At 41.6% G+C, this 102,899-nt stretch overlaps 1 protein-coding gene across 2 annotated transcripts; it reads left to right on the plus strand.

Moving 5' to 3' along the window:
• Positions 1-3,710: 3,710 nt before the first annotated feature.
• FAM13A (family with sequence similarity 13 member A) lies at positions 3,711-89,899 on the plus strand. Of its 2 annotated transcripts, none has more exons than XM_084786983.1 (18): positions 3,711-3,972; positions 20,472-20,513; positions 34,933-34,974; positions 37,847-38,023; positions 42,246-42,432; positions 49,725-49,801; positions 50,613-50,655; positions 58,636-58,783; positions 67,280-67,484; positions 67,952-68,090; positions 68,712-68,793; positions 69,586-69,806; positions 70,708-70,818; positions 77,476-77,571; positions 79,478-79,561; positions 84,080-84,276; positions 84,977-85,078; positions 87,709-89,899. In XM_084786983.1, exons 1-18 carry the CDS (start codon positions 3,944-3,946, stop codon positions 87,833-87,835), a joined length of 2,109 nt encoding a protein of 702 aa, XP_084643109.1. In that variant the 5' UTR covers positions 3,711-3,943; the 3' UTR covers positions 87,836-89,899. The 2 variants fall into 2 exon arrangements, with proteins under 2 accessions (XP_084643109.1, XP_084643110.1); XM_084786984.1 differs by having other exon boundaries at positions 70,708-70,791.
• The last annotated feature ends 13,000 nt before the right edge of the window (positions 89,900-102,899 follow it).

Here is a 102,899-nt window from a genome sequence, read left to right on the forward strand (position 1 = left end):
ATTACTAATTAAGAAACTGCCTTACAGCCAGATCTTATGGAGGCATTTTTCTCAATTGAGGTTCCTTCCTTTCTTATAACTCTAGCTTGTGTCAAGTTGGCATAAAACTAGGCAGGACATTATATTATCCTACATTTGTAGTTTGGATTCAACTTTTCTCTCTTGAAGATATTTTTGCACAGTGCTATCTTCCAAACTGAGCAACTCTCATCTCTATGAGTTCAGCAGTGCCTACTCACAAAATCCAACACATTGGAACTTGTTGATTCTAAATGTTTCGGAGCTTGTTGATTCTAAGTGTTCCCTATGAGAAAGACAGGGTCATTGTACCATCCTCGTGGTACTCAACCACTCCTCCCAGCTAGTAGGCAACTGTGCCTTCATTGCACTTGGCTCAGTGGTTTTGGGGAGGAATTAGAATACTTGAGCTAAAAGGGCTAAAGAAAGGAGCTTCTGCCTACGCAGTGTGGGAAAGCCATCATCAGTACTCAGTAAAGACTTTCCAGTGCAGCTGTGCTCAGGATGCTCCTGTGAGTAAGTAAATCATACACGTTCACTGGTTCTCCCGGATGAAATCCCTAACTTTGCTTTGTCACCAAAGCCTTTTGAAGAGGGATGGACACGTCTAAATTTAACCTCCAAATATAACCTCCAAATTCTCACAACAGATGATGAATTTATTTGTTGTCATTACCATGTCTCATGATATTAAAAAAAAAAACAGTAAAACATTAGAATATAAAAATAAAATATTCTTAGTTTAAGAGACTTATGTCTAAAATTTAAAGTGGCTAGATTATTTTCAAAATGGAAAAACAACTAGAAAGTTTATACACGTTATGAATGTCTGAATAAGTAATTTAGGGTATGTAAACAATGAGACAGTTATGGCACTGGCTTAATGTATGTCTTATCAAGGCTTATTTAAAGTGCGTGATTTCTGCTCAAGCTTTATCTAAATATTGCCCAGTAATGAAAAATAGCAGACTGGTATAACTAACCTGTGTTCAGTACCCATAATTAGAGTCCTACACTGGTGTAGTCAAAGTGAGTAAAGGGATAATAGTTTCCTCCTTCCCTCCAAGGTCAGCTTAGTCCCAGTGCACTGTGGAGCATCTCTCAAGGGACTGTGGTGTCATTTGTTCTCTTGTTCAGGGAGGCCATGGAGACATCAATGAGAGGACTCTGCTAGTGCTCTGTCTACAAAGAGGAGGGTGAGCAAAGAGAAAGTATTTCCTCCATACTTGCAAGTGAAACAACAGTAAAGCAAGATCTTTGACTTTCTATCACATAGATAAACTGGCAAAGACAAGAAGATCCAGACGTTCTGCTCAAGCCTAAGGAAGGCTTGAGGAGCAGATGTTCAACTGGTCTTGATATTAAAAAGAAAATGGTTTATTTGAGCCACCTACCTAGTCTTCAACACCAAGCAGGAAAGTATAACCAGGATTAAAGTGATAAGTGTATTTCTTTAACAGTCCTCAGACATTATCCTTAACCAGATGAAATATTATTTGGAGAGCTGTTTCTCATTAATGAGTCCCTTCTTGATTAGAAGAAGAAGAAGAAGAAGAAGAAGAAGAAGAAGAAGAAGAAGAAGAAGAAGAAGAAGAAGAAGAAGAAGAAGAAGAAGGAAAGAAAGGACTGCCTAGATATAAACATTACCTTGACTTAATTCAACATTAAAATGTCTACCTGAAGCTGAGAAAAAAATGGACTATTCTCTTAAATGCCAAGGCCAAATATAAAAATAATGTTTTTACTGACCACAAACACATTTTGCCCCAGAAGAGTACCTCTCACAGCAATGATATTTCCTTCTGCACCCTGACCACTCATTAAAGTGGTGTGCTGGTTTAAATGAGAATGGTCTCCAGAGGCTCATGTGTTTGAATGCTTAGTTACCAGTTGGTAGAACTATTTAGGAAGGATTGAGAGGTGTGAGCTTGTTGGAGGAGGTGTGTCATTGGGAATGAGTTTTGATGTTTAAAAAGCCCACATGGCTCAAAATCTCTTTTCTTCTTCTTCTTTTCTTCTTCTTCTTCCTCTTTTCTTCTTCTTCTTCCTCTTCTTCTTCTTTTTCTTCTTCTCTCTGTCTCTGTCTCTCTGTCTCTCTCTCTGTCTCTCTCTCTGTCTCTGTCTCTCTGTCTCTGTCTCTGTCTCTGTCTCTGTCTCTCTCTCTCTCTCTCTCTCTCTCTCTCTCTCTCTCTCTCTCTCTCTGTCTCTCTCCCCCTCCCTAAAGTGAAGATAAGAAATAATCTTTTACTTACCATCATGCCTGCTGTCATGATCCCATGCTGGCTGTAATGGGCATGGAAAATTGTAAGTAAGCCCCCAATTAAATGTTTTCTTTCAATAGTTGCCTTGGTCATAGTGTCTCTTCACAGCAATAGAAAACTATCTAAGACATCACGACCATTCAAAAGTATGATGATGTTGGTTGATAATGAGGTTGGTTCTAGGAATAGAGGTGATAATTTAAAAGAAAAATGCAAATATAGTATCAAAAAAGAATATAGTGACAATTTCAATTTTCTGATTAGTTTGTTAAAAAAAAAATAGTCCAATCTAGGAAAAATTGCAGGAGATCCTTTAAGCTGGCACACATTTTTGAGTGTCATTGACTGAGTCTCTGTTCTTTCTGCTGCCTAAAAATTATTGCAGCTGTGTTAGACCTATTTAAACTTGCCCAATGTGAAATAAATCGTGCATGTGTTTGTGCTATATTTTGGCATTGTATGAGATCTATGAACTGCAATTATTTTCCTAGAAATAATGCTCCTGAAGAAACAACAGGGGCTGGGGCACTCGCTGCTCCTTTGGGGGACCCAGGTTTGCTTCCTAGCACCTACATGGCCACTCTGCCATCTGTAACTCCAGCTCCAGAGGATCCCGCGCCCCTTTCTGGCTTCCTCGGGCAACAGTCACACAGGTGGTGCACATGTGTATATTCAAGCAAACATACATACATACATACAGGTAAAATACAAAATTATAAAAGATGATAATCAACAAGCATTTAGAAGGCCTTGTGGAAAACTTGGTATGTAAAAAAAAGAAGTATACATAATAAGAAACAATTCTCTCCAAAGTGCCGTTGACATTTTGGGTAGAAAAATACTATGCAAGTAGCTGCATTCAGCTCATATGAACGAAATGTAGAAACAACAAACCGAAGGGCCATGCAAGTAGACATTTTGATCTCTTGAGAACTTGAGCCCTTACAGCACAGTGTTCTCCTTCCCTTGAGTGATGTCACCAGGGACTGCTCACAGCCTAGTGTAAACAAGCATCTGGGGAAGAAAATGTGAGTAGGACAAGGGTCCGTCTATGCCTCCGCCTGGAAAAGCGTTCTGCCTTCTCTGGCTACCGTTTGTGTGATTTATTTTTATTTATTTGTTTGTTTTAGGAAGACATGGTGCAGTCCAACTTTTCCCTTGGGCCACGAACACGCTTCCTTTAAAGACACTGCCTCTCCTTGACAATGCATTGCATTTCCTAGCTGGCTTTCTTGCTGTTGAGCCAGTACAGCACTGGGTTCCCCTGCAGTTTATTGGTTGCTCTTCACAGACTGACAGGCTTGTCTGGAACCTCTCAGAGGAAAGTTTCAGGTTACTGGGGCTTGGCAAGCCCACTGAGGAACGAGCAGAGCAGAGAGGGGTGGGGACAGGAGCAGGAGCGGGAGGAGCCGCAGGAGGAGGAGGAGCAGCCTTTCACACTCCGCTGCTCCTCCTCTGATTGGCTCAGGGTTTCAGCTGCTTCGCTGGAACAAAAGGTCAAAGTGGACTGCAGTGTAAATGTGGAGGCAGCCGATAAATATCCTTGCCTGCAGCTGGAAGCGGAGAGGCAGCGTCAGCTGCAGCAGGTTGTGTGTTCCGCGGGTCCTGTGCATAGGACTTGGCTGGAAGACACTCGGGGATCCCGTGCAGAGTCACACACGAGGATGGCTTGTGAAATCATGCCGCTGAGAAGGTAGTGTTCTCTGCGTATGCTGTTTGGTAGTTTCTGAGCAGCGTTCTTGGCCAGTGCTGGGCATCATTAGTAACAGGCTACAAACCTTGCAGTCTGTTCTGCACTGTGGTCTTTCCTCGGACCAGACAGAAACCTTTAAATAGCTCGCTGCTCTTTCACTGACGCTTTTATGCAGTTGCTTATCATTATTGAGTTCAGTTATAGCCTTCTTTTAATGGGAGTGTCTTTAAGATAATACCTATGCAACTCGAAGCCAAAGCAGGTTTGCATTAGCGCTGAATGGGCCTCTGGGGTCTCCCGGCTGTCAGAGGACTTAAGTAGTTTCAATGGAAGGATCCGATTATCTGCTCTCTTTTCAAGTGTATTATAATCCTGAGAATGAAGGTTGAGGACAATGTGTCTCCTTGAATAATGCTAGAGAGATTTAGTACCCAAATGACGCTGGGAAAACAAAAACAAACAAAACCAAAAAACCGCTGTGTGAGAATGACTGAGCACAGCGTTCTGGTCGGGTTGCTGGGAACGGTGATGGGGGTCTCTGCGACCTATAAAAATAAAAAAAGGCAGCTGTAAAGAGCCCCGCCTGTGAGGAAGCACACTGCTGGTGTTGTAGACTGGACTGCTGTGTCCTGAGCTGCTAAGGTGGAAGCCGTCACAGTAATGACTGAGTCCTGCCCCCCACAGAAAGTCTGAGCTGCCCAAGGTCACAGTTCATAGTTTAAAAACGTACTTTTCTTATCAGACCGGTCGCATTTTAATTGCAACTGCTTTATGTACAGTGACATTTGACTTCTTATAAATGTTTTGCTTACAGTTTTCTCTGTAAAATGATCTTTTCGGGGGGGAAAAAGTCAGACAACAATAACAGTGTATTGAAAAAAGCTCTAGACAAAATGAATTTTACTTTAAAAAACGCACGCCATGGGTATTTTGCTTGTGCTTTAACAACAGAAATATGATGAAAAAAATATCATTTATAGTAAGAGGATTCCTGCAGACTGGCTGTCGTGAGAGCCAGCACGGTCACTTTTCTTTTGCTGTCCTGGCATGTCCACCGTAACAGAAACTTACTGTGGTGTTCAGAGTTTCTTTTCAGAGAATTAATACTTCAACGCAGAAGGAAGTGCTACATAGCAGAACCTCCACTTCTATATTGAATTTGTGGAAAAGTCCACACGCTTGACATGTGTACGAAGACAAACCTAACGTACACTTTCTGGAGTTTTAACGATGTCTAATTTTAAGGTTGGGAACTTTGGTCCTTACAACGATGTCAGTCCTGAAAAGCCCTAAGCACGTTGTGTTTTAGATTTTAAAAAGTAGTGGCCATTACTACGCCCTGTTGTATAGCTGCCTGATGTTACAATGGCTGCTATGAAGTGCAAGAAGAGCAGTGTGGTTTTCTGAAATTTGTTTTGAGTTGTTGCTCACTACAGTGTATGTAGGAATATCTAACTGGGCATTCAAGATCGCCGAGTCATGACTTTGGTCTCCCCAGTCACTGCTCTGTGCAGACAATGTCCCAACACTTCCAAGCGGAGCGGGGAGGAGGGTTGATTGATTCCTTGACAACCTTCACTTCCAGGTTATTTCTGCTTTTGGTTGTGAACTTCTTGAAGACAACAGTCAGGTGTAGGATGAGGCTTTCTACACAGAGGTCCCTTGTGAGCTTGAGTGTCAATGCAGACACCTTCATGCTCCTGCAGTATGTTTCTTCAGCTCTCAGTCCAACGGCTGTTGTTTTCCTTGTTTGTTATGGAAATGATAACCATTGCTGAGGATTCCGTTCTCAGTCTACCCAAAGGAGAGAGTCTACAGAGTCCCAGAGTGCTAGGAACTGAATTGAAATAAATAGGTAAAATATGAGCTTTAAATAACAAGTAAAGAAATGCCTGTTGAATATTGCCTTGAAAATTCTGATGTATATCCTAGTTAATGATTACAGCTTGTAGAAAGCTATCGACAGCTGGTCCGTGCAGTAATCTAACACTGTACCGCCCATCGTTGGCACATAGCATATCATGGCCTTATGGGAGGTATTCTTTGCTGTTTTCCCTGTTCAAACAAAACTTACAACATTGTTTAATGGTTTTCTCTCTGATCGAACACTACTGCCCCACCAAGGATCATGAGGTAATTAAGACACTAGTTCTACAGTCCCACACTAGTGAAGATGCAGAAACATCACCAGACGATTAGAATGCCATGCGGTAAATTCTGCAACACACAGCATGATTAGGGTAATAACAGATGCGCCTAGATGTGTACATTTCACCCTGTGTTTTATTCAACCTCATCTACGTGTCTCATGTTATTAGAGGGTACACATGTACTGTAATGTCTACCTAACTTATAATTTTCATAGATGACTTTTTAATCTTTCTTCACATACTGTGCAAAAGTGTAGGAGATATTTGGATACTGCTAATCTATAGCTGAGATGAGAGTCCATACGAAGGTGAAAAGTTGGAACGATTTGGAAGCACCGTGCTGATCTTTCCAGTCCTCTGCTGTCTGTGGCTTGCCCAGCATGGTCTTGCCTCTTGAACACGCGGGAGCTTCAGGGAGAGCTTTGTGGTGACTGAGGGATGAATTCCTGTCCCTTTGAAAAGTGCTCGTTTCTTATAGTCCATTTCAAATAACTTAAATTTAAAACGGAAACTTATTAAATACTATCATTGTCTTATATTTTATTTTTTTAAAGATGTTATTTATTTTTGTGTGTGTGTGTGTGTCAGGGATGAGGCATACGTGTGCCTTAGGAGGTCATAAAAAGGCGTCAGATGCCCTGGAGCTGGAGTGACAGGTGACTATGAGCTCATGGCTGAACTCCAATCCTCAGCAACCTCTCCCCCAGTTACATTTAAACACTCTTAAATATTTACATAAATCTAAGAGCTCATGATAAAACAACACACTTTATGTCCTTTCCCTACCTGAAAAGGGTCCCTGAAATACATAAGGGGAGAAATTAAAGTGAGGAACTATGTTAAAAATTGAAAATAAAGTAAGATTTTTACCTTTGGTGATTAACGAGGCTACATTTTTATCAGATCCCAGGTCAGCTGAGAGCTCAGCTCTTTGTGTGATTCACTTGGTGTTGTTTTCCCTGCTACATGTGACTCTGTAGATCCGGATCTATACAGAGATATTTCCGTAGAGAGACCAGGCAGGCAGAGATACAAAGGCTTTATCTTAGACCTTTACAAAAACCAGTGTTAAAAGCAGTATTCTGATTTGCTACATTAACTTTCCAATGGCCCCTAACTCAGCTTCTCTCCACGAAGAATGATGTGGAAGACTGTGGGTGTTAGTGATTAATTTAGCTTCCTCTTTTACACGTACCTGCATCTTCATCCTTGGGTAAATAGCCAGTGCACGTCTGTGTGTTTCTTTACTAAGTGAGAAGCAGACACTGGTGATGTCTATGTAAGCCCCCTTTTCATTTCATGCAGAAAACTGTAATAGCCAATATATGGGTTTTGAGTATTGGTTTTGTGATGGTATAGCATATAATAACTCCAAATTTCAGTGGGCTTCAAAGGAGACTTAGAGCAACATGATTAAGTAGCACGTACTAATGATTCGACACCTAAAGTTTTGCTGAAAGTTCCTATCGGTGGACTTTATCTGGCCTGTAAATGTTGGTCTTAAGACTGTCCTTCAGCGAACACATCACCATTGACCATGGGATGAAGGCTGAGTTCCCTAGTCAAAACCTAGGTCACATGGCTCCTGCTCCTGAGCCTCTGTGTGGTGTTAGAGAGCCCCCTGCTGCTTGTGGAGGTGATACCTAACTTGTTGGCCGGTATTCTCACCTCCCTGACTGTCAGCACCCTATAAAGAGTTAAAAGCTACCTCATTTCGGACCTGTGTGGGCTGTTTATGTGAATTTATTCTTTATGGATGATAGAGGCTAGATTTGATAGTGACAAACCTACCTGCAGGGGGCGGTGGGGTGAAGACCTTTGTGGATTCTCACTGTGTAGTACCTTCCTCACTTGTAGAACAAAAATATTTGCCAAGTATTCTCTCATAAAGAAGGCAAATTGGCCAGGATTAGTGGTACATGCCACTAGTGGTAAAGGCAGGAGGGTCTCTGTGTGTGAGTTCCAGGCCAGCCTGGTCTACATAGTGAGAGCCAGAGATAATAGTAAGACCTTTTGACCTTTTCAAAACAAACAACAACAACAAACAAACAAACAAACAAACACACCTAAAGACAGGTTATTGAGAAGGTGGACGTATTCAGCATTTAGTGCTTTTAGTTGTGCAGTATGAGAGCCTGAGTTAGAAACTTCAGCATTTGTGTTAAAAGCAGGGCATAGCTGTGTCTGCATATAATTGAGCACTGGGTGACAAAGACAGGCAGATTCTGAGAGCCCGCCCGCCATCCAGCTTAACTGAAAGACCACCACCTGTAAGAGCAAGGGGAAACTTTGTCTCAGTCTAATAAGGCAGAGAGCTCTATTGCTTTCTTTCTTTCTTTTTCTTTTTCTTTTTCTTTTTTTGTTTTGTTTTGTTTTGTTTTTTGAGACAGGGTTTCTCTGTGTAGCCTTGACTGTCCTGGACTAGCTTTGTAGACCAGGCTGGCCTCAAACTCACAGCGAGCCACCTACCTCTGCCACCTGAGTGCTGGGATTAAACTCTGTTGCTTTCTGATGCGACCTGCTGTGTCATCTTACTCTGTGTGTGTGTGTGTGTGTGTGTGTGTGTGTGTGTGTGTGTGTGTGTCTGTCTGTCTGTCTGTCTGTCTCTCCTCTCTTATTATGTCTCTGTCTCTCTTTGTCTCTCTTTCTCTGTGTCTTACACACCTACACACAAATAACATCAAACTAACCTCCTTGGAACACAAAAACTTTTCACCTGTTTCATTGCTGTGCACATATATTTGCATGTAGCGATGAGAATCAGCTGCAAAAGAGCTAGTCTGTATTATATGAGAACTTCTTCATGAGCTACTTAGTCTTCCCTTAAGAAGAACTAAAAAAAAATTAAGGGAATAACAATAACTTTCAGTCGGGTTTATTGATATGCCATTTGCATATCAAACATTTACCCATTGGAAGCATATGATTCAGTAGATTTCAGAATATTTGCAGAACTGTGCATCAACTGTAGACACTTTCATCACCTAGACAGGGACCCAGCATTTAGCTTTGAGCCTCATCCTCTTCCTAGGTGCTCTCTAACACCTCTTTCTGTTTCCGTAAGCCTCTCGTCTTTGGACTTATAAACAGAATGCTATGGTTACATCACATGCAACATCTTCTTATTAACTTCTGTCCCTTTTTTGTGAGTTTTTTTTTTGTAATGATTTTTTACTCATATGCAGAAGTAGCTTTGGAGAATCCTGAAAGTATCATCTCTATTTTAAAGCCAAAGACATCCTTAGGGATTGTCTATATCTCTTTCATTTCCCATGTGGCTAATCTCAAACTCCTATAAACAAAACAGTTGCCTAGACAAGTACAGAAAAACATATGCAAACTCGTTACCCTGATATCTAAATAAAAACCACTTCTATAGGAAGTTGATGGTCATGATGTGTAAGGGGATTAACAGCACAGCTAAGGAAGAAGACATTGTTACCCAGAAGAAAAAAACCTACTAAGCAATAAGGGGGAAGTAACCTACTCACCTTATTCGCAGAAGCATGGACAACTGTGACACAGATGTGCACTCTACTGGGGACCAAAAGTAACTCTGTGGCCAGAGAAGACTCCCTGTGTCAGGCATGGAGTACGTGCTCCCTAAACACTTGGACTGGACACCACAGGCAATGCTAGTGGAAACATCATAACACAATTCCCACGTAATTCCAAAAGGTTCCCATTTCAAGTGATGAGATACTCTTATACCAGAATATTGCAAATAATGTATTCAGTTAATCGCTACATATATATATATATATATATATATATATATATATATATATATATATACAGTACAAAGGAAAAAGCTGGAAGGTTAACTCTATCATAATATTCTGATATTTTACCTGAGAAATAAGGAAGCTGTTTTTAGCTCATTTCCTGCAGCTGTTATAACTGTTGATTTAGGAAAACCAACTTACATGCATATCAAGTTTTGAAGTTGTCTTCTAGTTCTTTCTGGGTTGTAAGATAGCAATGGGTAAACTTGTTTTTATAGCCAGTCATCTGTACTTATTTCTGCTTTGTTGTATTTTAACATCGTGAAAGAGCTAATTGGGGGGTGGGGGTGGTATTAGATTCTTTCATTCCTAGTACAGAAGCACTGTTTGTTTTGTTTTGGGGGAAATTCTTTGTCATCAACACCAGAAATCAGCTGCAGACCAGGAGACTTTTAGGAACTGTGTCACATTCTGTCTTTGTTCGTTCTCCTCAATAGACGCACCAAAATAGGATTCCTGATTCCAAATCAGATGAAATGTTTTCAGATAGGGGGTACTCTGGAGGAGATTACAGCATTCATTTTATGCATAAAGATGTCAAGTGAACTGTATTGGGACGGAGTTCATACACTTTAAAAGTTCAAAGTGATTATCTCTTGAGTTACGTGTTTTTTTCTGGTACAGAATTGCCCATATGTCTTCAAATTTAATATCCCTTCCAAATCCCACATTGTCACTTCGAGGTCGCACTCTAAATGAGTTTGCTTTCCTTCATTGACTACAGATTTATAGTTATCATTGCCAGACCATCAAATACTGGGAAACAAACCCCACCAGTTCTGAGCATGTTTTCAGACCAAGTACACTGTAACCTCACACGAATCTTCCTAAGGCAAAGTTAATTTAGTCTCAGCTTGAGAAAGATGTGTTAATGGGGATAGTGGGCCTTGTGAACTGTACTTAAAACAAGATAAATGGAAACCTTAGGAGTTACTTTTTAAGTTGGGCTACCTATAATGAAATAGGAATACAGAGTGGGAGAGCTTGAGAGTTAAACAAAACTAAAGCCCCCAAGGGTGGGTTTTGGAAAACATCAAATAGAAATAAAGAATAAAACTCAGAAAATGGCTTATCCACAAACTAGCATAAAGGCCCCAACAGATGCTCAGATCACTTAGAATGAATGGAGCTAAAATCACAGGACAAATGGCTTTGCCAAGGCAGCCAACAAAACAAGCATACAACAGAGTGTTACAGCGTTGTCAAGGTGAAAATAAGCCCTGAAACAAATTTAGAAACCAGACTCTGGCCAGAGCACACCCTCACACACCATGCAGACCACTCACACCCACATACACCGTGCAGATCGCTCACACCCTCACACACCATGCAGACCACTCACACCCACATACACCGTGCAGACCGCTCACACCCTCACACCCCATGCAGACCACTCACACCCACATACACTGTGCAGACCGCTCACACCCTCACACACCGTGCAGACTGCTCACACCCACATACACAGTGCAGATTGCTCACACCCTCATACACCGTGCAGACCGCTCACACCCTCATACACCGTGCAGACCGCTCACACACACATACACCGTGCAGATTGCTCACACTCTCATACACCGTGCAGACCGCTCACACCCTCATACACCGTGCAGACCGCTCACACCCTCACACACCGTGCAGACCGCTCGCACCCTCACACACCATGCAGACCGCTCACACCCTCACACACTGTGCAGACCGCTCACACCCACATACACTGTGCAGACCGCTCACACCCTCATACACCGTGCAGACCGCTCACACACACATACACCATGCAGATTGCTCACACTCTCATACACCGTGCAGACCGCTCACACCCTCACACACCGTGCAGACCGCTCACACCCACATACACTGTGCAGACCGCTCACACCCTCACACACCGTGCAGACCGCTTGCACCCTCACACACCGTGCAGACCGCTCACACCCACATACACTGTGCAGACCGCTCACACCCTCACACACCGTGCAGACCGCTCACACCCACACACACCGTGCAGACCGCTCGCACCCTCACACACCATGCAGACCGCTCACACCCACATACACCGTGCAGACCGCTCACACACACTGGTGTTTTTCTAAGCAACTTCTATTTATTTAACAAAAAATTGCAGTGCTCCTCTCCCTTCGGTGTCTGGTGCCGCTGTCCCAGGGCACTGACGCTAACAGTGCCCAGCGCTCCCCATCCCTGCTCCATGTTGCCTCCCTCAGCCTTGGAAACCCTTCATCTTGACGCCATGTGAGCAATTCTTCTATCTGTTCTCCTTAGCCCTCTAATGCACATACTGGACTCAGTGTGGCTTCCTGCACGAGTCTCACCAAACCCTCCAGACTGCACAGTGGTGCAGGGACGGAGGGTTAGAGACAGACGCACTGACAGACAGCAGCTGGGGTTTCACAGCTAATTAGCCTTCCTTGGATGTGTTTATCTCATTTGAAACATCTGATTGCTAATGCTTTCCTCTGAGGATGCCTGAGGAGTGAAGAAGACAGTGTGTATTAACCCTGAGCACAAAGGCCTAGCCTGTGGTAAGCATTCAGTCCACAGTAGTTGCCTGTCACTGTCTGTAGATTCTGTGAGGGTTACCGTTGTATCTTAGTGGCCTGTGCATCTCTGGCACTTGTCAGGTGTTCTCTCAAATAGTAGACACTCAGGAAGTCATTCAAAATGAGCACCTGTGCAAATTAATCAGTGCAGAGCCCACTCTCACTTTCCTGTGCTGCTCACCACCCTAGTCCCAGGACAGAATCACAGCAGTGGTTCAAGTTACCTGGGCAATCCTCCCCAAGAGGGAGGCATAGTGGGGGTGGAGTGGGGGGGGGCAGGGGGTGGAGTGGCAGTGAGAGGATGATTGGCAGTGCGTTCTGCACATTTATCAACTCCTTCATGCAGACCATTTGGGAGATTGTACACCTATTAAAACTCTGTTAACAAATCCTTGATGTTTTGTACTAGTAGTAAATGTTGGAAGAAATTGTTTATTTTTTCCTTCTTCCCTTTGAAGATATTATTTTGTTTCAGTGACTAGACTTTAACATGTTTTAACTTAATGAGTAATGTTTGAAAAATACATTCCCATCAACTAAACTCAGCTGTTCTCAAGAAAGCTGCTACTGGCTTTTGCATCCTAAGCTGCTGCCTTGCTGAGGGGCTCTTTGTATTGGTGTTACAGAACCCCTTTCCTGTACAAGGCCTCAGTGGCACATGAGATTTTCTAGCTGCATTGAAAATAAATTTGAAATAAACCAAGAATTTCTTTAAGTTCCAAACAACCTTTGGATTTTCAGTAAAGTGAAATGGTTTTTCTCTTCCTGTTCTCAAGCCAGAGCAAACATTGGCGAGGCCATATTCAAACATTGCCTTGCCTAAACATAACCTCTTCTGGCTTCTTCTCCACACACCACAGAGTAGTGTTTGCATTGCAGGTGTATGACAGAACTCCAGCCTCTAATTGTGCAGTTGGGGAAAGGACATTATTTTCTTTTTCTTAAGTAAGGATAGGAAAACCAGACTATAGTTGCAATCCCACTAAATATTGAATAGAAAAGAACAAGATCATTTAAAGTAATCAGCACACAGCTTCCTGCAAATGTGCTGTCTAAATTGCTCGCCCAAATAATAAACAGTGTACATCTTAACAAGCCAGGCGGTGGTGGCATGCGCCTTTAATCCCAGCGCTTGGGAGGCAGAGGCAGGTGGATCTCCATGAGTTCAAGGCCAGCCAGAGCTGTTATACAGAGAAACCCTGCCTCAAAAAATGAAACAACAGCAACAAAAAACATTAACTAAAGCATTGTGTAAACACTGGGCAAAATCTTGCTGCTACTGAGTGCACGCACTACACTAGGTACCTAGCTAGGTGCTGGGTCACAGAGATAAAGACATATCCTGGTTGTGAGACAAGTGTGAGCACGAGCTCACCACGGCAGTACAGCTGTGAGCAGTGCCTGGAGCTGAAAAAGCAGCTCCCTTCCCAGCTCCTGGCCCTTGAGATAAGACTCAAAGCCTTCACCAAGGGGAGAGAGAGGTGTGGGGAGGGAAGGAGAAGCAATGTGTGCAGAAGGAGGAGGTTACAAAGTGCGCTGAGAAAAGTCCTGTTACAGAAGCACGGAGTGCTGAGGTGGGAGGGACTCGATGCTGCCGCCAGGTTTTAGTTTTTGGATTTTACCCAAATGCAGCAGGGAAAGCAGCAAAGGCTGAGGGTGAATTGGCTGCACAGCAGGACTGAGTGTGGCCACTACAGCAGAGTCCTGCCATGAAGCGGCCGCAAGCAGGAGACACAGAGTGCATAAAGTTTGGTGACTGCACAAACAGGGGAAAGGAATAAACTTTAAACAGAACATGTGGCTTCTTAATGTGATCTAAATAGTGTAATGAGAGTGAGAGTTCCTTTCATGCTGTGTGGCTTTTAAACAAGTCTTAGTGCCTGATCCTGGGAGAAAACACAGTGCCCACACCAGTTAGCAGGTGGTCCTGCTTTATTTTCCACCAACTGGAAGGAGAGATGCAAAGAAAAAGGAAAAGAAACTTGCACCTCCTTACTCCTGGATAGATATTCCACTCCCTTCCTGTCACATGCAGCTACCCCCACCCTGCTCAAGTTTTAGACATCGCAAGCTGTTAATCAGACAACCAGAGCTGAGCCGCTGTGTCGTGGCATTGGACCAGCATAAAACGATTCTCAGTTCCTTAGAGAAGTAATGAACAAGTCCTTGATATTTTTCTTAACACAGAGTCTCATGTTGCTCAAGCTGGCCTCAAACTCCTCATGTAGAAGAACTCTTGAGCTGCGGACCCTCCTGACTCCACTTTGTGGCAGTGGTGGAGTTGCAGGTGTGTGCTGTCACAGCTGGCTTTATGCAAGTCTGGGAAACGGACCTAGAGCTTTGCACGTCCTAGGCGAGGGCTCTACCAACCGATCCACATCCAGCCTGATCAAAGAAGCCAGTACAGGTTAGGTAGAATGCGGAAGTCATCGAGTAAGAAGTTCCGAGGAAGCATGCAGGAGGGCCTCCCCAGCAGGACCCTGAGTTGTGGTTGTCACAGTCTCACATGCAATTGGGGGAAGAGTTCCAAGAGCCGTGGAGACATCCTGTGAGTTACCATGGCCTTCCAGAACTGTGTCATTATGTCTACCAGTAGGCATATCTGACCAATGTTCTATACTTTTCCCCCCTTTCTATACACAGTCAGTCAACAAATGCCATTTTGGTTTTTTTGGCTCAGGATGGTTCTGGCTAGGGGGAGGACAAGGAAAGTGACAAGAATATAGCAGATAGACCTTCCTAATTTACTGAAATACATTTTTTTAAAAAACCTTAAGTCTTGGAAAGTCTTTTGTCTCTTCATTTTGCTGGACATAAATCACCATTAGTGTTTGTTAAGCTTTCCCCGTATTTGCATTTCTTCTTTGGTAAGCCATTTCTTCTTGAAATAAGGTCATTTCTGTTTCTATGGACTGTCTGCTGCATTCCTAGTAACAAACACAGAGGAGAAAATTACAAAGCCACTGCTGGGGCTTATAAGAAAGACTTGTAAATGGCTCCTCAAGTTACAGCCTCAAAACTTTTAGCTACAAACTGATTGAAAACTTTTACATTCATTTCCCAAAAAGCATAGGAATGTGTGTGTGTGTGTGTGTGTGTGTGTGTGTGTGTGTGTGTGTGTGTGTGTGTGCTATTGTGTTGTTTGTTTTTTGTTCCTGAAAGGGATCGACTTCAAAACCTAAACAGCAGAACAGCACAGGGGACCCACCTCACAGCCCGGTTGTCATGGCCTGTGGTCAGTGCCCAAGCGTGGACAAACTGAGGCCACTCAAGTAAGGAGAGAACTTCATGACAAAACAAAAGGAGAGCTAGCATCACTTCCTTCCTATTCTCAGAGAAAACTCCCCTGAGTAGCACTTTGTGCAGCTGAGTTCCTGAAAGATCTGTTACCGCCCTGCTTTCACTTGTGACTCAGTGCCCTTTTACACCCTTTTCTTTCTTTCTTTCTTTCTTTCTTTCTTTCTTTCTTTCTTTCTTTCTTTTTTTTTTTTTGTAAGTCCTCAAGAACAGTTTTTCTCATTTCTAGAAAGAGTGGAACCCAATTCTTAGCATCTACCTATATTTTGAAATTTTCATTATCCAAGAAACACCTTAAAAATCTCCTGTTTGAACTTAATTGAAAGTACATTTAAAGAGTGAAAATGTGTATGTAAATTATCTTAATTTTTGATGTTGAGAGCCACTTTAAGGGATTGGAAAGTAGAAGAAATTGGATTGTTTGTGAGGACATTGGATGTCAAAAGACGTTGAGTAGAACAGCAGTTTGAAGATAGTTCTGAATACCCTATTCTGGGAAGTCTACGAGTAGCATTTGGATTTTGGTTAGTTTGGTTTTGACTGGTTTGTTTCACACATAAAACACAATGCCTTTTCTGTTTGTTGTCTAATGTTCTGGCTGCACATTCTATGGTTCCAAAGCTCAAGGAGGGATCCCAAGGGCAGCTGCCATTTATGTATATGATTTGTAAATTCTGAGAGTATTGAGGGAGTTCAGAAAAGTCCTCTACAACCCCTATACCTAAGTTATTGGCACACCGGCTATAGCTTCTTAGACTGTGGCTCTTTGAGTCAGTGCCAAATATTCTGCCCACAAGCAGTTGTTTTGAGAGACTATACCTCATACCTGGGGGAGGACACTAAGCATCTCCTTGTTACATAAATAACAAAACAAAACAAAGCAAGCAAATGAATGAATGAATCCCCAAACTGTTACTGCTTGTGACTGGCACAGGCTCACCACAGCAGAGCTCTCTTCTTCATCCACACTGTTGTGTGTCCTTGTTCTTAAAACTTAAAAGTGAATCAGAATTCTAAGTTTAGAAGTGAGGCAAAGGATTATACTTAATTTAGAACTTAAGTGAAGTCATTCGATGTCTTTGGAAAGGACTAAGACTGTCAGAAAATGAACATCATTTATCTAAATAGTTTGGGGCTAGGGACAAAAGTGTATTTGTTTTGACAACTGTATAGAAATGATCTTTACGAATGTTTCCCATCCTGAACTGTAAATTTTGTGGAACAGTTCATTTTCTCGATGCTGCTAAAAAGAACTTTCCTTGGTGATGTTTTTTAACTTGGAGTGTCTTCCAAAATCAGGGTAGCTAATTACTTTCCAAAGTTAATTGATTTAATTAATTTAGAACCAGTTCTTTCATTATTTCAATTGCACACCTTTGTCAAAAATCATGACTATGCCGCAGGAAAGAGAACTTCTAAGAAAAGAAGAGAAAGAAATATGTTGATTATTTAACCAACTTAATTTACTTACCCTTATTTTCTTTTCATATTTTGTTTTTCCATACATGGGTTGCATCCTGATCTGTAGTAATTATCCATAAAATGTAATAAAAAGTCTGTTTCATTTTATTTAAATTTCTGTGGTTTCTTTTTCTTTTTTAAGAACATTTAAGACTGATCAAAATGGCTGAGCCATAGCCTGTAGTTTCTGCCTCTCTGCCTCACTGGTGAATTTACTTTGTGCCAGTGCAGCCTGAAAAGATGTTTGCATAGGGTGTAAACCTGTGTTTACATCAAAAGACATTCTTGGAGTGACATGGTGGCCAGCACCTTTAACCCCAATGCTAGGCAGACATTTGTACACCTGGGACACATCCCTGGCCCACAACAAACTATTTTTGTGAATTAAAATCAATTATAAGAAAATAAACTACTAAGACCATGTCAGGTATAAAAATAGTATTGTACCACAACTAGTGTTGTGGGAATATTGGGGTGACTTTGAGGACAGTAAGGCCTTTCTCAAAGGCCAGGAACCCAGAAAGTAAAATGGCCACCAAAGAGACTGGCCACCAGCCAGCAGCTTTTAGGTTCTGGTCTAGAGAACTCAATGAGTGAACTTAGAAAAGCAGAAAGGCTAAGTTTTAGAGAGAAGTTTATTATAGATTCATAGTAGGCTCTTAAAAGAAAGTGAACATCAAGCTCCTGTGTTGCAGCAAGGGCCCACACCATCAAGGTGCTAGTTCTTGGGACCTTTTAAAAGAAGTTACGACAGACACTGGGATGAACCATAGGGAGAGACTGAACCAGACAGTTCAGGTGACCCAGCCATGAGGTGTTCGGAACCTTGGCTCAGTTGCAGTCACATACAGCTTCCAGTCATGGGAAAAAGACAAGAAGGTACCAGGGAACAGCATCCCCAGCCCACAGCAAGGACATTTTCTGCCCTGCTGCTTTGGAGTCTCTGTCTTACCTGATCAGTTCCTATCTCCAGGTCTCATGGTTGCCTGGATCAATTATGTCCCCACTTTGAGTCTGTTCTTCTGGATAAATGAGAGCAGGGGCCAAGGGCAGGGAAAGTCTCTATGAGGATCCAAAAGTAACAATAATTTATTCCATTTGTTCTGGAGGCATGTGCAAAACAATAAAAAATAAATAAATAAAAAAAAAAGACTGCTTGTTTGCTACAAAGAAGTGGAGCACAGGGGCAACCTTTCCAGAGCTCTGTACCATCTGACAGTGTGGCCCGTCACAGCCGTGAATGTGGCTCAAAACAAAGTGAAAAAGTTACTTAAAGTGGAACATTTCTGTGATTGATAACGTTTTAACTCCATTGTATTATTCTCATGTGAACTTTGTAGATGATGGTGTCATAAGACATTATCAGGAGGTTGGACGCGAGTGCAAACTCTTATCACTTTAAAAAAACATATGACTAACTTAAAGAATTCATGAGTTACAGTGGATTAACACACTAAGCATGTCAGTTCACTGTAAGCTTGTTAGTGTTAAGGAGTTCAGATCTAAGAAAGACGCCCAGCCGTCCCTTCACAACACAAGGCGATATTTTTCTCCTGTACTATGATATCATTTCACTTTTTTTTTTTTTTTTTTTTTTTTGGTTTTTTGAGACAGAGTTTCTCTGTGTAGCCTTAACTGTCCTGGACTCACTTTTGTAGTCCAGGCTGGCCTCGAACTCACAGCAATCTGCCTGCCTCTGCCTCCCGAGTGCTGGGATTAAAGGCGTGCGCCACCACGCCCGGCTCATTTCACATTTGTATTGGTTGCTTTTTTTTTTTTTTTTTTTTTTTTTTTTTGGCACAATGCTGTCCAGTCTTACCCCTCTGATATAGAGTCTTTGATTAAAAAAAAAAAAGCCCAATTGTTTTGTCAAGTGTATCGTAGGAATAGTTTGATTTCAAACATGTAAGTTTCTTGCGTGGGGTTGGCTTCAAGTAGTTGCTCCATGTAAAACTACTGCCCCAGAAAGCTTCATCCAGCCGTCCCAAATATTCCCCACATGTGGTCACTTCTAAACAATACTGATGAATGGTACCTGCTCTGCCCTTAGCCCTTGCACATTAGTCTATAATGAAGTGATACATCACCCCTCACATGGGAAGAATTATTTAGCATAGCTTATTTATACCTGCATGTGTATGCATATGTGCATAAAACACAAAGATGCTATGAAAAGTAGTAGTATTGACAAGATGGGAAATAGGACACCTGAACAAGATGAAAATGGAAAGCCAAAAATCATAGGAGACTGGAAAACAGTGTGTCAAACTGTACATGGCCTATTCGAGAAAGAAGGTAACATTTTTCGGCTCTTAGGACAATGTGTGTGGGGAGGAGGGCGCAAGAGATAGAGAGACAGACAGACAGAGACATAGACAGAGAGTCAGATACAGAGAGAGACAGACAGAGAAACAGAGAAGCAGAGAGAGAGAGAGAGACAGATAAGAGACAGAGAGACAGACAGAGAGTATAGGGGGCAGGGGAAGAGAGATTTCATCAGCATACTTGTTTACTTCCAGTTTAATATTGCCAACATTTCTATTTTCATGAATGATGGTTAAGAAAATGAGTAAGCAGGAGAGACTCACTTCATACTTTGATAATAAAAGGTAGTTTTTAAGAAGAAAAACATGTTAAGGAAAAGTCTACCATGTATTTTACATTTAAAAATTAAATACCTTTCTATTAAGCTTCCTGTTATTTCCGTTCTGTTTGAGAGACTTGACCTGTGTTGGGACTTTTCTTTATGTTCCTTTCTGGTATCTGTATCAGGTTAGCCTTAGTAGAGCAACCTCAGAAGAACAAACAGGATGATATTTGCCTCAGGGATGCACTTTTCACTTCTAGGAAATCACTTTTAAGGTAGCCCACACGTAACAGAAATATTTCATCATTTCTTTCGATTTTGCAATTAACTGCTAAAATAATGGTTCTGTAACCATTTGTAAGGGTTGTGTGTGATGTATGAGTATTTGAATTTGACTTGTTGGAAAATGTAGTAAAAAGCTGCTTTTTGAAGTGTGATATAAGTTATTTTTGTGTTAGGCTTATCTGAGAGTACATCTGATGGGCTGAATTCTTTGAAGAAGTAATTGATGTTGTCTAGGTCCTAGGGAGAGTGTTTTGCAAACATGAATTCAATACAAGATCAGCAGTAATATGTGACAATTTGCAATGGGTGGAACAAGATTTTAGTAAAATGTACATGTTCTATAATAGAAATTATATTAATTCACATTTCCCCTTTTTAGCTCACAGGAAGATGAAAGACCTCTGTCACCTTTCTATCTGAGGTATGTATGTATGTTTGTATGTATGTATGTATGTATGCATATATGCATATATGCATATATTTATTATGTCTTATTTTGGTCTGCTATAAGACATAAGAGAGGTAAGATTCCTTTGAGTTTATTTGTCCAATTTTCTTTCCTTTTCTTTTTAAAGATAGCTTCATATATCTTAAGCCTGAAGCTAACTATGCAGCAGAAGATAACTTGGAACTTGTGGTCCTCTGGAGTTCCAAAATTATAAACAAGCATCACCACACTTGGTTTTATATGGTGTGTAGGGATTGTTTTTAGTATTTAATATAATTAAAAGACTAGAATGAGACATTTTTACTTTAAATTCAGAATTCAGAATTTCATTCTCAAAAATGCTCGATGCTAAAATAGTAACCTAAAAAAAAAAAAAAACCCTAGCAGGCATGCAACCTTGTTAAGATTATTTTTATATAACTGTGTTTGTTGCTCTTAGTTTATTTCTTAACCCGGCTAACACACACACAAAAAAATTGAGTCTCCTTTATATTTGTTTATAAAGCTTGACAACACAATCTTGAGCAGTTTAAGTCTGTTCTTAACCCTTCAAGTTATCCTGACTCCATCTTTGTCTCAATCCCCAAGTTATTTGCTGAATCTTCCTCGTCTCGCACCTCTGCCTGTTGCTGAATTCCCCCAGCTCAATCACCTCCTTCCTCTTCTAATCCCTCTTCCCCTGGCTGGCAGGAAGTCTAGCCCTATTCTCTCTCTTACTCATCATTGGCTGTAAGCTGCTTTATTGATATATCAGGGGGACAATTGGGAAGCAGAGTTTATCCAATGTTTAGACAGGAAATTCTCAGAACAAGGCTTGCAACCAAAAATGGGGGGGGGGGGTATGGAAATCAGCATTTGAATTACATAATAACCTTATGCCTACACAACCCAGCTGGATAACTTTGTTAGCATACACAAAGCCCTGGGCTCAGTCATAGCACCACAGGCACAAACACTGACATTTAATGTGAATGTGTGTGTGTGTGTGTGTGTGTGTGTGTGTGTGTGTGTGTGTGTGTCGATATGTGTGTCTGTATGCGTTTCTGTATACACAGTCCTCAGCACCCTGTAGAAACCTTGGATTATTTTAGCTCATTTTCTGGGGAGTAGTGGAACAATAAACTAAATACTCAATGAGTGTACGGAGCTCAGGATTGATTTGTAGCTCTTAAACATCCAGAATAACAACTGTTAATAGCAGTAGGTAACGTTACTAGAATTCAGGACTGAAGTTAGGTTAAGTCACTCCAGTGACTGGACACCTGCCTTGTCGTTGGGATGCTTTATATTTTCTGACTAAAATCTAGAACCAAGTCTCCCATACTGCACTGCTTTCCTAACTTCCCTCCCACCTCAACGGCCTCTAACGTATGCTAGAGCCATGGTTCTCAACCTTCCTAATGCTGTCTTTAATACAGTTTGCCATTTTATGGTGACCCCCCCAACCATAAAACTATTATGTTGCTACTTCATAACTTTAATTTTGCCCCTGTTATGAGTCACAATGTAAATATCTGATATGCAGGATAGCTGACATGTGACACCAAAGGGGTTACAACCTATGGATTGAGAGCCACTGTGCTAGACCACAGAAGCTAAAAATGTTGACCTTTTTAGTCTTGCCTTAATTGTAAAGCCTGCTTTTTGAAGAAAATATGAGGGTACATTATACATAGTTTGCTTATTTACTTATTTACTCATTATTTATTTACTTAATTTATTGCAATCCTCACAGAGTTAGAATTGGACTTTTATTTCAGCAACCAGCAGTTTAGACATGTGTCAGAGAAGACCAGGTATGGCTGGGCGACTGCTTTTCCCGGTGTTCTGCCCTTCAGCACACTGTGTAACAGGTTTCAGGTTAAGACAGCCAAGCAGTCTGGTTTTGTTGTTGTTTGTTTTTTAAATCTTGGTTTCATTCAAACTGAGTCTGCACAATCTGATCGTTGGCAATCTCCGCTGTGCAGTCACTGTAGGCGTATGAGGCTGTCGTCCCAGAGTCCACGGTGTCTCTGAGAGCATTATGTAAATGTGGGTGGCAATATCAAAGCAATGGTTGCTGACCAGTAAGGGAAACTAAGCTTCACAGAGCACAGGACTGTGTATCATTGGATCACACCACCCATTGAAAGCCTTTTCTTGACTGTCTTAATTTTGTAACTCTGGGTGAGAGCAATCTGTGTTTTAAGTAATACTGAATTTTATTTTTACATTTACTATATTTAACATAGATGGTGAAATGGGCTTAAGTTTTCAAAGGCATATACTGATGTTTTACAGTATAAAAGTGTGAATTTTTTTCTCATTATCTGGACTATAATATTTCTGTAATACTGTCTGTAAAAAGCAATTCTAGGTAGATAAAATAAAGGGGCTGGGAAGATGGCTCAGTGATTAAGAGCACTGGCTTCTCTTGCTAAAGGCTTGAGTTGCATTCCAGAATCTACACCCAGAGTCTACCACAGTCTGTACTCTGGTTCCAGGGGATTGGATACCCACTTCTAGCCTCCCAGGGCACCAGGAACTGGATACAAACATACATATATTCAGGTAGTACAACCATACACATAAACTACAAATAAATATAAAGTAAAAAATGTTAAGGCTGGAGAGGGTTGCTCAGTGGTTAAGAGTACTGTCTGCTCTTCCAGAGATCCTGAGGTCAATTCCCAGCAACTACATGGTAGCTCACAACCATCTGTAATGTGATCTGATGCCCTCTTCTGGCATGCAAGTGTATATGCAGATAGAGTACTCACATACATAAAATAAATACATAAATCTTTTTAAAAAAATTTAGAAGGTAAATAGAGTAAAAGAAAGTTCATAGTATAATTCTAGACTTTGAATGCAAGCTACTTGCTCTATTCAATATTAGGGACATAAATACTAAAATGTGAGGACATTGGGAATAAAGAATGAATATGCAGCGAGGTAGCTCAGCAGTTAAGAGACCTTGCTGTTCTTCCAGAAAACCTGAGTTCAGTTCCCATCCCCCACATCAAGTAACTCTTGTAACTTCTTTACCAGGGGATCCAATGCCTTCTTCTGGCCTCCTTGGGCACACGTGTGCACACACACAAATAATTAAAAATAATAAAATAGATCTTTAACAATGAGTATTCCCACAAGATTACATTCAGAGTAGAAAAGGAGAGTTAGCAGCAGGCACTAGTTTCAGACAATGAAAGTTCAATGTAAGAGGAGCTGTTGTTTCCCAGAAGCAAAAATAGTAATTATTTAACCTGTAATTAAAATTCTAAAAGTAGCAGCTTTTTTTTTTTCTGAGTAACATGATAGTCTCAAAAACGATATAAGAACTAGTTTGGTACAAGTTTATTTTAGCTTTTTAAAACATTTCTTACTTGATATGAAACTAAAAGGAACTACTGAGAAAACACAAGCCCACCTCTGTAATTATTTGTGTGGCTAGCCTGAAGTAGATTTCATTGCTGTTCTAACATAAAGTATTTAAGTAGAAGAAAGAAAAGTGACTGCTAATTATTACTAATGTCTGCTGGGTATTTGTAACTAGAGTGTGACATATCTGCTGATGAACACTCTATAAGTAAGCGCACTTTTTTGTCTTAAGTCTAGTAAGAGCGAATGATGCTTAGATTTTAAAATATATTTTCATGTTTCTACAGTGTCCTTTTGTAATCATTTTATTACTTAAGATTTCTTTGGTTCAATCCCCAAAACAGAGCTATTACAAGATTCATAAATCCCTCACTGATTTCTGTAAGATGATAAAAATATATATACTTATTTCTTTCTATTCAAAGTCATATTTGGTCTGTAGAAAGTAACAATGGAATGATAGTTCCAACCTGCTACTTTCCCAAATGGTAATATTGAGTACCGAGTGCTATATACTACATTTTAATCGTGTTGATTCACTAGATTTTTCTTAAGGGGATGACAGACCCAACCAACAGATCAGACACAGCTGCTAACATAGATACACTGCAGAAGCAGCTCCGCCAATAAGGAGCCAGGCAAAGTTGGTTAGGGATGAACAACTGGTCAGTAGCGGAATTAATTCTGGAAGATCAGCATAGAGTAGAACGGAAAGCTCAGGTGGCTGCGGTATGGGAGTGAGTAACCTTCATAGAAAAGGAAATGGGTCAGGGCAGATGGAAGATAGAGCAAAGCAGTCCCCTGGTCTCAAAGAAAAAGAGCAGATGACTCATAGAGAGATCACACCGGTGCTCAGCTGGCCAGGTGAGAGTTTGGATGAAGGGCCCGGAAGGAGGCGACTGCATACCAGCGGAGGCCTCAGAGCCTTCTGCTTTTGGCTGAAGGAGAGGGTTGGGTACAGGGGAAGGGAACCAGAAAGGGCCCACTTTCCCCACCTTGCTTCACTGAGGTAGAATTTCTCCTTCTGTGACTCGCTGTTCTCTTCATAGTCAGGCTGTGCCCTGTGTTTCTCTGGGCTTTTCAGTGGCTTTCGACTTTTCTGCAACGAAGGAGGAGCATCAGACATCCATGCCCAAACCCTAGGTCTAAGCAAATACCTCCTGTGGTACCAGTTCAGTGCCCACTGTAGTCCCTCTACAGCCTGCCCCAATTCTACAGAGAGGCTGGTGTCTTTCTTTGAAGGGAAATAATAGCTACAGAGCAACCCGGGCTAGGACCATGTGTCAAGTTTGCTGCAGTTTTGGTAGCTAGGATAGTAGGTGTCATTGTTTCCGCAGATTGCTCTCTTGGGATTAACCGGCCCCGCTGTGGCAATTAGGGGAACGAAAGCGAAGCAAAACTTTGTCAAGACTGAAGCAACGAGAACACACGCCTGTGCACGTTTACAAAAGGGACGTTCTTGGCAACCACGTTCGTGCTCTGTTCTCTTTCAGATTCTAGGCTGGAATCCAAAAGCAGGAACCCCGCAACTCCGTTGCTGAGATTAACATCAAAGCAACTTGTCCTTGGTGTTCTTCCATGCCCCTCTCTGCCTGTTGCTGTCTGCCTTCTTCCTCCTGGCACCGAGTCAGATCTGGCTGGGATCTGCAGTTGGGTTTCCATTTGTCTGAGTTTTCCGTGTCTACGAACATGGCTTTGGGCTTACAGGGCTGATTTCCACGGGCAAAGCACTTTGCCGCCACTTCCTCCTCTCCCCTTGTTCCCACCCCCATCTACCTACCCTTCCGGCTCGAGGCGCCCAGCCAACAGATTTTACGTTTCAGTTCCATAAAAATTTCTGGATTGCCTGTGTGGCCTGTACTTTATCTAAGTCTGAGCAGTGTGCTTCGGAGCCTGCCAAGCTGTAGCCAGGCTTTCTGAGCTGGTGCCAGCCTCCTGGCATCTCCGACTTGCACCTGATCTGCAAACTCAACCTGTCTTCTGTCAAGGGCTCAGTTCTTCCTGTTTCCCTTTGGATGCTCCGTTAGAACTTTGGAGTTGGCAGTGTCTACATTTCAGCCCAGGTTTTACCAGTGTCGAAACCAAAGCTAAGTTACTATCTAGCAAAGGGTGGAATTGCTCAAGTCAGGGACAGGGTTTCTTTCATCTGCCTTCTGACTGACCTGAAAGAATATCTGAAAAAATTTATTTCCCAGTCAGTTGTTTGGGATGCAAGCTCATCCTTTAGGATTTTGTCCATTTTTAATTGACAGAGTCTTAGACCTATAGCTTTATGTAAGATTCTTAACTGTTGAGATGATATTGAAAAACCTTTAGCGTTGAATAAATTCAAATTTAAAATTTACCAGATGTTTGTCATTTTTGTTATATTTCTTTACTTTTAAATTTCGATTGTTATTAGTTTGATTTTTGCATTTGAAAGATATGCGTTCTCTAAAACTCCTTATTATCAGCCAGGTGTGGTTGTACCCTCCTTTCATTCCAGCACACGAGAGGCAAAGGCAGGCTGATCCCTGTGAGTTCTAGGTCAGCCTGGTCTACACACTTGAGTTCCAGGATAGCCAGAGCTACATAGTGAGACCCTGTTTCAAAACAAACAAACAGGCTTGTTATCATGAAATGATTTAGATAAGGGTATATCCCAGATATTTTATTTGTGGCTAAGTTAGTTTCAAGCTGTTATTTAGTATGTACTTAATTCCTTAGCCAGATGAGAAATCAAGTAAGTGTTTGGACAGTTTGGAACACAAATAATTATCTATTTTTTTTCCTTCTCCCTCTTAACTGGAATAGTATTTCTAAGATGCAGAAGTGCAACTGTGAAGTTCAGTTGCTCTGTGTGTGTGTGTGTGTGTGTGTGTGTGTGTGTGTGCTATAGATAATATAACATTTGTTGTTTTAAGAGATAACCCCAATTGTTCTATTTTATGAGGAGGCAGATGCTGGAGTTAAAAACCTGCTAGCTTAGAGAGGCAGAGAAAGCATCCAGCTGACTTTCCTACTCAGCTCACATTCCAATGGAAAAGGCCCAAAAGACTCACTAGGTCAGCTGACAGCCCAGAAGGAAAAGACCAAAACACTTAAGGCCAAAGGCTTGCTAGCTCAAAGTCCAAAAAGCCAATGGCCAAAGTCCAAAAAGCCAATGGCCAAGGAGCTGAGGAGCTCAAGACCTAGTGAGCTAAGAGCTAAAGAGCTAAAATCTAAAAGCTCAAGAACTAAAAGAGCCAAAGAGCTCCTTCTACTTCTACACAGTGTCTTAAATACCTTGCAACTCAAAGTCCCTGTGCTCTATAATCCCTGTCAGCTGATTTCTTGCTCTGCCTCTTGACCTAGGGCTAACATTATTAAATCCTGTGTACAGAAAGCTATTGGGTTAAAGGTCTGTGCTAGGGCTGGCTGAACCTCACATTAATCTCCTGTTTGCAATAAACAGAAAGTTCGTGGATTAAAAGTGTGTGTTAGGGCTCAAACCTCACCAAAATGACAGGTTTTTACAGTTCACACTCTCAGAGATCACAATGGGATCAAAATGAGGTTTTTACAGTTCACTATCTAAGAGATCACAGTGGGATCAAATATTCAGCAACGAACATTTCTAGTCAAAGCAATTTTAGTTTCTTTTGATGTTTCATAAGATACATGTAAGTTGAAATTCACAGTTTCCATCATTTTAAATATACAGTTGTTGGACACCTGTCACTGCCATTCATCATTAGAAACTCATCAGAACTTATAGGACTAGCTGGGCATGGTGGCACACGCCTTTAATCCCAGCACTCGGGAGGCAGAGGCAGGTGGATCGCTGTGAGTTCGAGGCCAGCCTGGTCTACAAAGTGAGTCCAGGACAGCCAAGGCTACACAGAGAGACCTTGTCTCGAAAAACAAAAACAAACAAACAAACAAACAAACAAAAAAGAACTTATAGGACTAAAGTCTACCCCATGGACCATTAATTCTATATTACTACCCCCTCAACCCCAGCTCTTGGCAGCCATCATTCTACCTTTGTCTTCTGTCTTTTATGCTGAAGGCATCTCATCCAAGTTATCCTTTTGTGACTGTTATGTTGCCTTTAGTGTAATATCTTCAAGGCTCATCCTCATTGTAGCATGTGTCAGAAATGCGTTGTCTTTAATGGCAGGTTCCCAAAGAGTGAACTCAGGTCATCAGAGGCATGGTGATAAATGCCTTTACCAGTTGAGCTATCTCACTGGCTTAAGTTGCTTCCATCTTTGGCTATTGTAAATGATGCAGCTGTGAGCATGGGTGTTCAAATTGCCAGCTCAAGTTCCTGCTTTCAGTTCTATTAAATATATGCCTAAAAGTAGAATTGTTGGTTTTACTTTTGAGGATTTCCCATACTGTTTTACATAGTAGCTGCATCAATTTACATTTTCAGTAATCACAAATTAGAGTTTCAATTTTTTCCATCCTCACCAACAATCGTTAATTTGCGTTTCTGATAATATCCACTCCTAAAGATTTCAAACATGTGGAACACATTGAATATTTCTTCTCCCTAGGAGTCTAAATCTTAGTGGGAAGCCAACCTGGTCTACAGACCAAGTTCCAGGATAGCTGAGAAACACTATCTCAAAAAACAAAACAAAGCAAAACAAAAGAAAAAGAAAAAAGAATCTAAATCTTATGTAGGAATGGATGTCTATTTTTGAAATGTGTCATAGAAGGTTTTCATGTCCTTACCTAGCTGTAGACCATACTACCAGAATGATGAGCAAAGAAACTAATACTGTTCCGCAGTTTTTGAGAAATTCCACATTGTATCCAGGGTTCTTGTATGTGAACATCATTGTTCAGACTTTTTGCATAATAAGAGGTAAGGATAGAATCTGGGTTCAGTTCTCAAAATGCTAATGAATCTGGGTTCAGCTCTCTCAATGATAAGGAAAACATTAGGCTTATGTTTGGTCTTTACAGAGAAAACTAGATCATATAAAATTTTAATGCTTCTCTCCTGTGGCTTTCCCTCAAAGCAAAGGAAAGTTTTCCTTGTTAAAAGAAAAAAAAGACACTTTTACACCCATTCTGCCTAAATCTCTTATCATTTTGTTGTTTAGCTCTATGACTTCAGGTTGGCTTCTCTCTGTAGGACTTCAGGTTGGAATACAATAAAAGTTCACGCTCGTAGCTAAGCAGGAAGCAGACTGCCTTCACTGATATAGTTACCTCCAACTTCGTCATAAATTCCAAGGGCATTAGAAAAGCAGTATAAGCAGAGCTGGAGCTACAAAGAAAGCCAGGGTGTCACAGACGGCCCGTTGATGCGCACCTTCAAGTCTTCATGTTCTGTCTTATGGTCAAATATAGATAGCCAGAAAAAGAAAGAAGGCGTTTGGGAGAGGGCAGAATTATTCTATTATCTGCTTCACTGACCAGGAAAGACAAGTGACATCCCCCAAATGGAGCAGAGACCTGAGTCATCAGAACAGGGCTCTGTGTTCTCTTCCACCACTCTGCCCCACCCACCAACTTCTTCATTTCACTATCTATTCAGAGACTAGAACACTTAGCATACGAAACAATAGAGATGAGAGAGGATACCCCTGAGACCTTAGCTACTTAGCCAAAGCCTAAAAGTAGGGCGGGGCAGGGTGGAAGGAGGGGTTGATGGGGGGGGGGATTATTAGATTCAGTGTGTGCTTCAAAGTATATATTGCACAAAAACAAATTAATTCTGTGTGTGTGATTTTCCCATTGACTCCGAACACTGGAGCAAACAGTAAGTCAGCCCGAGAAAGCTCAGCACATGTCCTAGGGCAGACTCCTGCACTGGCTATATAGTCAGCAGGGACATTTGTCCACAGCTCCTTGGACAATGTCATAAGCTAAGAACTAATCTCCTTACCCAACTTTTTCGGTGATGACTTCTTGATTCATTGTTGCCTCTTAAGAACTGTTTAACACAAAGAAATGATTTGGGGTTTACAAAAGAAAGTTGCACATAAAAGCAAAGATGATCTTCCCCTGAAAATTAGATTGGAAATGAAAGACAATGAGGCCTAAGAAGTTCGTTGGCATTAAAACTGTTTTAGTTAGTTCATTAAATTGGCATTAGAAGTGCATTAAAAACACTGTGAGAAGAGCCCAGGCATGGTGGCACACACCTTTAATTCCAGCACTCAGAGGGAGAGGCACGTGGAGATCTGTAAGTTTGAAGCCAGCCTGGTCTATAAAGCCCCCAGGACAGCCAGGGCTCATTACACAGAGAAACCCTGTCTCAAAAAATCATTTAAAAAAAAAAAAAAAAGAAAAAAAAATACTACGTAGGCTCAATTTTCTTAACAATTACACTTTATTATGAACTCACTAACAGAGCATACCTCATTTACAACCCGACTAACCCAAACAATAGGAAAAGGACATTAAAAAACACAATAATAAATCCTTAAGGATATCCTGGCATAGTCAGCAGGACCTCAGCAAACCCGCAATTCAACCAAGGTTGCTATTGGAACCTGGAACCCAAAGCCTTGAAGCCTTCCCTGGAGCAGTTCTCTCTAAGAGCGTCTCTAGAAATGTTGATGAGCAGCCAAAACAATCCCAAGTCCAATGTCTCTCTAGCCTCTTGTTTTGGGCTCAGATGTATATCTCCTCAGAGTCTCTACTAGGATGTTTTCAGCTGGCAACATCCAAGCTCTCCCACGAAGTGGTTCGACTTCTAAGGAGATAAACATCCTGCTCTCTCACCAGTCTGTTCCCAATTCCAAACTCGGGATAAACACCAAAACATGTTTATCTCTCCTACATCTCCCCCTTTCTATTAAATATAATAAACTATATACAATAAAAGTAATTATGAGAATTATTTAGTAAAAGTCACATCTACAAAGACCAGTTCATTTGTATTTGACAGTCTTGGAGAAATTATTTCACTATCTATCCCATCCTACTGAGTCTTATCCTAGTGTCTAGAGTTTTTTTTTTTTAAATAGTAACACTGTGGCTATCTGTTCTTTAACCCCATCAGAGACCCCAGAAGGAAATACTATCTAATGTGAAGGAAATGCAGGCAAGCAACTTCCAAAAGTATAGACAGAACAGAGAGAGCTGACTGCTTGGACAGTCACAGGTTCCTCTCCATCATCCAGGCATCCAGCCTTCAGCCCGCTGGCCCAAAAGCATTTGACAGACTGCTCTGAAGCAGGAATCCTGAAGGACTGGCCCACCTGGTTTCTGCAAGGCTGGGCAGCCAATTTCTCAGTATCAGGCTTGATCATTGTGGATGGTCAATCTGTCATCAGTAGTAGAGATAAGAACAATTCCTTCGTCCAGTGGCTATCTGTCTCTATTGTTTCTTGATGCCCTCATAATTAGACTGGAGTTGCTTCCAGGAGCTGATGTGTCTCTCTGTCATAAAAGCCCTTTATTATTAAATGTCATTTTCTGTGGATCTCTGAAATTTTTGAAGACCATCTATCTAACTATTCTATCCATCATCTATCTATTCCTTTTAAAACCATATGCAAACTAAATAAAGTTTATTCTATAATTATGTAATTTAGTATCTAATAAGATTTATAAGTGGCCAACTACCAATTTCTATCTCCGACCATCCTGAACAAGTTATAACAGTTAGCTTTCATAAGACTAGAACTGTACATCACCTTTTCAAATGAGTTACACATGTATAATACATTAAGTAAATGTCAAACAAAATGATCTTAAGTTCAACCAACATATAATAAACAGTTTTAAGTTTCTATCAACATACAGTATACAATACATAAAGCAAAGGTTGAATAAAATAGTCTTAAATTTCCATCAATCTACAATACCAATGTATAATATTTGAATAACAATGTAAAATATTTGATGGTAGTAGATTCAATAATCTACTTTTTATTCTATAAATCTATATCCTCCCTTATATCCTTCCTTTACGTCCTTCCCTTCCTCCCCCCTTTTCCCCTAACATTAGATAAGATAGAAAAATAAGAGAGAAAGGATAGAAAAAAGAAATCCCTAAATGAAACTTCTATTAACTTATAACTAACCCCCTTGGGCAAAAATGATCATTGATAACACACCAAAAACAGCCACCCCACCTATTGGGAATGTTGGCTTCGTTCTCTCAAAATTACATTTTATTGTTTAGGGGAGAAAACATCTTTGGTTTTGTTATGATTTGTTCATTCATTTTCGTATCCTGAGGAGAAATCTCTATGTCTGACTCAGATGGCTCAGGTCATTTTTCTTCGAAATTATGAAGAAGCGTAGTGATGCCCACATGCCTTTAATCCCAACACTCTGGAGGCAGAAGCATGCAGACCTCTATAAAATGGAAGCCAGCCTGGTCTACAAAGCAAGTTCTAGGACAGCCAAGGCTACATAGAGAGACCCTGACTAAGAAAAACAAAGAAAGAACAACAAAAAGGTTGCCATATTATGTCTTTATTAATCTATTTGTAATGTTTAAAGTGGTAATTGTGTTACCTAGATAATTGAAATTCTAAAGAATTTTAGGGAAAGCATTAAGAGCCTTGCTCCTCAATGTATCTTATACTAACAAACAATAGCACAGGAGTGACTGGGGAATTGGTGAAACTGCAATCAGGCTAAGGCTATAGCTCAGTAGTAAAGTTTTGCCCAATTCTACAGAGCAGATCTTAAGCCCTCCCTTCTCAGTGAATCACCTGTGCTAAACAAGGGTATGGGTCATTCTTGCGCATGGCCAGGCTCTAATGCACCTATTTAGAGAGTTGGAAATGGCAAACCTGGCCTTTTTGGTTTTGTGGCCTTTTCTTCCTCATAATTTGCTTCTCCTTATCCTGGAGAAAAAAAAAACATAATGAAACAAACAAACAAAAAAAAACCATAAAAATACCAGTCTGGGGTTGGAACAGTAGCTCTGTGGAAGGACACAGCCTCGAATGAGTCAGACTATTTTTTTTTATCCCCAACACCACAAAACAAATAAGCAAATAAAGCATCCTCTGCTTTAACAGGCAAAGAGAACAACACGAAGAACCAAGCATATAAGAGAGGAAAGACCAACATCTCCAGGGAACAGCAGCCGGACTGTTCAGTGCTCTGTCTTTGGAATGTTCTTTAGCTTTTAGCACATCTGACTCTGCTTTTCTAGGTCTTCCCTAGCCATTTGTCTGTTTTGGCTCCCCAAACTGAGATTGTGTAACTGTATTGAGGAGCATAGGAGTTAATTATACAGTGTTGGATTTATGGAGGGCTAGCCACAAAATATCCCAAGCGGGACTGCCTGTTCCAGTTCAGGACAGATGCAGCAAGAGTTTCGTGTTGGCCACAGAGCCTGGGAACCACTGTGAATAGCAGGCATTGTGACCAAAAGGCAAAGTCAACTGCTACACCTTCACCTCTACGTGCAAACATCCCCACTGTACGTGGTAATGAGCTCAAGCTCAGAGCTGAAACCTTCCTAGTTTCCATGCTCATCTGCGACTAGTCTCTAGGGCAGAAGGTAGCAAACACAACTGGTACCCCAAAAGGATACTACAAGCTAAGTGAGAGAAATACAAGCAAAAAGCATTCAGCGCGGTGTTTGAAAACAGTAGTGATCAAGTAGGTGTGTATTTATTTGTTATTGTTTTTGCTTTCTTATTTACCGTTTAGTTTTCCTTTGCACAGTGGAATGGCTCTGGGTTCTCCCTATCTGTGGGCATGACTGATGAAAACCGTGTAGGCCTGAAGCATGATTATTGATTGACTTCCTCTGTGATAAGGACCTCCACACCTAGCGTGGTCATGGTGGTGGTGGTGGTGCTGGTGGTGGTGGTGGTGCTGGTGGTGGTGGTGGTGCTGGTGGTGGTGGTGATGGTGGTGGTGGTGATTGTGGTGGTGGTGATGGTGATGGTGGTGGTGGTGGTAGTGGTGGTGGTGGTGGTGGTGATGGTGATGGTGGTGGTGGTGGTGGTGATGGGGTAGAATCTTCCAAGCAGAAGCTCCTGGCATGAAGGTGCTGAAATGTAGTATTCCACAGGAGCAGAAATGAAGCAGTAGACACTTGTGTTGAGGTGACACCAGATGAGTTAGTGTTTAGATTGGTTGAAATGCAGCTCCTGGTCATGATCTCTAGGCACTTTCATCTTTTTCCTGGGGATTCTGCAAAGGAGGAAGAAAGAAAAGAGAAAAAAAGTGGTTTTCTAAAAACTAGCTTAATAGATATAAAAATCTGCTCAACACTTAACTTCCTTTTAAGGCATAGAAATTTAAATCTTGACTCAGCATGGAGTTGGGGGTAGAGGGCTGTAAAAAAGTAATGACAGCTAACTTTAGCTAGCCAAAGCTGGACCCTTGCCTGGGTCTGTGAGTGTGGGGCTCCTCCAGGCAGCAAGAAGCTCTGATGGGTGCACATCAGTGGTGTGGAATAACTATTTTAATTATTTCAAAAAGAATTAGGCATTATAGAAAATAGAAGATGTTTATACACATTTAGCCAAAGGTGCTAAATCACTTGTTACAATGAACTATCACAGAGCTTGACAGCTTTTGTCTTGACTGTGAGGAGGAAAACACGCTGTGGAAAAGACAAATTGGAAACAGCGATGTAGTAAGTGAGGTCTGGTCCTTGTTCTCTGACTCCTTTGGTCCCTGATGGCCTCCATGAGTTCTGAGAAGATTTTAAAACATACCAATGATTGCAGGCCTGGGACAACAAGTGATAGACAGTCACACACACACACACACACACACACACACACACACACACACACACACACACACCAATCACACTAGCACCCAGAAGGAAGGAGAAGGCCACGAGCCCAGGCTGCAGCAGCAGGCTTAGAGCTAGAAGGTGGCTTCTAAGGTCAGTGTTCCAAGAAGTAGACAAGCCACCACTACGTGTTTCACAGTGAAGGACTCCTGCCCAGGTTGGTAAGCATCAAGGCTCACGTGGGACCCAGTTCGTCCTTCCATCCTGGCATCCCTACAGATGTTGGTTCACCATTGCTGACCCCTGGCTTCCCTACAGATGTTGGTTCACCATCGCTGAGTCCTCTGCCAGGCTAATTTTCTTTCTCTCTGCTTCTTTTCACAGTGCTCACGTATCCCAAGTCAGCAATGTCTCAACAACTGGAGAGTAAGTTACTTGTTTCTTACATTTTTGAGTATTTTATTCCTCTCTGCACGTACTAATTAAAAAAGCAACTTTAATGTCGTATAAAATTGGAAGATTAAGATAATAAACAGCCAGTGACTTTTTAAGCTGCTCATGTCCAGAAAGTAGCAAAGTGTGTGAGTATAAACAACACCCATTTCCCATTTGAAACTACCAACTAGCTTCCTTGTTAGTCTCACCATGTATAGTAGGTTAGCCTTAGGTATTATGTAGCCCAGATTGGCCTTTAATTCCCAGTCCTCCTACCTATGCCCCAGTGCTAGGAGTATAGGGGTGTGTGTGTGTGTGTGTGTGTGTGTGTGTGTGTGTGTGTGTGTGTGTGTGTGTGACACTTTGCCTGGCACTATTAGCCCTTTATTTACAGGGATAAATACATAAAAACAATGTCAAGTTCAGGTAATGTTTGCAAAGCCATCTCTGCTCCCTGGAAGCATCCTTTCATGGGAAATATAAGTAAAATCTAAAGCAGTACCATGACTTTTCTTCCACTTTGCTCATTTATTGGAATTACATTTATCAAGTCCCTTCGATGTGCCGTGTGCCGTGTCAAGCGTATGCTACTGAATGAGCCTTGACTCTGCCTCTGCGGACTTGTGCAGTCCTTTTGTTTCTGTTGTTAGAGGGATGTAGAAAAGAAAGTGACGTGCTGGTGACACCGAGGCCTTTCTCTGCACAGCAGTGGCATGCTGGCTCGGTTATGTCTGGCACATTCTCTCTCCATCAGCCGCTTCCAAGCACAAACAGGCTAAGCACGGCTCTGCCTTTTGCCCTGTCGCAGCCCAGCCTTTCTGCACTTGCTCGCTTCTCTGACCGCATTGCTCTTTTGTTCTTTGGTCACTTGACTTTCTGTTGCTGAGCTAGTCTGTGGCTGTACCCTGCTCAGCCAGCACTTTCATGTTTTGATTCATCCCCTCTAGGAATCTCTTCCTGGCCCACTATCGGACAGCACACCCTCACACTGTTCCCTGTGTCCTGCCCTGTAGAAATGCAAGCTCTGTTAACACAGGATCTCTTCTGCCGGTTCATGATTCTCTCCCTAGGGCAAGGAAACATGGTTTAAGAATGACCTGGATACTCTTCACTCCACTAGAGAAATGGTCTCCGGCCCAAAGGCCTTCCTGTCACCACTACCTCTCTTGTTTTTCCTCTGAGACATGTGAAGCCTGTTCATAGCATCTTCCTTGGGCAATAACCATGTGTTAGAGGTGGGAAAGGTGTGGATGGAGGAAAGATCGAGAAAGAGATAAAACTCCGATAGGATAGAATTGAGAGTCTCAGCTGATGGACTTGGAACTTCTCACTAGTTGAGGAAGCAAACAAGGTCAGAACTAAATTTCCTTGGCTTCATGAAGGTCAAAGATTCTAGAACTGAACCAAGATGGACATGTTCTTGCCTTGTTGTGCCTGGTAATCTTTCCTCCTGTAGTTGGTAACTCTGTAAGTGCTCTGTATGTGATGCTAATGTGTTCACATTCTCTGCACCAGTTACTCACTGGGGACACAGAAAACAAAGGTTGCCGTGACCACCTCAAATAGGCTATACTTTCTCCTTGTCTTAAGTAATTTTAATAAAACTAATAAAAATTAGTAAAACTGTCGCTTTTTGGAGAATTTTAAGTTGAAGTTCTTAAAGACTATTTGATGAAACTAGTTTTGAGTTTAATGAAAGGTACCTTTCCCTGAGTTTAAAAAAAAAAAACTATGCATGTTTTTCAAGTGAAAAAAAATGTGTTTTGAGGAGTATAAATTAAGAATTTTCCATTCCTACTTATTCAGAATTAAACTGAATGACAGTTGATTACTTAGATACACTGAAAGATTCTTCCACTGTAAAGCAGCACAGTGTCAATGACAGCCGCGTCAATGGAAGAAGCAATACTATTTGGATCTCACAGTGCACTGCTTTAGCCCTTTGTGCTCACCTTTTCTCCTTAGGTTTAACAAAGTAAATCAATCCTTCCAACATGAATAATATATTTTGTGATATGTTTGTGTGAACCCAGTTCTGATTTTTATAAATCATGGTTTCATTAAAAATGTCAAAATACCCATCCTCTGGTGGCACTCAGAGGAAAGATAATAGGTCACCAAGAAGAGACTTGATACCCTATGAGCATATACAGGGGGAGGAGGTCCCCCTCAGACACAGACATAGGGGAGGGGAGGGGAGTAGGGGGGAAGTGGGAGGAAGGGAAGAATGGGAGGATACATGGGATGGGCTAACAACTGAGATGTAATATGAATAAATTAATTTAAAAAATAAAAATTAATAAAAAAAGTCAAAATACACTATGCTATTGTCAATTGTAATTGTTCTGGTGGGCTGCCCCCTCCCCCCAAAAAACAATATTCATCCCCCTTTAGCTTTATCTTAATGAGTCTCTAAATACATATACACATTCTAAAATATCTGTGCCAATTTGCTTTGTAAATCAGACCGCCATCTTCTGCATGACTGTGGCATGAAATCTGGAGGATTCACGGTTGGTAAAGAGATTCAGTTGTCACTCCATAATGAACACTGTTTTCACTCTCCCTTATGTCAAGTGTTCCTTATTTTCTGACTACCTCACACTCCTTGCTAGATCTTCTTTGAGCATTTCAGTCATTACAGACTCACAAAATGAGACAATTAAACTGGTATAATTTAACTAACTTTGGTTTTAATGCAACCTACAAGTATTTTAGATGAACATACCGTTCTGTCTTTGCTCACGAAGTACTAAAGGCCTTCTGTGGGAAACAGAGATAGTTCTGAAATATGGGCATATTTTAAAGGCCATTATTGGTGACCTTGATTGCTTCATTAACTTGGTGATTTGTTTTTAACTAGGCTCTTAGAAAGAACCATCAGGTCAGCAGTAGAAGAGCATCTTTTTGATGTCAACAGCTCTGCAGATCAGAGTTCAGAGGACTTGGAACCTGGACCATCATCAGCATCTTCTACACCCACCAGGCAGCGAGGGCTTCAGTTTAAGAAGCAGGATGATGTTTGGCCTGGGAGAGACAAGTAAGCTTTCATAGACATCGAGACATTTCCACGTGACTGAGCAGCTCTGTTTCACCTAGATCTAGATCTCTGGTATATTTTGGGAAGCCATGTCTTCATTTATATATTTCACAACTTCCTGTTAAAAACTTGTTTAGACACTTCTTCTTCTTCCATATAATTCAATATTTAGATGATTTATTCAGTCAACATTAAGTTAGCTTATTAGTCGATAGATAGAGCCTCCTTTATTAAACACTAGAGCATTCTTATAATGACTATACCACTTGGCTATGTTTTAGTATATTTTAAAATGTTGAACTTTTTAATCAAAGGAAGAAAAGCTTAAGTTCCATGTTACATTATTACCTAACTTTAACAACTTTAAGATATGCACCATAAATTGTAAGAATGGTATTATGAAGAGTTTATTCTCTGTCAGTGGCTTCAGTAACATATGCATGCAAATTACCATTCATATCAGTAATCACAATGCAGATTCCCAAGAAAAGTTATATGTTGTTAATTGACTATACTTATGTCCCCTGCAATGTTCCAGTGTTGTTTCCATTCACTGTACAGTTAGTATTTTGACCTGCTTATTAAGTGTCCAAGACTAAACTTGACCCTACTTCTGCACATTCTGTTCCCCCTGGACTCATAATCTATAGCAAAATCTTTGTGATAAAACTTTTTTTTTTCCTGAAAGAAAACCACAGAAGATAAGTTGCGTAAATGAATCCCCTGTTATGTACCATTGCAGTGTTTAAGAGCTACGGTAGCAGAAGATTTCACGCAAACAGCAGTAGCAAGGATCTAACCCGCTAGCTTTACAAGGAAGTGTTCATTAGTCTGGGGATTGTGTTAGAGCTGGTAGAAAAGAGAAGTTGTGTTATTTCCATACAAACTAGAAAAACTGTAGTAACAGAAATATTCACATTTGAAATCAGCCACTGACAGGTTTGCATTAAGCATTTAGCAGCGTAATTCGTTTGCATTCTGTCTGTTTTAGTGTGCCACGAGTGTAATTTATTCATTAACATAATTGTTACTCTCTGCTTTGGCAGTTCAAAAATATCTTCCATGTGTCATGATAGGCTGTGTGATAGCCCCTCTCTTTGGACAGAGGATGGGTGTGTGGGATGAGGAGTTGTTGCGTACCAAGAAGAGAGCAGCGGAAGCAGAGGTGGTGGCAGATAGCAGGGGTGGTAAGGTCAACAATGGGCAGGAGCCAGACGGGGCCAAGAAATGTGAGGCATGGGCTGACCTCTCCCTCAGAGAGAGCCTGGAGAGCCTAGTTCCCCAGGCCCATGCCTATTCATTCCTTGTATGTGTTATTTTGATTGCTGTTAGCTAGCAACACCAGGAGAAGTAACAGAGATGGAGAAGGGTGAAGCGTACTCAGCTGTAGACCCCACCCATGCGACGCTGTCCTTAATTTTCCAGCCCTGTTATCCCCATCCCTGCTCACTCTGGTCCCTATGCTGAATCTTGCGGTACCAATATTTGCATTCTCCTAGGGTAACCATACAGGAGCTAATCACAGTCCTCTTTCCTGGACACCTTCCTGGCCCCTTCCTTGTGCTCCTCACTTGCATTTGTTGAGAGACATCTACCAATCTCACCTGACATGATGGCCCCCAGTATGCTGGACAGGACTTCTCTGACTTCCAGAACACATTGAATGTCTTCTCTGGGTTTTTGAGAGACAAGCTCATTTATGTCTCATGGTCCTGGAACTCAATTTTTACCTGGCCCAACTTTGACCACACTCTGTAGTCTTCGCTGTCAACTCTCCATACTCTGACTGCATCTCCTGACCTGTTCACTGTCCCTTTTCCCAAAATGGACATTCCTCACCATTTTGCTTTGCATTATTTTCTAGCTGCTGATACTTCCAGCACCTCTGCTACAATCTCAGAATATTCTTTGGCCTTCCTCCTCCTTGTATTGACTTCAGAATGCTAGGTCCTCTTTGATATCCCCAGTAGAACCTTTAATATTTTATTTCATTTTATTTTATAAATTTTAAGGACACCATGGCTCATCATTGCAGCATGTATGAAATGTTTTATTCATAGGGTTTAGTTATAATTGATTAAATCAACTTAGCTAAGATTTTCATCTTTATAAAAGGAACAATTAATCTAGATTTTGTAATATTGTGCTGAAAACTGTTAGTCTCATGGGAGAGTTACAAAGTGTTTTAAGGAAACCCATTCGCTTTATTATGTTACTTTGCATCTCACTACTTATAGCTGTGACAATTAAACACTGTCCCCAGCCAGTGATGGTCTAATTGTAGGAGAAGTCTTACCAAGGCCATCACGATTTTTTATGTAAGTAACACTGAAGGTAGATTTTGGTGCAAATAATTGGCTATTTGTAAAATTTACAAGAAACAAATCAAACTCAAATAATTGTTTGCTATAATAAAAGCATAAATGTTTGTTTATTTAATATATAAAATGTTCCAGTCTAATTTTCTTAAAGAATATAAATAGTCTATGCATATTTATCCCTATTTTATTAGTTTTTAATAGCAAGGTATCATTTTAAGTGAAAGTAGTTTAAAACGCAGTGACCTGAAAATTTAATCCAAATGTTTATTATATAAATATTATTTCAAAATCCTGCTGTAAAGTAAAAAGGAAAGCACATTCAATTGCAGGAATAATAAAAATCAATTGTATTAGAATATTGCATATGCATGAAGGAGGAAGAAAGAAATCCAGGAAAAAGGAAACCCTGGGAAAAGAACTAAGTAATTCAAAGAACAGACACCAAGTTCTAAGTCCAGGTAAAATTTAAATAATGTCAAACATGACTGCAATGCTGTGTGTGTCTGGGAAAAAACTAGGTTTCTGTGCTCCAACCCTCACTATGCACCATGGCTGAGATGCACAGGTGAGCTGGTGCATCTAAGCACAACTGTACTACCCCTAACTGCCTATCAGTTTGAGCAGCTTGTTCTGCGTATTTGCTCATTGTTTCAAATGACTAAAAACAATAACAACAACAACAACAACAACAAAATCAGCATTTCCATTTGAGTCTTAAAATATTCTTCAGCTTCTGTGTTAGTCTTCTTGGCTCCCATAACCAAGTACATAGAAGACTGATTGTCTTAAACAACAATGTTCATTTGTTCATAGATCTAGGGGCTGCGAGGTCCCATGATCAAGGTGCAGGCAGGGCAGGTTTCAGACAAGATCACTGTCCTGGGCCTGCACGTGACTAACTTCTCACTGTGCTCACCTGACCTTCCTTCTGTGAGTGTTCTTTTGATGTCTCTTCTGTGGACAGCACTCACATGAAGGTCCTGTTGCAATGACCTCCGTTAGGCTGAATTACTTGTGAGAGTTCTTTCTCTCACTATAGACATATTACATATCTGAACATTGACACAGGGATAGTGAGGGGGCCCAGATGAGTGCTATCAAGCATGGTAGGACCTCCACTAAAATTTATAATTGACACATAGTAGCTTTGGAGGATATCATGGGAAGGAGAAGACAGAATCTGAGGGGAAAATCATATTTGGATTTACAACCAAACTGGTGCGACCATCCACAGAAGACGCAGTGCATGAGTGTAACGCCTGTGTGCTTGACCCTATCAGCTCTACCTCCTCTCTTCGTTTAGTTTGTCCTTAAGGTGTTTTGGATAAGCATGTAGCCATCTTCACACAACTTTAACACACACGTATGTTCTCCATTCTAAAATGACCAAATTATACAGCACCCAAAGCATCTAAAGATAACAAAACTTTGAAAATGCGATAGTAGCTTTTAATCCATAATTTTCTTTCTATTATATTCTAAAGGTATAAATGTATTGCAGAATAGATAGTGCTGGTTTGCACTGGGGTGCGTGTGGTTGAACTGACAGTAAAACATGGTGCCCATGCTTGTTGTTGAGCTCACTCATTTCCAGATGCAGTTTTAGGGTTAGGGAGTCACACTAACTCCACCCTTGGAGTGAGATTCCCAGTCCCTTCTCCCTCACTCAGCCACAGTGCCAGCTGTGTCGGCAGCTTAATTTGATCCATGCTACAGGTTAAAATAAAACTTTGATAAGCTAAGTTTGTAAAAACTTATACTTAAGATACTAACATTTTGAAAGCACAAATGAATCAAAGCCCATGATTATGACATGCCTGTGTGCAAAACACGATAGAACAATTATAAAGCTTTCCCTTTAGATTTTAATATAGATTAAGCTTTATTTGTTTCCATTCAAGGGAACTTATCAATAAGGAGAATATTCCCTATGGCTTCAACAACTGTGATGAGTGTATTTTGAACAGCCAGGAAGGAGAAAGATTCCAGGACGATGCTTGTGATTATGTCGGGGAGAGAAGCAAACCCAAGCGTCAGAAATCCAGTTCGAGGCTCGCCGAGCTCAGTGAAAATCTCGATGAGCTCCTGGTGAGTGAATGCTTTAGTAACGTCTTTACTTTAGCCTGTAAAGAAACATCTCTTTTTCTTAATTTTAAAAAGATAGAGTTTCACATAATTATAGGAATCCTGAGAAAGACTGCTGACCCATAAAGCAAATTCATTTGTATTTCTTTTATAATAAATGTGGTGATGAAGACAGAGAAATGTGACATTCTGCCCAAAAAGCAAGAAACATACTTTGCTGTTGTTTAAACTGGTTTTTAATCTAATTTTAATCACTTCTACATTTTTTTTGAAAATAAAAAGTTTCATAAAGCACACCCTCTTTCTTTCTTCCATCTTATTTACTCTTGTCAATATGAACATTTGAACTAGATGAACACGAAGCAAGATGGGCGAAGGCAACTAGGAGAGTGCTGTGCTCGGTAATCCTTTTGTCCTTGGTGGTACTGAGCCTAAACCTTTACAGTTCTTTCCTCCTGACTAACAAAAAGCAAAAAGAGATTAATGGTCAACACAGTTACCTCATACCAAAACGTTGAAGCATTAATTTAATATGTAAGTTTTTGCAGTTCTCTCAGTCAGTGGCAATATCAGTGTAATGGTTTAATATTCATTTTCATTTTTTATTTATAACAGCTTCTCTGAAAAATGAAATCTGAAATCTTTTTTGCTATTTTTTTCTTTTAGTAAAAGAAAATTAAAAATAACAGCCCTGTAGATAAGTGGATATCAGAACTGGAATCTCCAATAGGAATGGAAATGGAGTGTCTGTCCGAAGTACAGATACTCTAGTCTCCGTTAGTGCTCAGCTGTTTTTATGGCTCCATACTGTGATGTCTATACATTTATGGTTTCTATACATTTATTAAAACTACAGATTGATTATTTTACCATTGTTAATTTTTGTATGTGTTTAGAGAAAAATCTACATTTTCCCCTAAGTAAAACATGTATAACACAAACTAGAAACTTATGTCTGACAGTGTTCTCAAAACACAGACTCATTGCACATTAACTGTGTTTTAACATCAGTGAGTTGTCTTTCTTTGTAAAAATGTGTGTGTGTGTGTGTGTGTGTGTGTGTGTGTGTGTGTGTGTGTGTGAAAGAGAGAGAGAGAGAGAGAGAGAGAGAGAGAGAGAGAGAGAGAGAGAAGAAAATGACAAAAAGACAGGGAGGAGAAAGAGAGATCGAGAGACAGAAACAGACAAGGAATTGAACCCAGGCCTCATATGTGCTAAGCACTGTATCACCACTGAGCTCCCTCTAGCCCATGCAGAACAAATAATCAAATAAAGTAACCCCATTAACTCTTTATTTAACCCATGATTTGCTTATCTGCCAAAGAGACTTATAGTGATTAAAAGCCTAGAGCTTGGCTTTATTGCCAGGAAAGAATACACTTCTTAGTTTGAATCCTTTAAAACAAAACACGTGAGTTTAACACATCAACTTTCCCACAGGGAATAGGGCTCTGGACTTCCTAGATGGTAACCGTGAAGGGAAGTGGGAAGGAAGGCACATTCATTTCTTAAGATGCATGTCTGTGGGAGACTCCTTGTTCCAATTCATTTTTGGTGTGGGAAGGAATCTCCCCATTTGCCAGCTTTTACATTCAAGAACATGCATATCACATTCACTCAAATGAGCTCAGTGGACTTTATTGCAACCAATAAGGTAAATTCTGCCAGAAAACTTGGCAGGTAAATTTACTCCTCTACAAAGTGACAGATTTTTCAAAGACCTTTGGCTCCTTTTGTGTTTCATGAGTTTTACAGTTTTGTTTTTATTATTTTTAATCATGTGTAGGTAGATGTGTGTTTCTGAGTGTGAGTATGGACACATGAGTTCAGGTACCTGTGAAAGCCAGAGGCCTCAGATCCCCTAGAGGTGGAGTTTCTGACAGGACCTGCCTGGTGTGGCTGCTAGGATTTGAACCCGGGTCTTCTGGGAAAGCAGCAAATGCTCTTAACTATTGAGCTATCTCAGTAGTCTCCCTGTGTAGCTCTGGCTGGCCTGGAGCCCACTCTGTGAACCAGGCTAGCCTGGAATTCACAGAGACTCATCCAGCTTCTGCCTCCCATGGGCTTCCATGGATGTAAAACTGTAACGCTGCCCCGTAAACCCGCAGCGAAGAGAGGGAACACAACAGTGGGTAGTGTTTCTCCTCACACTTCTGTGTCTGTTAGCTTCCCTTTCTCCAACTTGAGAAATAGTCCCCACCTCAAACTCAAGGTTTTTACACTTGGGGGAAATATTTGGTTTATACAAAATCTAAAAGAATAAGAAGGTAATCACTATATCTCTTCCGTATGTCAGAGAATAGTTTAGATCTTCAAGATAAAGAAATAAGGAAAACATAAAAAGAAAATCCTGCCTTCATGAAGCTTAAAATCTAGTTCGGGTGGGAAAAGGTAAAACATAAAGCAGGAGACCCTGACAACCACTGGGAGAGAGTGCAGGAACTTTGGGTGATGGGACGTACAACCATACTACCAGACAAGGGTCTCCCACCAGAACATTTTAAAACGAAGTTCAGGCATGCATCTTAAGAAATGAATGTTCTTTTTTACTTCTCTTCAAAGTTACCCCATCACACATTCAAGACGTTGTTCCCAGTGAGAAAGATGTATCTTTACCTACCTAGCCCTGTAGTCAAATTCTACGCACACTTTTCTGCAGAAGCCCAGTTTTTCCTGTTATGCTCTGGCCCTGTAAGACTCCTCTGCAGTGGCCTACCATGTCTCGGGTTTGACACATGTTTCTTTGACTCTTGTCCTTTGCAGCATTAATTTCTCCTTGCCCTCTTCTGCTGGAGCCTCACTGGCTCTCCTTCCTAAGCCAGGCTTGTGTTACCTAAGTTTTTTTTTTTTATGCCTTTCTGTCAGATCTTTACTTGTGACCTCCAGTTCTAAGGTTCCAGCTGTCTCTGCAGATGATTTCCACACCAGTGTTTGACAAATGCCTCACATAGCACCCAAAGTCCACATGTCAGAACCAACTCCTCTTGCGATCTCTTTTGACCTTGGTTTGTCCCTCTGACCCAGCCAACCATGTTCTCCTTAGTTGGTCTAAGCCATTTTCTCTTCCTTATCTTAAGACCTTCTTCCAACTTCCTAATAGCCAAATGTAGCTTATTGTATTTACAATGTCTTGGATTCCGGAGCCAGCTATATGGCTTTGAGGTAAAGGTGCTTGGTGCCAAACCTGGCTGTCTTAGGTCTATTCCAGGATCCTACATAATGGAAGTAAAACAACTGGCCCAGCAAAGATGCCCTTTGACCTTCACATATACATCTTGGCAAGTGTAGGCTTTGTCCCATACATGCTCATGCACATAAAAGTAAAAGGTCATTAAAAAAAAAAATAAGCTATCTTGAATCCTTGCCCCCTTGTCTTGCCACTGCACGGCTGAAACCCTTTTCTAATTAGTAAGCAGTAAGCTGGCAATGTCTGCACACCTCTACTCTGCCCTCACTAGACCATCCCATCTGCTGCTGCACAACACATCACTCAGCCGATACAGTGCTTTCAAACTCGGTCTCAAGTACAGCACACCACACAGCAGGTATTTTCTAGGAAGTGCCACATGTAAAAATGCCCGCCACAGTGAAACACTGACATAGCCACACAAGTCTCCAACAAGCACTCCTATGGCTACTGGGGATATAAATGGTGGTCAAGACAGGCCCACACATTCTGCCTACCTGAATCTTGCCTTCTCAGAGGATGAGAGAGGTGACAAACTGACCAACTATTCTTGTAAGTCTATTGAGTTTACAAATAAGCAAGTAAAAGCGTATTCAATCTTTGCTCAAGGACAATTCCGTTCCCTGGATATATTTAGAAGGCTTCAATGATGGCTAGGCATGGTAGCATATGCCTGTACTGCCTTTAATCCTAGTACCTGGGAGGTGGATGTAGGAAAATCTTGACACTGTCTAGGAGAAGGGATGCGGAGGCAGAAGAAGGTATTGATCACATTCACAGAGGCAGGAAAAGTCCTTACACACATGCCTCCTGATCATTAAGCTTACGTCATCAACCTGAAATAACTCCTCTTCAAAATATGTATCCACTTTACAGTCTAACCTCCTAATTATTATGAAGGTTAATGTCAGATGCTGTAGGAAAGGTTCTTAACCCCACTACCTTTTATATATGTTTCAACTTAGATTCAATTATAAATATAACCTTCAAGTCTAAACTAACCAATGCCTTGATACAGCTAGCTTTGGACTGGAAATGATTTTAAATCCCCCTCAACCCAGTGTTAGCATTAAAAACTAGACTCAAAACCTATTTGACCACAGTCTCAAGTACTGAAACATAGAAGGAAAGTGATTTTGTCTTCAAAAGCTGTACCTGCTGACAGAGTTTTTTAGAGGGCAAGGGCAGAAGGCTTCCTTTGAACAAACATGTCACTCTGAAGGTCAGGGCAGTGCTGCCAGTCAAAACAAGTCTATGACTCTAACCTTGAGTTAAAGAAAGGAGACTGCGATATGGACTCATTAGCAAAGGCTCACTGGCAGGTTTAAATTCCTTTCTGTTGCTTTTGTGCATTTTATGTTTTGTTGCTTAAATATATATAGGCTAGGATCAGCATGATGGGGTCAATAGGTGTACGTGGACTGGCAGGCTGACTTTGATCCCTGGATCCTAAAAGGTGGCAGGAGAAAGCTAGCCCGATACAGTTATCCTCTACACCCACACCTACGCAGGCGTATGTGCACCCTCATACGCATGCACACAAGCTACTGATGTCATAAAGAGGCACCGAGAAGAGCTCGCTGGCTCTTCTCCTCTCCATCCTTTTCCTGCAGTCCTGAAGTAGTCATGTACCTAGTAGCAGCACATATCCTGCCTCTCTTCTGCTGAGAGGTAAGGAGTTATTCGTGTGTCTTCCAGGCTTGTCTGGTGAGATTTCTCATTTGCTCCTTCCGGCTGTAAGCTGGAATGAAGAAAAAAATTCTCAGGGCATGCCTAAAGCTGTTGTGGGCCCCTGCAGTGCTGAAAGAATTCACCATGTCTCTCTGTGTCTGTCTCTGTGTCTCTGTGTCTCTCTCTGTCTCTGTGTCTCTGTCACTGTCTCTCTGTGTCTCTGTCTCTGTCTGTCTCTGTCTGTCTGTCTGTCTGTCTGTCTGTCTGTCTGTCTCTCTCTCTCTCTCTCTCTCTCTGTCTCTCGCTCTCTCTCTCTCTCTCTCTCTCTCTCTCTCTCTCTCTCTCTCTCTCTCTCTCTCTCTCTCTCTCTCTCTCTCTCTCCCTTTGTGTTATACTCTAAACAGTGCAGCAGCTCTCCCTCACTGTAGCACATTGGTCACTTCATGCTGAGTTATGCTGGGCACTGCTAACGCAGCAGCATATGAGATCCAGGCAGACCACTGGGCTTGTCCTCATCACTTTCATACTTTGCCTGGCCCAAACACACGTTGTCATAGTATTTATAATACCTTTGTTTCTGTCATAGGAACTGAATAGGAAAGTTAAATGTTAGTTGCCAAAACACAGAATGCAGAAGCCAGTGCATTCTTTCTGTATTCAATGGTACACAAAGGAAATGAATCTTAGTTTTGTAAATAAGCACAGTAAGATTTGATCAAAAGTCAGAACTTACTAGCTGTTTGTTTTTGTATTTGTTTTCAGGTGAAAGGTAAGATGTAGCTAAGACACAAGGGTTGCACCAAGGAGAAACTGTTCGGATTTCTTGTGATGTGGTCTTGACTCTCTTCTTTAAAAAAGAAAAAATTGGGTTATATTGTAGTGTGTTTTTCCATCTCTTTCCTTCCTTTTTGCCCTCCCACCTCTATAGCCTCTTTTCCACTTTAAAGTCACAGAAGACCTTTGGTCTGCCCCCACTTTCTTCATACTCCTTGTTCTCCTCTTGTAGTTTCCTGTCTAGTCTCAAAATCTGTACCCACTCTCCTACCTCCTTACTCATTACACACACACACTAAGACTTAGGGTCTTCCTACGAAAGAGAAGATGCACTCGTGTCTTTTTGCGACTGAGTCACTTCATTTAAAGTAACCTTTCCAGTTCGATCCATTTTCCTGCAAATTTCATGATTTTTTGTTGTTGTTGTTAACGGCTGACTGAAATTCCACTGTGTATATACCATATTCACTCTCATTATCCATTCCTCTGTGGATGGACATCTATGCTGGCTTCATCCCCTTGTAATGCTGAGAATCAATAAGCATGGATGTGCAGGTGTCTCTGTAGTAGGATACAGAGTGCTTTGGGCATATGCGTAGTATTAGTGCGTCATATATATGCTAGTTCTATTTTTAATTACTTGAGAAACTCCACACTAATTTCCATTGTGGTTGCACTAGTTTACACTGCCCCTAATAGCAGGTAAGAATTGCAAAGACACTTTTTTCTTAAATTTTTTATTAATTTATTCTTGTTACATCTCAATGGTTATCCCATCCCTTGTATCCTCCCATTCTTCCCTCCCTCCCATTTTCCCCTTATTCCCCTCCCCTATGACTGTGACTGAGGGGGATTTCCTTTCCCTGTATATGCTCATAGGGTATCAAGTCTCTTCTCAATAACCTGCTGTCCTTCCTCTGAGTGCCACCAGGTCTCCCCTTCCAGAGGACATGGTCAAATATAAGGCACCAAAGTTCGTGTGAAACTCAGACCCCACTCTCCACTCAACTGTGGAGAATAAGACTACTTATTTTTATTTCCTTCTGCACGCAATTGAATCCAGGGCCTTCAAGTTAGGCAGGTGTTCTATTATTGAGCTACATGCTAGTCTATGAGCTAGACTTCGGATCCAGTTGATTTATAATCAGTCCGCTCTACTCATCATTGCCTAATGTTTACAGAGGTCATATTAGCACTGTATTCTGCAATGGTAATAAATTAGGCTGGGTGTGACAGCACACAACTGTAACCTAGCATTTTCCTTGTATGAGCATGAGAACCGACTGTCTCCAAAACAACAACAAAGGCCAAAAAGAAAAAAAAAATTAAATGAGCAGTGAGTGTTAGATTAGATTCAAGATCATTCCTTCCTTGTATTTCTCAACCATCCTGATTTTCTGGCAATCTGAGTTTTGCACTTTAGCCTTAAAAGGTTTTTTTGTTTTGTTTTGTTTTGCTAATGAGGACATTACAGATGACCCTTTCCGTGATGTTGTCAGTTGTCTTTGCTAAAGGGATGGTGGGGCTCAATTATACCTTTATTAACAAACAGAAGTGTGCCTCTGTCTATAGGTTCTCTGATTTGTCTATGTTAAAGAAAGGAGAATATGCTGTTGAATTTTTCTTGCCTTGCTTCATAGCAACCACCATTTGTGTGTTACAGAACATGGAAAGTCTCAGTCCCTTGCAGCCACTTGAAAGACTTGGGCCTGAAGCTGCCGAACTGAGGCCTCATGAGAGGTAACTGGAGAATTTCCTTCTCACTCTATGTTCGAGGGCATGACAAATTTCTTTAACTAAACACAAAGTGAATTATAAGAACCAAAAAAAAAAAAAAAAAAAAAAAGAGTAGAAAGAAAAGATTGTGTGTGGCCAACAGTATTTATGGTAAGGAGAGTATTTTGGGTACAGACTCTGTTATTAAGGCAAATAATCACATCCAGGTATGGCTTTCTTATAGTTTTTTTTTTAACATGTGTTCTTTTTAAGAGGTAATATTTATATTATTTGAAAATTTTATGAAATCTATTTTGATCACATTCAGCCTCTCTCTTCTCTAACTTCTCTAGATCCACCCCACTTTCTTACCCATCAACTTCATGTTCACCCTTTTGAAGAAGACAGACAAGCACACGTGTGCTGTCTAAATACTCTTGGGTATGGGCACAGCCCTAGAGCGTAGGACACACCCTTAAATCAAACTGACTCTTCTCTTCCACCAGCTATCAAATGTCAACAGCCCCTCGGCTAGTGCTGAGACTCTTGCCCCAAATCCCCTGCTGCTGGCATTTTATCTGGCTTGTGCTTGTGCAGATCTTGTGCAGGCGATCACAACTGCCGTGAATGCACATGTCTATACCCAACAGACCAGTGCACTTCCTAGGTTACTTATCAAATTTTAACTTCCTGTTCTATTTTGTCACTGGATTTCATCTGAATCTGGTTTCAAGATCCTCTGGCCACTTGTTAAAGGAATAAGATTATAATATGAATGGATAGGAGAAGAGATCATAAATGGATGATTTGTGGGTTTTGTTTTCTGTTTTGATAGCAAAGAAAGCGGAAGAGGTGGTAGAGACACTCATCATTATGAGGTGAGTAGCTACACAAGTGGAACTCGGGGGGGGGGGGGGGGGGGGCGGGGCAAGGACTGTGCCCTTGTTCTTGAGTGTGCTTGGAAAATGGTACTATCTTCTTCTTCTTCTTCTAAATGCTTCCAGTTCCAGTGCCAATTTTAGTCTGTTTATGGGAAGAATTAATACTTTTCTCAAAATACAGTTAAGTGTAGATATATTAATAATGCATAGAGAGCTGTCTTTGTAGCTGAGTAGTTCTTAATTTTTGCTGAGCACTGACCTAATTTATTATGGGAGTTATTCAATCGCGTCGGCTAAATTCTGGCACCTATGTTCTATGCTAGGAGCCACTGCCCCCCTGAGAGCTTTGAATCTAGCAGTTTAAGAATCTAAACACCGCCGGGCGTGGTGGCGCATGCCTTTAATCCCAGCACTCGGGAGGCAGAGGCAGGAGGATCGCTGTGAGTTCGAGGCCAGTCTGGTCTACAAAGTGAGTCCAGGACAGCCAAGGCTACAAAGAGACCCTGACTCGAAAAACAAAACAAAACAAAAAGAATCTAAACACCGTGCTGGGTGGAAGTGAGCGGTGCGGCTGAGTGGAGAATGTATCGAGCATACACAAAGCCCTACGTTTGCTCTCTACCAGTGGAAAAAAAACAAGGAATCTGAACATTTAGGAACTCTCTCCTTAGAAAAGTCCACATTCACATGAAACCATTGTAAATTAATGAACTGCCCCCCCCCATCTTGCTGTAGCTTTCCTATATTTCTTCATGTGTACTTCTTCATCAGCCGAGCCAGAGGGCTGGACATGGCGCCTCCTGCCTGTAATCTCTGTGTCCAGGAAGCCAAGTCATGAAGAATGACATGCATAGCAAGACTTTATCTCCCCTTTAAAAAAAAAACCTCGGTAGAGACCACATCATTCCTTTTTTACTTCAAGCTTCTGCTGCTGGGATAATTCCTTCATATCTTATTTCCGACTCAAGTACCCTTCCTTCCTCAGGGCCAAAGCAACAGGCTGCTATGTTTCTCTGGTCTCTATGGACTGTGTTAATGAGCATGTTTCCTATTTTCTCTGCCATCTTCCTCGGTTCACAGAAAACCCTTTGACATTGGACATGAGCTTAAAGCTTGCCAGACTCCTAGAGATGTTTTCTCATCTCTCCTGGCATAAAGTGGAGTAGAACAGCTTTGTTAATGGACTTTCATGATAGTAAATCCTAATCCCAAATGGCACCCAAATTGACAGTGGCCTCTCTATGTCTCTGGGTCACAGCACAGTCCTTGGGACAGATCTTAAATTCTTCAGAGCCAGGTCCTCTTCTTACATGTGTCACCCATATGTAACATCAATCAGCAACTAGCTCACTGCTGGGACTCTGGAAGTGTTCGCTATTAATAAACATCATTAGATCATGAATTGAAATTAAGGATACACTCTGCCTTAGCTTCATCATAGCTACATCAATGGAGAAAAAGACATCACTTCACATGATTGGGATTTATATAAATATAAATAGATATGTATATACATAAATATATTTCAAAATATATCTATTTTGAGGGAATATTTTTGTTACTACTTATTAAACAATAGGAGGTTTTTTTTTCATTTTTAACATACATTCTCTTGTTTCAGCATGCTGTGATTCATATAAATCACTTCCTAAAACTTCTAAAACAACAGTGGTTTCTCCATCTCGGGGATGAAAAGTCTACACTTTGTTAACCCTTTCTAGAATTTTTATTAGCATTCATTTAATTTCAAGTCTCCTTTAGCATCAGGCTGAGATGCCAAAATATGTATGTCCACAATGAACTCAGTTTGCAATTTATTTTCCAGTAAGATGAATTTGTTCCTGCTGACACTGTCTTTTAAGAATCTTCATTTTTTAAAAAAAAGAGTCTTCATTAACACTGTCAGTTCTATATGAGATTGCAAAGGTGTTTCGTGACTAGTGTTCTATTGGAATGAGGGACACTGACACTCAACCTCAGAGCTGTTCCCTATTTTATGAACAGACAGGCAGAGAGAAACCTCTAAGTTTGTTTCCTAATGTCACAATGCAGGCACGACAGTAGTTTTGCTTTTTCAAATATCAATTGGCTGCTTTAATTGTACCTTGGACAAAGTCCTGTCTTGAAAATGATCATAACCTTGAACCTTTATTGCATGCCCTTAAATTTTTGCTTTAATTATGCAACTAAATGTATCCAAAAAGAGGGTCTCTGAGAGTCTCAGATGCATACTGATCACCAAGAGTTTCACATTCCTTTCTTGAGAGGTTTGAATTAAAATTTTATGACACACAATGAAAAACATTCAGAGTCACTCCAAAATGTCACAAAAACAGGTAGCATTTCTCGAGGCAGGTCTTGGAGAGGTTGACACTTTAATAAAATATCTTTCCTGGGCTGTATGAAAAAGGGTGACAATTGTATTATAACTCATGGAGTACTTGCTCTTTCTTTCTAGAACTCATTGAAAATCACAGGTATCCATAAGAGAAAGCATCCTTACCACTCGTATGTCCATTTTTAAAATGTATGACGGAAATACGTTTTCAGAGTTGTGCTTACTACGGAAGTGTCTTATACATGAGGTCCTTCCATAAGCTATGCAATTTTCTTTAAAGGTTTATTTTTATTGTTTTAAATCATCTCTCTCTCTCTCTCTCTCTCTCTCTCTCTCTCTCTCTCTCTCTGTGTGTGTGTGTGTGTGTGTGTGTGTGTGTGTGTGTGTGTGTGTGCAAGTGGGTGCAGATGCCAATGGAGGTCACAGACATCAGATCTCTCTAGAGCTGGAATTACAGGCAGTTCTGAGCTGTCTGTTGTGGGTGCTGGGCACTGAACTTGGGTCCTCTGTAAGAATAGTAAGCACTCTTAATCACTGAGCCATCTCTCCAGCCCCAAGCTAAGCAATGTTATATTGTAAAAATATGTTAACATTTCATATAAAGTCTAAAATATCCAAACAATAAACTTACAGTGAATCTTTTTGCCATAGGAGTAAATCAAGCAAGAATTATTAGCCGTAGGGAAGGACATCACATTATCTGAGAGAGAGAATTGTATTTCAAAATTCTAAGCCAATGAAGTGTTAAATTCTTTCAAGACATTCTTATGTTCTTTATGCCCTCTAAGCTCACTGATTAAGAGTGATTACAAGCATACCTTTGATAACAAACAGGACATTCATTACAAAAGCCTATTTCCCCTTTTCTCATCTTGCCTTGAAAAAGTAATCAAATAAAAGAAGGAAAAGGGAAAAAAAAAAAAAAAAGAAGGGGAGAAGTTAAGGCTTGCCATGCAAGACTGAGAGCTGATTGTCCCATCACCTCACTGAAGAAACAGGATCGTCCGTGCTCAGCACACACTGCTGGTACTCATGCACACAGGAACCTTGGGGGATATGTTATGTCTATTTTCCTTTATTATCAGGCTAAACAGTAAATGTTGGTGTTTTCCTGCGTCTTCAGTTAATACTAGTTTTTTTTCCTGGCAATGGTCCAACAGTCTCTAGAATTCTCATTCCTCATTCTACCAAATCCTTAGCCATTTACCTAAATCCTGTTTGGAAATGGCACATAAACTGACCTGAAGGCGAGGAAGGGGCAGAGCAGAGACAAAACAAAAAACAAAAAAACAAAAAAACAAAACAAAACAAAAAAAAAAAAACCAGGCTCAGCCAAACAGGTGCAAGTCTCAACAATGATCAGACTGAGAGACTTAAGCTAATGGTTTGAGCCTGCGTGTGGAATGTCGCCGGAGGCCCAGGTGAGACAGCTGCCTGCATTAGCTCTCTGCCAGCCAGCGCTTTCCCTTGATAACTTCTATGACACCAGCACACTCAGCCACTCAATGTTTCTCCTCTACACAGGATTCTATTCCTTCAGCACTTGTGAGTTCCACTGCTCAGAACGCGCTACCTGTTCAATCACCATTTGCCAATGAGTAGGGAAAGGGGCAGCGGTAGAAACAGAAATCTGTGAGGCCTTACTTAGTGTGGGCAATCTGTGAAGCCTTACTTAGTGTGGGCAATCTGTTTGGATGTTTTTCATTTGTTCCTAACAACGAACCAAAGATGCCCAATCACAGAGAAAGGGAAGCTAAGGTTCGAAGAAGTGGACTCACAGGCCTTCACAAAGCAAAGCTGCTATTTAACTCAGGTCTCCACCCCCAGAACCCATCCTTAGCTGCCTCCTCTTCCGGGTCCTCTGTGCTATCCATTACACCACTAAGCAAAGACTCATTGTGTTTTCATGTGAGGCAGCATTTTGACAGAGGTGCAGGCATCTGAGCACAGTCTGACAATTCTCCACCTCATAGTATGAAAGATTTCTGAGTCGAGATTGTGCAATTAATTTACTTTCTGACTTAGCTGAAAATACTAAATGTGTACACAACAAAAGTTTAAACCAAAAATATTTTCGTATTTGAGACTGCCCTTGACGTGACAACCTGAATGGTCAAAGAGGAGAAACATAAGCAAATGGGCCGTGTTTGGCGTGCCTGTGATAAGCATTTCTAGAGACTGTGATCTGCTTTGCAAGGGGTCTCATCCAAGGTACCTACAGGAAGAGCCGTGTGTCTTCTTCAGCATGGCTGCAGAGCCCGAGAAGCCACCGAGCAGCAACCCACCATCACTGCTCCCTCCTGCTCAGTAGCCAGTTGTGCAACCCAAGTTTAGGAAAGCTCATCATCATCTGCATAGACCCATTGGGCCAAAAAATTAGGACTTAGCCTGCTAAGATAAGAGGACAAGCAATACAACCACATCAGGGATGGATCAGAGCCCAGCGAGACAGAGCCAAGTTGTACATGAGACCACGCTTGCATGGGCCAGGATAGGTGGAGGGAAGAGGAATGTGTCCAATGTTGTTTCAAAAGTCAACTTTAGTTATCCTAGCTTGCACTATGTGGGATGTCCTCTTCAACACCAAATGGTGTCCTTACTGGATTTCAGATACAGTGACTGCTTGTTATTCCTAAACCACATCAAAAACAGAAACAGCAAGGCCTCACTGCACAAAGCTCCATATGCTTACCTCCTTCTTCCCGATGTCAGCCCACTCCCTCACTTCCTTCGCACCGCTGCCTATATAGCGTTGTAGAAAAGAAGCCATACCTAGTCACTCAGTATAAAATAAGGCACCTCATCCACTGTCACTAATACCCCCTTTCCCTTGTTTAATCTCCAGAGATCTAATGGTATTTTTACTTTTTAAACTTTTCGTGATTCCAAGGTCAGTGGCACACACCTGTAATCCCAGCTGTCGGGGAGGCAGAGGCAGGCAGATCTTTGTGAGTTTGATGCCAAGCCTGGACTACAAAGTGAGTCCAGGACAGCCAGGGCTGTTGTTTTGTTGAAAAACAACACCAACAACAAAACTTTTGGTGACATATTTATTTTTATTTTCTGTGTAAGGATGCTTTGGCCACATATATGTCTGTGTACTGTGTGTGTGAAGTGACTATGGAGGACAAAGGCAGTCAGATCCCCTGGAACTGGAGTTACAGATAGTTGGAGGGTCCACGTAGGTGCTGAGAATGGAACCTGGGTTCTCTGCAGGAGCAACAGTGCTCTTAGCCCCATAATGATTTCTTAACTGATTCTATCATGTAACACTCAAAGGACATTTCATTTTGTCTTATGCAATTTTGCCAGTGTCTAAAAAAAAACTAGCACTGGAAAATCATTTATTGTTTGAACTAATGAGCACATTTCATGTTTGCGTGGTCTTTGAGGGGAGTGGCCAGCACTACTGTACCCTGAATTATACAGTCCTTAGCCTCATCATATGGGGTCTTTCATCCCTGCCTCTGCTTCTGGAACCCTTGTCATCTGCCTTCCACCTTTTCAACCTCAGGGCTGGCCACCCGGGAATTGCTAATGCAGTTGACCAACGGCAGACACACTGACATTTCTGCTGATTTGTTTTCACGGTACATAAATGAGTCCTGTCTTCTGATGTAACATGTTTTACCTCAGATTCAGCCATCCATGCCTTGTCTCCTACTCCTTGCTAGCAATATGGGGGCCTGGCTTCTTACTCATTGGTCTTTACCTGGTGCCGTATAACAACAGAAAGAATGGTGGCTTCTGCTTGGTTGTCTCTTTTTGTGTTGTAGGCTGTAGGCTTTGCTTATCATCTCTTAGATCTCTGTAAGAACCATAACAGAGGTTGAGAAATACTTATTTACTACATGCATCTTCTGTTCCTCTATCTTATACATTTATAGTCATACAAACTCACATGTTCACACACAACTGTGACTGATTGTCCCTAACACATCTGAAAGCTGAGGCCACTTAGGCTAAAGTTAGGGAACGAGTGACTTTTGTAATATGACTATTTCCCAGTAGACAGATCACACACTTTGAATATCCTAGAGCAGTGGTTGGGGTCACACATCGGATATCCTGCATATCAGATATTTACATTATGATTCATAACTAGCAAGATTACAGTTATGAAGTCGAAACAAAATAATGTCATGGTTGGGGGTCACCATCACGAGGAACTGTATTACAGGCTTGAAGCCTTAGGAAGGCTGAGAACCCCTGTCCTAGAGTGTAAGGTTGCCTTGGTGTTTTCCTGTGACGTTGCTACTCATCATGACCTTAGTGAAGTTTTATTTTGCTCCTAATGTTAAGAAAGGCCAATCCTCATGTTTCACTCAATGAAAACAGGACAGTAAAACAGCACTGACTAGTCCCATGGTGATCTCAAAGTGGGTCGTCAGCTACTAGAAGGAGCTGGAAGTCTTAAATAGCACTGTATTTTAGGTATAATAACAACATCTCCTACATTAATGAATTCACTTATGATTTCCAGATGTTCTCAGTTTTTTCAATTAATAATGGGGTAACTAAAAATAAATATTCAATTACTCCCAAAGAAAATATTTTGTCCAGATCTGTGATATTTGAAAAGCACATTTTCAAGTAAAAATATTTAAGTATGGTCACTTATGATTTTCTAAAGGCAAGAAGAGACATAACAGCTTAATTTACAATATGCCAAGAGACCAAGTTTAAAAAGACAATTTTCATGCAAACGAATTAATTTGAGTGCTATTTTAAACATAAGCACTTAGCTTAAATATCTGCCTTTTAGGGAAGGTTTTTCCCTTCCATCATATATCCCAGCCAGGGTAGGTGCTGTCTCTGGCAGAGACAAAATCAGCTTTAGTATTCAAGGTAGATGAATAAATAGAAAAACAATGACAATTGCATAGTTGTAAGATATAAATTACACATCTCTGACTTGCCAGCACTTTTCCTGGGAGGGAAGACTGTTCGCCCTGTAATCTTGGCTTCTTTTCCTGGTCTATTCCTCACTGCTAGCTGAGAAGAAACACCAAACCCGTGCCATTTGAATTTGCGCAACAATGTTTTAATACCCAGAGCGCCTCCATAAATAGTCTGTTCTCCCCCACACTCTGGAGAAAACAGCCCCATTTAATCGATCTAAGCCTGAGGGCTCAGAGGAGTGTGGTGGCCCGAGCTTCTGTCCCTGCCCTTGGAGGAATGTTTATCTAAGCGGCAAAGACACTGCTCACTGCTCGCCAGACACCCCGTGTTGCTGCCGCAGCCTTAGCAACGGAGGCCAGCTTTTTGTTGTTGTTTACCATCTGATGGGCCATGCTCCTTTAAGAAACATAAACTCCTTCTCCTCCTTCCCGGCCTTAGTCAGTAATCACTCACGACCTGTCAGCTGCCTGAAGTCATCTGGAGGAGCAGCCTAAGGAAATCATCTTGCCTCTCCCCCGTAAGAAGAAAAGTTAAAGGCTGGCAGATGGACAGTGGCTTTTTGCATGAGAGTAGCCAGATAGTGCCCAGGGGGCATCAAGCCCTGGTTTTAATTTCTGCAATGGAAGTGTTAGCAGCTGTGGCTTGGGAGGTTGCATTCAGAAGGCGTGGAGTCGCCGCAAATGTTTTTGCATTTTGGTGAACAGTAGCTGTGAGGGGACATTGTGCTGTTATTGCAGAGCCCCACAATGAAGATTCAGGAGCACCCCAGTATATCTGACACCAAACAACAGAGGAATCAAGAGGCTGATGATCAGCAGGAGAGCTTTGTCCCCGAAGTGCCCCAGTTGGACCTGACTGCATTGTGTGAGGAGAAGAACTGGGAAGGTAGGTGAACATCTTCCGTTTGGGTTTTGCATTGAAAAAGCATACATGAATAAGGGTGTGCAAGGCATGTGACTGCATGCCTGTGGGGATGAGAGTAAGCACCGTGCATGCAGGAGGAACTGGGGTTTCTATAAAAAAGAAAAAGTGGCTTAAAATTCTTTACCGGGCATAGGAACATGCAGTTTAGTGTTGCCAAGGGTAGTTGCAATACAAGAGAGGAAAATATGCATGCTCTTTGCCCTAGTCTTACGTTGCAGTGTATTTTTCACCCAACAAGAGTGCTGCCCTGCTTGTGGTATGCTGCAGAAAGCCAGGCACCCACCACCTCACCCACTAGCCCTCCTGCCTTAGCTGACCCCTAATACCTGTCAGCCACCCCACTATATCACCCATTTCCTGCAGTAGTACCCCTTCCAAGTTTTTAGAAGGATGTTTTTCTTTGCTTTTCTTCTATCTTTTAATGTATACATTTAAAAAAAAAAAAAGATCATGTTAACAAAGTATTAAGAACACTGAGTGAAAGCACTTCTTTGCTGAAGATCTCTGACATGGTTTTAGGTTTTGGTTTTTGTTTTCTAGAGCCTTCTGGTGAAAACATCAGAAATGTACTTTCAGGAAGAACTTAGCGTTGTCAAAACATTTCAGGGAGGGTCCTTCAGCAGTTCTCTAAGTTGCCCCCTTTATCCCTCTGTCTACACTGGAATCTGCGCCAGCACTCTACACAGTGTGTGTCTGAAGGCCACAGCCAGGGAGAAATGGGCTCCTGGCGTCAGTATGGCAGTGTACCTTAACAGAATGATTTAGCAGAGAGTCACAGCTATACCCTGCTCCCGTGGGTCTTCCCCGCCCCATCCTGCCCCACTCCTCTGTTTTCCGCTAGTGATCAAAAGTCCATCTGAAGAGACCACAGGGTGAAAGGCTGACCTACTTACTGTCCTGGCATACAGGGCTCCTTGAGAACAGATCGTTTTGTTTTCATTTTCCCTCCTGTAATCTAAGAAACCCTTTCTGGTTATTTTCATATAATTAGGCAGCAGATCTGAAATCCTGTCAGATCATTCCAGCTCAAAATACTCAGAGAACAAAAGAGGGCATGGTTGGCTTGCTTCATGCTAAATTTAACTGATCTATATTTGGATATTGATTGGTTCGTCAGTCATTTTTGACCACTTTGAAATAATGATATGTCTTTTTAATCTATAGATGGGCAACAATCTGCCTTCTCTGCTCTCAAGAGTCTCAGAGTGGTTACTGTTGCCCAAATAGAAGCCAAAGCAAAAATAAATAACTACTGTATTTGAGTTTCAGTGATGTAGGCTCTCATAAAGCTTTTAAATAAAAAGACAAATTTGGAGCCAGATTTCAAGTGAGCTAGTCTCTTTCTTGCCCCCCCCACCCCCCCCCCAGCCCCCTGCAAATAGCCTCAATTTGATTCTTTCTCTTGGTTAATAATTACAAATTTAAATTGTTCTCTCAACAAACATAGCCTAGAAAAAATCTGAATACGCTCTCCAGAGTGGTTGAAAGGCAATTTAGAGTTTCTTAGAAATCATCCCACTACTTTAAAGATTTTTTTTTTCCGTAGTATAGAAATGTGGAGGAAGTAGTATCTTACTTAGAAGGGTGGACAGGGTGTTTTCCAAAAGGTTATTGGAAAAATACAACTTACAGGCTGGCTTGGGCAAAAGACTTGTGTTGGCAAATCGCTGTGACTCTTCTTTTTCTCCTCATTACATTTGCCTTTGGTGTTGGACTCCTACACCTTTAAAATCTACAGGGATTTAGTTTTCAAGGTCATTCTGGCTGCTTGGTTACTGTTCTCGATATCCTTTTTAAAATCACATACTTTAATTTCCAAGTTGTTTTATAATAGGAACATGGCCGTAGATATAGTAAAAATAAAGGAACCAATGTGCAAAGCTATATTAAAATGACAGCAGTAAATTTGACCTTACTTCTAGCTTCAGTAAGAAATGGAAATTTTTTTTAGTAGCAAATAAGCTTCCCACTAGTTTAAGTTGCGCACACAAAAGCCAGGCAACAAAATATAAAGATGGAAGTTATAATCCGCAAACGGGGCAGAACAGTATCCAATCTCAGCCTCTGATCCCTGGCCCCAGCCACTGTGTGGAGGGACACTCTGGGTTTGGGTACCTCCTCCCTGGCCTGTGCCATTGGTCACAGTCTGATGTGGAGCCAGGAAGGGTCACCTGATGTAGGGTGGCGTAAATGGCTGTGGTGGAAGGCCTGGCAGTGTGCATCTCAGAAATAATGTACTCCAAGTTCTTAAGCTTAGGATCAAAGAAACAATGAAAGGGATTAAAATAGGAAGTAGATTCCATAGTCTCCAGAGGGAAACCTTTGAAAAGTAAACATGGGATCCATCTCACCCTGCTGATTGGCCTGTAATCTACCATGCCTTCACATTTTAAGGCACATCATGTAATCCGCCATGCTGTTATCCTTTTTGGTGTTAGGGTTTCAATTCTCCAAAGTTAAGTGAATACACAAATCAAAGGCATTGGTCTGATATAGAAAGTTAATTAGAATTGTGTAATTAAACTGTTACTAAATCCCGTGCATGCTGACTTGGATAAGATTTAAACACCCAACTCTATTTTATTTGCCTTGAAATTAGGCTTAAAGAGTACTGTAACCTGGGAATGGCGGCTCATATTTGCCATGCCAATGTGCAGAGGCTGAAGCAGCAGAATTACAGCGCTGAGGCCAGCCTATGCTACAGAGTAGCCTTGAGCTCAAGATCCTCTGACCTCAGAGTCCCAAGTGCTGGCATTACTGGTGTGAGCCTCCACAAACAGCTATCAGGACATTTTTTTTAAAGGCCACAAAATACTTAATTTTTCTCACTCATTACTTACAACAGACAACAATTTTGACGAGAGATTCCCTATAAGAGTCATGAAGATGGCTTAGTAGGTAAGGGCATGTATTGTTCTTTCTGAGGACCCGAGTTCAACTCCCACCACACACATTAACAGCTTGCAACTGCTTGTAACTCCAACTACAGGGGATGCTCCTAACCTCAGGCACATGCACATGTAACCACATACACACATGTACATGTAAATAAATAATTTAAAAAATATATTTTTTTAAAGTCATGAGGAAGGCCTGGTGAGATACCTCAGTGGGTAATGGCGGTTGTCATCAAGTCTGATACCCTGAGCTCAGTCCCCAGAACTTACATCGTGGAAATAGAAAACCAATTCCCACAAGTTGTTCTCTGCCCTCTACATGTACACCGTGACACACACAACAAAATCAATCAATCAGTCAGTATTTTAGAAGAATCGTGAAGAAGCAAGTGATCTTAAAAAGATCTCCAGTCGAACCCTCCCATTGTACAGTTGAGAAAGCTGAGCATCTCCTAACTTCTAGCCCATACTCCAAGCAATGCTAGTCAGACATCCCATCAAACAGAGTAAGAAACCAAACTCTTGGGTTCATATCCTGGCCCTGCCACTTGATCAGTTTTATGGGCAAATTGGGAACGCTCTCTCCGTTTTGCCTTGATTCCATTATCTTTGTGTAGATGTAACCACAATAGCAAATAGTAATTACTAATGAATATATTCACTGTTTAGCAAAGATTAAATGAGCTAATATCTGCTGTCCTCTACTTGCTATGGGCACCATTATAAGTGTTACTGCTTTTCTCTCCCACAAACATATCTAAATATTCATTGGGAGAAAATTAAATACATTTGCCAATTCTGCTCACTCACACCAAAACCTCCATCCTTTTCTTTGTCGCATGCTAGGCCCTAGATTGGGAAATGCTGCACTTGAAGAGACAGCAGCTGGGCTCCTGGCACGGTCTTGAAGATAGCTTTCTCTAAGACATGTAAGGAATAAAACAGAGTCAGGGTGGTACATGTGTAATAAACGATCTATAACTATGTGTAAATGTGGGTCAGAATCACCTCAAAAGACACTGTTCGTCTTGGTTAAAGTCGTCAGCCCTATTCTGTTCAACACACTTACCAATAATGTAAGCAGGCCTATTGGGGACCTGCTTCTTAACTTTGCAGATAGAGGCAAAACAAAATTAAATTTGGAGTTGATAAAGCTGACTGCTAAGGTTCCTTATGTATCTGATAGTTTGCAAGACTTTTTGAACAACTGAGTAAGACTAACATTGTTCTCAGGTTAAATTTTAGAACATTAAAAAGAATTTACGAAAGTCATCCCTCCCGGGTGGCCTCTATCGTCCCATGTCTAGCCCCTCTTTGAACATCTGAGAGGAGTCATGACATCATGCCAAGCAGTAAGGCACTAAATAATATAGTTGGAAAAGAAGCATGGGAAGTATCATCTCTCTTAATTTTGTCCAGATTTCTTTTAAATGAGTCGTTTCAGTAATCAGTTTCTTTTATACAGCCAATGGCTCCAGCCAGATTAGCAGAGCGCAGCTGTCACGATGCCCTGCACCATTTTTGCTCAGGAAGGAACTCCTTGCTGTGATGGCTTGATTCTCTTTATGACCCTGTGTGCTGTGGAGTCTGCACTAGGATTCCTCAGAACCTATTCTATTCTTATCGCTTACATAGCAGGGACACACACAGTTTTTGTATTTGTTCTTTCTGAAGACCTGCTGTAGTGTCAAATGACCTGAATGAATTAATTTTTAATAATAAAAATGGCACGATTACACCTAAAGTTCATTGTGAGTGTACCAAAGGGATTTTTTATCTGAAAATGAAAATGTGCTTATTTTGTGTCCTGCTGTTTGAGAAAAATCTAGTATGAAGACTCATGTCTTCTCTGTTGCCCCTTTAAATACGTTTGGGGTTTTTTTTGTTTTTTGTTTTTTTCAATACGGTTGCTTCAATGTTCTAGAGTTAATGACTAAATATAAAGTATTTTTTTCAAGAAGCTATTAGAAATGGCTGGTGATGCATCCTCAAACCTTGCTTTCTACAGAGCAGTGTAATTGACATAGTATGTACCACAGTGTGCACGGCAGTTACTTGGTTTCCTTGTTGAATGACAACTAGAAAATGTAAGTAACAATATTTCAGACTAAAATATGGAAATGGTAGTATTGATTCTTTTTTTTTTGTTGGCTTGTTTTTTGTTTTTTGAGACAGCGTTTCTCTGTTTAACCCTAGCTGTCCTGGACTCTCTTTGTAGACCATGCTGGCTTTGAACTCACAGCAATATCCTGCCTGTGCCTCCCAAGAGCTGGGATTAAAGTCCTGTGCCACCTCGCCCAGGGGTAGTATTGATTCTTTAGTTTATGAGATACATACTACGTGCCAGTTTGTGACTTTCTCAAATGGACCTTTAAGTCTGAGACTGCGCAGAAGGGAGAAATGGGTGGCGATCACATGAGTGCTCCATTTTGTAGAACTGGGGAGCTATCCACTTCTGTTCCACCCGTGGAACTATGATGCAACATTGCTCTTTATTTTGTTAAAGCTAAAATTCACAATGACTTTACATTATGAATTTCTTTTTTTTCTTTTTTTTGAATTTTTTATTAATTTATTCATATTACATCTCAATGGTTATCCCATCCCGTGTATCCTCCCATTCTTCCCTCCCTCCCATTTTCCCCTTACTCCCCTCCCCTATGACTGTGACTGAGGGGGACTTCCTTCCCCTTTATATGCTCATAGGGTATCAAGTCTCTTCTGGATTTCTCTACCCTACTTCTATGGGTTAGTAGGAAAATGCTAGAATTTCCTCAGGATGTATTAAGATGTTTTGTTTGTTTGTTTATTTGTCTTTGAAATAATTGATCAGGGACAGAGACAAAATAAAGCTGTATTAAACAAGAGAATGGATAGATAGGTTCAGGTTAGCTGCCAAACACCACTCTTTTTGTTTTTTCCTTTAAAGATTTATTTATTATGTATACCGTTGTATGCCTTCAGGCCAGAAGAGGGCACCAGATCTCATTATAGATGACTGTGAGCCATCATGTGGGTTGCTGGGAGTTGAACTCAGGACCTCTGGAAGAGCAGCCTGTGCTCTTAACCTCTGAGCCATCTCTCCAGCCCACCAAACATCACTCTTAACTCAATCTGTTTATAATGAATTCATGATCATAGAGACCAAATGGTGGAGAACTCAAAGATGTTTTCATTGTAGAAAATGTATTCTGCTGAATTAAAGGTCGGATTGAGGGTTTCAGGATCAAAAGTAAGACTTTTTCAAACTGTATTTCTTTTTTTTCTTGGTGAATAGAAATGTCAAGCTGACTAGAGCGCTTTTGTGCCCACATTGACATTATACTTGGTTTTTATCAAAGTGTTGGGTCCTCACAAAGCAACTTCCCCTCCCCTTGCTGTTTACTCCTCTGAGGAGAAGTTATGGCTGCTTTGGCCACCTTAACCCTTTCCCAGTCTGGCTGAGTTGATTTTTGTCTTAGGAGATAAAAGATGCAATCTGGTCAATCTAACAATCACAGTTTCTGCAACTTAACACTAAAGTTCACATTTCCCTCCGAGATTCCTTTCTCCTGAGTCCTTTCTTCTGAGGTGCTTTTCATCCTTTTGTGTTGGCAGAGAATAAGCTGCTCAGGCCTGAAACCTGTTACTTAGCACACACACAAAACTGATACCCTTAGTCCAAAGAAAGAGATGTTTGTCTCTGGGCTTAGCCACATGCGTTGTCTCATGTTTTGAGCCTTGATAAACAATCTTTTTTTTTCCTTGAACATTTTTATTTTTCAAAATATGTATCTGTGTTCCCAGATAACTTGAGTTCCTTTAAATTTTGCAAGATTTGTTCTTTATGACATAGTATTTTCAGTGAACATGTTTATCTTCCTGTTATACTGTGAAGTCTTCCCCAACGTTCAGGCAGTGGTCACTGCTTTTGTAGCTGTGGCACATTCTAAAGCAAATACTGACTTAGAAGTTAGAAGGCACGCAGACCCACTCTTTCCACTGACTGGGGGCTTGTCCTTAACTTCCTTACCTCTCAATGGCCCTTATCTCTCAGCAGCCTGGGATCAGTAGTTCTCAAACATGATAATCACATGTGAACTTGAATTGTTTGGGCAGCTTTTAAGTGTTTGCATGATCTTGTATACACACACTGGTGTGGGCATGTGGGTGTACATGTGTGTACATGTTTGTTGGTCTACCTGTCAGTCATGTCTGGACCATTACTTGAATACACTGTGTATGGGATGGATTGAGGATTTGTGTGTTGATACTTGTTAATTGTTCCCGTGGGTTACTGTAGATATCTACCAGCGGTTCGATATTAAAAGCAATTACCTTGGCTCTGACCTTGTAGGAATGTAATCTGCTCTTTCTAAACACAAAGCTTAAGCACATTTGTTCCATATAGCTGCATACATTTTCAATCTTCATATTGAAGGAGCAACTAGGTGTTCTGTGGTTCAAACTTTAGGAACCCTAGAGTGTAAGATCATGGCAAGTACTAGCCTTACGGAAGTCACTAAACATTTTAAGTGCAGTTGAAGCCTTTAAATGAAGAGTATTAGAAGTGGAAGACAGTGTGCCATCCAAGATTCACTTTGAAAAATTTTAAATATAGTTTTAAAACATTTCTTAATATTTATTTATATTGTCTGTCGGTGGAGGGGCGGGGTGTTGTACCTTTGCTTTAGTGAAGATGTGGAGCTCAGAGAGCAATTTGAGAAATTGGTTCTCTACTTCCAACATACGGGTTCCGGGCACCAATTCAAGTCATCAGACTTGGTGACAAGGGCCTTTACCCACTGATCCATTTTGCTGGGGCAACAGTTGTTATTTTTTTCCAACTAAAGAAAGGAATACTTTGAAACAGGCCTTGTAATAAATAGAAATAAACACTGCCTTCTTATCCTGTAAAATAAAAGGTCAGGATTTTGTGCTGGTTTTTTCTTACTTGCTACCTAAAAATAATTTGTATGGAATTGGCTTCTATAAGGCTTTTTCCTCTCTTCATAGTTTATGTGTGTTTCCTCCCCCTCCTCTTGGGTACCTTCTGAAATTACAAGTGCAAAGCACAGCCAGAAGCATGCTAATCCTGTGTGCTAGGCAGAGGCATGCACAGCCAGAAGCATGCTAATCTTGTGTGCTAGGCAGAGGCACAGGGTGAATTCTTACCAAATGACCCAAACAGAGGTTGTAAACCCTTGGTAAATAGGATCAAGGCCGCCTAACATGGCTCTTTAGTTGTCAGGATTGCCAGGGTGCTGTGTGCACCCCTAACACACTTATGGCTCTTCCAGTGGTGCTCCTGCATGGAAAGGTTTCTACCACTTATCTATTGAGGAAATTAGAATTATATGCAATTGGATATGTGTCTTCCAGGCTGTTCTTTGGGGCAGCCCTAGCAAGTTCTGGTTTGAGAGCAAGTGGGAATGTGGTACAGTGGTGATTTCAGTTCGACATAGTGCCTATTCTGCACATTAGAGATGAAGTGAGAAACCATCCGATAGGGATTCAGGAAACCTGGGTAACAATGCTTTCAAGACCAATGTTAACCTGTTAAACCACGTCTGTTTTCCAGAACCCATCCCTTCCTGGCAGCAAGAGAATGTAGACCCTGATGAAGTCCGCCTCTCCCCGCAGGCGGGGCGTCTGATTCACCAGCTTCTAGATGAGGACAGCGACCCCATGCTGTCCCCCAGGTTCTACGCCTATGGGCAAAGCAGGCAGTACCTGGATGACACAGAAGTGCCTCCTTCTCCCCCCAATTCCCACTCTTTCATGAGGTTCGTTCTGTGTTCCTGATAAGCAACTGCATAGAGCAGATAGAATGGCACTGATGGCTATTTCATATAGTAAAAATTAAGTTGGGCATCTGTGGAGAGGCACACCTAAATCTCTCCATCACAGTGCACAGGCTGTGCTGGAGTCTCCACTGACACTGGGGCTCAACTGCAGAGTTCATTTTGAATTCCAACTAGCACTTCCTTTCGAAAGCTCCGTCACATTTAACAGTTAGGCCTGTGGTCAGCCTCAGATTGTTTCGATGATAATGAAAGGTTATTTAATAGCTTATTTAATAGGTGGCATATGCAGAACTCAAAGGCAGAAGATGCACCTATCTGCTTGGCTTTTAATCAAAGGGCAGAGGATGCTTTCACTCCTCTGTGCCATATACTCTCAGATCCCATAGGACCTCCCCATAGTTCTTGGTCATTCACGGGGCAACTAACCCAGGCCATGCTCTTCGCAGGAGGCGAAGCTCTTCCCTGGGCTCCTACGATGATGAGCAGGAGGACCTGACACCTGTGCAGCTCACCAGAAGGATTCAGACCCTTAAAAAGAAGATCCGGAAGTTTGAGGACCGGTTTGAGGAGGAGAGGAAGTACAGAGTGAGTTCGCACAGGGTCTCCTCAGCCTAGCACGCCCTAGCAGTTCTCCACCTGTGGGTTGCATATCAGATATCCCGCATGTCAGATAATTACATTACCTTTCATAAGAGTAGCAAAATTACAGTTATGAGGTAGCAACAAAAGAATTTTGTGGCTGGTGGGGGGGGGGGGAATCACCACAACATGAGGAACGGTATTAAAATTGTCCATTACAGAGTGCACTTCCTGACTGCATTAGGAAGGTTGAGAACCACTGATGTGGAGGATACCCAAAACTGATGCAAGAAGGGAATTTTATTTGTTGGGCTAAGATTTGATTCAACTTTATCTTCCACAGTTTTCTCCATGCTAGGCTCCCTTCCATTGTTGGCTCTCTCTCTCTTAGTTTCCCAAGCCAGTGGCAAGAGGGCGTTTTTCATGGCAGTTACAGTATAAGCCCACAAACTCTTCCGCTTCCGGCTTCATTAGCTTCATAAGCTGAAGCATACAAGTACCAGAAAAGGGGATACAGCCCCCACAGGGCTCCATGATCACAAAGACCCAGGGTTTTGCCCTCAAGGAAATCTATGGGAGTATGAGAAACAAGCAGTAAAATATTTACTCCAGGTTTTCTTTTCCCAGCCCTCCCACAGTGACAAAGCAGCCAACCCAGAGGTTCTGAAATGGACAAATGACTTGGCCAAATTCCGGAAACAGCTTAAAGGTAAGTGAAGCTCTGTGGACATAAAGGCATAGCCTGTGTGCGACAAGCCGGAGACAAGTCCCTTGTGTCCTGTGGCGTATCACCCTCGCAGTGTCCCAGGCCTGAGGAAGCTTCCCAGGTCTCCCAGCTCTTTACTGAACACCATCCCAAGGCTTTGTAAAGCCTCACATCCCAAGACAAGCAGACCAGACACGCTACGAATTCCTCAATATGTCTTCAATGCCACACACCCCTAGAAGGATGGTTTCGCATCAGCACTTCTAAGCGCCTATTTAATCTAAAGTTGCACTCACTGGAGTGTTAGAAGGCATCTTATCAGAGACAAATCTGAAGAAGGTTAGTCCTCTTTCCCTCGTACTTAAGGAGAGTCACAGCAATGATTAGATGCAATGATTAGATTGGGTATGCAGATTGGATGAAAAGCAGTGGCCGCTGTCTGGCTTTAGATCAGCCCATCTATGTGTGCGAAGGGAATGCATTTGAAATGCTTCTGTCCATTGCCGACATCAGATGCTAAGCCAAGGAAGCCACAAGTCAGGTGCTAAAATCTAAAACTGTCCCAAGGATTAGAGTTTGGGAAACATTTCTGAAGATCCAGGAAGAGTGTATTACAGTTTGGTTTATGTAATGATCCAGGGATTTCCACTTATACTATAATTTCAATTCTATCCAGAAAAAAAAGAAAAAAAAAAAAAAGACATGGCTAAGCAGTTATCACCATGACCGTCAAATCAGTGTGTGTTCAGCAGACCTCAGTCTTATGTATCTCTGTTTCTAAATCTAATTGCCTAGAGTCAAAACTAAAGATCTCTGAAGAGGACCTCACCCCTAGGACAAGGCAACGAAGCAACACGCTTCCCAAGAGTTTTGGTTCTCAACTGGAAAAAGAGGATGAGAAGAAACATGATCTGGCAGATAAAGCCATCAGGCCCAGCGTTGAGGCCACACTGGACTGCATACAGAGGAAGCTCCAGGAGAAGCGAGTGGAGGCCAGCCGTCCTGAGGACATTAAGGTGTGATGCTGTTAGAGAGCCTGAGGCATCTGCCCTCAGGGCAGCCAACACGGAGCAAACACGGGCCACACAGATTGGTGTTGATACCTTTACCACACTTATCATCTGCTCAGCTCACTTTCCAGCTAGGACATACTGGGCTCTGCTGCTGTCTCCTGGCATTACAACATAAAGCCCGGTGAAAAGGGGGAAGAGACCAAGGGATTAGGGCATGTCAGATGAGCCCCACAAGCACAATGATATCTTTTAAAGCTTCCCACCCGTGTGGAGAAGCGTATGAAAGATGCAGTGTTTTAACGGTGGGTACTCTGGTTTCTGACTATAAACGGAAAGTAGATTGTTCTATTGACTCTTTGTAAAATAAACTTATTGAGGCTGAGGAGATGGTTCAGCGGATAGGGACACTGGCTGCTCTTCCAGAGGACCAGGGTTCAATTCCCAACACCCACATGGCAGCTCCCTACTTACTATCTGTTACTTCAGTCCAGGGGTCCTAACACCCTCACATAGACATACATTCAGGCAAAAGACCGCTGATGCACATTAAGTAAATAAATAAGTGAACTGATTGACGTTAATACATGGCTTGAGTCTCTAAGCAGAGGGATTACAATCAAACCTCTAGGAGCATGTAGCCTATAACTGAGGTATTGCCGGGTCCGTTAAGCTCAGTCTACATCTTCACTGTGCCTTTCCTGCCATGTGAGTGTTCCTGGCAGCCCATGACAATGGTGCACTGCACTCTATGTTTCTGGTGGGAAGTCAAGAGGCCCTCATTCCTAGGTGAGCTTTGAACAGTGCATTTTAACTCTTCCTTTAGAGGAATGTGGCTAAACTGAGAAGTTAGAGTATGCACAAATGCTGTCCCCATGTTTGATTTCTCACCACTGTGTTTATACAGGATATGACCAAGGACCAGATTGCTAATGAGAAAGTGGCTCTGCAGAAAGCCCTGCTATACTATGAAAGCATCCACGGGCGGCCGGTATGTGATGCACCAAACCTCACTGGGGTCAGTTGTCTGGTTTGGAATGTTTCTACAATTTAGTTCCATCCAGGAAATAGAAGCTCTAATACATGCTTTTTTTCCCCCCTTGTACTAGACAGGCAGCCTATTGTATATTCATGCCATACTTAAGTGTTTTGAAGGCTTGGCCAGTAGAGTTCTGTTAGACATTGAGTCTTGAATCAGGTCTTGAACATGTCTGAATTTCAACAAAAGTTAGTCTGCAACTAGACTTAAGTCTCTAGTGTTCTGCTGAAGGGGAGGAGAGGTGAAGGGGGGAGTATGAAGATGTTAAATTTCTGAAGTAAGGAGACCTCCTGCCCAAGTCAGTACCTATATGCTGCAGCTGATGCTAGGCTTCCATAACCGTATTATGAAGGGACTGTGCTGCAGGACATAGCCAACGTTTATACTCTTTATAGTCTTCTGTTCAGTTGGCAAGAAAAAATGCAGGAACAACAGCAATTCCTACAGGCAGGTATATGGAAGCATGAAATTTAGATTCACAGATTTTTTCTTTTTTATGAAGACCCCAAAAGCAGGACTCTTCAACTCTGTCCTAACTACTAATTTAATAAATGTAATCTTTTCTTCTGAATGATGTTCTTTTTAATATGGAAGCTTCTAGAATGATATATTAAACTCTTTTTAAAACAAGTCACGGTATCAAACTAGGTTCTTCAGGAGATAGGCAGAGGTTCTTCAGGAGATAGGCAGACGTTCTTCCACAGAGCTAACCCCCCAATCATGTGTTTCGTGGGAGGTGAGGATTCTGGGTGTTGTTTACTTAACAGTGAACCTAATCCTCAGTGGCCGGCACAGAACCTGTCACACAGCGTAAGCCCAGGGAGTTTCCACAGAAGGCATCCTAAATTGCATTTTGGTTCTCAATATATCAGTGTGTGTGTGTGTGTGTGTGTGTGTGTGTGTGTGTGTGTGTGTGTAAGTAAAATTCTGGTCTGGGCACTGATTCATTTTGCTGGACTGTTCTTGCAGTGGAAAAGTACTGGAACTCTAGGATAATGTTCATGTTTCAGCCAAGTTTTGTTTCAGTTTTTTTTTTTTTAATAAGGCACTGAACCAAAGAGTAAGTGCTCCAGAGTTCAAGGATTGTGAAATTTTGTCTTTCGGTACTGGAGTAGTCAGGGTGGGGAGAGGCAGAGCTGAACTGCCTTGAACAGATAGAGCCCCTGTGCCACAGAAGCTTAGAATCCTAAGCGTAGAATTTGTGGCCACCAGGAGGCTTCAGTGACACTGTTTCCCCCTTTGCATACTTCTTCCGCTTCTGTGGATTGTAGTTAGAATACGGACTGACTCCTTTGACTTCCTGGCCTGCGCCTCCCACCCTGGAGAGCACACAGCTGCACTCTAATTGGAACAATCTTACCTATTGGGTCACTAGTTTGTGTGGTGGAGGTGTTGGGATTTTGTTGTTAGGTTTGTGATTGTGTGTGTGTGTGTGTGTGTGTGTGTGTGTGTGTCTTTAAGTTGGGAAGATTTTCTTCCCATCTGTCCTTCAATCCCCAGTGCAGACTCTGTGACACTGTGAGGCTCAGAAATGTAGGAACGCTGAACTTGCTTGGCTGACCTGGGGCTGTTTAAGTAACCACTTGAACTTTTGGTACTTGGTTGAGAGATATCTGTTTTGGGTTGTCTTGGCAGTAAAGAGATTAGAGACACACAGAGACATTTATACATATACTGACTGTGTAAACTCAAAACAGAGGAAGTAAATAGCAGCTTTGGGGTTGCATAGTTAATGACAGCTCTCACTGCCACTACAATCCCATGGTTCCTCTTTCCTGCCTGCTTGACATGACACGATTACAGTGGTGCAAAGAGTGTACTCTTTTTACCTGTCTGTTATTACATATACAAAGCGTTAGTCTTTTGTCTTGCCTTATTCTCTTTCAGATAGATCAAGACTTAAGTATCTCACAGGGTAGAGAACAAATATTAATGTTATTTTTCACTGATCTCAGATCTCTCTGCCTCTTGCTGGAATCCAATGCTCTAACCTCAGGAAAAAAAAAAAAAAGAAAGAAAGAAAGAAAGAAAACTTCCCTTCATAAACAGCTAGCCTGAAAATCAAAGAAAACTTTGATTTTTTTTTTTTTTAGATTTGTGCTATAGTTAACCCTAACCTATAAATACAATTAGACAAAAAAAAAAAAATACATATATTTCCAATGCCAGGCTGTTGTTCTAAGTACCTTTATCTCATAGAGTAGATGTTCAGAACTCACGCATTTTTCTAAGTCTGCAGATTCCAATTTAACAGGCCATTGAGCATCAGGATCATAGCCAAACAGTCATGTGCTACACAGTGCTCAGCAAAGCCGTTTGTTTTAACAGAGCTAGCTCTCTGTGGGTGGACATGTGTGACGTACAAAAACAAGTGGTCTCATCATTCTCCGTGAGCTTTTATTAAAGCATACACTTTTCAACAGGAGTGTTGAAAATCTTTAAAAAAACTATGTCGCAGAAAAATATAACAAATAATTGAAGCCCTCATATCGCCATTCAAAAGAAACATGGAAGGGGAGAGAATAGGTTGTTTGACCTCTGCTTCTGGCTTTTTCTTGATTATTTCCTTCATTTGGGATACGTTAACTCTGGGTTTCAAAACCATGTTGACTAACACAGCATTAAGTACAGCCAAGTTAACATTAGAATTACATATCTATATATAAACACTCTCCTCTGGTTACCTGTTGTGGACTTCCTGATCTTTACACAAGCATCCTACTATTCTTAACTTATAGGAGAGTTGCCATTTTCTAAGTTAATGGGCCAAGAATGCAGCAGTTAAAATAAGTCATCCTCTTACTGCCAGCTGCAGCTTCATCCAGGTCTGATGTATTGTGAGCAGAAAGAAAACTGGCCTGGGAGTTGGTACATCCACTTCTCACCTAAGTTCTCTTTTCTTGGGAAAGCATTGCCCTCTCAGTGCTTTGTTTTAACCCCTGAAGAACAAGGCTTTTCTAGCTCTGACTCTATGGCTCTCATTTTGTCTTTGTCATCAAAGTAAATATGGTTTTCCGTTCACCTCGACATTCAAGTAACTTCAACCAAATTGTAGAAAAGGTTTGCTTGAGGCTAATAGAAAACCCTCCCAACATAAAGGCAGGTACACTGGGCTGTTTTTATCTGGGCTTTGTGATTTCTACTCAGGACCTACCTCTAGTTAAATGTAAATAATTATTGGTAGTGTCCCCTTGGCATTTTAAAACAGTATCTGATCTTTTAGAGTAATCGAAAGCAAGGTAGGAAGTGAACAGTGGCACTGTTTCTGTATCGAGTTGATGACAGGGTGGGAGTGCTGCTCTCTCCCTGATCTCTCTGTCTCATGTTTATGGCTTTTTGTTTGTTTTGCTTTGAGACAGAGTCTCACTATGCAGCCCTGGATCTTGCTTTGTTGACCAGCCTGGCCATGAACTCACAGAGATCCACTTGCCTCCACTTCCTAAGCTCTGGAACCTAAAGTCTTGTGCCACCACACTGGCTACTGTTGTTTTGGTCTGCATTAAAAAACAAAACAAAACAGAACAAAACCCCATCTTAATAAGAATCTCTTTCCACACACTGCAAAGCTATTCAGCACATCCACTTAAATTTAAACTATGGTTTTGAAAGAGGAGAAAAAGAATTTTGAAGAGATGGCATATATATCATGTTTGGCCTAAAGTTATTTTCAAGTAATTATGAGCCACCAACTATTTTCTAAACTGACTTCGTCAGCTTACCATCAGAAAGTGATACACAGAGAATTCTGTTGACTGGTGTGTTTGGTATACACATGTGTAGGTAAATGATGAATGGGCTGTAAATTCACACATGTGCCAAATGGCTCACCAGAATGTCATGCCCTTACTAGCAGCGTTGGCATGTTAGGTGTTATAATAGGATTATAGTGGTATCACAATGAGATCTGTTATTTCATGTGAAATGACCTCTGAGTCACCTTGCTGTCCTGACACTCATTTTTAATGAAGTGACTAATTTTAAAATTCCATTTGATATGACGCATCCTAGAATCAGAAGCATGTCAACAATCCTTAAAACTGCCATGATGAAGGTGAAAGGAAAGATTGTTATCATTGCTGACAATGGAATGGATTGTTATGTATGCTAGCCAGTGGGAAATCCACAATGTTCTGCAGTGCCATGCTAGCTTGTGAAAGTTTATCCAAAGGGATTTACTGTTGGCCATGTTGAGAAAGGCAGACACAAAAGCCACACAGAACAACACATTTACATAACCCAGAATTGTCCTTGAAGTTGAATCTTCCAAGACTTTGAGATAAATGGTAAAGCTGCATATCTTATGCCATTTCCTACCTGAGAAACTCTCGCTTTCTCATTCATTGAATGGTAATAGAATGCAAAAGCCCAGCGACCAATTCTAAAAAGACTTTATTGTGCATTGAGGTAGTGAAAGGAAATAGCTCTGTGTTGGGCATACCTAGATAGGTTTGAAATATCCATTCACTAACACAGAAGATATGTACAGGATGTATTCATTGGCTGAGTTACTAAAATAGCTACTCAGGATACGAAAACATATAAGCCCTGAGCTCAACAGATTATGTAGCAAATAAGGACATACGTGTGTGAACACTTACCATGTAAATGTTTACGAATATAAAAGTGTTTGAAACCACAAGGCATTTATAAGCATCAAGTGTCTTTGTTAGGGTTCTATTGCTGTGATAAATACCAGGACCAAAAGCCACTTGGAGAGGAAAGGGTTTATTTCATTTTATAGTGCCTCATGAAGGGAGGTCAGGGCAGGAACTCAGTCAAGGCAGGAACCTAGAGGCAGGCGAGGATGCAGAGGCCATGGAGGAATGCTGTCCATCCTGCTCTCTTACAGTATCAAGGACCACCAGTCCTTGATGGTGCTATCCACAATGAATTGACCTTCTTTCTGTCTTAGTTAGGGTTTTATTTCTATGAAGAGACACCATGGCCCCAGAAACTCCTGTAAAGGAAAACATTTACTTGGGACTTAGTTTACAGTTCAGAGGTTTAGTCCACTATTGTTATGCAAGAAGCATGGTGTCACAAGAATCATGGTAGATGTGGTGCTGGAGAAGTAGCTGAGAGCTCTACCTCTGGCTCCACAGGCAGCAGGAAGATAATGCCACACTAGGTCTGGCTTGAGCATCTGAGACCTCAAAGCCCCCATCCCCATCCCCACCCCCACCCAGTGACATACTTCCTCTAACAAGGCCACACCTACTCCAAAAAGGTCACACCTCCTAACAGTGCCACCCCCTATGAGTGGGGGCAGGCCATTTTCTTTCAAACCACCACACCCATCAATCATGGAGAAAATGTACCACAAGCTTGCCCATGGACCAAGCTGGCAGGGGCATTTAGATTTAGACTGAGGTTCTATCTTGCAAAATGACTAGTTTGTGTCAAACTGGCCTAAAGCCAGCACAAGTGGTGGTGTGAAGGTCAGGATCATTATTTCAAGATGGGGCACAAGGAAAGAGGGCTGTGCCAAGTTGGCTTCTGATCTGCCAATTCCAAATGAAGGAGAGAGAAAGCCCCTTCGGTGCAGAGGGAATTGCACAGAATTAGGCATCAGGTAACTTAGTCTATCTCTGGAGTTTGAACTGCAGTGCAGGAGGGGAGAAGTCAAATCCAGTACAAGGAAACTGGATTCCTTCCTACTGCTTAGAAATTTTGAGCGGGTGTGCCTGATGAAGAAAATGAGAATGAATCATCCGATGGATTCCAGCAACTAATGTTCCTTGAATACGCTCTGTCTGCCAGAATCATACTTTTAAGAGGAAACAGTTTCATGTGGAAGAAATTCGTTCACATAAGTTGATTACAGTGCCATGTAGTGAGCTCTATAATAGAAACTCTTGCCCCTTTCCTTGGGCCCTCGGCTCTCCCTAGAGAGTGAACCATTTGGATATTTGGAACCTTGAGTTTCTTGGATTTCCTTTACATTTACTTATTTATTGGGAGGAGGCACAAGACAGCATATAGAGGTCAGAAGGCAACTCGAGGAAGCCAATTCTCTCCTACATATGGGTTCTGAACAGCAGGCTCAGGTCAGCAGGCTCAGCAACTGTGTCTGCTGGGTCCTTACACAGAGAGGAATGTATGCTTGTTTGTTGCTTGGAGGGCTGTTTTAAATTTTATTTACTTCTTTTATGGCTTTGGGCATCTTGCCTACATGTATGCTTGTGCAGCACATGCATACTTGGAGCCCCCAGAGGCCAGAGGAGGGCATTGGATCCCCTAAGACTGGTTACAGATGATTGTGATCTGCTATGTGAATGCTGGGCATTGTACCCAGGTCCTCTGGAAGAGCAGGCACTGTTTTTAACCACTGAGCCATGTCTACAGTCATGCTACCTTGAGTTTTAAATAGCGGTTTTAGAATTATCATAGTGGCTGAGTATGTAACACTTTATTCATGGATAGACAGAAAGTATCCTAGGAGGGTGATTTCCACCGATCTGCAGTGTAAATCTGCAGTATTTTTAATGTACTTACTAAATATTATCAGGTTTTAAAACTTTAAAAATTGTATCATCTGTATAGTCTCTTGGGCCACAAAAGCCCAGAGCATTCTGGGGACAAGGGGCAGAATGAGCTGGGAGCCAGCTTCTCACTTCTCTTGTTCTTGCTTTTCAGGTGACAAAGACTGAGCGTCAGATTATGAAGCCTCTGTATGATAGGTACCGACTAGTGAAACAGATCCTGTCCCGGGCCACCACTGTCCCCATCATTGTGAGTACAGTCTTCCCCTTCCTGTTGGCAGCCCATGGCTATGCTAAGAGCACCTATCCTTGTTAGGTTCCAACTACTGCTGTGATGAATGCATGACCAGAGAAGCAACTAGGGGAAGAACAGGTTTACTTCAGCTTATAGTTTATAGTATGTCTTGAATGGAAGTCAGGAAAGGGACTCAAGGAAGGAACCAGGAGGCAGGAATTTGAACAGAGGCCATGGAGGAACATTACTTATTGGCTTATTTTCCCTGGCTTACTCAGCCTGCTTTCTAATACAACCCAGGACCAGCTGCCCAGGGGTAGCACTTCCTACAGTAGGCTAGGCTCTCGCACATCAATCAAGAAAATGCTTCCCAGATGTGTTCCAGGCCAATCTAATGAGGCATTTTCTCAATTGAGGCTCCCCCCTCTCAGGCAACTCTAGATGTATCAAATTGAATAAAGACTAAACAGCACAGACCCTAAAGCATATACTCATCATTATGATTATTAGCTGCCCCCTTTCTGTTGGAGGAGACCCACTTACGCTAATAGGATCCTAACATTCATTTTCAATAAAGATCAGGCTGAGATAGATGAATCAGCCATTCATATCCACAACCTTACCGCCTGAGGAATGACTTCACCATATCTCCATTCCTCTGGCACACATAGGGCCAACACCTAAACCCATTCCTTAGAGACAGAGCACAGGGTAGCGTAGGGGTGGGCTTTCTCCAGGCTCTTCCTTCCAAAGAGCACTTCTCTCCTCGGGCTATATGTTTACAGTCGCCCCACTCACTAGAGGCACTGTTCCCCCAAGAAACTGACCCAAGGAGGGCCCTCTAAAGAATTCCCCTGAGAAAGTCCTTGTTTTGGAGGCTATGGGGGTGGAGAGGAAGTGGAAGGAGAGAGAGGTAAGCAAGTGGTTGGGAAGCTGCCTACCATGGCTACCAGCCTGGGATATAACTAGTGCTAGCACCTGGATTTGAACTTGTCAGGGAGGAAGAGCAGTTTCTCTCTGGTTGTCGGAAGAATTTTAACACTGACAGCCTTCTACCTTTCCTTAGCCAGCCTGAGAATTTCCTCCCCAGGCTAGATGTAGTTGGGATGTTAGCGCCTGTCCATGTCTGCGAGAAGCATTGCCTGACCCAGCGCCCTCGTCCCATTTGCTGTCACAGCCTTGGTTTGATATCAAGTCTAAGATGTTTACTCTCTTTAGCTGCTGTTCCTATTTAGTGCTTCAATTAATATTATTATTCATTTCTTCATTTCCAGGCCTAGAGTATGCTATCATATTTTTTCATGTTTCTTTTAATATTGCACTTATTTTTATGAATAAGAGACAGCCTAGAGACTCTAGGCAGGTGCAACTAAAGAATGTCACTATTCTGTAAAGTTCCTGCACAATAAGAAAATGACTTAATGTAAGAAGTCATTGTCTTCCACCAGCTAGGGAGACTTAGGGTTCCTGATAGGGTGAATGCAGAACAGAGAAGTTCCATAACCTTTACATGCTGTGACCTTGAGCCACTTGCCTTTGCTCATCACAGTTAGGTGTAGTTACTGGGTCTAGGGAGAAGGTGACAGGGTAAATACTTTCCTTAGGGGATTCCTGAGTTTGGGTGGTAAAAAAAAAAAAAAAGAAAGAAAGAAAAGAAAAAGAAAAAGAAAAAGATGAAGAAGCTTGTGCCTTCTTACTCTACTCTGTCCTCTGATTTGAGGCCATGGGCTTTGAAGGGAAGATCACTTGGAAAAGAACCTTGACTGTATTGGGTTTGCTTGGGAGCTTTTGGTGGGAAATGGTTATAAAATGTAGTTAAAATACAATAGTGAACACTGGTATGGTCAAAGAGATCACCAAAAGCTGTAAGGCAAGGAAAAGGAGGTTTATAACATAACCTGTTTGTTAATGCTTGTCACAGGGTTCCCCCTCCAGCAAACGGAGAAGCCCTTTGCTACAGCCAATTATCGAGGGCGAAACTGCTTCCTTCTTCAAGGAGATAAAGGTGAAGAGCTTGGTGCTATTACTACCCTGCTAACCCTACTCTGTGTGACTACAGCCCTTGGGTGGTATAGTTCTAGTAGAATTTCCTCCGAATCAGTAGCTACCCAAACAAACCAGCTGTGACCACTCCCATCCTATCTGTGTCAGAACCTTGCCAATCTCCTTCCATTCTCCTCTTTGTTAATTTGTTCTGTTTTGTTTTTACTTTGATTTCAGAGTCTGTTTTGTTTCTCACTTTGTTTTTTTTGCTGTTGTTGTTTTTGTTTTTTTTGTTTTTGTTTTGTGTGTGTGTGTGTGTGTGTGTGTGTGTGTGTGTGTGTGTGTTTACTTTTTAAAGGACTTCTTTATGGCCAAAGAGAAAAACTGAAATCCAAACGCAGAAGTAAGTTTTAAGAGTTCCCACCTGTCGCCGGGTGTGGGGGCTCACGCCTTTAATCCCAGCACTTGGGAGGCAGAGGCAGGTGGATCGCTGTGAGTTTGAGGCCAGCCTGGTCTACAGAGTCCAGGACAGCCAAGGGTACACAGAGAAACCTTGTCTCAAAAAACAAAAACAAAACAAAACAAAACAACAACAACAAAAAAGAGTTCCTACCTGTCATATTTCTGTGACATTCTATGCTGAGGGAGGTCATTTATCTCCTATGGTTAAAAATGATTATCTTAGAATAATCTATTGAGGATGACCAGTTGAAAGCTTCATTTTCTTGCTGCAGTTAAGGTAATCCACACTACAATTTCCAGTTTCAATGTATTGGACAGACTGTGCTCGATAATCACGTTACTAAATAGTATCTGAATTATGAGTGCCATACTGGAACATCAGGGCCAGTGTGCTGTATTATATCATTAAAATCACAGCTATTTTCCTTCAATATGCTTCGATATCAATGAAAGGCAACAAGCTTTGTCCATCTGGCAGTTTTACAGAGGAGCTGAATTGTGATAATTGAAGAAATTTGGATAGTTTGTATATGAAAATTAGTATACTTCTCTCAGCAGCATATAATGGACTTACCAGGTGAAAACATGCTCTTGAATAACCTGCAAGATGTGACACTCTTAATAGTTGCCTCATTAAATGAACGGTAGATAGACTAATGATGCTCTCCTTGGACACAGACACTCTACCCATTCTTATTCTTTAACAATGTTTTTTTTTAGAAGAATATTTTGGCTGTGGCTGATTGCCCACTGGCTCACATTATGCTCAGAATTACCAGTAATTTTGCAATGGTTACATTGCTTTTATAAATACTGCTGCCTTTGGTTCATTTTGTTCTAAAAAGACAGAGCTCTTGATACATGCTAACACATAATACAGTTGTTCTATTACCATTTACACTGTAGTGTGTTGGAGATTTAAAAAAAAAAAAAAAAGACCAAGTCTAGGTGATTTTTTAAAAAACTTATCCCCAGTTATACTTGCTTCTTGGAAGAAACCAGCTCAACTTCTAAAGGTCCTGAAGACCTCCAACCCACAATAAGCCTGGAGAATTTTCCTTCTTCTCCAGGCGCCCTCTGAAATACATTTAAATAGGATTCTAGTCTCAAGACTGAGGCTTCCAGAGCAGTGGGAAAGCTAGGCTGCCTATTACTTGAGCTCAGTATCAAAAGTAGCTACCATATTAACAGTTTTCTAATCAGCTTTCGTTACAAAATACAATACAATTATATAAGATAATTTTAGAATGTGTTAGTTTGATTAATGTAAAGTAATCACAGGGAAAACTTACATTTTGTAGCTGGCATAGCTCCTTACATTCTACACACACATTTGGCTTTACCCCCAGGAAGGCCAGGGAACACACATATGGCTTCTTCCCTTTATGGCTCTGCCGCACATGTATTGTCACATGCCATTTCCTCCCACTCAGCTCCTTGCTTAGACATCTTTTCTCCAAGTTCCTACTGCTCCCCCTTGGAATGTGGCTTTCAGGCCCCTCAACAGCCACTGGCTCTGCTGTAAACACATAGGTCAGTTTATCTGGTTCTCTCTAGAGCCAATTTTATCCTGGCTATGTTTTTGCCAAGACAGTAGACCAAATGCCAGGCCTTTGCCTGATGGCAGAGGCCCTTTCAGTCCTCCAAATCCTCACCTGTGTGACTGTCAGTCTATGCCAAGTTTACTTTAGACATTCACTAGGCAGACTCTCAGCCTTATTCTGTTGGCACTGGATCAGGATAACTGCTGGGAGATGTTTCCTAGCATTCCTGCCTGCCACCCACAAGTTGCTACCATCCCCTCTTTAACTGTGACAACAAAAAGATGTCTCTAGATATTACAGATACCTAGGGGCTATAATCACCTCATTGACACCTCCTGTCTATTACCCACCACTTCATAATTCCCACTGTTAGGATTCTGCTTCAGTCCACCTACCTGTGATGTCATTGCCTACCTGTGATGTCATTGCCTACCTGTGATGTCATTGCCTACCTGTGATGTCATTGCCTACCTGTGATGTCATTGCCTACCTGTGATGTCATTGCCTACCTGCCATGGGGGTATCACCCTGCCAAGTATATAAAAGGACAGACCTACCTTGCTTCTCCCTCTCTTACCTCTTCCTCTCTTCCTCTGTCTCTGTCTCTGTCTCTGTCTCTCTCTGTCTCTCTGTCTCTCTGTCTGGGGTACCCCCCCCCTTTCCTTCTCTCCCCATGCTCATTTAATAAACTCCTCATCTAATATCCTCCTATCCATTGCCTGGCATCTTGGCATGTTATTTCTTATTTTTAAATATAAAGCCCACTGTACTGAGGGGTCACGTGATCCCCTGATGCTTGTCTGTGGATCCAGTTTTTCCTTTTTCCTAACCTATTTATAGAACTTGAACTTTCCAACTGCTTTTTATACTATTATTAAGATATATAAAGTAAGATAAATGTAGATTCTATATTTCAGCAAACCAGATACCCTATCCACTCTGTCACTGATGCATGTGGGGAACACACCCTTTAAGTCATCATTTCTATGATGGTATAAAGGGTGTGTTAAGTCATCAATTAGTAATTGTTGACTGGTGGTTTCAAGCTAAAACCCTACTATGGACTTTCCTTTTCACTTTCAGGTCACCATTGTAGCATCATGGCTAAAATTTTGATAGTCACCTATTTTTTTGATGGACTTGTTTACCTTGTTATTTGTCAAAATTCAGATATAACCACAGCCCTATCAAAAAAGGAAAACTGATTAATGAAGGGTCCAGTGATATGGATTGATCACTGGTCCTTTCCCAACTGCTCATATCTTATCTGTGTATTGTTTTGTAATTACGCTCAGTATCTGCCATTTATGATCGATCATATTTCAATATCTATTTGTGATATTTCACTTTCCAAGGCCACTAAGAGTAGTTTTGTTAAGCTATCTGAAAAAAAAAATCAAAGTACTTCAAATTTTCTCCAGACATTAGAATGTAATTAGTAAGACGTTAGAGATTTTATTTATTTCTATTTTATATATGTGTGAGTGTCTACCTGAATATATGTTTGTGCACCATGTGTATGCAAGTGTCTATGGGGGCCGAAGAGGGCATAGAATCTCTTGGAACTTGTTACAGATGGTTGGGAGCTGATATGTGGGTACTAGGAATCGAACCTAGGCCCTCTTAAAGAGCAGCCGGTGCTCTTGGCCACTGAGCCCTCTCTCCAGCCTGTTAGAAGAACTTTTGAAAACTGAAATCTTACATTCTTATTTGTAGCTTTCCTTGGTATTTTGTCCAGCTGTGATATGCACGTGTGCATCTTTCTTTTAAATCTAAATTGCTAGATCGTTCACCAGACATTTGTTGAGAACCTGTTCTGCGCAGTGTTTGGCCAAGCTCTGGAGCAGCAGTATACAGGCCCATGCTCTGCCTCGGCTTCAAGCCTGTTCTTCCTCAGCTTCCTCATGCAGGGGAGGGGGAGGAGAGGGAGGCTGACATGTGTTTTCTGGCAGCTGTGCCTCCCTAAGTCCTGAGTGTTATGTTGCCTCAGTTAAGTTTCATAAAAATGGGCATAGGTGGCAACTGTTACTTCGACTTATAAAAAGAAACTTTTAAAATGTTTGTATGAAAGTCAAATTTTGTCTGAAGTTTTAAAATAATTTGAAAAAGAAAAAAAAGCACTGCGGGCGGTGGTGGCACATGCCTTTAATCTTAGCACTCGGGAGGCAGAGGCAGGCGGATTGCTGTGAGTTCGAGTCCAGGACAGCCAAGGCTACACAAAGAAACCCTGTCTCTAAAATAAAATAAATAAATAAATAAATAAATAAATAAGAAATGAAATGAAATGAAATACTGAAGCATTGTTTCTTTGAGCCAAGCAGAGATTAAAGGCATAGAGCACAATTAAGGTATCATGTGCCTCCTGGCTTGGTCCAGCTTTGCCTTCTATACTTTGTCTTCATGCCACCATTTTAATAAAAAAGAGGACAAACTATATGAATCTGGTTAGTTAGGTAATTTCTGAATGACACTTATAATGGAAGCATGCTCCAGAGTTTGCTCAAAGTTTTATTGGGGTTGCCATGTACCTCCAGGAACAAGAGGAGGGCTCGGAAGATGACAGCTCCCCCAAACCAGACCTTCCTGTCACTCTGAAAACAGACTGCAGTGCACATTGCTTTCTGGACCAAATTGAAGATGATACTGATGGATTTATTTCACCAATGGATGACAAAATGCCCTCGAAATGCAGCCAGGACTCAGACCTTTCAAATCTCCACTCTGCTTCAATGTATGTTGTTTGGGCAATGGCATTATAGTGGCCTGATTCAACTAACAGCATATAAGTTAGTTTAGTCAAAGAGCCACAAGTGATTTACCTAGGGTACGTGCATATAGAGAAAGTAATGATTTAAAATAATGAGATGGGGGCCTAGAGGCTAAAGCCATGAGTGAGCTTGAGGCTAGCCTGGGCTAGTAAATTCCAGGTCACTTTAGAGCTGCTGAGTCCAACCTTACCTAGAACCGGCCAGGGAGGAGAGGGAGATGAGGGAAGGAGGAAGAGTGGGAGGGGGAGGGAGAGAAAAGGGGTAGCATGTTTATCAATTTTCTCATATATGTTATCCCAGATTATTGGAGGAAATTTTGAGATCTTGCATAAACAAGCATAAGGTCTCTGACTGACACTGGGGCTCTCTATCCACCACAACTCACCGTTTAACACCAAGTACAGACATCACTTTGCTCTTTTTGAAAAATATATGACAAAGCACCTGAGGGCTTCATAAGATCTAATCATTCATAAGGAGCAAGATCCCCAAGGCGCCCCCAGCGTCTTGCCTGTTTTCCGAGGGCGGGCATTCAAGGGAAAGCACCCACAGTGACTTGAGTTGCTCTGTTTTCCTTCTCCCCAGTTCCTATCACATCACATGGCTCATTACACGTCCAACACTTCACATTTAACTGTTTTGGAATTGATCTTCCTCATTTAGACCTGAACTCTTGGAATCCCTTCAGGAAATGAGAGAAGAAAAGAAAAGGATCCGAAAGAAACTTCATGATTTTGAGGACAACTTTTTCAGACAAAATGGGAGGTAAGCGTGTGTCTCCCTGTCTGTCACCTCCCCATCATGTCCTTCTACATCCCAGGCCGTCCGCTTCGACCCCACCTGTAAGAGTGCTTCTGAAGCGGCAACACTGCTGCATTCTCCTTGTACCCAGGTTCTCAGGTTTATGCCTAGGGACCCTCAGAGATTTTCAGTGAGACCATGAGATTTATACATTTAAGGAAAAAAAATGTTTCTTGTACAGTGTCCAGGACCTGTGCTGAGTCTGCTGATATGCTAAGCTAACCTGTCACATTTAGTTCTTAGCTAAAATGAGTAGCTCGGAGCTTAATTTCAAAATTGACAGCATTGAATTTCTTCCCAGGAAGCAAGAGAGAAAAATGATACTTGGGGCCGGGGTTGGGGTGGTGGTGGTGATGGTGGTTTAACCACAGTTGAAAATGCAAAGTTGCCCTGGAGATAGGGCTCAGTTTGTACTACGTCCTGGCTTCACTCACTAAAACAACTGGGATGATCGTTGTCAAGGCTGAATGAAAACCGTGTATGAGAAGCAATTGCGAATGTCTCTGCCTGGTGCCTAGGTTGTTTTTTTACCCAGTGAGTTTTCAGGTGGAATTGATTTACCTTTTCCTAGCTCTGCTGGGAAAGTCTTTGTCACAGAGTCTGCTTCACATCATATCTGAGCTCAGGGATAGAACAGGTAGATCCGTGGTTCTCATTTGGAGTTAGGTTTTACCATCCTAAATTAATTTTACATAAATCCAAGTTAGGTAAACTGCCTGCAGTTTTGTTAGAGTGCTCCCATGTCCTAGAGTGTGAGCATGTAAAAGAAGTACAACAATTCACTTAGACATTGGGACTGGGTTATGTCCCAGTTTAGGTGAACGATTACATAAATTTATTTTAGGATTTCTAACTTGGATCTACTATATAATTACTTTTCTCAAAATCTGTACATGTTTATACCTAAATGTTTGTATCTCCTGCCCCCTACACATACCATAGACTCTTTAGAAAATATGGATATAAGGACAAAAGAAGTAATTTCTAAAATAATAATAGTAATCAACACAAGTCAATTTATTATGAATTGTTGTAAGTGTTGATTTCTGTATGCCTTTCAGTTTTACATTTTCTCAGATATTGTGTGTAGTATTCTTCACATGATCTAAATATCGTGGAACCTGCAAAAGGATTAAGAAAGTATAAATTGCGTTGGTGCCACATTGATGGAAGGAAAAAAAAACTGTCTTGGAATAGCTTACACCAGGACTGAGCAGAGATTTGAATTCTCCACCCCTCCCCTTGCGTCCTCCATCTGTCCCTAATGAGAGGCTTTGTCCTATGCTTGTTTTTTCTTTAATTTTATTGTATTAATTTATTCATATTACATCTCAATGGTTATCCCCTCCCTTGTATCCTCCCATTCCTCCTTCCCTCCCATTTTCCCCTTACTCCCCTCCCCTATGACTGTGACTGAGGGGGACTTCCTCCCCCTGTATATGCTCATAGGGTATCAAGTCTCTTTTTGGTAGCCTGCTATCCTTCCTCTGAGTGCCACTAGGTCTCACCATTCAGGAGACGTGGTCAAATATGCTTGTTGAATTGCACAGAAAATATGGTGGGGGGGGGTTGGGGGGGAGTTTTAGATGGCCTCAGGCACATCATTAACTTGGTTGCAGACCTGGCAAAAAAAGTTTAATTTAGGAAGGCCGGAGGAAATTCAACAAAGCTCTTCCCACAACGAATGCTAGAAAGTGCACTGTCACTCATGGTTTAAAGCTATGAGGGCCCAATGCCATTATAACCTCTAAAGTCTCAAGTGTGAGAGCCTTTCACCCGGCTGATAGTGCTCCGTGGAAGTAGTCTTCTGAGCCCCTGCCTTACAATCCTTCACCAAAGCAAGGCAGGTGAGAATAAAATCGGTTTCATTTGCCCATTTTTTTTCTCTCTCTATAGTGAAGAGAAAAGGAAGCAGGGTAATTGAATGCCTGCTACACGGACGTCATAGTGGCTGCAATCAGCCTCCCATGAGTGTCACTGCCGGCCACAACTGCGTCTTGTGTAGCAGAATACAGACAGTGGCTCTTTTTGTTCAAGCTGTTGTGAGAGGTGTGTGAGGTTGTGTATACGAAGTACCATGGACCTCAGCATAAGCTTTAAGCCAGTGCTAGTGCATATAAGGGCGCATAAAAAAATTACCCGGTAAACTACAGAGACTTAGCACTCTATGACCAGTTGCTGAATTCCAAAAGCAAGTCCGTAAGTAGGGATATTAAGTCTTCTTGAAATGCCTACAAATTGTGTGGATTGGTGGTTGTAAGTTTAACTGGGTGAGCAGGTAAGAGCACTTGCTACCCTTGCAGAGGACTCAGGTCTGGTTCCCACATGCCAGCTTATAGGCATCTATATTTCCAGCTGTAGGGGATCCAGCTTCCTCTTCTAGCTTAACTTTATAAGCCCTCGAGTTGCATGGTACCTCCAAAGAAAAACCACTTTTCGCTTGTTGAATCCATCCCATGGGGATACCAAGAGGCAATCACCAACACTGACTCTAGATTGACGGAACACACAAGTTTCCAAATTCCTGACGCATACTGTCCTCTAGAAAGGGCAGAAAGTGACCTCCAGCTCCTCTTTCCTTTGTTTCCCTGTAGAAATGTCCAGAAGGAAGACCGTACTCCAATGGCTGAAGAATACAATGAATACAAGCACATAAAGGCGAAGCTTCGGCTGCTGGAGGTGCTCATCAGCAAACGAGATGCTGATTCCAAATCCATGTGAAGGGCTGGTGGTGTGGATGACAGTTCTCCTAGGAAAGAACAGCTCTGGAAGGCGGCCTCGAAGCTGCACCTACAAAGCAAGCAATCTCCTGCCTCTGAGCGATCAGATTGGCTCCAGCTCCCTTCCATTGCCTGCCTTAGAAACTGCCTGCAAGGAAGATGCCCGTGTGACCCGACATGGGTATTGTAGAATGGGCGAACCAAGACTTCTACACATGTCAACACGCACTGCAGTAGGATCTTCACTGACATGAGCAGTGATTAGATACACCACCAGACCAACCCATCCGCAGGCAACCTGCTCTTCTTCCCCGACAACAGAAACATGAGGCCATTCTAAGACTGTGACAAACACCAGCTCAGGACTTCCCTCGCAGAGCCTGCTTTTTGTGGCGGTCTGTACTCTTCCTGCACCCCACATGGTGACCATGCCTTGGCACACTATTTGCTGCCTTGGCCATTTCTCGAGCTGTACATAGTCACTCCCACAAATCCATTTCCCCGTTCGCTCTCAGGTAGATGGAAGCTGCATCTGCCCAGTGGCAGGGCAGTCATTTCACTGATGCACTCTCTCAGCTGACAGACTTTAAGTCCCTGCCTCATATTTGTCTATTCTGAGGACAGAGTGGCTACAGAACTAGCTATGCAGATGCTATTTTAAAATCAGGTGACAGCTGAAGAGCCTGCAGCTCTTTTCAAGACACTGACTGCACTTTCCAGTCTCAGACATTGATGTTGAACACAAAGTCAGGCCGGTGTTCCTATGATAAGCTGTTTGGGGCTCAATTTTCTTGTTGCACTAGCCAAACAAAGGGGTCTTGCATAATTACTAGACTAGGCATAGAATATCATGGGAGAGAAGGAGTCTGTATCAGCCTCCTGAACTTACCAGAGCATAATTTTTCTACGAAAGTAAATCTGCACAAAAATCCCGAAAAGGATACGTAAAGCTATAGCGCTCAAAGCCCAGCTCCTTCTCAAGGCAGAATCTAGATCACATTGTTTCCAAGACAATACATAAACAACGTGGTGTGTGGCCAATTTTAATTTTTTTCTTTCAAAAAGACTGTGTCACAAAGCTGTCTATATTAGACATTTTGGAGGGACCAGGGGAGTTAAGACACCCAGTCATTCATCTCTGCTGTGCTGTCACTCTGACGTACTTTCTTTTCATCGCCCGCGTCTGTCTGACGAGCAGCACAAGCTTGATTTTGCAGGCACCTACGCAAGGTCTGCGACAGCCTTGCTTCCGGAGGAGGAAGACTGCAATACAGGCTAGGCAGACAGCAGGAAGGCCCTGTTCTGTTTGGAGAGTCACCTCCTACAGGGTACAGTGTTAATGAGAAGAGTGGACATCTTTATCACCAGTTGTAGTAAGACAGGTTTGGGGTTCTCAGGTCAGACGATTTTCAGCACTGTTCTCACTGTGGCTCTGTCATGGGGAGGCTCTTGCAGTAATGGGGGTGGGGTGGGGTGGGCGGAAAATTCCTTCAGTTTTGCTTTTACAAGTAATCACATAGAAGCATGAGCTATGGGTCAGAAATACTTTGTCGTCTTTTTTTTTTTAAATCTACACACGTAAAGATGGTACATACATAATCCTACAAATTTCAATGTATATGAAAATGCAGTTTGATGTTCTTTGCTCTGCTGTTTACATTTGCTATGATTTCAAGGAGTTATACTATGAATAAAATTATGTAATGTAGGATGTTTTCTATTTTTGAAGCCTGAACATCAATCATTTACATGACCAAAAATTGTATTTTTAAAAACAAATCCATATATAGTCTGTAATTTTTAAGTACTTATACTCCTAACTAAACTGTGGAATAACTCAGATCAGTACCAGTTAACTTTTAAAGCACATCTACTTAAGAGTAGTGTTTTGAAAAAAAAATACACTAGAGATTTTTTAAAGCTGCATACAAATAAGAAGCTATTAGATGTTTTGAAATTCATTGTTTGCACCAAAGGTAAATGAACTAAGATTTATTCAGGACTCCCCATTTATGTGATTAATAAAATACCAAGTTATCGAAAAAATAAATCATGTATGGAATATTACGGTTTTCTTCATATTTTCTAATTTTTTTCCCCTAAAATGGAGCCCAAATGAAGGTGGGAGCTGTGTTTGCACCAGGTCTTCTCTGAAGGCACATTACTCAGCGGTTTCTGGCTCTGCTAGAAATGTGGGGGGAAATTGGTTTCCATGGCAACCGTCTCTGCAGCTCTGCGTCTCCAAGCACTAGAAGCAGCATCTTAATTGGTTTCGCACAAACAGAACTCTCTTTGCTCTCTTGGGAATGTGCATGTACATTAGCACATAGCAACAGAAATACTAAGGGTTATGTAAGAATACGCTTGACGATGTGATCACGAGGACTAATAGGGTGACAAAGGCATACAGTGTTAGTAAGCACTTGCTTTTATTGTGTTTAGTCCAGAGCACACACTGAAATAGATTTCTATATTATTAAGTATGTACCATTACAGTATTTCCTCTTTTCATTATTCAGTCATGTTAGGTTTTACTTTATAAGGCATGGCGGTACAATGTTTCAGATAAAGCTGGCTTTGAAGTTAAAAAAAAAAAGATGGAAAAAAAAAACCTTAAGATCAAGTCAGATTTCAAATAGAAGAACTAGGCTTTTTTTTTTTTTTTTTTAATTTCTAGACTTCACTGTGAATCCTCGATTTCTTCCGGTTCATTGCCAGTTCTAAGTTTTAACCTTACTTTGCGTCAAAAGATAATGATTTACTACAGACCTGCAGCTGAGAGCCACTGTTCCTCTGTCTTACTCTGACGCAACACTTTAACAGCAGAGCTTCTTGCAGGCTGAGTCAGACATCTCGACAGTAGGACCAACAGAGCCAGTTCCTGCTGGTACCCTCAACACTACAGGAAATGTTCTAGGGCCTTCAGTCTTAAGAGCCCTGAGGGCTGGCTAAAATGTGTGTGTGTGTGGGGGGGGGGGTTGAGCCTGCAATTCTTCGTAAAGACTCAGAATGAAAGAATAAAGAATTGGCTACAATAGCCTTTAGCGTAGTCTGTCTGGGGCTTCCTAGTTTTCAGTAGAGAACACTGAGTAGAGCCACCATCTATCACAAATTTACACGGAATGTCATAATTTAAACTTGATTTTAAACTCTGGTAAAATGGTATTTTTCTGCTGCTGACAGTACCTGTACCACAGACTGCCGTGTAAAAAGCTAATTGCAGTCTAAGTTCCGTTTTGTTCTCCTGATGGTTTTTTTTTTTTCTGACACTCACATCCTGTGTTCCCCTCCCCAGCAGGGCAAGGTGGCACCTGCACTGTGGTCAGTGCCCACAGGGGGCCTTTTCAGTGTCCACCAGGTCACAGCAGTAGGGAGAGAAAAAACTGTATCCTGAATGTTGGAGCCACATTTTCCCTAAAGTGCACGTGTGTGTAGAAGAATCTAGAATGTGTTTTTTACTTCCCTTCATCAACAAAATTTTGTCCAATTGATCCTAAAATGCATTAAAGAAAACATTTTCTCAAAACACAATTCAACATGTTTTCAAATTGCTCTATTTGCACTGTGCACACCAGCACAGCAACCAATGCTAGCCAACACAGGATGCGCTAATCAAAGGTAATATGTACATACCCAACACTGCTCATGTCACTGGCCGGTGCCCCCATGATCATAGCACATAGATGATATAGACCAAGGCCACAACTTCAGATGCACATACATGTGTATGTGAAGGGAAAGTCTATGGCAAGTACAATTCCATATTATTTTGAAGGTCCATGCTTTTAAAACACCTCATATTTCCCAGAATGGGGCCAGCTATGGTCAAGTACATGGCCCAAGGAATCAGTTTGTTAACAGATCTAATCCTCCAGTTGAAAGCACGAAAATAACCTGAATTGGGTAAAATGTCACTATTATGGGCCCAGAATGATATTTATATGACATATAAGCAGAAAATATCTGAATTACCAATGTCCTTAATAAAGAGATATTGAATGCAAATCATTTTTTTTTTACCACAGGACTGCCTTTTGTATTAAAAATAAATTATTTTTTTTTAACTAGCGAGGCTCTGCAGTTTGTGTCAACATCATGTGACTGAGCTGATGATGGGGTGTGACCTTTTGCTTCTTGTAGGACCCAGTGCTGGCTCACTTGAGTCTCTCCAAAGCCTCATGAGGATTAGTTTTTCCCTGTGGCTCAGGGAAGGAGGGCACTGCAAGGTGAAGCAAATTGTGCACATGTGCGATAGTCAGCGTAGGAACTAGAAAAACAGGTTGTACTTTCCACAGCCGCCTTTCAATTATTCACAACAGAGCGGAGCAGCTCCAGGAGCAAAGACCTTAAGGAGAATTCTCTCTAGTTCAGTACATTTCCAAACTCTACGAGGCCACCTTAGGTACATATTTTAAACATTTACTATTCTGAAATTAAAGGACAGTAAAAAGTCTGGACAGAAGGCACTGCAGCTGTGTGAACACTTCCAGCCTTCTTAGTGACCTCAGAGGACAGGTGCCACACAGCACCAATTCCCAAAAGGGTGGCCTCAAGTGGAGGCACAGAGCTCGGCCCCAGTGGCTGAAGGGACACAATCGTCCAGTGGAAGAGGCAAGTGAGTGGCCTTCATACTCCCCGTTGTGTATACTCCAAGTGATTAATATGACTGAGGTTGGGTGAACCTTGCTCTACTCCTGAAATATGAGTGATGTCAACGTATAGAGAAGGTATTTAGCTCGATCCTCCCAAAGCTGAAGCCCACCTGGAGTTACTTTAGGGTTTTGTTGTTTATTTTTAAGACAGGGTTTGTTTCTCTGTGTGGCCTTGGCTGACCTGTACTTTGTAGACCAGGCTGGCCTCAAATTCAGAGATGCTCCTGCCTCTGCCTCCCTGAGTGCTGGAGTTACAGGCACCTAACCATAGGTGCTAAGTAATAAATTTGGAAGAAGTGACAGGTGGCATTTAGTGTACACAGTTCCTTCAATATTTTGAAGTTGCTCTGTATGCACATGTGTTATATATGGTACATAGATTTAAGTGTTAACTATGGAGGGTGCTGTGTGTTCACATGCACAGAGGTCAGAGCAGGACAGGATGCTGGAAGTTTCTTATCATTCTCCACTTTATTTCTTTCAGTCAAGGACTCAAGCTCAATTGGCCAGGGACTTTTGGGATCTGCCATCCAGTGCTGGTATAGAGGTGTGCATGGCCATCCCCAGATGTTTATTTGAGAGATGGAGGTCCAAAGTCAGTTCCTCATGTCTTCAGAGCAAGGACTGTATTGATAGAGCTGATGCTGATTCTCTTGAGGGACAAATAAAAAAGGTCTAGAGCTTACGTCAAACGCCGGATGCCTTCTGAGGTGCATCCTGCCCTCTGCCCCAGCCATGGAGTCCTTGTGCTTCTTATCCTATGGTGGTTTGCAGGGCTGGTGGCCTGAATGCAATGTTGCAACGAGTCCTACACATGGTGGGAGGGCACACAGGAGAAGAGACTCAAGACCCAGTGGTTTCACCATTGCCTCTCTGGAATGGGTTCAGCATCTTGTAAGACATACTTTACCAGGGCTATCTCTAAGCTATGTTAGCTTGCCAAGGCTGAACTTACTCAGTGGAATCTTATACCCACTAAGCCAAATCCAAATTCCCTAGTGCATTTCAGAGTCCTGGCATGAGGACAGGGGGGATTTGGCAGGACCCAGAGGTGCTGACAGCTCAGTTCTCACTTTCCTCTCCAGCAACATGGCTTATTACCACAAGGGCAGCATGGCACGAAACATGGTGAGAAACAAATCCCTTGGACCAGATTCCCAGCAGGCCCTATGTGTGTTTAAATCATATGCTGCTATGACTTCTAAAGTCAGGTTCTTTTACATGTTTGAATTTAATTTCTCAAAATCCATTCAGAAATATGCATCTATCCTTAGACCATCTTTCTGGGCATGCAGCTTTGAGTACTAGTTGGTAAGACATTTTGAGACACTGACGTATTTCTTCAACTGCTGCTTCTGAGGTATTGATGGCCGCTGTATGTAATAGGCATGATGAGGGAAGGAGATGTGGCAGCTTCTCACACCAGAACAAACATGTGGCTGAGCTCCTGGGATGCCAACTCCCTCTGTGAGGGCTTTGGGATAAGTGCTGCTGTTCACAAAGGGCTGCAGGATTCAGGGTCTCGGGCCTTGTCGGAATGGTTTTCTGCATTCTGCTTGTCCAGCCTTCAGGAGGACGCAGACAGCATGCTGTAGAAATGAACACTTCCTTAATGAATGTGATCTCCTGAGTGACAAGAAATGTCCCACTTGACAACACCCAGAGCCAGAATGCCTCCAGGTACTTGAAGGCCCCACTGCATGATTTGGGGGAGAGTATTTCTTACCCTCCCAGAGCCTGTTTCTTCATATGAAAAATGTAAATAATCATACTACTCACTTTAGAGATTGCTGTAGGCTCAATGTTGCATCAGCCTTGAAATCAAGTGTTTTTACAGTCCAGCAGCACACCCTCAAGTCTTTCAGAACAGGCATTGTACCTCCCAGGATTATTCTCCAGCCTTACCCCCACCACCCTCCCATTCCTTGTTTGTGTAAGTTAGAAACAGAATGACTATGACTCTAATCCTCTAAGTATGGGTCACTGCAACTAAAATAGGCAAGATTTGTGTGGAGGAATGTGTGTAAAACTATGTGTGTGTGTATATGGGTGTGCTGTCCATGTGTGTGCATGTTGTACATGTGTGTATATGTACTGTATGTGTGCACATGTGGATGTGTGTTGTATATGAGTGTGAGCATACATGTGTATATGTGCATGTGTACATTGTATACATGTGTGTACGTATACATATGTGCATACATGGAGGAGAGAGAGAGAGAGAGGGAGGGAGGGAGGGAGGGAGGGAGGGAGAGTGGGAGGGAGGGAGAGAATGTGCAGGGCAGAGGTCAGTCCTCAGGATATGAAGATAAGCAAGATTTTATGGAAAGAGTTAACCTATTCTCTTGAAGGAAAACCACATCATGACTATCACCATTTTCAAACACCCTGGCTGCTTTCTCAGAAGGATTAATGCTTGCTAAATTCCTTCACTAAGCAGAGGAAACCCTCTAAGTATACTTCTCCCTAAAACATGTTGGGAGGTCCAGGTATCTGTTCAGACACATCAGAAGAATGAACTGAGATGGTCACCAAGATGAATGTAAAAACAAATGCCCAAGTTGTGCGGAGTGAAGGCAAAGAATAAACTGCCAATTGATTTCTGGATGACTTAGATGCCCTGAAGTTTATCTCAGTGCATATTCTTAAACTAAAATTTAAAAGTGCCATAGGGAGGGAGGTTTGTTTTAATTCTGTCAAACTGCTAAAGAGCATACCAAATTCCACTGCCTGTGGCTGTGGCTGAGTAGGGGGGAACACTTCGTTCCACTACTCTTTGACCATATGAACTAAGAGCCAGCTGAAGACCATATCTCACTGAGGCCAGCTTTCAGATTCAACGCATTCCACAACCTTTGTCCCTTCCCGCCACTACCATTACCTCAGAAGCTGAGAAGCCCCAGGTCTCTACTCTCAACAATCTGATAGTGACTTGAACTTGAGAGTCCTTCAGTTTGAATGTTTAGGAACCAAAGGCCAAGAGCTCTATTTTTAACAGGCAGCTTTGGTGGTGTCCAGCCAGCCCTGAAGAACTGGCAGCCAGAACCTACTTGGCCCCTGCTGTTGGCTTTTATCCTGGAGAACACAGGTCTCTGAGGACCCCATAGGGAATGGGTTTATTTACAAATCTGCTTTTGTTATCTACTTATTCCTCCTGATCTGAAAGAAAAGAGGACCACAAAAGACCAGCCTGGTCATTAGTGTCTGGCTCCATAAGAGACATATATTTTAATTCTTACTTAAGTTTGTCAGGAAGTTCAACACCAGTGAGAACTGAAGCCATAATTATCATAAATTGTACCTAACTCCCATGGATTAGACTGAGGAAAATCAGCTTTGGAAAGATCTGAAGAACATGTGATTCTGTCCTCTGCCAAGCACCCAGTCACCCTGGGAGGAAAGAAAAGAAGCTGACATCTGAGCAGACTGTTACTGGTGTGGTAATAACTAAAGGATACACATTCCATTGTTCTGGAAGGAGACAAAGTGCAAGTGGGAAAGCCTGCACGGACGAGTCTGGGGGAAGAGGCAAGGCCTCAGTCCACACCAGCACTGGCACTACTTCCAGCACCTGTTGAGCTGCAGAGTCTGGTACCTTCCTCCTCAAGAAAAGGCTTGGAGGACAAACAGTCCACCTGCATCCCACTGGCAGCCCAAAGCCAGAGACCAATGTCTGTATGTCTTTTCCAGGGTTCCTCTCTTGCAGGGTTTAGTAATTTCTCTTTTCCAAGAGCCTAGACTGGGAAAGCACATTGGTGTGTCACTTCCAAGAGAATTCTGGTGAGTTTAAGTTAAGGAGAGAATCTTCACCTTTTCTAATGATACAGGGACCAGCTTTTTCATCTCTTTCCCTGTTGCAAGAAACAAAATAATGGAAGTAAAGATGCACTGGTCAATAATAACTCAGTATTAATTATCTCAACTCCTCAATAAAGAGACACAGGCACAGACTGGATCAGAAGACAAGATCCATCTTTTCACTGCCTCCAAGAAACACATTTCCTGACCAGCGATATAATAGACACCACCTGAGAGCAAACAGATGAAAAAAAAAAAAGACTATTCTAATATCTGAATAGATTTTAAATAAAAATTAATCAGAAGAGGTAAGCAAGAATAATTTATAGTCTTTAAAGAAAAAAAAAATCCCCAATCAGGATTCTACAACTGAAAACACACTTGCACTGTACTGACTAGTTTTATGTCAACCTGACACAAACTAGAGTCATCAGAGAGGATGGAGCCTTAACTGACAAAATGTCTTCATAAGATCTTTCTCTCCACGTTTGCTTTTGGTCATGGTGTTTCATCACAGTAATAGTATTCCTTATGCCCTCAAAGATGCAGGGGTGGTTCAACATCTGTAAATCAGTAACTAAACCCACCACATTAATATACTCAGAAAACAAGAACCATGATCATCATCTCATTAGATTCAGAAGAGGCTTTTGACAAAATATGATATCCTCTCATGATAAAAGTCCCAGATAGGCTAAGGATACAGGTGACACACCTCAATATGATATGGAAATACACAACAAGTTTACAGCCAATATTATGCTAAGCGGAGAAAAACTCAAAAGCATTTCCATTAAAATCAGGACTAAGACAAAGATGTCCACTCTCTTAATTTCTGTTCAAAATAATACAAGTCTTAGAGCAATAATAGAACAGAAGGAGATTTAAACTGGACAGAGAGAAGCCCAAGAATCTTTACTTGTAGATAATAATTTATACTTAAAAGACCTTAAAAACAATGGAAAATCCCTACAGCCACAAAGTAACACAATACAACAAGAACATGCAAAAATCAGTAGCCTTAGTATATTCAAATAATAAACAATAGCCTCAAGAAGTATCTTACAAACTAAAAAAGATTTTAAAAAAATTAATAAAAAGAAACTAAAGAGCTGAAAGACTTGGACATTAAAAATATTTTGTGACACTGAAGAAAGAAACTGAAGAAGATACCAGCATGGATTAGTAGGAACAACAGTCAGAACAGTAATTGTTGGAGTTCTTATCATCTCTGGTTTGAAGTTATGTTTTGGAGACATACTAATAAACACAGCATGGGACTGGCATAAAACGACGAGACACATCAATCAATGGACAAGAATTGAGGGTGCAGACAGAAGAAGCCAAAACGAACACTAGAGAAAACACACAGCCCCTTCACACTGTTTCAATCAAGCTCCATAGCTGCCAGTAGGAGAATAAAATTAGACTGCTACCTACAAACAGTCTAATACTCCACTGTATAAGTTGTACGACATTTTCATTATCCATTCTTCAGTTGATGGACATCTCGACTGCTTTCCATATCATGCCTGTTATGAGAAAAGCAGCAAGGAATGTGAATGAGCAAGTGTCTTTATAATAAGATGTAGAGTTAGATTAGACTGCTGCCTGCCTGCACAAAACTCAACTCCAAATGTATCAAGGACCTAAACAAAAGACATGATACCCTGAATCTGGTAGAGGAGAGATGGAATACACTGGAACCCACTGGCACAGGGAAGGATTTTCTGAATAAGATCCAAGAAGTGCAGGCATTAAGACCAACACCTGACAAATCGGACCTCACGAAACTAACAAGCATCTGTATAGCAAAGAACAACATCACTCAAGTGAAGATGCAAAACACAGAGTGAGAAAAGTCTTTACTAGCTATATATCTACTATGGACAGAAGACTGGGTCTAGAATACACAAATAACTAAGAGCAAACACAAAAATCTTAGAACATCGAGAAAAAAAATTCCAATTTACAAATGAACTAAACATAGGGCTCTCAAATTTTGAAATACAAATGACTGAGATACATTTTTAAAAATTGCTTCATATCCTTAACTATCCAGGAAATGCAAATTGAAACTATATTGAGATTTCATTTTACCATAGCTGAAACGGTTATATTAAGTTGTTAAGTTAAAAGAAACAAACCAACCAACAAACCAAATAACAACAAATCCTGGTGTGGATGTTGGGAGAGAGGGAGACGAAATCATGTCCAGTAGGAGTGCAAACTGGTACAGCCCTGTGGAAAAAGGGGGGGGAGGAGGGGAAAGAGGTGAGAGGAGAGGGAGGGGGGTTACTGACCTAACACTTAACCTAGTTACGCTACTCTTTGGCATATACCTGAAGGACTCTACATCTTACTATAAAGACACTTGCTCATTCACATTCATTGCTACTTTTCTCTAACAGGCATGATATGGAAAACAGCCGTTGGATAATGAATGGATAATGAAAATGTCGTACAACTTATACAATGGAGTATTAGCCAGCTTTTAAGATAAATGAAGAAATGAAATTTGCAAGTAAGTGGACGGAGCCAACCAGGAGGTGGTGGCGCACACTTGTAATCCTAGCACTTGGGAGACAGAGGCAGGGAGCTCTCTGTGAGTTCAAGGCCAGCACAGACTATAAAGCGAGGTCCAGGACAGCCAGGACTACATAGAAAAACCCTGTCTCAAAACACAAAACAAACCAGGGGTACCAGATTTCATGTCAGAGGCAGTTTCCCCTCTCCCCACAACCGTGGAGAATGAGCTGTCCTTTGGCTAGATCTGAACAGGGGATCTAGGTTTACTGCACGCATTGTCTTTGTCCTTGGTTGGTATAACAGTGGCCATGGTCTCCTTGTGGGCTCCTAAACTCCCTGGGTCTTTCCAAACCCCCTTCTTCCATACCACTCTCACCTGGAGTCCAGCATCTAGTCTCAGCATCTGTCTCAATCTTCTGCTGGGTGGAGTCTCTCAGAGGACATCTATATTGGGCTAAAATTCACTTATAAGTGAGTATATACCATGCATGTATTCCTAGGTCTGGGTTACTTGACTCAGGATGATCATTTTTAGTTCTATCTATTTGCCTGCAAATTTCAAGATTTCCTTGTTTTTAATAGCTAAGTAGTATTCTACTGTATAAAGGTTCCACAGTTTCTTTATCCATTCTTCAGCCGAAGGACATCAAGGTTGTTTTCAGATTGTGGTTACTATGAATAAAGCTGCTATAAACATAGGTGAGTAAATCTCCTTGTTGCATGGTGGAGCATCATTTGGGTACATGTCCAGGAGTGGTATAGCTGGTTCCTGAAACAGCACTATTTCCAATCTTCTGAGAAAGGACCAGATTGATTTTCAAAGTGGTTGTACAAGTTTGCACCCCCACCAGCCATGGATTTGATCACTTCCCCTTGCTGGGGAGGCCTGGCGGCACACAGAGAAAGGGGAAGCAGGCTTTCTGGATGAGACCTGATAAGCTGTGGTCAGATGGTGGTGGGAGAGGTCACCTTTTGTTAGAGGACTAGGGGAGGGAATAGGTTGAAGAGGGAGGGAGGGTGGGAACAGGAAGATAGAAGTGAGGGGATAACAATCAGGATGTAATCTGAATAAATTACAATAAATTAAAAAGTGAAACAAAACAAAGAAACAAACAAAAAAGGATGGAACTAGAGGCAATCCACCTAATTGTAAGGTAACCTTGACTTGGAAAAACAAACCTGACATTTCCTCTCCTATGTGGATTCTAGCTTCAGATATTTGACTATGTATACTTCATTTGGAATACAAAGAGTTAGGAAACTACTAAGAGATCATGTGGAGAGAGTTACCCTGTAAGAAGAGACAATATCCACCAAGACACCACCAATAAAAATCCCAGAACCATGAATGGGGTATCTCTTTTTTTGAGTTGTTAGCCAATAGAATCCCTTTGATTCCTGTAAACGTTGCAGGCTATTGCCAAATCTCTTGGCTACCCTCCACAACTTGTTGGTACTAAGAACTTATTGCTAAAACATCACACATTTGAATCATAGTACATGGACAAACCAAGCTGTACTGACCGGAAGTTTCATCCCTACTGGATAGATGTGAAAGGGCTGAAACGTGCCATGCAAGCTAGAGCAAAAGAAAAATAATCATCAGTCTCACCCAGCTGTGAACACTGTAGGCTACAATAATGACTGTTCTAGCAAGATCTGCCTGCTGGTACAACAGTGCCAGGGATGCTATGGGAGTAACCAAATTCTGACTGGATATAAGCTCACTCTGTGAAATGGAATCCATATCTGGCACTGCTGATGGGGCCAAAAACCTGTGGCTAGTTAGGTTATAGGGCCAAGAGGAGAACCTACTATTATTCTCATAAATAGCATTAAAACACTCAGTCAGTACTATGCCCGTTGGTTAGTGGGTATCTCAGTCCTTATCAGAGAACCTTCTGTTTGCAGCAAATGGCAATTTACATGGAGACGCACAACTAGTGAGTGCAGACAATAAAAAATTCTCAGTCTTTGGCCCTCAATGTGATGTATATATCATATTTCTCTCAAGGCTCAGGGTCACCCCTGAAGGTGTTCTACAAACATAAGGCAGCCGCAACGTAAACTAACAGAGACTGTGACAGCATGCCCTAGACCTGTGTACAAGATCAAGCCAGACACAATTAGTATAGAGCAGGGAGGTGGACAAAATTCCTACCCCTAACAGAGAAGCCATTGACATTTGATAGCTGCTTTGATATCAAGAGACAATTCTTTTTTTTTTTTTTTTTTTAGTTTTTCAAGACAGGTTCTCTGTGTAGCTCTGGCTGTCCTGGAACTCGCTCTGTAACCAGGCTGGCCTTGAACTCATGGAGATCCACCTGCCTCTGCCTCTGCCTCTGCAGTGCTGGGATTAAAGGCGTGACCCACCACCGCCCCCACCCAAGAGACAATTTTTTTTTAAAGGTGGGATCCCTTCCCAGGGCAGGTGCACCAGGAGTATCTGGGCAACACAGATTGTGCTCCCATGATTTAGAACAAAGGGAAGGGAAAGCTAAGTGGGCAGGAAAGAGAGGGGGTTGATCTGGGAAAACGATCAAAATGGATTGCATGAAATTCTCAAAGAATTAATATCCATAGTTTTAAAAAGCAAAAAAAAAAGAAAGAAAAATGCCCGAGGACGAAATCAAGCACACATGAGCTGGCCCATGATGCCTCTGAAGAGTCAGCGTGAGAATTCAAGGTTGCTTTCTTTACCTAGTGAGCTTCTCCAAGAGCTTGGCGTCTGCTGGAGAAAGATTTCGTGCTCTGCATGCGTCCCAGACACAGGTTTCCACATTGTCTGTCTTCTTCTTCTTTTTTTTTTTTTTGTCTTTTGAGACAGGGTTTCTCTGTGTAGCCTTGGCTGTCCTGGACTCGCTCGGTAGACCAGGCTGGCCTTGAACTCACAGCGATCCGCCTGCCTCTGCCTCCTGAGTGCTGGGATTAAAGGCGTGTGCCACCACGCCCGGTTGTCTGTCTTCTTTAAGGCAAAATGATTAAACTAAAAGTGAACCTCCAAAAGGTTTCAAAACACAGCCTTCTCACATATCCTCCTTAGTTACTTAAGCCATGAACTATTAATAAGAAAGCCATGTTTTAACAGGTTCCATCTGTGAGGTTGTAGAGTTACTGTTTACAAGGATAACAACCTCACTCTATTTTTATCAGCTTGCGAAATGAAAATCTGAATGTTGAGGTATAAATGTATTAGAGTTTGTGGCATAAATGCTTATGAGGAAAAATGTTACTTACATGAATAGAATGACCTAAAATTGGAAAAATTTAAAACTATCACACAAAAATACTGAAGAAACAAATGTTGTAACAAGAAATTGAAACAACCTATTTGTGTTCTACATTTAACATACAGGGGAAATATTTCCCTCAACCTTAGCACTTCTGTAAGTTATTATTTATTGAATGGCTTTTAATATTAAAAGGCTACAGTTCCCCTTACTACTTGTACTTAATTTTGTATTATGTCTATTTGTTTGTGTGTGTGTACATATGTGTGTGCATGCCGTGGCACACAAGTAGAGGCTCAATGGCAACTTTTGGGGGTTGGTTCTCTCAGCCTGGGTCCTGGGATTGGATCAGGTTGTGAGACACGCTGACAAGTGCCTTTACCTTCTGCACCATCTCACCCATTATTACTTTTAAAACATCTATTATTAACTCTGTTGAAACAACACATCACACTTACGTTACTAATTTACTTAAAATACTTTCTTGCTGGGCTCCACACACGGAGTTCATACAGGGGCTAACACTCATTGGCCTGAGATAACCAATTCCTTCAGTGTCTCCTCCTCTCTCCTTCTCCACTATTCAAATATTCTTTTCTGTCTCCCCTGTCACCTCCCTCAATTCTATGAGCTCCCTTCTGCTTCCGTCTTTCTCATTCCAATTCCTCTAAATCACATCATGGAAAATTTCCAGGTTCATGTCTAACCCCTCCATTTCTGCATTCTTGACCACATCCTATGGAGTCACGCACACGGTCTGGACACCAACGCTGGGCCTGAGGTCCTCCTTCCTACTCAGTTCTGTCTGTCATTACTCTCTTTCCTCTGGCTCACCTTTCAAACTCCCCTAGGCTCC

Source organism: Acomys minous (assembly GCF_964271855.1).
Source record: "Acomys minous genome assembly, chromosome: 6".
NCBI lineage: Eukaryota > Metazoa > Chordata > Mammalia > Rodentia > Muridae > Acomys > Acomys minous.

Excerpts from the sequence above, each read along its gene's own strand:
- FAM13A (XM_084786983.1), top strand. The coding sequence starts at position 3,944 with ATGGCTTGTGAAATCATGCCGCTGAGAAG. Across the intron at positions 67,485-67,951 it reads AATTCCCACTCTTTCATGAG|GAGGCGAAGCTCTTCCCTGG; the intron begins GTTCGTTCTGTG and ends TGCTCTTCGCAG. Across the intron at positions 68,091-68,711 it reads AGGAGGAGAGGAAGTACAGA|CCCTCCCACAGTGACAAAGC; the intron begins GTGAGTTCGCAC and ends TTCTTTTCCCAG.